The sequence below is a fragment of the Lissotriton helveticus genome, chromosome 2_1 (genome assembly GCF_964261635.1).
Source record: "Lissotriton helveticus chromosome 2_1, aLisHel1.1, whole genome shotgun sequence".
NCBI classification, from domain to species: domain Eukaryota; kingdom Metazoa; phylum Chordata; class Amphibia; order Caudata; family Salamandridae; genus Lissotriton; species Lissotriton helveticus.
The window spans coordinates 1,000,828,320-1,000,972,498 of NC_136059.1; the positions used below are offsets into that span (position 1 = coordinate 1,000,828,320).

The 144,179-nt window shown below is 48.4% G+C and overlaps 1 protein-coding gene across 1 annotated transcript; it reads left to right on the forward strand.

Annotated features, from left to right (window-relative positions):
* Positions 1 to 5,221: 5,221 nt before the first annotated feature.
* Positions 5,222 to 111,478, forward strand: CLEC3B (C-type lectin domain family 3 member B). The gene is made up of 3 exons (XM_078675764.1): positions 5,222 to 5,409; positions 43,043 to 43,141; positions 109,324 to 111,478. The coding sequence occupies exons 1-3, from the start codon at positions 5,304 to 5,306 to the stop codon at positions 109,722 to 109,724; spliced, it is 606 nt and encodes a 201-aa protein (XP_078531890.1). The 5' UTR covers positions 5,222 to 5,303; the 3' UTR covers positions 109,725 to 111,478.
* The last annotated feature ends 32,701 nt before the right edge of the window (positions 111,479 to 144,179 follow it).

The window sequence follows — 144,179 nt, forward strand, 5'->3', positions numbered from 1 at the left end:
TATTTTGATGTGTGCAGTAATCAGGTTTTGGATAACATTTTTAAAAGGGGGTGTTTCCCAAAAAGGATTCATTTGATTATGGGATTCAATTCTGTTGTAATTTGATGGAAACCCACTTGAAAATGTGTGGTGTCATTCGTAAGCGCTTCTCCTTTTATTAACCAGAACCAAATAGTGTTGTGGAATATCTAAACAAAGCACTGAAGGGGGTATTTAATTTGCAAAGGTTAAATTGGAATATGAATTACAAAGACGAATCGCAGCATACCATCTGTTACTTCATTCCTCTACTGGTAAATTCTTATTTGAATTCTTCAAAGGATGGGTGCAGGCACACAAATAGGTCCAGTGTTGTTGACCTGGAACAAAGTAATGTTTGATGACATTCCTGGAAAATGGAGACAGAAGGTAATCCAGGTCAAAGGGAAGGAATGGTTTGAAGGGAGGGATGGAGTAAATGCCACAATAGTACATATAGGGTATTTTGTCAAACTTAGGGCTGCAGTGAATTGTTGTCACTGGTCTACATTCATAAGGGTGTTGAAGGATGTAAATCTGTTTAAGAATGCCATCAAGACACATGATGTTACAATTTGGAACAAAAGTAGAGTAGTGATTACAGGATCACCATGGATATGTGTGTAAGTGAGCCAATGTATGTGAGAAATATGGAAGGGAAGAGTTGAGATGGGAAGTGATGCAGGAAGGTAAAAGCTACAAATGGACCAAAGGAGATAGTGAATAGAAGTGCAAATGTAACCAGTATGCCATGTGCTCTTCAGGATGTCGTAACACGCTAAATTTGGTAAACTACATTCAATACTAACATGTTCATCCTCTAACAACCAGGATTTTTTTTGTTCACAGCATTTTCACTAACTCTTTTGTTGATTAAGGGTACACTGTAAATTCTGCCTCGCCGGCGGAGTTTGCAGTGTTTTGCCCACTCTTCTTGGAGCACCAAGTTTGGCAAAGACTTCCCTAACAGCCGCGTGCTGGAGTTTTCTTACACGTGGCTTGTCACTGTAAGGTTGGCAGCCACGAGCAAGAAAAAACAAGCGCTAGAGCGCCTCCTGGCAAAATTTCTCAATGCGGGCAATCAAGGCTGGTCACTAACACTCACGTTGAGAAGGTTGTCACTCATGTTGCGAAAGCTACCACTCGAGTAGAAAATCTACTCAAGAGGCGGAAAGAAGCAGCATCCTCTGGTGACCCGTGTGGTGCCATTCATGCGGAATTTACAGCGTGGGACAAGCTCCCGGCACTAAAAATCAGCATGAGCAGTGCCAAGGACTGAAATTCCACTGCTGACAGAACTCTGCAAAATTTCTTTAGGTAACTCCACAGAATTCCACTGAGCAAAACTCAGCAATTTCCGTTCACCCCCATTTTCGATAAAGTTCAATAGATTTAATAGATATGGGGGTAAGAAGAGTTGTATAACTTACGTTGGGCTCTACTGGCTCCAAAGAACTGCTATGGGTATTCCACTCTTAGAATGTGTGTGCATGTTAATGTTTAACAAGCTGGTTAGCTGGAGGAAGTGGTGTGTTGCTTCAGGTCAGTGTCGGCTCCTCGAGGGAGTGCTGCGGGCGGTGGGGCAGAGCGGGGAAGGGCAGGTGGGTGGTAGTAAACTCCGGCATACAGCCGAATGGAGTTAAGTAAATAAATAATTAAAACTAATTACATTGAGCGCTCTGCATTGCCATTTAGCGATGCAGCGCACGCAATGTAATTCGTTTGATTTATTTATTTATTTACTTAACTCAGTTCGGCCATATGCCAGAGTTTACTACCCCCCACCCTGCCCCTCCCCGGCCCCACATCACCACCCCACAGCACTCCCTCAGGAGCTGCCACTGCTTCAGGTGCTCAATAAACAGAGCTTTACTCAAACGTGTGTACTGTGCATAATTTCTGGAAGGAAATCACCTTGTCACGTGTACATTTAGCTTTTTTTAGTCTCCAGGAGGAAAATATGTTTTCACCCGCGTAGCTAGTGGGGGGGGGCGGACCGCCCCAGGCGGCACTGTTTTGGAGGCGGCAAGCAAGCGTACAGTGCGTGCGGAGGAATGTGAAAGGCCGAGCAGTCGCAGATGACCCCGATGCACAACTCCGTGAGGGTCCTTGGCACGTTTAGGAATGCGCCTGTAGGACCCCACATTTCACCTGAAATGGCTCTGATTAAACTCCGGGAAAGCAGGCCGCGCAAACCTCCCAGCAGGCTAAAGAAAATGAATAGTCAGGTGTATTCAGACAGGTAAGACTCACGTGAAACATCCGCAAATATACAATTCGCAAGCCTTATTGCAAAGTATGCTTAATTCTTGTGTAATCACACATCTTTCATAAAATACATTTCTCAGCAAGTGTATAGTTTACACACAAAACTTACGCCTGCAACCGGCAGGATACAGGTTCGAGAAGAAAATGTCTTTTTGCCGAAATGCTGTCTCTCAGCAGACATTTTCTGCTCAAGCCAGCCAACTGCAGGCAAAAATCTACTAAATCATGTTTTGACAACGTTCCTATGAACTGGGCATTGTGGGTAGCGTTTGCACAGGCCTGCTTCTGAGTCGATGCGAAAGACGAGGTTGTCTCTGGTTATTTATTATCAGATATTTTGGTAGTGGGGCTGAGAGAGAAACACTATAGGATGGGGTGCCTTTGGTTAATAAACTCATGTCTGCACACTGTGCGAGGCTCACTCCCAGCGCCGCAATAAGCAAAAAATCAGTTCATTACATTTTGTGGAATAGCAAGAAGGACCCCAAACATGTCTCACGTGGAAACCGGAAGCACTCCCACAGCCACAGAGGAAAACAGACTGCTGGGTAAATAGAACAGGGAAAGAAAGAAGGAATGTTGGAAGAAAAGGGTGAAAAAAAGGAAGTAGGGATGATGGAGTAGGAGGATGAAAGGATATGTGGATGAATGAGTGGATGAAAGAAGAAGTGAATGATGATGGATGGACACATGAAAGTATAGTAAAGATATGGGTGGATGGGTGAGTGCGTGAATGGATAGGTGGATGGACAAGTGAAAGGATGGCAGAGCAAATGGATGAATAGTTGAGTGAATGAATAGGTGGAGGGACAGCTGAAAGAAGGATAAAGTAAAGGGCTGGATGAGTGGGCGAAAGATCTGTGAATGGAAGTCGTAGTGGATGGATGATGAATGGATGGCAGAGTGAATAGATGGGTGGCAAAGTGAATGATTGTATGGATGGATGGCAGATTGGATGGATGGCAAAGTAAATGAATGGATGCATGGCAGCATGAATGGATTAAAGGCAAAGTGTCTGAATGCATGATTGGATAGCAGAGTGGATGGATTGATGAATGAATGGCAGGATGGATGGCAGAGTAGATGGATGGATGAATGAGCAGATGGATGGCAGAATGGATGGATGGTGAAGGGGATTGATGCATGGCAGAGTGGATGAATGGGTGGTTGAATAGCAGAGTGGGTGGATTGAAGGATGAATGAATGGCAGAGTGGATGGGTGGTTAAATTAATAGATAGAAGAGTTGATGAATGGATGGGTGGCAGAGTGGATGGATGGTGAATGGATGGCAGAGTGGATGGCAGAGAGGGTAAATGACAGAGTGGATTGATGGATGGATGGAAGAGAGGATAGGAGGATGGATGGACGGCAGAGTAGGCTGATGGATGGCTGAGTGGATGAATGGAAGAGTTAATGAATTGATGAAAAGATGTCAGTTGATCGATGAATGGCAGAGGTGATGGTAAGATAAAAGAGTGGAGGATGGATGCAAAGAGAATGGATGGGCAGATGGATGGCATAATGGATGGATGGCAAAGTGGATGGATGGATAGATAGATAAATGGATAGAATGGGGAAATATTGAATGATGGATGAAAGAATGAATGGATGACAGAATCTAAAGGTGAAATAGTGGATGTCAGTAGGTGGATGGAAGGGTGAAAGAATGAATAGATAGAATGAATAGATAGATGCATGGATGGAAGAGATAATGAAGCTGTTCTATTGCTATAGCTTTGCTTATGTTTCTAAATACTGTCATTGTTTGGTAGAGTGTGGGTGTAAAGTGTGACCTATGTGGGAGTCGTTTTGGTGTTGTGCTTGATGTCTAGCGGGTGGTTTTACTGCTGTGGTATTGTAGCAGCAGGTCAGTATGGAGAGGTGTAAGAGGAGGAAGGGAAGGAAGGGATTCATTTACTTATGCATTTAGCTACCATTTTAGTGCTGGTGGGCCTTCATCAACTGACACTTGACCTTCGAGGTTTGCTCTAGGCTTATGCCGCAGTTTCACACCCTTTCTTATGCAGTTGAGTAGAGAGTGGTGTTGTAACTTAAACCCTGCCAATCCACCCCTGCTGCTCGCCGAACATTTTCCCCAGATCCACCCTACCCGTCGCTACCTGCCATCGGCGGCAATCTGGGGGATAGCCCCGGGCGCCAGAAGCTCTAGCTACGCCCGTTACCCTCCCTCAATAAATATTAGAGTTTCCTACCCATTTCAAATCAAAGCACACATATTGCTATTCTTGACGGAGTACATTTGCTGGTGAGTCTATGATCAGAATCTACCTGCAATGAAAATGTGTACAGTCACATGCAGACAAGATTATGGGTGTTCAGCCCCTTTTTCTGCGAGGCAAATCAAGAAACCATCACTATGACCAAATCTCAAATACGGAAATTCCATTTAAAAGCAGAAATTGTAAAATTTTAATGTCCTTTTGCATTGGTAAAATGTTTGTAATTTTTGATACTGCGAATCTACATTCAAGACTTCCCGTATTTTGATCACTTATTCAGAGTTGCGATGCACAACATATTTTCAAATCCTGTCGCAGGACCAGAATAATGTTTCCAGTTCGTGCAAAGGGGTAGGCGCAGAAGAAGGAGCCACAATTTGCCAGCTTACTGAGTGAAAAGTAGACTATGCGTTATGAAAGTGATTGTAAGTAGTCCATGCATTCCTCACTCACAACCAACCTTCAACAGTACCACTGAGCAGCCGTGCTGCAAGCTGAAAACATCATTAAAACACGTGATTAACCGAAGCAATCTCTGCAAAGGAACGTGGCATCCATCTTCCTGAAATGTCTAATCTTCACAGTGATGAACTTGGAGAATTATTCTGCTGTCTTTACACCGTGCCTTACTTAATGGGAGCAACGGCACTTGTGTTTCTATCTCATGGGTTAGGAATGTCGAATGAAAATCTGGGAGTGTTTTTGAGCAGCCGTTTTTGATTATAGTAAAGTTTAAAAAGCCGGCCAGATCCACCCCACTCACTACAAACGGCATCATGAGGTTCCTTGCAGCTGGTCTCGTCCTGTGCCTCTTCTGCCTCGCGCACATCACCGTCCAGCAAGAGTCCAAGCGCAAGGACAGGCAAGGGAATGGGAAGAAAGGTATGGCATGGACCAAGCGCTTCTTTTTATCTGAAACCCACCCCCTGGAGGCAGTGGTGCAGGTAGGGCGCCATGGACCCTAGAGCAAGAAAGGAAATAGGCCCCCCGCCCCCGACTGTTGGTTTGATAGCAAAGTAAAATAATAATCAGGATTCAGCGGGCCACTCGTGCCTCTTGGCCCCGGTGCCACTGCACCTGCTGCACCATTGATAGCTACACCCGTCTGCAGGCCGAACAATTGTACATTATTTGTAATTGAGCGTAACCCCCTAGTTGATGGATACTACAGTGAAGTAAATTAAATGAACAGACAGGCACACTGTGAAATGTGGCTAGGTGTACCCAGAACACACAGACGTTTTAAATGCAAACTATTCGTACATTAAAACTGTAAAGTACCTATTGAAGATTTCTGATTTAGGTTGAGTATATGCTGATTAAATATGTGTTCGATGAATAGTGATTACAGTGGGTTCACAACGTCGAACTGTAAAGTTGAGCTTAGAGGTGGGAATTAGCTTTTGCATGAATCTTGCATAAGATGTAGGTTAGTAGTGGACATGTAGTGTAGTCGATGAGATGTCCAGTTGCTGGGGGTAATGGATAGGCACGTGACTCCGGCTTGTTTGAGGGCAGCCAACTCCACTTTTGCTTGCAGGAATGATACTGTTACGATTATAGGGGTGATACTCGTTTATTGGTAAAAATGATGTTCTTTGTGAGAAGCAGTCATTCACATTTACAACACCTTCAATGGTTGTGCATTGTGCATTCAGGCGATTGAGGAGGCAGCGGTCCGTGGTGTGTTTTAGTAAATCTGCTTGTGGTGGCTACATGCTGGTGGTGCGTTGTGGTTTTTCTGATTGTTGTATGCTATTGATGAAGAAATCCACTGTTGTGACACAAAATTATAAACACTGATACACTTAGAAACGAATGCACACCTATACACACCGAACCACAAAGACCTGCACACTCAGATATAACCAGCCATGATATCCACCTAGGGGTGTGCAAAGTGTTTTTGGAAGTTTATGGATTTCTAGATTTTCTCCCACCCCAAAAGGCTGACTCGTTTCCTGTTATCCCTTCATCTTCGCCTAAGAGTGAGATAATGTTCACTAATCAAACCAAGCTGGAAAACCTTTGTAGATTGTTTTCTATACAAGTTTATCTCTTTCAAAGCATATTAATGCACAATAACAAATGCTTTCCGTTTTTTGTCTGCAAGTTTATCTTTTTCAGATCTTTTTTTGAACAAAGCCACTGCATATGTTGCTACTGTTAAATAATGACGCATGCAACATACATTCGCTGCAAAAGTAATGACTTTCGCAATAAAGTGGAAAATAAAAACATGTCAGGCTACATTAATTAGCAAAAATTGCTTTTGATTTATACGAAGGATTAAAAAACTGTTCACACCCACTATCCCTTTATACACCCGTACATATAGTGGGAGCATATGTATTGCTAGTCCTATATATCTGGGCGGAGTTCTAAACATTTTTACACTTTCATCAAAAATGTTTGACAAGGGGAAAACTCCACTCCCTTCGAGGAAAGAATGCATGCATTTTCACTTTTTTGTTAAGAGTTACCTATGGGTACTCACCAGCTAATCGATATACCAGCAGCTCAGTTTTTAATTTATTTACAATAATGCACGTGTTAGAACTGGGGTTCTCTAGTTGGCAGAGGTTGGTACCTTTGACCAAATAGGGACCCTTGCTTCTAGTCAGGGTAAGGGGGTACACTTCTAAAATCACCCCTGCTCACCCCCTTGTTCGCTTGGCACGAGCAGACAGGCAGTTGCGGCCGGTGGAGGGAGTTCCGTGAGGCGGAAAGGTGGGGTGGCGAGGGGCAGGGTGGAGGGTAGTAAACACCAGAATTTGGATGATTGCAGGTAAGTAACCAATTAAATGAATAAAACGAATTTCGTTGCATGCCCTGCATTGCTAAATGTGATGCAGCGCGTGCTACAAAATTCGTTTTATTCATTTAATTGTTTACTTACCTGCAATCATCCATATTCCGGTGTTTACTACTCCCCACCCTGCCCCTGCCCGCCCCGCCTTTCCGCCCCACAGAACTCTCTCCACGGGCCGCAACTGCAGACAGGCTTATCTCAGAGGCAGTGTGTAAACCATTTGGGACCACAAACAGTAATATAGTGCAAACACTACAAATGGACACCACACCAGTTTAGAAAAATAAGTAATCTTTACTAGACTTAACACAAGACCAAAACGCCAAAAATCCACAATAATGTAACCAAAAATATACTTTAAAATGGTAGAATTAGCTCAGTTCAATGTAGATGGTAAATGTAACACTTTACTCTCATAGTACCTTGGATGTGTCATGCAATACAAACAAAAGGGTCGCAGGGAAGGTGATGCGTAGGTTCCTTGCTTCGGGGGAGGTGATGCGTTGGCTCCTTACTGCAGCGCAGGGGAAGTGATGCGTCGGTTCCTTACCGGAGAGGAGGTGATGCGTCAGTTTCATACTGTGATCCAGTGCGATGCGACAAGATGGTGTTTGGATGCAATGCGATGATCCGGTGCGATGTGAGAAAATGGCATCTTGATGCGATGCGACAATGTTGGATGTGATGTGTGCACACCCGACGGTTGTGGGGCGAACTCGGTAACTTCTGAGCCGTGACAGGCCCTGCGACATGCTTCTCCGGTAATGCGACAGTGACCTCTGCGGCGGTGACACACTTCTCCGGTGATGCGACACGCTACGTCGATGATGCGATGGCGAACAGCTGTGGCGGCGGCATGCTTCTTTGGCGAGGCGACGGCAACTGCTGTGGCGGCAACACGCTTTTCATTGCATCGCGCTTCCAGATCCCAGCACCTCACAGTTTTCTCAGAGGGCCGGAACAACAGTAGGCACTGCATGCAGAATTCTACAGCAAGGGAATTCAGGGGAGCTGGTGGTGAGACTTCAGGCAGGAGGCAAGCACAGTTCAAGCCCTTGGAGATTCTTCTTCAAGACTGCAAAAGTACACACAAAGCTCCTTTTCTCCTTTCCTTGGCAATAAAGTAACCACTGCAGGCCAACCCCAAACAGCACAGCACAAGGGCAGTCTCCTTCTTCAGCTTCCTTGGTTCTTCTCCTTGGCAAAGGGTCGTCTTGATTCCCAGAAGTGATCTAAAGTTCTGGGGTCTGGGACCCCTTCTTATACACAAAAATCATTTGTCTCTGAAGGCAGAGAGTGTCTGTAGCTAGTCCAAACCAGTTCTGGGTGCATTCTGCCAGTGCACAACTTCTTCCTTTGACAGTGTGAGCCAGGGTCATCAGACACACCGCAGGAGGTGGAGCCAACATTGTGGAAGGCAGACACAGCCCTATTCAGGCCCAGGTGCTCCTCTTCCCACCGCTTATCATGCAGTTAGGTCTATTCAGCCTTGTGCTGACTCACCCTGTCTCCTGGAGCCCCCCAGCTCTTGTCACTCTCAAACCAGACATGAAATACATAACCTAGCCAAGGCAGGCTTGGATGGTTAGACAAGAAAATACCTACTTTATAAAATTGGTATTTTCGAACACAGAATGTTAAAACCAACTTCACAAAAATATGTATTTTATCATTCTGAGTTCAGGCATACCAAACTTGATTTTCTATCTAGTTCCTTGAGTCAGTTAGGAATGACGTTATAAGTAGTAAAAGATGTTATAATCATACTGCCCATTCTGGCCTATGGGAACAGGTAGCCTTGCAATAGTGAAAAACACAATTGGCTGTAATTCACTATCAGGATATGCTACACACATCAGGGCATGTCCTACGCTTTATATACAATGCACCCTGCCCTTGGGCCCACCTTAGGGGTGACTAATATGTAGAAAAGGGAAGGTTTAGAGACTGGCAAGTGGGTGCACTTGCCAAGTCGACATGGCAGCCCCAGGCTGCACACAGGCTCTGCAATGGCAGGCCTGAGTCACATTTTACAAGCTGCTTCTGTGGGTGGCACAACCAGTGCTGCAAGCCCACCAGCAGCATTTAATTGACAGGCCCAGGGCACCCATGTGTACTGTACTAGGGTCTGGCAAGTAAATCAAATGAACCAATCATGCAGTCCCTAATCCAATACAATAGAGAGCACTTGCACTTTGGCACTGATTAGCAGTGGCAAAGTGCCCAAAGCATCTAGACCAGCAAAACACATAGCAAAAATACAGGAGGCAACAGCAAAAAAATAAATGGAAGGGAGACCCATGCCAATGGTGCCAGGTCTAACAGCACAAAACAAATATTTGTAGATATTCCTCTTCTGCAGAGTGGCTACAGTCAATCCCCTCTTTTTTAGATCTCACAATGAACAGTTTTGGCTATCTGAGAGACCTCATATCATCATTTCTTTAAAAAAAACTATAATAAGAACAGTGAGACAGTGTGTTTTTGTTGCCTCTTTCAGCCATTGGCTTTCATATGTTTTACAGGGGTGCTTGTGTGTTTTTTAGAGTGCCCAGGTCAGCCAGGGCATTCCACTGATACTTACATCCTATTGTTTATATTCCTATTAGCTTTTTGTAAGGAGGTATCATGTTATCCTTTTTAAAGACTTCAGATGCAAAATGGTGTGTAGCTCTTAACTAAGACCCAAAGTATTTACCATTTGATGTATACTTACTGACAAAACAGCATTGTCATTGCTGATTGAAGAGTATGCTGTTTGGAGGATGTAGCCTGCTGCCATAAAGACACAGGGCTACTTACTAATCACCCTAACACATTCATTTGTTGTTTCTTTTTCTGTCATGATAACGTTGCTGGATGTACTGCTTTTTTGTTCATAATTAATGACGAGGGAACATAGGCTTTCTAGAGCAAAATGCTGCGTATTTGTCAAAATCTGTCTACGATGTAATATTTTGCTGTGTATGCATTTCAAGTTATCCACTTATAATACGAACGTCCCTTTGTGTCTCCTTTTCATAATGGCCTTCTTTAAGGGTACAGCTTAACTCAACTAATGAAATCTGATCAGTATAGGATTTCTACTTTCAGCTCCCATACTGTATCCCAAAATGTTGCTTCAATATGTGTTTTTCTTTTTGTATGGCTGACTGCAATTCCAGCTAACAAAGCAAGCCCATAGCAATACGTCTGGCTTAAAACGAATGTCGTATTATTAAGTGACAAATGCAAAAACAACAGTTGATGGACAGAATGCAGAACAATGTCATACATTCACCCCAGTACAGAGATCTGGGCCTAAATCCATCGTTTTTTTTATCACCATGCCATTCCAGTTTGAACCCAGCCATATGCAAATCAGTCTTGACCCTGTGCCCCATGGGAACAGTCCAGCCCGAACTGCCAAGCCAGGTCCTCTCTGGACTGGAAACAAGCATCCTAGAACCGGTTTTGCTGTATTATTAAGTGAATCATGACTAAATAGCATGAGAATAGATATGTTTTTGTGTGGAAGCAGAGAACTGAAAAATAGTATTAGTGTAGGTCAAAAGGTCAAGTGACAGTTCCACTGTTGAGTCAGGCCTAAACACCCATGGAAGATAACGACTACCGTCCAATGTAAAGTGTGTGCACCTGAATGTTCAAGTCTTGGGAAAACAAAATGATCACATCTGTATGGAGGGCAAGCACTTTTTTTTGGAAGCACACAACTTCTGGCCAATCAAAACAGGCACTCCTGGCTACCAACATGTGGGTAGAGCCAAAGACCCTCTCTAGTGATACTCAAAAAATTGTCTGGTGACAGTTGTGCAGTTAAGGAGACCATAAAACCAGACCTACTGGCTTTTCCACTGCTTGTTCTGTTTAGGGATGCTGTAAATTTAAAGATCGAAATATTGTGAGCATAAATACATTCCCCCCCAAAGATTTTGTAGACTAAATATTGACTATCTAAAACTTTGTTAATGTAAATACATAAAGGTAAGTATACATACTACTATTCTAAATGACACATCTATGCACCTTGAAGAAATAAATATTGTAAAGATACATTTATACAGAGTTATTATAGTGAACCTTTTTCCTCTATATTATAACATTTTCCCATTTTTGGCAGCTAATACATTTTGCTACAATATTTGTGTAGCTTAGTTTGTTCCACGACAACCTAGGGCTAAACTCGTCTTATTCTGTTGAATTAACTCCCCGTTGAAAAATATGTGACTTTCAGAACCTTCAAACCCTCCCTTAAATTAGAGGTATTTGCGAACTTTAATGACATGGTGCAGCTATCTTGTCCTAGCTCGTATGTAATTAGCTGTACAATATGGCGAACAATAACCTAGTTATAAATCTATATATATATATATATATATATAGCTGACACGTAAATGTTGTTGCAAAACCTTGATCTCCAGGAAGTCCGCGTTCTATCCGAACCCTTGCAAGAAATATTTTAATTAGCCTTAATTGAGATTCTATTACAATAATACTTCCACAGAAGTAAGAACCTTGCCAAAATGCTATGTTTAAGTAATGCTAGTTTAATATCTTTACCCAGGAACTAACCACAGTGATGATTGTGCAAGGTCAAAACTTCACATTTTACTGACCAATCTACAGGTTACATTTTCAACCAAAAGGGGCTCATTTTAAGTTTATGTCCCAGCAGCCAGTGTGCTGTTAGAGTAGTGGCAGTGCGTTCCATATAATGGCAACAGTAGGGCCTCCAGACGTGAGCATGTCAGCCATTTTAACATTCACTGTTCCCTTGAACCACCTCCTCAGTGCATGACAAGAGGTGCTTAGGAGAAAACAAAGCCTTGTTGCCATGACTGACATAATATATGTCCTTACATACTGTAAGTTTTCCTCCAGTGTAACATGACATGTTATCTGTTTTTCTGTCCATGACTAACATGGTTTCAGAGGCAATCCTGTAAAGACGGGACTTCAGTGGAAATTATATGAGAATGACTGCACTTTAGATGGCGATCACTGCAATTTAATATTCATCAACTGGGGGTCTGCTAAGAGGATGATGCAGTAGCCCAGTCAGTGGTGGTCTGTCATTGGAATCACTTCAAATTATCAGATTCCATTTGGGTACAGTGCTTCATAGAACAAGAGGAGGTACCGGGCTTGGACAATTCATGGGTTTGAAAATTAGCCCTTACGCGTCCTTGTGACACCTAGTTCTGCCCAATATCATTTGGTTTCTTTGCACAGCATGGCAACATTTGGAGTATGCCCCAGTACATTTTTTTTAATTTGTTTTCTCTCGCATCTGTAATGTGTCAGAGAATACGTGCGTAATTTAGTTCACAGCAGGTGGTACATGCGCTGTTAGGATTCAGAGACCTCACCATTATCCACTGCATGGTTGATTCTCTGCTCTTTTGAGCTCGCCACCACTGCAGCACTCCATTTCTGATTAAAGTGTCCTGCTGACGCACTGGAGCACGTTTGTCATACAAGGTCAGTGAAGTCCATGTTTTATTTTGTTGGTACAATTGGCATCCTTTTTTTATTCTTTACAAAAAAGCTCCCTAGGTGGGTGTTTGTTTGTGAAAAACAAGAAAGGTGGCAGCCCTGTGGTGTACCAGTTGCTCCCTTCACAAGCAGTTAGTCACCTGATTATGAGTTGCATGGTACAGGCAGGGTGCACTCTCTACATACGGAATTCACATGAATTTGTGATAATACTGAGCTAGTGTTGTTAAATCATATTGATAGAGGAATAATCACATGGGACTAGATTAACTGGTCGTTAAGCCATAGATAATCTCCAACTTCATAGGGTTTAACTCATGCTTGTATTACCTGCTATGAGGAGGCTGTAAATGTATTCGGCAGCCTTTGTGTGGGGGTGGGGGTGGAGGGAGGAGAGTGAGGGGCATAGGTGAGCAAAGAAGAAGCTAAGTTCTGGCAGGGAAAGCATTGTATACTCCCCTCTGCTCTCCCAGCTGATCCTCTCCCTCACCAAGGATCCCCACACCGCCAAAACCAACCTTCACAAAGGAATGAAGGCCATCGCCGAATGGATGAGTAACAGCCGACTGAAGCTTAACTCGGACAAGACGGAGGTCCTCATTCTCGGATCCACCCCTTCGGCCTGGGACGACTCCTAGTGGCCGACCGCACTGGGAACCGCTCCAACACCCACCAACCATGCACGCAACCTAGGGGTCATCCTCGACTCCACCCTCTCCATGACTAAACAGCTCAACGCCGTCTCCTCCTCCTGCTTCAACACCCTCCGCATACTCCGCAGGATCTACAAGTGGATCCCCACTGAAACAAGAAGAGTGGTAACCCAGGCCCTCATCAGCAGCAGGTTCGACTACGGAAACGCCCTCTACGCACGAGCCTCGGCAAAACTCCTGAGATGGCTCCAACGCATCCAGAACGCCTCTGCACACCTGATCCTCGACATCCCTCGCCGCAGCCACATCGCACCCTACCTGAGACCTGCACTGGCTTCCGGTCAACAAGAGGATAACCTTCAAGCTCCTCACCCACGCACACAAGGCACTCCACAACACCGGACCAACGTACCTCAACAGATGACACAGCTTCTACACTCCCACCCGCCAGCTCCGCTCTGCCGACCTCACCCTCGCCACAGTCCGCGGCTTCCGAAGAGTGACCTCTGGCAGTAGATCATTCTCCCACCTCGACGCCAAGACCTGGAACACCCTCCCCATCCACCTACGGCAGACCCAAGACCTGCTGACCTTCAGTAAAACTCCTCAAGGCCTGGCTTTTCGAGCAGTAGCAGCATTCCCCACCCCAGCACCTTGAGACCCTCACGGGTGAGGAGTGCGCTTTACAAATGATATGATTGATTGCTAGGAATGCAGAATTATCATCTTGGAAAATCAGGCCTGGTTTTCAAATATCTTGAAAGACTTGTGCGGGAGCACAGCTCTCTCATAATCAGCCAGAGTGGATTTCCGTACGGTCAGAGCACTCCACCTAACAAGTCATGGCCTAATTGAAGAGATACTATCACAAGCTTGGCCAAGTTTAAATGACTCTCTAAGTTTCCAATAGAATTTTCAAGAAGGGTGAAACCACCACATTTAACCAGCTATAGTACTATTTAGGATGAATCATCGACAGGGTTCGTCCTGCTCATATTATCTTTTCTGAAGGTACTACTTCACAACTTCGGTTTTTCCAACAATTTTATATCGCACCACAATCTTGTCCCTCAATTAAGTGATATTTTGTCATTTAAGGTAAGTGTGGTTTTAAGTTTTTCTAAAGAAATTTCAATCTTTAGTAGTTTGATTCAGTACATAATTTTTGCTATTGGCTTATATGGCTGTCTTAATTTAAAGTTGGATCTTACGCGTGCTTAAATGCACAAATGTAACATTGTTTCTCTGGGTGTGTGATTACCAATGACCGAGGGAGTCATATATAATTTGGCGGCTAACCTTTCCTGCCAGGTGAGCAAAGATCCTGGTCTTTGCTCCCCTATTAGATGATCCCCCGCCATAACTAGAGATTGATACATGATAGGCGGTCATCTAACTGCCTACTAACTTTGTGAGGATCCACCGAAGGAAGAGGAGTTTGCCAAGCAAGTGCAATATTTCTTGGTATCATTCAGAAAAAAAGAAAGGCAGTGGTTCCAAGAGAAAGCATTTTCTCTGTCATAAACATTGATTGTTTTTCCTCTCGGGGTCCACTGGGTTCAACTGTCACCATGACTCAATAGACCAGTATGAGATGGACCCCCAAGTCAACGTTTGCTACAACAAAAGACCCCATTGGCAGCGGGAGCCCGCAACGTGCTTCATAGCGTGAAAGGGGGTGTGGCTGCCTCTTCCTCCTGGTCTCACATTAGTGCCTCCTTCTGCGAGGTCTCCTGGGACTTCTAGTCCCCAACACGGGCTGGACATAGTTCATCAAAGCAGAGCTCCCCATTTAAATACCTAACAACACTCAAAGAAAATATACTATAAAATGAATGAAATTAACTGCTTAAAATAAATAAAACAAAAATGCAAACCTAACAATCCACAAGTAACATGTAAGTTACCAATTTAAATATAAAAATTAAAATGTACATTAAACATCATAAAATACACTCAAATATTTGAAATAACAATTCAGCAAATTAATCAATTTATATAATGAATCACCAATTTTAAATGTACTTTGCATGAAAAAAAATCAAAAAAATAATAATTTATCATTTCAATATCTTTCCACCCCACCATTTCTCTACCAGATCAACAATTGGCTACTAAATTATAAATTACTAATTGAATGTAAAATAATATTAATTGCACATTAAACATTATAAACTATACCTTTTTAGTTTCAAACAGATACATTAATAATATTAACACCTAAAATTAATGTAACTAATACATAGTACAGTAATAAAAAATATATATTTAACACAAATATATTAAAGTGAACATTATTATATACAATAATTTTTAAAACAATATTACATACATAAAAAACGATATTCTTACCTTTTATTTTCTGTTGCTTGATAATTTTATAGTGTTCAATATTTTTTACACAATCTTCATGTCACATGACATGTTTGATTCAATATTTTCATTATTTAATATTGACTGTGTACTGGCTAAGACAAACAGACAAAAAGTGTTAACATGCAAAATAATCATTAAATTATAAATTAATACTATCACAAAATGCACCTTATTAGTTCACATAATTTGCCTTTTCATGCCACACAAATTAGTTACCCTTGCTACCTCATTTGGTCCTTACTTCCTGCATAATCCCAGTGGCCCTGGCTATTACCAACTGATTCTAACAAAATGTTTGACTTTTTGTTCTAAGTGTCCACATAAAAACACATGTTGCCAAACTCTCTCTTAACTGCCTTGCACTGCTGTTGTTCCAAAACCTGGAGTAGTATAAATTGCACCTTTCCACAAACTTCAATTCTTAAGTACATTTAAAAATGCAGTTTTCCATACTATCAAGTTTCTATCAATTGTATTTTTCATTGACAATTGATGATTGTTTTCTAATGACTTGTCCTATGGAGGCTACTTTCCTCATTTTGCTATTTTACATAGTTTGTATCTTTCTAATGTATATGGCTGTTCTCTTATTTCTTACCTGTTACTTACTTCATATCACCTGTGAAGAGTTATGATACCCTCATGGGTCATGATCGTGATCACCTATAAGAAGCAATGGCAAAGCCTACGGCCTTGCTTTGCCCAATAATCTGAAGTTACCACTTTTACCTTAGCCAATGCTGGTTGTAATAAAAATGTGGTGGTATTGGCAAAGCCAATTGCAATGAATGACCATCGTGCGATATGAGAACACTGTTTTTTAAACTTTCCAGATTACCTTTGTGTTGCATCTTTACACTGTAGTGTACACAATGGCGGCCATCTAGAACATAAAGAAATAAAAAATCTTTATGCTTTCCAAATGACTGACATTGCTACCGGCTTTGTCAATGACATCACATTTAAAAGCGTTAGATATTGCAGAGCCATCAGTAGCATGTAGTGGACATGAGGGAGGGAGATAAAGGGGCAGAGGCAGTTCCTCCTAAAGAGCAGTTGAGAGTTGGCCTGCCTGTTACGAGCGCATCAGTAAACACAGAATAATAAAATGGTAATTACAATTTTATTATTCTTTGTGCCATTGGCCCGCCTGTCGAAGCATCAGTCGTAGGGTGGGGGCAAGTCAGATTCCTTCGGATTGCAGGATAACTGCTACCATTGCTCAGTGTGCATGTCAGATTGGCTGGCCCTCCTATCTGACATGCACACTTAAGACACATCAATCCCAGCACTGTAAAACAGCTGGGGGATTGCAGGCACAGGGCCATAGTCTCAAAATGAACATTGGGGTAGCCTGCTCCATCCAATCCTGGAGCTGCTCTTATGCTGAAAACAGATATAGAGACTGCAAATTATTTTGTGTTCTAAGCATGCCCTCAGGTTTTATAATTGTTACCCTAACAAACTAAGCAGATGGAAACCCTCCAAATTGAACCAGATAGATGGAAATAGGGTAAACACATTAACGTAGACATGTTGTTATAGTCCTTTTAAGAAAAAGCGCACACTTTTTTGTACAGTACGTTCTTTAAATTTTTCTGCCAAAAGTGAAAATTGCTATATTTTAGCTATTTTACCTGGGCTTATAAGAGAAAATTACAATTCATGTGTACCTTTACGATCCCCACAATTAAACAAAAAAGGAAAAACATGTGGCCTAGATTCCAGTGCTCGAAAAACATTTTGAAGGCTTCAATGTGAAATTTCTAAAATATTGAATGAAGGAATCAGTACTCAGGGGCGAGGGAAGGCTAAGCACTTAAGGGGTTATTATCCATTGGGAAGTTGGCTTGCTTTATAGTGGGGTAAAACCAACTCTAAACTAAGGCTTCTTGGAGTTTGGTGGTGCCTCTTTGCAGATACAGTTTTGTTATAAGATGCTGTAAGATATTCTATTGTCAAATCACAAGCGCCTGCCACTAGGCACTACTACAGTAGTTTTTCATCATGGTTAGTACACAGCAAAAGATTGGCCATAGACTGTTGTTGCTTGAACATGAAATACCTTTAAAAAGCAAAAGACAAGATGCGTTTGGAAAAACAGGAACAGTTTGTTTAATTAAACATAGCATCCGGGAGAACAGTTCCAGGCACAGTGTCTGAGGACTGTTTCAATTTGCAATTGTTCTAAGATGTTCTTATATACCGTTCATTGTGTGTCATAAATGGTTCATGTGATCCTTGTATGGTACGGAATGAGAGCTTGCACCTTTGGAGTCATAAATTAATTGTTCAATGGATAATCCAGACGGGTTTTGATCATAAGTGAACACAATGTGGCCAGTGAGTAATCTGTCTAGATATCAGGCATGGGGTGCATGTGATCACTACATGTCCTGTACTCTGATTGGCTATATGGTCCTGATTTATGAGGCACCTGCCATTATGGTGTTTTAGGAGGGCGCGTACAACCCTCCGGTCATGTGTGCTTTTTTGGGGCCAAACTCCCTTGACTATTGCAATGTCAATGCACCTATCTGTGGGATTGATCTAAGGTTTCCTGTCCCTGCATTTGTCTGCCAGCTAGGTGCCATCCCAACAGTGACCTGTCAATCAATAACCTTGGCCTAGGTCTCACTGCTTGCCTGACTACGTAGTTGCAAGTTGAGTTTATATGGGGTTCAAAATGAGCAAATCTTCTAAGAAGGGCACAGTTTAGTTCACATAAATGATCATATTAACATTCCCCCCTCTAGTTGATTTTCCAACGACACTATCTAACCCCAACTTCATTACAGTTACATTATTGGGGGCCTGTTATTATTTATGCTCATTTTTGACAACCACTACTTTCCTACTAACTTGCATTTTTCCAAGTTTCAGGCTTGCATCTTTAGAGCAGGAAATCTCCAATTGTATGGATCCACACAAAAACAACAATGTACACAGACTGGAGATCCACTGGGGGAGCTGGGAGAAGCAATTAAAAAAAACACTCTTGCTTAAGGGCCCTCCCTCCATTGCGGTCATCAAGCATAACAGATATCTGTGCTGCATCACTAGGAGGCCAATGTTCTCAGTTCTTTCTTCGTTGAATTAAGGCCGAGCTCAGTGCTGGTATTCATTTTTAGCATCTCCCACCTGGTTATCTGTAGCCAGTGGGCATTCACTTTTGGCTGTACTGTAAAGAAAAGTAAAGCCCCTTCTGCGGATACTTGTGTGTCTGTGAACAGTCTGACTTCTTCTGGAATGTCCTTGTACTGAGCCGAGCCAAAATATTCTGCAGTTCATTTCTCATGAGTTTGATGCAGCAAATTTGTCTTCTTCCTTAACGGGTGCTGGTACAAGGCCCACCGCTCTTCTCAGGGAATGACCAGGGTCGTGGTGTGTATGGTGACCAGGGAACAGAGTCTGTGCCATCTGGGAGTGAGCTGAGTATAGGCAAACTCCCCGCACTGCCAGTAGTTACCCATCAGCATGGAGGTGCCCCATTGCATATCTGGAATGTGCATAAACATGCCACAGTTCTCATTGTGACCAGTGAAAGCATTCTTTTACCAGTGAAACATAAGGAATACAGTGTTAGTTAACGTACACTTAGGGGCTACCCCATCCGTTCTAGTCAAGTGTGTCAATCCACCTCGGTGTTCCAGATTTCCTGACATGGGTTGGTCATGCTCTCATTCAACCTTCCCCCATGTGAGTTATTCCCCTTTTTATCCTCGAGCTGGATGGCCCTACACGGGAATTCCATGTAGGGTGTCCACTTGTTGTTAAAGAAGACTGCTCCAGATATGCTAAGGGCCACCCTTGGACCACAAATGGAAGCAGGGCCGGACATGCTTGTGCATTAATTTGGGGGTTTTGCCGCCTCCAAGAATCTCTTCTCTGGGAAGTCTTGGGGCCAAACAGTATTCTCCCCTATGGAACCCTTTCTGCACATCCTATCCAAATCATTTTGGATATCACTAAGCTTAGTGAAGAGGTATAAAGCCGTTGGGTTGGCTTCATATGGAGTAAAATACACTACTACCATGTGGGGTTCTACCATGTTGGGTTTGATTTTGATCCTAATTCTGCATAGATATAGGAGGAGAAGGCATTTTGCTTAACCCCAGGCGGAGTTGGCAGAGTGCCACTATGCGGAGTTCCACAGAGTTGGGAAAAAACTCAGTGGAACTTCGCTTCGCTCTGCTCCCCACCTCCCGCTAATAAAAAATATAAACTAAAAAAGAAAAAAAACACTTTTCTCTGCTGTAGTGTCTCCGGGCTGCCTTCCTTCTCTTCCTCACCATGGTCTCTCTTGACGTCTCCTTGTCCACATACGTCTTGCGAGAACTGTGCATGCGTACCCGCATGCACATGCGCAGACTTACCAAGACTTACGTCCGACGTAGGGGTTTGCGTGGGTGGACGAGGAGACGGCGAGAGATACCAGTCCACAGCAAGGCAGATGAGTGCAGCCCACAGGCACCACAGCAGAGGTAAATGCCTTTTTCCTCCTTTTTGTGTGCAGGGGCCCTGGCTAACTCCGCTCTGGAGTCAAAGTTTTGTCTGTTCTCAACGGAGCTCGGAGTAGGCAGAACTCTACAAACTCCGCTAGTGGAGGGGAGTTCTCTGCCCTGGCTTGATTTTGCTTTTTCGGGGGATAATTCTTGGGATAAATGTCGGTGCCCACTGCATGTTTACTCAACGAGCATATGTAACATGACCTGACTGATGTTTGGGAGCCCACTGTGGTCATAAGCTGATACCATATATTGTACAAAAGGGTGCACTGTAGTGCATGTAGGATGCTAGTGTTTGGCTTAGTGTAATTGGAGGTGACATGGGAGAGATCCCTACACAAGCACTGTGATCATTTTTTAGCAGACTCCATTAGATATGGCAGTTCCTCGACAGTGAATAGGTGCGGTAGCACCCATAATAGCAGAGGGTGCATAGATGTGCAATAATACACAACTTGTTATTGGACATTGCAGGTGTTGGTCTGTATTCTGTGGGAGGCGTCTATGGTCCTCGGGTACTGTGGTTTCCATTAACAGGTCATACAAACAAGACTGCAGTGTTATTTCAAAGTCTCGACTTGTACACTTCTTGTCTGTACTAGGGTGTTTGATATGGCAGCTGGGTGGAGGTGCACTTGTAGACTCTGTGGTTGACCTGTTTTGGATAGAAAAAGTTCATTTGTTAATTCAGAAACATTACATGTGCACCGTAATTAATGTTTTTTTGGGGTTCCTGTATCTTCCCTAGGGGTGTGGTTTCTACAGTCCATTGGTCATGATTTTTAGTGGAGCACCGGAAGGTGGTCCATGTTTGGGTATGTTTTGGGAAATTTAAGAGAGATTATTGGCTATGGGACAGGTTAATTTCTTTTATGAGCCATTGAGCACCCCTCTTCCTCCATACCGAACTGGATGCTTGGAGTTTTGCAAAATGTATATGGGGTGGCCTTGTGAGCATAGAGATGGACTGCCTTATGTTTTATCAAGGGCTCCATGAGTGTCACTGGCTTTCCAAGAATGGGTTTCTGCCTGGTGTGTTCATGGTGCAGTGCCATCAGTGTAAGTGGAGTTTTTCAGCTTGTATGTGTGTGGGACTGTGTGATGAGGAGGTGTGACACTATTGAATATTGTTGCTGGTTGCATTGTGCCCCAAGATCACATGTGTGTGAATCTTTTAGTTACCAGCATTTAATGTGCAACGTGAACCTCCCTTGTGGTGCCAGAGTTCTTGAACCCGCCCTTCCTCTAAAGAAATTTTTTAGGGCTAACTTTCGGCTGCTTTTGTTGTTTTTCTGGGCACTTCCCTAGATCTTGTGTGGTCTACTACCTCATTTGTCATGAGACGGAGGGGATCCTAGACTGTTCCGTGGCCCCCATTTACCCCCGCCTACGCCTTCTTCTGATGTCCGAGGTCGGGTCTACTGCTTTTTCCGGATGGTGCATGCAAGACTTGGAGCATCTGTTAATCACAGGGATATGGGGGGAGCACATCCGGTGTCCTAATTTCATCTGGAGCTGACGATGACACTGGGTATCCCCCTTCCCAGGCCCCCTTTTAGACCCAGTGGTTTCTGGCTGGCTGCGACACATTGAAGCCAGGCAAAATCCACAGTTCAAGATAGGAGGAGAACTATACAGTCTTCTAATAATCTGTGCTCACCCTTGGGTAGGTTGGCACAGAGCAGCCAGGTTTATCCCCATGGCCAAAGGGTAAAGTATTGGAACAATGCCACCCTTGCAACACACTGAGTAACCTACAAACGAACTCCACACCTGGAGGACGCCTTCTGAGAGCTTGAGCCCCAGCTTCAAAGGATCAGTAATCGAACACTGAGAATGTTGTTGCTGTTGGTGTTTGATTACTGATCCTTTGAAGCCGGGCTAGAGTTCCCAGAAGGCTTCCTCATAGCAAGGCTTCCACTGCTGCAGGGTCGAGCTCCATGATGTCCTTGCACGCGCGGCTCCTGCGCTGTGTGTGCAATGCGGTAAGTCCCTGAGCAGCTGGATTATAACATCAGCTGGAGGGAGCCAATCCATGATGCAGCTCTGGATCCGGTGGTTGAATACGGTGCTCTTAGGGTGGAGCAGAACTCCTCATAATATCACAGCGTTTTTATGCAACTCAGCGGAATTCAGCGTAGTTCAAATCCGCAAGCTCCGCCCACCCCTAGTTACAAGCTCCTCAGCACAATGTGATTACTGCATATGTCAGGATGGTCCTTGCCCCGACCGATGATGACTTCTATCCGTTAGCACTGCATCCTGCACGGTCCTTACAATCGGGTGGAAATGGGTAGATCCTTTCAGTCCCTGGGATCTCATGGACGGAAGGCCAGCCAAATGGTCCTTGGAGATTTCTTGGAGGCTAGGCCAAGACAGTTGGCAATTAGCTGCAAGCCAGCAAACATTCAGGCTAAATCCACAAAGTGATAGTCCCTTTCCTGGAGCACAACATGCTCCAGGCCACCCCAAGTCTACAGATAATCCAGTTGCAGTCCCTCCTGCCCTAATGGTTGCTCTCGTTGATGTCCCATTGTCAAACCAGCGTAGTATGGATCCAATCCCAAAAGCATCTATAACTCCTCTGGACAGAGCCCCAGTAGTTATATCCACAATGGTCTTTGAAGATGGCATCAGTTCAAAAGGCCACCTTTGAAATGCACAGACCCTCTCTAAAATCTGTCATGTCTGCCATCCTACCATGGGAGGCTTGATCAATATCTTTAGTGGGGCCAGGACCCTGCCCCTTGGAATGAAGGTGCCAATTCCACCCCCTCTTATCCGTCCTAGGAAGACCCCTCAGAGTCAGAAGTCTGCAGTTTCTTTGGATCTCCTAGTTTATGGCCGTCTATCAAGTCTTTACAGATGTAGTTGTCCCCCAACACCCAGATGTGGATTGGAGGCAGGCTGACAGGCACACAGAGCCACAAGCACAGAAATGCCCACTTTCCAAATGTGAAAAATGCGCAGCTTGAATGAACTCAAATATTCGAATTCAAACCAATTAAACGTCTATACATACATAAATCAAATTTCAACCAAAGTGATGTTTGCATCAAGTTAGGGGCTCTGCAGGCCACCTAGTTCACATTGAAAAGAAGAAACCCAGAAATGTATCTGGGAATGCCAAAGTGCACTACAATCAAGTCACTATAAAGTGTACACAATGTTATCAAAAAGTGGTAATAAATAATATCCTGTTACTCTTCAATAAATGACAGTACTCCAACCAATTTCCAATGAATCATAAACTGAGAATCAGATCTTCAGACCATGAGGTTGGTAATAATCTGCTTTATTCTTGATAGTCGCAGATGAAATAAAGTTCAGAAATAACAAAAATATGTAGCTCGTATTCAGCATGTAACTTCAAAAAACTTCACATATCCCAATGCATTTCGAGCTTTTCACGTAAGCCCTTCATCAGGGAATCTGCAATATATCAATGTGCTGATTTTAATAAACAATGTACAACAACATGGAGTTTAACATTAGTCATGAAACACATGGGTTCACAAGAGAGCAGGAAAAACTCCTCACATCATCATCACCTTGTACTATGTGTCAATCACACCAAAAACAGCGTGAATCCAGAAAGAAACTAAGATAGCAAAAGTGAAAAAGTGCCAAAAACACAACAACAATTGTGAAATTAGTTAAAACGTACCCTAAATAAAAAGAATTGAGAACCACACTAGTCGTACCTCAAGACGCTTGAGTGCTCACACTCACAGCAAAACACAAACCAACGGAATATCACTGCAATCTGTAAAGTAACCAAACCAAAACTGAGGTGTGTTATAAAAATAAAGAAGAGATGTAACACCGTAAAGAATCTACGGTGCTTACCTGTAACAATGTAAATAACACCACTCCGCTACAGCGAACCAGAATGTAACAGCATCTAAAAAAGAGCTGTAATGTGGAAAAACATCTATGTGAGTTCAATTAATCGGCGTAATGCCTGTTTCGAACAAGAGGTCGCCGAGAGCATACTTCGGCGCTTACCTGAAGCGTGCAAAGTGCTTGACTAGAAGCCGGAATGGCCAGAGTAGTGATATGCAGCACCTGAAAAAACAGAACTGCGGTAAATGACATGTCCAGAATGATCTAAGAAACGTTGAAAACAGCGCCTTCTTAGTGCACAAACTTACCGATGGCAAAATAAACCTGAACGCAAACTTCTTCCGAGAAGACGCCGGCTCCAGCGAGTGAGCCCGCGCGTCTGCTGCGTATAAATATACCACCATAAGCGTGGAAGGGTATACTCAGAAGTGAGTCCCTTGCTCATTGCACCATCAGGATTCATCCACCATAAGCGTATAAATACATAGCGGAGAAAACCATGAATATAGAGATAGGACAGTGCTAACTGTGAAAACTAAGGTTCACTATGAAAAAATAACCGCACATGACAAGAATTAATCGTGATGAAAAAAATAAAAAAAATAAAATAAAGTGAAAGAAATAACAAAAATTATGCAATTAAAAATTGAAAAATAATAATCAAGAGATAGAAAAGTAATAATGAAAAGTGAGGACGTGAGTAAATCAGTGACTCTGATAGACTGAAATTGCATTATTATCCAATATGTAACCCCCAAGGTATTACACTTACTGTTAGATGCTGAATACGAGCTACATATTTTCGTAATTTTTCAACTTTAATTCATCTGCAACTATCAAGAATAAAACAGATTATTACTAACCTCATGGTCTGAAGATCTGATTCTCAGCTTATGATTCATTGGAAATTGGTTGGAGTACTGTCATTTATTGAAGAGTAACAGGATAATATTTATCACCACTTTTTGATAACATTGTGTACAATTTATAGTGACTTGATTGTAGTGCACTTTAGCATTCGCAGATACATTTCTGAGTTTCATCTTTTCACTTGCCAAAAGTGGTATTTTCCACATTAGTAATGTAAAATCCACCCCACTACTGGAGAGGATTTGCTATTACTGACTCATCGATATCAAACACTATACTGCCACTCTTCTGCCACTCTTCTGCATGTAGGAAATACAGCTCAATAGCCTTTCCACAGATCCCTCAAGTTAATCAATGCGCAAAGCAGACCCCGCTGAACCGAACACACCACCTGGTGCCATTCACTATTAGTGCATTTAGCGCACATGCTCACTTGCCCTACCTCTTTTCAACTTCGCACCCTGTCCCCAGCGAGTACTACAATGTAGCGAGAGACACGCAGAACCTTGGAAAGTAGCTTTTTAACTTCCAAGATGAGTAACAGTAACCTGCATACACAGGCCCCGCCATGGCAAACTGAAGTAATCCGGTAAGAATGGATACGAAGATGCGTTGTTGTGTAGAAATATATGGTTTATTTCACAAGTCAAGAGGGAAGGAACAAGAGCCCACGCCAACCGCTGCACAGGCATGCATGGAATCCCGACACGATGGGTTCCAAGTTCCAGTGCATGCGGCGAGCGCGAGGAGACATCACGAGGATACAACACATCCTCCTTTCTTGAAAAGAAAAAGAAAGTACAATAACATGAAAAATGCAAGCAAAATTATACAATGAATAAAAGTAACTTAACAGTCAGATATGATGAACTTAATTCCCAACATTGTAGTCTTTGTGCCAAGTGGGGGGTTTCCTTAACCGGGGACTACACACTTTGCGGGAAGGAATGGAAACAGGCAGGTGCGAATGAGAGGTTGCGGGAAAGTGACAGGAATTTGGAGAAAGAGGGGTTCCTGTTAGGTTAGAAGAGGTAGGACCACTTGAAGGTGTCATACTCATACATATAGAAGGAACCTTAACAACCTTGGAGAGACTCCAAACATTTCCGTCTGACAATTGCACAACTTGTCTACCCACTCTAACAACAAGCAAGGGGTCGGAGAAATGTGACACACCAGATCTAATAAAGCCAGACTTTCTCACACGTACCCAATCTCCAACCTTGCACGGATTGTTGGTAGTAGCACAAACCACAGGGGAACTACGTTTCCCGAATTTACCAACAAGCAGATCCCTCATCCAGGGCTGGCTCATATTACACACACCCTTTCTCCCCCTCATTTTTTCAAAAGGAGACAAATCTCCATCAGACTTCGGGGTGTTCCTATAACTCCACAAGAGTTTTCTAACAGCATCGTAGCAATTCTCCCCGTTGCACACAGCAAGTTGCAAACCCTCCTTGAGCACCCTGATCCACCTTTCTACCATGCCGTTACCCTGAGGATAATATACTGAAGAACGTTTGTGTAAAATACCATGGTTACAACAAAAGGATTTCATTTCCGCAGAGGTGAACTGAGTGCCATTATCAGATAGGATGGAAGTAGGGAAGCCTTCTTTCTCAAAAACTGAATTTAAAAAATCGATAACTACCCTAGTAGATATATGGGGCACAAATTTCACTTCAGGCCAACTGGAGAACTGGTCTATCAATACTATGGCATAAACCGGGTTATGACCTAAAGACATCGGACCAGCAATGTCTACCGAAACGCACTCCCAGGGTTTAGAAGGTCTCGAGACAGAATCATGTTGGTATTTTATGGGTTTCTGTGATTTATCACTCACACAACATTCAACACAAGATCTTACCTTTTCCTCAATCAACCTGTCGACCCCCGGCCACCAAAATTCACTTCTTATCCTCTTCATACTGGACATGCCCGGGTGACCATCATGTGCCATGTCTAGAATGGTGTTCCTCAAACCGTGTGGTACGACCAAAAGCAAACCCCTCAACAAAGTTTCACCCTGGATGGATAGCTCTTGAGCTACATGGAAGTACGGCAAAATACTAGAAGATAGACTGTTCTTAGAAGGCCAACCATCTTTAACGAAAGACAAGACATCCAAGTAATCACGATCCTCACCACAAGCCAGCACCCAATCATCTTCACGGATGCAACCATTGGACACCTCACAGATTGACACAACTTTATCAGGATCATCGTCAGGAGCAACTTGATTATCATCTTCTACAGGTAGCCTAGAAAGGAAATCAGCTAGCACGTTTTTAGCTCCTGGAATGTATTCAACTGTAAAATGAAAGTCTTGCAATTTATATTGCCATCTGGCAATCCTAGAAGTGGCTTTACCACAACCTTTAGTTGTGAAAAGCTCCACAAGAGGACGATGATCAGAGCGAACAACAACAAAATCTGTACCATATACATATCTGCGAAAATATTAAATTCCCCACCAGCAAGCCAAAGTCTCTTTCTCCAAAGTGGAATACTTTGTTTCTGCGCCACGTAACGGTCTCGATGCAAAAGCAATGGTAACAAAACCACTATTTTGCTTCTGCATCAGCAACGCTCCAACACCAACATTGCTTGCATCAGTGACAATAAATGATTTACAATTGGTGTCAAACAGGGATAAGGCAGGAGCAGAAATAATGCATTTCTTTACAAATTTAAATTGACTCTTACAATTGTCATCCCAAATGAATTGTTGTTGCTTTTTCATCAAATTCCGTAAGTGAGAAGTTTTATCAGTAAAGGAAGGAATGAACTTTGCATAATATTCGGCTAAACCGAGAAAGGATCTGAGCTGATCCTTGTTGACTGGTTCGGGAGCATTCTCAATAGCCTTAATCAAACTCAATTTGGGAGAAATACCCTCTTTGCTGATGGAATGACCTAGGTAATCTACAGAGTCTTTCCCGAATTTACATTTTTCCTTGGTAAGGGTAAGACCGTTGTCTTGTAAGATGGATAGAACCTTAAATAAAATTTCTGAATGTTCACATTCATCTTTACCGAAAACTAGTATGTCGTCTTGGAAATACAATACATTAGAAACATTTTTGAACATGTTATGCATGACTCGCTGAAACACTGAGGACGCGGACACTAAGCCAAAAGGCATTCTCTTATACCTGTATGCGCCCTCAGTGGTTATAAAAGATGTAAGATGTTTACTGTCCTCGTGAAGAGCTATCTGATGATATGCGTTAGATAAATCCAATGTGGTGAAGACAGATGCATCCTTAAGTTTAGAGAACATTTCTCCAATATTGGGTAGAGGATGCCTGTCGACCCACACATTGGAATTTAAATCGCGCATATCAACACAAAGACGAATTTTCCCATTAGGCTTATGTGCCACGACTACAGGAGAAAGCCACTCAGAGGATTCAATTTCCTCAATCACATCCAGGTCACATAATCTCTGAAGTTCTTTCTTAACAGATTCTCTTAAAGCCAAGGGAATATTGCGTACCTTATGTACCTTGGGAACAGCATTGTGTTTAAGAATTATTTTATGTTTAAAGTTTTTTAACAAACCCAAATTGGAGGAAAAATCCTGTGGAAAAAGTGTTTCCCATTTGTTATCAAAAGACACATCAACAGAATTGATAAAATCAGAATACCCCAGAACTTGATCAGGATGATTGGGATCAAGTTTCATCATTAACTCTCTTTGTTGTGGCCAACCCAGTAAACACGACCCATCTTTGGCAACATATACTTTAGCAGGAATCGACTTGCCCTTAAACGATAAAGTGGAATGAAAGTACCCAAATACTTCAATAGGTTTTTTACCATAACCACGTAGCCTTATGTCAGAAGGAAATAAGGATATAACATCAGGAAATTCTTTCAACAAAACATCGTCACCAATCAAGGTGTACTTTGCACCAGAGTCTGCCATGACTTTTATAGATTTTGATCCGATCTGAAGCATACAGAAAGGTGAGTCTTTTTTTTCTTCTCCTACTTCGTATACGGTGCATACATCATCATATACATCATCATCCATGTCTACAGCTTGAACTTGGGAAAATCTGGGGCGTCTAGAATCCGAAGAAAAGTTCTTTGACTTGTTGCGATTCCTGCACATCCTCGCAAAATGACCTCTAGATTTACAATAGTTGCAGAATTGTCCTATAGCCGGACACCTTTTATCCGTTGCGACGTGTCCGGGAAAACCGCATTTGAAGCAAGCTACTTCCTTCCTGAAACCTTGATATGATGAAGAAGGAAGTACGGGTCTGTTAGGAGTAGCTTCAATTGGACTTTTCTTGACAGTTTGATCCACAGAAACGTTGGGTTTATCCAGAACTAAATCTTTTGGGTTTTTTTCGGACAATTCTTTGATGCCCAACTTCATATCTTCAAATCGGTGTGCAATATCAAGGGCTTTTGAAAGAGATAAATCTTTCGCATCGAGTAATTTTTCTTGGAGTTTTACATCAGAAACGTTATGTACAAGCTGGTCTCTCACCATTTGATCATGAAATTGTTGGTAGTTACATTTGGCAGCCAGAATCCTCAAATCTTTGACAAACGAATCAATGGGTTCAATGGGAAGTTGTTGTCTGCTTAGAAACTTGTGACGAGCTACAACTTCGTTGACTTTCTTGATGAATTGTTTATCAAGCTGCATGATGGCATTTTCATAAACATCAGTTTCTTCCTCAGAAGAATTGACAAAAGTTATAGGAGGAAGATGAGAAAGGACTTGTCTTCCTTCAGCACCCAGAGAATGTTTGAGAATTGCGAGTTTCCGTTTGTCCGTGTAATTTTCTCCACCTATGGCTTCAAGGTAAGCTTCGAACCCTTCACGCCACTGTTTCCACTCTAATGGAGGTTCACCTGGACATGCCAGAAAAGGTGGTGAAACATTAAAACTCTCCATTGTAAGTGACACAGAAATATTTTCAGGGACAATGTGAAGTCATATATAACCTTGAAAAATAGCTTGAATTGTAAACAATTCCCTTGTTATTATAACTTTTGTGAGGTAATTGTAGTCCTTTGTTGATCAGAGTAAGAGATCTACTGGAAAGGAAGCTTTGTGATGTCACAGAAGCGAGAGGCCTGAGAAACTAAAGTTTACTTGTGCTGACGCTGCCTTTATGATGTAACTCGAACGTGGAACACGGAGTCTGCTTGTGCTGACGCTGCCTTTGTGACGTGACGCTGTAGTTGAAGAGCGAGCTTGTGCGCGTGCGCTGGTTTGCTCGAGGCTTGGAGTTTCTGGCGCGTGGAGGTGCGCATGCGTTTATTCAATTTGGCAAAAAAATGGAAGAAAACGAAATAAAAACATTAAATTCTCACCGCTTTAGTAGAAAGAGCGGGATTTTCGCGATGATTAGGGTCCCTTGATAACGAAGCTTCGGCGAGGTGCGTGGTGAAGATTGCGCACACAGCTTCAGCAACGGTAATCTTGTCCGGAGGTCCCGGGGCTGTGGGCTCCGAAAATTGCGTGAGTTCGCTTCTCCGACGTCGCCAGGGAAGTAATCCGGTAAGAATGGATACGAAGATGCGTTGTTGTGTAGAAATATATGGTTTATTTCACAAGTCAAGAGGGAAGGAACAAGAGCCCACGCCAACCGCTGCACAGGCATGCATGGAATCCCGACACGATGGGTTCCAAGTTCCAGTGCAAGCGGCGAGCGCGAGGAGACATCACGAGGATACAACACAAACCTGTGGCACAACCAGTGCTGCAGGCCCACTGAGGAGCATTGTTACATGCCCTAGGTCTATGTCTTATCCCTAGACCAGTGACTTACAACTAACTCAAATCAGTCAATCATGACACCAATCACCAGTATGTATATGCCAAGCACTTTGGCACTGACTGGCAGTGCCATAGTGCTCAACGTCCTATGCCAGCAAAACAATGTCCAAACAGGAGGTCCTAAGCCAAAAAGTCTGGGGAGACCATGCAAAAGGATGCCAGGTCTATCACCCCCCACCCCCCCCCACACCCTATCGGGCCACATCTGGCTTTCTTTCAGTGCATTCAGACTTGAGCTTGTATGTGGTTTATTTTGGAGGGGAATACATGGTGGTCAAACTTCAGAAATCAAAAAATTGGTTGAACAGGGCTGGGAACACAAACACATGAAAAATGTGGGCTTTGACCAAAACTTTTTCCGAAGTCTGCCGGGTGATGAGTAAGAAATGGGAAACCCTCACCAATTCTGGGTTGCCTGTTCACTTTGGTGAACTCCCCAAATGACTAGACGCCATGCGAGAGCCTTGCAGCTTATTGGCTCTCTTTGCGTGCATTTTGTAGTTTGTGCGGTTTTTTACAATCCTGCCTCCGGCTACTGAGTGCAGCTTTGTTTTGGAACTGGAAGGGGCCCTCCATTGGGCAGAGGCTTTTAGCTTTTTGAGGAGCGATTGGGTTTACACGCCATGAAAGAAACTTTGGCCCCAGGCCAGATGCCTGAGAATGGGGAATTTGTGACCTGGTAATCGGAACCTTTTCCCATCTACTTTTTGGACACGGGACCTGGGAGTCTGCATTTTAAATACTTTATATGGGTATTGCCCCGCCGCCTCATCAGGTTGCCCTCCCCTTAGAGGTGAGGCCAGCCAACCTCACCCTGGGGGATCAGCAGCAGAGTGAGGCCTTGGTTCCTGCAGGCACCATTGATGGGAAAACTTTAGTGAGGATACTCGGTCGAAAGAACACATACAGCAGCCTGAACCTCTGAACATAAGTAAAAGTTTGAATTCCCAATGTTGTCTGATTGGTCTTCCTTTTGGTGTAGTTTTTTAGGGAGGGTGAATGGGTGCTAATTATTCTTTTTTATGCTGGGGGATTATCTTACTGCGTATTTTTACTCTGTAATTTTGTGAAGGCATTACCGCCCCAGACAGTTACCCCACCTTGCTGGGTTGTGACCCCGGTCCTTGTTGTGCTCAGTTATCTTTCTGCAGTTGCTGCTGCCAGGTGTTTGTCCAATTTATTTATATACTTTTTCTGAGTTTTATATAGCGCAAACTTGACCCGAAGGTATCAGAGCGCTTTACACAAGCACCAGTTGAGTTACACAAGGACACATTCATTTTTGTCAGGCATGGGGATATTAAGTGATTCACCCAGAATCACAGAATGTTGATTCGACGCCGAGACTCAAACCTTATTCGCCAGATTTGAGGTCAACCACCTTAGCCATTAGGCCACATCCTCTCCCCATTTACCAATTACCGGATCCCTGCTATGTTGGTGCTGTGGCTGGCATATTTCCCTGCGGCTGAGAGTGCATTCTGGTTCCTTTGTGCTTGGTTTCGGGGGTGAACATTCATCGGGTTTTGTGGTGGCTGGCCCTGGCCCATCAATCTATTCTCATGGTATGCCTTTAACTGGCATCTGTCTACCAGGTAGCCTATCCTGTCTCAATAGTAGCACTCCATAGAGCCTGGTTTCTGCCAGCCTTCCTGGCCTCTACTGCCGCAGTTGGATTGGTACCCTCTGGGGTTCTGCAGTAGAGTTCCCTTTGAGACTGGTGCAATTTGCACACTAGCGACCAACGTGGCCCCTTCAACGGCTGTCTTTTTCAGTTTGCGTTGGAAAAATTTAGCGGTGTCTCTCTAGGCTTAATCTTGTCTTTCTCTGTCCTCTTCTTTTTTCTTCTTGTGGTAATGTAATATATGGGCTTGTATCTCCCACCAGGGTTTAGTGCCTAACCCAACCACATTGTCCAGTCCACTCTGTATCTCAGTGGGTAACCCCTTTTTGAGAATATTGTAAATAAATGTGAATTGTGGGCCCGTATTGGTCCACGGCTGTCCTGTCTCTTGTCTCCATCGTTCTCTTATTCTAGTCAAGAAATTGGTTATACTCTTCCCTGGCTTTCATTGTCTCTGGCATTAACCCTCCTACATCAGTGCGGTCAGAGAACATATCTCTCAGGGCCATCCATATTCTGTGCCTGTATGAGTTAAATGTAGGCCTGGGCAAAATATTTCGCTCTGCTCGCAGAGTTTGCAGAGTTTTTCCTACACTGCACTCTGCATAGCACGAGGAGCTCAGAAAAACACTACTTCATGTAGCGGAGCACAGTGTTTCCTTGCTCACGCTAGCCAACGTTAAGTTGGCGAGCGCATGCAAGAAAAATCTTACTCCAGACTACCTCATGGCAAGCTTTCTCAACGCGGATGGCCTCTACCACTTGCGTTGAGAAACCCTGCGTCCACGTTGAGAAAGCTGCTGCTCGAGTAGAACATCTACTCAAGTAGTAGAAAGAAGCAGGGCCTTCTTGCGCTGCGCAAGGTGCAGTTTGCGCTGATTTTTCAGCGTGAGGCAAGCACTCTGCCCTAAAAATCAGGGAGAATGGTGCAACTTCAAGTTCACACTCCCCGACGCTTGCAGAACTCCGCGTAGCTTGGCGGACTTTTTTGGTCACTTCATGGAGTTCCGCATAGCGTAACTCCGCGAACTGCACCGAGGCCTAGATAAATGCGGTCCATCATGCTCGGTGTCCATTAGTGTAATTGCTGGGATGTGGGCTTCGGTAAACACTGTGTCAGTCTGTTCTATGATAATGCTACTTAGCAAACTTTTGATATCACCTATTGCTAGGTTGAATCCTTCAGTGTTCTTTTCGAAGCATGAAATCCATTTCCCTGCTCCATCCAGCAATGATGGTAACTTTGTCCTTAACCGCTCCTTATCCATCTGAGCCCATGGCACATATATGATCCCTGTGTGCCCCTCTGCAGTAGCGGGTACATTCTTATTTCTGGTGACTCTACTGGTTATGCACCAACATAGAGTTCCCATCTTTTTAGGCATTCCTGCATAGATGGGAAGTTCCACTTCTAATCTCTTCCATGTCTGATGCAGTCCTCCGCAATAGCCATGTCCTCTGGCTCAAACAATCCTTCCTTAGGCCAAGGTTTATCAATACTGGTCTCTTTCCTCAGTCCAGTAGGCTAATAGTTGGCAGAACAGGCACGCAAAGATCTCACCCCACCTCTCTTGTTATTATTTTTCCTCTTAGTTAACATGTCCTTGTTTTGTAATTGAGTGGAGCAGCATACATCCTCATCGCTGAACCCCTCGTGCGAAAGTAAAGGCGCCATTTTATGTTTCCTGTGTCTTAGTTGGGTCAGTGCCAGGTTATCTTGGTCCCTTTTTTCCTGGTTAGCCCCTCTCCTATATTGACTTATCGGTGAGACTCTGATCCCTGCCAGAAGCTTTTCATTTAATTCTTCATCTGATTCTAACCCAATCTGTGCCCTGTATCTACCCCTGTTTCCTTTATATGGGGGTCACGCTGCTCTGCATTCTCACTGTACTTCCTGGGCGTGTGCTCTTTTTTTCTCTAGTCTTAGCTCATGCCTTTCTTCTACACCCCATCTAGGTTGCCTCCTTCATTCTAAAGTATGTGTGATTCTTTTTGACTGGGCTTCACCCTCAAATTTTCTCTCTTTCATTTCCCCAGCTACCTAGGCAAATCCTGTAGCCTCACACTCGTCATCGATTCCCCATGAACTGGGCTCTCATCCTCACCCCCACTTGCTGTCACTGTCTAGAACCACCACAAATCTCCCTGTCACCTGTGTATGCTCGCCTGAACCAATGGGTGTCCATGTGTGGTTTGAGGTCCTATGTTTTGGGCATAGTAGACGAGGGGGTCGAGCTTCTGGGGACGTTTTCATGGGACTTGGGCTGCACTGGAATTGTCTGGGCATGCTGACCTGTTAGTTTCCTCATGCTTTGGCCTAACCATTTGTCTTTTGGTGGGGTGCCCGCGTGCTCCCAGTATTGGCAGATTAGAACACACTAACGCCGGCGAGCTGGCAGTGGAGAGCACCTCCATACCTGAATATTGAGGGGGACGTGCCGATGCCTTGCTCACTATCGGTAGGGTAGGGCTATCCTCTGGGCCTTTCAAAGATGGCCTATAACTCTACTAATACCTCTCTCATGTCTCTCTTTTGACCTTTGTATCTAGTTTGTATGTGTATTCTAGTATGTTCAATTGCATTAGTGTCAATAGTTCCCTCATTAGGCCAGTGAAATGTGTGTGCCTTCGTGTGTACATGAGATTCTTAGTAAAACTGGTTAGGTTTCTTAGCCTGTGTGGGGAACCTGGTTTGCATATGATTTAATGGGGAATACATGATAAGTTTGCTAGTTTTAGTGGATAAAGTACAACTTAGCTCTTTTTAGTGAGTCTTTGTTTTGGTCTAATTGTGGAAATGTATGTGGTACACTTTTACTATTTTACATTCTCCGAGCTCTGCACTATCTACAGATCCATCATACAATTCAATGTGAACATTTTAACAAACACAGATGACAATGCATATGGAGGGTTGCAACATAGGTAAAAAGTGCAATTGTTAAAAACAGTATCTAACAGCCTGATTCATGTACATGCCGTTTTGCGTGTCCCTAATAGCGATTCATAGCGACTCGCTATTGAGGAAACGCAAAACGGCATTCATGTACTTTTCGGGGAAAAAATAGCGACTCGCACGCGGGCGCTAAGGCCGTTAGCGACCTACAAAAAACGCAGAAAAATCGCTATTCCCGGCTACCAGCGATCGGGATTGCGACTCGCAATCCCGATCGCACGGGATTGCGACTCGCAATCCCGTGCGATCGGGAATGCGAGTCGCATTCTCGCGCGATCGGGAAAACGGGTAGACGCATTCCGAGCACCGTGATGACATCACAACCAGGAAGCAGCCAGTTCCCACCCCCAAACACCACAGTGACGCTATCCTTCGAGTGTGCACGTCGGAAAGCAGACGCCAAACCACCGTTAGCGACTCCAGAAACGCCAGAAATAGCGACCGCCATGTCTGAGGAACCTGTCCCTGGCCCCAGCAACAGCGCCGGACGAAAGCGTAAGCTAAAGTTCTCCGAGCAGGAGCTCGAGAACCTGATTGAAGGGGTGGTGGCCAACCATGACAGGCTGTTTGGCCCCAACTCCAGGAAGGTCCCAGAGCAGGACAAGCGGAGGATCTGGCTGGGGATAGCCTCCAGCGTAAACTCGGTGGGCGTGGCGGACAGGTCGTTGGAGGAGCTGAAGAAGCGCTGGTACGACCTCCGAGGTCGTGCCAAGGAGAGGGTGGCGGAGCGCCTTGGTGAGGCATCGGGCACTGGAGGTGGCGGACCGACTGTCCCACCCAACACACCCCTGGAGGACCAGGTTGAGAACACCTTGGAGAGGGAGGCGTGTGTTGGCGTGACCCCTCTGGACTCCTCCCGCCCCACCCAAGACACCCAAGGTAAGTGGCATGCGACTGCGACCCTGTCCCCTATGACCGTCCCTGACCAAATAGGCTCACTCATTGGCCCTTAGTCATGCCTATGCTGTGCATCAGGAAATGCCCTGAAGCATTGTGGGAGATGTAGTATGTCCACAATGTAGTAGTACCACAATGCGGCCAGAAAGGTTCCAAAGTACGCTAATCCACAGCCATCCAGGGAATGACACCCAGCATGCATGTAACATCTGCACGTCTGACAGTCACATGCAACTAATGAGTATCCACTTACCCTCACAGGTGGCGATGATAGCAGTGACAGCGAGAGGCTGCAGATTGATGAGGAGGCCCAGGAGGAGGAATCACTACCCGAAACCCAGGCACCAGCCCCTGCCGCTGCACCAACACCAGCAGCCAGGCCCCCCACCGTACCTGCTCCTGCATCTGCCGCTGCACCAACACCAGCAGCCAGGCCCCCCACCGTACCTGCTCCTGCATCTGCCGCTGCACCAACACCAGCAGCCAGGCCCCCCACCGTACCTGCTCCTGCATCTGCCGCTGCACCAACACCAGCAGCCAGGCCCCCCACTGTACGTGCTCCTACATCTGCCGGCCCACCGGCTGCCAAGGCCAGGCCCCCCACCGTACGTGCTCCTACATCTGCCGGCCAACCGGCTGCCAGAGCCAGGCACCCCACCAATGTGCCTCCAGTTCCTGCCGCACCAGCAACACCAGCTGCTACACCACCTGCAGCTCGTGCAACCAGATCTGGGCCTGCCACAGCCGCAACACAGCGGCCGAACAGCAGGAGGGGCAATGGGCATCTCCATGCCTGCATGAGCGTCGAGCGGCGCATGCTCCGAATCCACCAGCGCCAGTCGCAGCAGCAAGGAGCCATCCAGCTCCAGCTGCATAAAATTGGCCGCAATGTGGCGGGAGTTGGAGAGCGGATGGACCGCATGACGGCGGCCATGGACCGCATGACGGCGGCCATGGAGGAGAACACTGCTGCGCTCTTCAAGCACCGCAGTGTTGCAAGCAGGCGCCACCACCAGCTGATGAGCCGGCTGTCGACCTATAGTAGGTCAAATTATGTGGCAGCAAATGCCACCACCCAGCTATCGCGGCGCTCCCTCACCCAGCAGCACCAACTGGTCCAGTGCTGCGAGGACATCACTAGGGTGCTGGAGCACCTGACCACTGCCGTGACGGCACTTCATACACCTGTGCTACCGGCCATTGAGGGGGAGACGATGCCAGTGAGGGTGCCTCCAGCGTGAGCAGCCACTCTGCCACGCAGGTCCCGCCACCTAGGCGCAGCACCAGGGCTACGCCTGGTACAGGTGCCCAGGATGAGGTTGAGCCTCAACGGCGCCTGGGCATTACGCGCCGGAGGCGCCAATGACACTGTGTGAGGGACACTGGCGCAGGCTGACGCTAAGCCTGCCATGAACCTTCACATGCAGTATGCAGGAATACTGTAATTTGTAAATAGTTGAAACCATAACCTTTTTCTTGTGAATGAAACAAATACATTTATTTTGCTGCACACATTAGCCTTGTGTAATCATTACATTTTGCATGCAATTGTGATATGTGGGGTGGGGGAAGGGGGTGGGCTAGAAATTGTTAGCTGTGATGTGGTTGCGACGTCTGTGGCCTTCAGCTGGGTTCTCCCCGCGTGCATGGTGCGCATGTGCTGGTGGCCGGTCGTCCCCCTCAGATTCACTGCCTGAGATGTCAACAGGTATCCGGCGCTTGGTTGCAATGTTATGAAGCATTGCACAGACAGCCACAATGCGGCAGCACGCTGCAGGACTGTAATACATGGCCCCACCTGTCTTGTGCAGTATACGGAACCTGCTCTTGAGCAGGCCAAATGTTCTTTCTATACAGTTCCTTGTCTGGATGTGCGCAACATTGTAGCGCCGTTGCTGAGGTGTGGCAGGGTTGAGGTAAGGGGTCAGGAGGTATTCCCGTAGGGCGTAGCCACTGTCACCTGAATGAGAGGAGCAGATGTTGATTGCCTGTGCAGCGCAGTTACTTCATAGCAATGTGACATTGTCGACAAAGTGTACTTACCAAGTAGGTGTCCTTCCCCAAACTCTCCCCTGATCAGTCGTGTGTGGAGTCCGCTGTGCCTGAAGATAAAGGAGTCATGGGTACTCCCTGGGTACTGGGCCACAATGTCAGTGATGATGGTCTTGGCATTGCAGACCATCTGTATGTTGAGGGAGTGGTAGGACTTCCTGTTGCGGTACATATACTCCGTGGCAGCTGGTGGGCAGATGGCGACGTGGGTACAGTCTATGCAGCCGAGGACATGGGGAAAATGGGCGACATTATAAAATTGTAGTTTTGTCAGGTCCAATTCCTGTTGGCTCGTGGGAAATGTGATGTGCCGGTGGAGCTGGCTGAGCATGGCGTCAACAAAAGTGTGGAGGCAGCGTGACATGGTGGGCTGGGATATCCCCCCAGCAGCAGCTACTATGCCCTGGAAACTGCCGGAGGCCAGGAGGTGCAGGCTGCACAATACCTGCACATGTGTAGGCACCGAATTGTTTCGCCTTGTTGGGTGCTGCATGATGGGGTCGAGTTCTTGTATCAGCCAGGTGATCATTTCCCCATTCAGCCTGTATTTAGCATAGATCTGTTCTCTGGTTTGGCCCAGCAAGGTGACCCGCTGCCGGTAAATCCTTTCCTGCCTCATGCGTCTCCTCCGTGCTGCTCGCTGTAGCCTTCGCCGCCTCACCACCATGTACATCCCAGGCATTGTGGAACGCCTAATGCTGCTGCTGAATGTCCTTATGTGTGATTGGTCAGGCCTGGACCTGTTGGTGATTGGCCAACAGTTTTTCAAATTTTACTTAATCATGGCTTTTATGGTTACCACCTGCTTTGAGTTGTCCTTAAATTGCGCCGCGCAAACGTGCGAATTAGCGCTTTTTCGCTATTGTATTTTTTTCATGAATGCCGATTGAGACAATATTGCGTTTCGCTATTCATTTCGCAGATTCCGTGGTTGGACGCTATTTCCGTATCGCTAATGCTCGAGTACCCGGAGTCTGCGACTATTATAGCGTAATCGCTATTTAAATCGCTATTCTGTGTTTGCGACTTCGCTATTTCGTACTTGAATGCCGATTCCGTGTTTTGCACCCGCAATTGCATTTTCGCAGCCATTGCGGCCGCTATTTAGCTTCATGAATCAGGCTGATAATGATGTCAACTTTTGGGGTCAAATACATTTTGCAAGGAATAACAGTACCCTCATATGAAATATTGAGAAATAGACAAGAGAATGCAATGCTTTAGGACAATCTCTGATCACTTCTTGTCCAAAATATGGTTTGAAACAAATAACAGCACCAGAATATTACATATACATTACCAACTAAACAAAAAACTGACAGAGAAAAATGTACTGCTTTGTCAAAAAATCTCTTAGCCCACTCCTAGCACTTGCTATCCTGTGACCAGGGAAGCTCTGCTCAGTACAGGGTACTAAGTGAGCCTAATAGTCTGCCAATATCATCTCTGGGACAAAGGTAATTCCAATAGCTTGCGAAAAAAAGGGAATAACTTGAGAACCACAGACCACTCTTGGCCACTCACAAGTTACACTTAGTTTAGCAGGTCCTAATCATTTCCTCTAAATGTCCTAATCACAGCCTGCATCACAGCCAGGGGCCAAACATATATTCTGTGTCACAGCCAGCGGTCCAAGCGACCAACACCTGTCACTCCATTCAGATACTAACAGTGTTAAGAAACCAGTAGCACTGAGAAACCCTTTTAGACTACAAAATATAAGATTGAGGTGCCAACTTCACCCAATCAGTATAGCTCTATCATAAAAATAGTATCCTGGGAACCATAATGGGCTCTGTAGTTAATATTCACCCTTCCTAGTGTGCTGACTATCAAAAAAAGGTGGCTTAGGCAGAATCGCCTCCGAGGGCTCCTTACAACTACTCAGCTAAGACATATAAAATAGGCAATATTTCAGATTCTGTCAGTAGCCGGGAGCTCAGGCTATCGCTCTATGCTTCTCCCTAGTTTGCCATAAGCCAGATGCTTTAAAATAGGTTCCGATGTAGTCTTTTACCCTCTGTGACAGCTGCTTCAGGAAGGACCTCCATCCCAATCAATTGCTGTGTCTGCTCACCTTTCTTGCTGCGCAAATATGAATGCTTACAGGTGGGGTCCACTTCCATTGTCAGGTTCGAGGTACCAATAAACTGCAATGGGGGCTTGCCAAATTGTTGCTTGAACAATAAATGCCTTTGAAAAACAAGAGGCATTTGGCAGAACAGGAACAGTTTAATTAAACATAGCGGCCGGAGAACAGTTGCAGGCAGAGTGTCTGAGGACTGTTTCGATTTGCAATCGTTCTGAGAAGTTCATATATACAGTTCATTGTATGCTATTATTAGTTCAGGTGATTCTTGTATGGTAAGGAATGTAAGTCGCTGCCTTTGGAGTAATAAATTAATTGTTCAATGGATAATTCAGGTTGGACACAATGTGGCTAGTGGGTAACATGTCCCGATGCCCGGCATTGCAAGCGTGTTCACTGAGTGTACTATGTTCCTAACTTATGTGGCATCTTACCTTATGGTGTTTCAGGAGCACGTGTACCCGCTTTGGTGATGTCTGCTTTATTGGGCCCAATCTCCCTTGTCAACTGTAGTGTTGCTGTGCCTGTCTGTGGGATTGATCTAAGGTTTCCTGTTCGTGTGTTTGTCTGCTGCCTATGGGCCACCCCACCTGTTGCCTGACTACGTATTTGCGAGTCGGGTTGATGTGGAGTTCACAATGGGCAATCTCACTAATAAGGAGGCATTTTTGTTCACATAAATGAATGTATCATTTCTCATATCAGCATTGACTTTTTTCATATTAACACTGGAATGGAGGTGCATGGACAATTCTAACTAGACTCAAACTTCAGCTAGGTACTTTAATTTTGTAGGCCCCAAGGGAAGAAGGATATGATGGTGAAAAGGTGTAGGTACCCACTATCACATGATATTAAAAAAAAAACGCTGTGTTTTTCCTTTCCAGTTATACCCCTTATGCAACATGGTCTTGAACTTTGCTGTTGAGTAATTGCAGTACACTAAACAAAGCAATTGTGCCAAGAGTGGCTCCATTAGTATTTTTCTACTAAAAGCACTTTTGAAGATCTGTTTGGCTGCTGACGCTGGAAACAAAGTCACCAGCACAAAGAAAAAAGGCTGTATTTCTAGATTTGAGGTTATCTAAAGTTTACCAATTCTCAGTACACGCAGTAAACCTACATTCGAGGGAATTTCTCTTAAAGCAAATGCTAATTCCTTAATATAACAGGGGTGCAGTTGTTCTTCCAGCTAGTAGTCAGGAGTTATTACGTAACAACTAATGTTCGGAAAGAAGTACAAAACCTGTGTGTATATACAGTCAACTGTCAGTGGCTGGGCCTGCACAAAAAAATATTTACGCTTGTGATATTTGTGAATTTAGTGATAAAGAAATGTTCTAATTTTTGCATTTCATGAAATTTTATGAATGTTAAGGCAATGAAATGCTCAAGATATCCCTGCTTGCATCACATGTGACTTAAAAAACAGATTTACCAAGAAAGTACATTTAAATCTCCATATTCTTATCTATTTTAGTGAAATTTGGGGTCATGTATGCCACTTCAGGAATATTTCGATTAAATAAATTATTTTTCAAACAACAGTCAGTTAATTTAGTATCACAATCGATTCTCAGAGGCATGTGGTAGGTTTGTAATATATAAGACCATCTTCCATCCCAGGGCCTTTTTTAGAGTTTGACAGACATGACACTCGATCACAAACATGGCGGATATCTTGTGTATCTTATTATAAGTGAATTATATCCACTTGGACTTGTAATACAGCACATGAATATCCTCTCTGTCAAATTCTAAATAAAGCCTTCTTTCTGTAGTGATACACAGTGATGCTGACAGCGAGCAGATAATTGGGCCAGAAAAAGAAGGAAATGTACTCCTGTAGATTTCCGCCTTTATTATGAGTAATTCTTTGACTTTTTTGCAATTCACAAACTCGGCAGCAATGGCCCCAGGTTGGGTTGCTAAAAAAAATTGTAATAAAGAAACTTTTTTGCCATTTTATTTTTCAGCTCAGGGCTACTCAGTGCTACTCTGCTCAAATGGAAGAGCTGCCCCTGTTCAAGCAGTTACATGCACAAAAATGCACAAGGCTAGTCACAAACTCGCACACACACACGGACAAACACATGTGCACACACACACACACAAAGACACACAGTCAAGCGCATCTACAGTCACATGCTCAAAACGGCACATGCCTACGCAGTCTCACACACACATGTGCACACACACAAAGACACACAGTCAAGCGCATCTACAGTCACATGCTCAAAACGGCACATGCCTACGCAGTCTCACACACACACATGCACGCACACACACCCGTGCACACACACAGACGTTTCAACTTTTTTCCTTTTTTTCTTACCATCATACCCGTTCACTATTCAAGGAAATACATTTTGTTATCTCTGCTGCTTCTCCTAGAGCTAGACAGTGCTTCACTCTCAGGTGAAATGTTGCATAACATAACGCATCTGGATACCATCTGTTTTGTTTAAAAAAGTTGTTGTGAATCTGGACGATCTCATGGTGCTTATCACTGGCCTGTTAACAGATGGTGCTAGCCTGCAAATGATTGAAGATGTGAAGAAACAGATTGAAAACATTTGGCAAGAACTTACCATATTGAAGGAACAGCAGGCGCTGCAGACCAGTGAGTATTAAGCATTCCATTATGATTCTATTCCAGCGGTATACGTGCCAAATACTTCCTTCTGTTGCAGATACAGTACTTATGAAAGAAATCAAGAAATCGTGCTTTCTACATGTTTTGTTGTCCCTGGTAATCCGAAACAGCATTCTGCTTTTAATGAAACACACCAGCCACTGCTGTGCTTGTCATTGCCACAGTTAGTACGAAATGATATTTGAACAGAAATGTGAGAGGTGCTCTCTTCAGTGGTGCAATATGGGGCGGCATTTGTGATAACACTGAGGATGTAATTCAGAACAGTGTGCCTGATATCAGGTGTGATGCAAAGAACAATTCACTGATGAGAAAATTTGAACTAGTTAACCGCCACACTACAGTTTTTTGAGAATCGCCTTCTAATTGTAATATTATTTAAATATAACTACATAACGCAATAAAAAATTAGGTAAAGCATGTCTTTTATTTTTGCTAATAACAATAATAAAAATATCAGCCACAACAATCATAATAATAATAATATTTTTGTATTGCTTTATAATAACACTAATGGTAAGAATAACCTGTTATAATAATAATTATTATTGTTATTATTATTATTAGTAGTAGTAGTAGTAGTTCTAGTAGTAGTAGTATTAGTAGTATTGTCATTAGCAGAATTTGTACACTGTATAGCTATCCACAGATTTATTTTTCGGTTGCTTTCAGAATGTTTCAATCTGTGGCATTGTGTGGTTGTTGTCTGTTTGTTTCAATATGTGCCACTCTTTGTCAGTGTGGACGAGGGGGCTATGATTGGGTAGATGCGTTTGTGCCAGGAGGGTACTAGAAGAACAGACAATTAAAAAATACATGGTCACAGAATGTAGATGTATGAGGTAGTACAAGGAGAGGTGTAAGTGGGTTCCATGCTGTTTGCCTTAAATATATTTTGGAGGCTGAAATGATGTTCCACTGCGTATAATATTGGAACACTTAGGGCCTGATTCACAAAGGTGAACTTAGATGAAAGCCTGACTTTGCAACTTTCGGTATTCACAAAGGGCATTTACTACTCATATTATATAAACATAAACATTTCATTTAAATTTAACAGTAAGTAACATGTTGATCAAACCAAAGCAAAATGGCCTTCACCTTCGACATTCGTCACTCCGAAGTGTGCATGCTGAAAAGAATGGCGACTAAAACCAAAGCAACATGTCCACTCCCTAACACACAAACTTTTAACCACCAAAAGCTGTGACTGTGAATGTTTCTGAGAGTGACGCAGATTATTCCTAATTTTTCAGTTCCCCCTCTCACCGACCTGAAACAGGAATTATTTCAACATTTCGCCTATTGGAATGGCTCAGCAAATACCAAGATAGAATCACAGATGTGTTGAGCAACATTGGTACCCACGCTGAGCTAGATTGCGGGAGATAGAAGCAGAGCATGGCAACCACATGGAAGAGTGAGATATGGGCATTAGTAATGAAACAGCAGACCTCCACTGACTAGGACCTGCTGTAGTGTCACTGAGTTTGATCTTCATCTTTCCTAGCACAACACCTCAGAAATATTACTTGGTCCTCTGATGGATCTTTTAACCTGTGCCGAGAGGGTTGGATATAGGGATCCAATCCAGTTATCTAATGAGGACCAGGAATTGGGTAACTGACTCACAAGCTTGTAATTAGATTCCTGTATATGACTCTGAATACTACACTATACAGATACAGGAAGATTACTGCTAGACCAAGAAATACAGTCGGGCTAGAACCATGCAAACAAGTAATTCTGTTAAAGCTATGCAAAATAGTAAAATTAGGACCTTTTGACTAGAGACATCTTTATTGTAATTCCCATCCCTCATTAATACTATTGAAATGCACAATCAATCCCTGGAAACAAGTCATAGAGAGACAGAAACTGGATTTATGAATGGTTAGATTTTTCCAGTAAATTTAGGAAGTAAATACATCAATAACATGAATTTGAATCTAAGAGTACAGGATAATCAAATATATTGTTCTCGGGCCATCAGTTGCCAAAGTTCTAGAAGCAGAGTTCAGGAAAGGACATGGATCATATTAGCTCAAATATTCTCTCCAAAGAGGGCAAGAAGTCTGGGAATAGTGCACACAGCGTATGTGCCTGCCAAGAAAGTCTGCAATTCCGAAAGCTGTCTGTCAGTCTGAGAGTTAATTCTTCACATATATCATTATATAAAGAAGACTGGTTAATGAAACTTCCATAACACGTGTCATCGCTTTCACATTTCTATTTCACGTTAAAAGAGTAGACGATGAAATTTAGTTAACACAAACCTATGTTATTCAAAGAAGCATTTTCATCTAGTCTACACTCTTTTACGATGCAGTAATTAAGTTTCTTTATGATCTATTTCTCAATATTCTTCAATGTATAATAAGCACCAATTGTGCATGTTTGTAGTTTTCTTTTGAAAGGTGTCAAAATTGGTTTTTTGTGTCAAGCAGGGATTCTGCAGTTTATCTGCTCCATCAGATCCTTGACATACTTGCTGTGATTTGTTGAAGGCACAACACACAAGATGATGGACGGAAAGTTGCACAATGGCAAAACATTCACCCCCAGTCACAGATCTGGGTTTAATCCATCATTATTTTGCTCACCAAGCCACCCCAGTTCAGACATGGCCATATGCAAATCAGTCTTGAACCTGTGCCTCATGGGAACAGGCCAGGCCGAACTGCCAAGCCATGTCTTCCCTGGACCGGAATCAAGCATCCTAGGACCGGTTTCTGGCTATCAGCCGTCTTCAGCCAGGATAGCTTGACTCCAGTGGCTTAGTGAGCACGGGACCCACGTCTGGGCATACCCTTCCCACATTGGGTGAACAGCAAAACACACAAGATGATGCTTGATTCCGCTATACTGAAACTCCCATGCCCACCTCCGGAGTTGGGAGTGAAGAATTAGTGGTGCTGGAACATTGTTGCTCCACCTTGGGGAGCTGGATTCCCATACTTGCCCCCACCATCATTGCTCCTGTGCTTCGGGGGTTGATGTGGTCCAGGGGACATCAAAGGGGGCACCTTTATAGCAGCAACATGCAGGACATTTGTGAGAGCGATTACGAGAAGCCCTGCAGTCCGTAACCAGCATCTGATTCTCCCCGCATCACTCACCTTGCCACAGAGCATCATTCTGGGACCTGCAGTCAATACAGCAGTCTCCCACCAACAGGTGAGCCAGATCTACAAACTGCAAGGCGGAGTCAGGTGCTAGTCTATCGGTGTGCGGCAGGACACTCTGAAAACCATCTCTCGCCCACACCCTGCTCACAACTCTAGGCGCAGAGGAAGGCTACAATGCCGAAATGCATCCGCCGATAATGAGGAAAGCTCAATTAAAGTGGTTCCTGACTTCCCCTACGTGGCCTCTGCTTCTTTTTTTTTGGAGGAGTGTTTCGCAATTTGGAGCGCGAATGCCAGAATCGCGCAACAGGGGCCCCCGCATCACAAGCTGGCCTGGAACTTACTGGTCACTGCTACAGCGTTTCTTTTCAGGGTACTGAAACTCCCAGGCCCACCTCCGAAGTTGGGAGTGAAGAATTAGCGGTGCTGGAACATTGTTGCTCCACCTTGTGCGAGCTGGATTCCCGGACTTGCCCCCGCCATCATTGCTCCTGTGCTTCGGGGGTTGATGCGGTCCAGGGGACTCGAGGGGGCACCTTTATAGAAGCAACATGCAGGACATTTGTGAGAGCGATTACGAGAAGCCCTGCAGTCCGTAACCAGCATCTGATTCTCCCCGCATCACTCACCTTGCCACAGAGCAGCATTCTGGGACCTGCGGTCAATACACCAGTCTCCCACCAACAGGTGAGCCAGATCTGCAAACTACGAGGCGGAGTTAGGTGCTAGCCTATCGGTGTGCGGCAGGACACTATGAAAACCATCTCTCGCCCACACCCTGCTCAAAACTCTAGGCGCTGGGGAAGGCTACCATGCCGAAATGCATCCGCCGATAATGAGTAAACTCAATTAAAGTGGTTCCTGACTTCCCCTCCGTGGACTCTGCTTCTTTTTTTTGGAGGAGTGTTTCACAATTTGGAGCGCGAATACCAGAATCGCGCAACAGGGCCCCCTGCATCACAAGCTGGCCTGGAACTTACTGGTCACTGCTATGGCGTTTTTTTTCAGGGTACTAAAACTCCCAGGCCCACCTCCGGAGTTGGGAGTGAAGAATTAGCGGTGCTGGAACATTGTTGCTCCACCTAGGGCGAGCTGGATTCCCGGACTTGCCCCCGCCATCATTGCTACTGTGCTTCGGGGGTTGATGCGATCCAGGGGACTCGAGGGGGCACCTTTATAGCAGCAACATGCAGGACATTTGTGAGAGCGATTACGAGAAGCCCTGCAGTCCGTAACCAGCATCTGATTCTCCCCGCATCACTCACCTTGCCACAGAGCAGCATTCTGGGACCTGCAGTCAATACAGCAGTCTCCCACCAACAGGTGAGCCAGATCTACAAACTACGAGGCGGAGTCAGGTGCTAGCCTATCGGTGTGGGGCAGGACTCTCTGAAAACCATCTCTCGCGCACACCCTGCTCACAACTCTAGGCGCTGAGGAAGGCTACCATGGCGAAATGCATCCGCCGATAATGAGGAAAGCTCAATTAAAGTGGTTCCTGACTTCCCCTACGTGGACTCTGCTTCTTTTTTTTGGAGGAGTGTTTCGCAATTTGGAGCGCGAATACCAGAATCGCGCAACAGGGCCCCCCGCATTACAAGCTGGCCTGGAACTTACTGGTCACTGCTATGGTGTTTTTTTCAGGGTACTAAAACTCCCAGGCCCACCTCCGGAGTTGGGAGTGAAGAATTAGCGGTGCTGGAACATTGTTGCTCCACCTTGGTCGAGCAGGATTCCCCGACTGGACCCCGCCATCTTGGCTCCTGTGCTTCGGGGGTTGATGCGGTCCAGGGGACTCGAGGGGGCACCTTTATAGCAGCAACATGCAGGACATTTGTGAGAGCGATTACGAGAAGCCCTGCAGTCCGTAACCAGCATCTGATTCTCCCTGCATCACTCACCTTGCCACAGAGCAGCATTCTGGGACCTGCAGTCAATACAGCAGTCTCCCACCAACAGATGAGCCAGATCTACAAACTACGAGGCGGAGTCAGGTGCTAGCCTATCGGTGTGCGGCAGGACACTCTGAAAACCATCTCTCGCCCACACCCTGCTCACAACTCTAGGCGCTGAGGAAGGCTACCATGCCGAAATGCATCCGCTGATAATGAGGAAAGCTCCATTGAAGTGGTTACTGACTTCCCCTACGTGGCTTCTGCTTCTTTTTTTTGGAGGAGTGTTTCGCAATTTGGAGCGCGAATGCCAGAATCGCACAACAGTGGCCCCCGCATTACAAGCTGGCCTGGAACTTACTGGTCACAGCTACGGCGTTTTTTTTCAGGGTACTGAAACTCCCAGGCCCACCTCCGGAGTTGGGAGTGAAGAATTAGCGGTGCTGAAACATTGTTGCTCCACCTTGAGCGAGCTGGATTCCCGAACTTGCCCCCGCCATCATTGCTACTGTGCTTCGGGGGTTGATGCGATCCAGGGGACTCGAGGGGGCACCTTTATAGCAGCAACATGCAGGACATTTGTGAGAGCGATTAATAGAAGCCCTGCAGTCCGTAACCAGCATCTGAGTCTCCCCGCATCACTCACCTTGCCACAGAGCAGCATTCTGGGACCTGCAGTCAATACACCAGTCTCCCACCAACAGGTGAGCCAGATCTGCAAACTACGAGGCGGAGTTAGGTGCTAGCCTATCGGTGTGCGGCAGGACACTCTGAAAACCATCTCTCGCCCACACCCTGCTCAAAACTCTAGGCGCTGGGGAAGGCTACCATGCCGAAATGCATCCGCCGATAATGAGTAAACTCAATTAAAGTGGTTCCTGACTTCCCCTCCGTGGACTCTGCTTCTCTTTTTTTGGAGGAGTGTTTCACAATTTGGAGCGCGAATACCAGAATCGCGCAACAGGGCCCCCTGCATCACAAGCTGGCCTGGAACTTACTGGTCACTGCTATGGCGTTTTTTTTCAGGGTACTAAAACTCCCAGGCCCACCTCCGGAGTTGGGAGTGAAGAATTAGCGGTGCTGGAACATTGTTGCTCCACCTAGGGCGAGCTGGATTCCCGGACTTGGCCCCGCCATCATTGCTACTGTGCTTCGGGGGTTGATGCGCTCCAGGGGACTTGAGGGGGCACCTTTATAGCAGCAACATGCAGGACATTTGTGAGAGCGATTACGAGAAGCCCTGCAGTCCGTAACCAGCATCTGATTCTCCCCGCATCACTCACCTTGCCACAGAGCAGCATTCTGGGACCTGCAGTCAATACAGCAGTCTCCCACCAACAGGTGCGCCAGATCTACAAACTACGAGGCGGAGTCAGGTGCTAGCCTATCGGTGTGGGGCAGGACTCTCTGAAAACCATCTCTCGCGCACACCCTGCTCACAACTCTAGGCACTGAGGAAGGCTACCATGGCGAAATGCATCCGCCGATAATGAGGAAAGCTCAATTAAAGTTGTTCCTGACTTCCCCTACGTGGACTCTGCTTCTTTTTTTTTGGAGGAGTGTTTCGCAATTTGGAGCGCGAATACCAGAATCGCGCAACAGGGCCCCCCGCATTACAAGCTGGCCTGGAACTTACTGGTCACTGCTATGGTGTTTTTTTCAGGGTACTAAAACTCCCAGGCCCACCTCCGGAGTTGGGAGTGAAGAATTAGCGGTGCTGGAACATTGTTGCTCCACCTTGGTCGAGCAGGATTCCCCGACTGGACCCCGCCATCTTGTCTCCTGTGCTTCGGGGGTTGATGCGGTCCAGGGGACTCGAGGGGGCACCTTTATAGCAGCAACATGCAGGACATTTGTGAGAGCGATTACGAGAAGCCCTGCAGTCCGTAACCAGCATCTGATTCTCCCTGCATCACTCACCTTGCCACAGAGCAGCATTCTGGGACCTGCAGTCAATACAGCAGTCTCCCACCAACAGATGAGCCAGATCTACAAACTACAAGGCGGAGTCAGGTGCTAGCCTATCGGTGTGCGGCAGGACACTCTGAAAACCATCTCTCGCCCACACCCTGCTCACAACTCTAGGCGCTGAGGAAGGCTACCATGCCGAAATGCATCCGCTGATAATGAGGAAAGCTCAATTAAAGTGGTTACTGACTTCCCATACGTGGCTTCTGCTTCTTTTTTTTTGGAGGAGTGTTTCGCAATTTGGAGCGCGAATGCCAGAATCGCACAACAGGGGCCCCCGCATTACAAGCTGGCCTGGAACTTACTGGTCACAGCTACGGCGTTTTTTTTCAGGGTACTGAAACTCCCAGGCCCACCTCCGGAGTTGGGAGTGAAGAATTAGCGGTGCTGAAACATTGTTGCTCCACCTTGAGCGAGCTGGATTCCCGAACTTGCCCCCGCCATCATTGCTACTGTGCTTCGGGGGTTGATGCGATCCAGGGGACTCGAGGGGGCACCTTTATAGCAGCAACATGCAGGACATTTGTGAGAGCGATTACGAGAAGCCCTGCAGTCCGTAACCAGCATCTGATTCTCCCCGCATCACTCACCTTGCCACAGAGCAGCATTCTGGGACCTGCGGTCAATACACCAGTCTCCCACCAACAGGTGAGCCAGATCTGCAAACTACGAGGCGGAGTTAGGTGCTAGCCTATCGGTGTGCGGCAGGACACTCTGAAAACCATCTCTCGCCCACACCCTGCTCAAAACTCTAGGCGCTGGGGAAGGCTACCATGCCGAAATGCATCCGCCGATAATGAGTAAACTCAATTAAAGTGGTTCCTGACTTCCCCTCCGTGGACTCTGCTTCTTTTTTTTGGAGGAGTGTTTCACAATTTGGAGCGCGAATACCAGAATCGCGCAACAGGGCCCCCTGCATCACAAGCTGGCCTGGAACTTACTGGTCACTGCTATGGCGTTTTTTTTCAGGGTACTAAAACTCCCAGGCCCACCTCCGGAGTTGGGAGTGAAGAATTAGCGGTGCTGGAACATTGTTGCTCCACCTAGGGCGAGCTGGATTCCCGGACTTGCCCCCGCCATCATTGCTACTGTGCTTCGGGGGTTGATGCGATCCAGGGGACTTGAGGGGGCACCTTTATAGCAGCAACATGCAGGACATTTGTGAGAGCGATTACGAGAAGCCCTGCAGTCCATAACCAGCATCTGATTCTCCCCGCATCACTCACCTTGCCACAGAGCAGCATTCTGGGACCTGCAGTCAATACAGCAGTCTCCCACCAACAGGTGAGCCAGATCTACAAACTACGAGGCGGAGTCAGGTGCTAGCCTATCGGTGTGGGGCAGGACTCTCTGAAAACCATCTCTCGCGCACACCCTGCTCACAACTCTAGGCGCTGAGGAAGGCTACCATGGCGAAATGCATCCGCCGATAATGAGGAAACCTCAATTAAAGTTGTTCCTGACTTCCCCTACGTGGACTCTGCTTCTTTTTTTTGGAGGAGTGTTTCGCAATTTGGAGCGCGAATACCAGAATCGCGCAACAGGGACCCCCGCATTACAAGCTGGCCTGGAACTTACTGGTCACTGCTATGGTGTATTTTTTCAGGGTACTAAAACTCCCAGGCCCACCTCCGGAGTTGGGAGTGAAGAATTAGCGGTGCTGGAACATTGTTGCTCCACCTTGGTCGAGCAGGATTCCCCGACTGGACCCCGCCATCTTGGCTCCTGTGCTTCGGGGGTTGATGCGGTCCAGGGGACTCGAGGGGGCACCTTTATAGCAGCAACATGCAGGACATTTGTGAGAGCGATTACGAGAAGCCCTGCAGTCCGTAACCAGCATCTGATTCTCCCTGCATCACTCACCTTGCCACAGAGCAGCATTCTGGGACCTGCAGTCAATACAGCAGTCTCCCACCAACAGATGAGCCAGATCTACAAACTACGAGGCGGAGTCAGGTGCTAGCCTATCGGTGTGCGGCAGGACACTCTGAAAACCATCTCTCGCCCACACCCTGCTCACAACTCTAGGCGCTGAGGAAGGCTACCATGCCGAAATGCATCCGCTGATAATGAGGAAAGCTCAATTAAAGTGGTTACTGACTTCCCATACGTGGCTTCTGCTTCTTTTTTTTTGGAGGAGTGTTTCGCAATTTGGAGCGCGAATGCCAGAATCGCACAACAGGGGCCCCCGCATTACAAGCTGGCCTGGAACTTACTGGTCACAGCTACGGCGTTTTTTTTCAGGGTACTGAAACTCCCAGGCCCACCTCCGGAGTTGGGAGTGAAGAATTAGCGGTGCTGAAACATTGTTGCTCCACCTTGAGCGAGCTGGATTCCCGAACTTTCCCCCGCCATCATTGCTCCTGTGCTTCAGGGGTTGATGCGGTCCAGGGGACTCGAGGGGGGCACCTTTATAGCAGCAACATGCTGGACATCTGTGAAAGCGATTATGAGAAGCCCGGCAGTCCGTAACCAGCATCTGATTCTTCCTGCATCACTCACCTTGCCACAGAGCAGCATTCTGGGACCTGCAGTCAATACAGCAGTCTCCCACCAACAGGTGAGCCAGATCTGCAAACTACGAGGCGGAGTCAGGTGCTAGCCTATCGGTGTGTGGCAGGACACTCTGAAAACCATCTCTCGCCCACACCCTGCTCACAACTCTAGGCGCTGAGGAAGGCTACCATGCTAAAATGCATCCGCCGATAATGAGGAAAGCTCAATTAAAGTGGTTCCTGACTTCCCCTACGTGGCCTCTGCTTCATTTTTTTTGGAGTAGTGTTTCGCAAATTGGAGCGCGAATGCCAGAATGGTGCAACAGGGGCCCCCGCATCACGAGCTGGCCTGGAACTTACTGGTCACTGCTATGACTTTTTTTTCAGGGTACTGAAACTCCCAGGCCCACCTCCGGAGTTGGGAGTGAAGAATTAGCGGTGCTGGAACATTGTTGCTCCACCTTGGGCGAGCTGGATTCCCGGACTTGCCCCCGCCATCATTGCTACTGTGCTTCGGGGGTTGATGCGATCCAGGGGACTCGAGGGGGCACCTTTATAGCAGCAACATGCAGGACATTTGTGAGAGCGATTACGAGAAGCCCTGCAGTCCGTAACCAGCATCTGATTCTCTCCGCATCACTCACCTTGCCACAGAGCAGCATTCTGGGACCTGCAGTCAATACAGCAGTCTCCCACCAACAGGTGAGCCAGATCTACAAACTACGAGGTGGAGTCAGGTGCTAGCCTATCGGTGTGCGGCAGGACACTCTGAAAACCATCTCTCGCCCACACCCTGCTCACAACTCTAGGCGCTGAGGAAGGCTACCATGCCGAAATGCATCCGCTGATAATGAGGAAAGCTCAATTAAAGTGGTTACTGACTTCCCCTACGTGGCTTCTGCTTCTTTTTTTTTGGAGGAGTGTTTCGCAATTTGGAGCGCGAATGCCAGAATCGCACAACAGGGGCCCCCGCATTACAAGCTGGCCTGGAACTTACTGGTCACAGCTACGGCGTTTTTTTTCAGGGTACTGAAACTCCCAGGCCCACCTCCGGAGTTGGGAGTGAAGAATTAGCGGTGCTGAAACATTGTTGCTCCACCTTGAGCGAGCTGGATTCCCGAACTTGCCCCCGCCATCATTGCTCCTGTGCTTCAGGGGTTGATGCGGTCCAGGGGACTCAAGGGGGGCACCTTTATAGCAGCAACATGCTGGACATCTGTGAAAGCGATTATGAGAAGCCCTGCAGTCCGTAACCAGCATCTGATTCTTCCTGCATCACTCACCTTGCCACAGAGCAGCATTCTGGGACCTGCAGTCAATACAGCAGTCTCCCACCAACAGGTGAGCCAGATATGCAAACTACGAGGCGGAGTCAGGTGCTAGCCTATCGGTGTGCGGCAGGACACTCTGAAAACCATCTCTCGCCCACACCCTGCTCACAACTCTAGGCGCTGAGGAAGGCTACCATGCCGAAATGCATCCGCTGATAATGAGGAAAGCTCAATTAAAGTGGTTACTGACTTCCCCTACGTGGCTTCTGCTTCTTTTTTTTTGGAGGAGTGTTTCGCAATTTGGAGCGCGAATGCCAGAATCGCACAACAGGGGCCCCCGCATTACAAGCTGGCCTGGAACTTACTGGTCACAGCTACGGCGTTTTTTTTCAGGGTACTGAAACTCCCAGGCCCACCTCCGGAGTTGGGAGTGAAGAATTAGCGGTGCTGAAACATTGTTGCTCCACCTTGAGCGAGCTGGATTCCCGAACTTGCCCCCGCCATCATTGCTCCTGTGCTTCAGGGGTTGATGCGGTCCAGGGGACTCAAGGGGGCACCTTTATAGCAGCAACATGCTGGACATCTGTGAAAGCGATTATGAGAAGCCCTGCAGTCCGTAACCAGCATCTGATTCTTCCTGCATCACTCACCTTGCCACAGAGCAGCATTCTGGGACCTGCAGTCAATACAGCAGTCTCCCACCAACAGGTGAGCCAGATATGCAAACTACGAGGCGGAGTCAGGTGCTAGCCTATCGGTGTGTGGCAGGACACTCTGAAAACCATCTCTCGCCCACACCCTGCTCACAACTCTAGGCGCTGAGGAAGGCTACCATGCTAAAATGCATCCGCCGATAATGAGGAAAGCTCAATTAAAGTGGTTCCTGACTTCCCCTACGTGGCCTCTGCTTCATTTTTTTTGGAGTAGTGTTTCGCAAATTGGAGCGCGAATGCCAGAATGGTGCAACAGGGGCCCCCGCATCACGAGCTGGCCTGGAACTTACTGGTCACTGCTATGACTTTTTTTTCAGGGTACTGAAACTCCCAGGCCCACCTCCGGAGTTGGGAGTGAAGAATTAGCGGTGCTGGAACATTGTTGCTCCACCTTGGGCGAGCTGGATTCCCGGACTTGCCCCCGCCATCATTGCTACTGTGCTTCGGGGGTTGATGCGATCCAGGGGACTCGAGGGGGCACCTTTATAGCAGCAACATGCAGGACATTTGTGAGAGCGATTACGAGAAGCCCTGCAGTCCGTAACCAGCATCTGATTCTCTCCGCATCACTCACCTTGCCACAGAGCAGCATTCTGGGACCTGCATTCAATACAGCAGTCTCCCACCAACAGGTGAGCCAGATCTACAAACTACAAGGCGGAGTCAGGTGCTAGCCTATCGGTGTGTGGCAGGACTCTCTGAAAACCATCTCTCGCGCACACCCTGCTCACAACTCTAGGCGCTGAGGAAGGCTACCATGCCGAAATGCATCCGCTGATAATGAGGAAAGCTCAATTAAAGTGGTTACTGACTTCCCCTACGTGGCTTCTGCTTCTTTTTTTTGGAGGAGTGTTTCGCAATTTGGAGCGCGAATGCCAGAATCGCGCAACAGGGGCCCCCGCATTACAAGCTGGCCTGGAACTTACTGGTCACTGCTACGGCGTTTTTTTTCAGGGTACTGAAACTCCCAGGCCCACCTCCGGAGTTGGGAGTGAAGAATTAGCGGTGCTGGAACATTGTTGCTCCACCTTGGGCGAGCTGGATCCCCGGACTTGCCCCCTCCATCATTGCTCCTGTGCTTCGGGGGTTGATGCGGTCCAGGGGACTCGAGGGGGGCACCTTTATAGCAGCAACATGCAGGACATTTGTGAAAGCGATTATGAGAAGCCCTGCAGTCCGTAACCAGCATCTGATTCTTCCTGCATCACTCACCTTGCCACAGAGCAGCATTCTGGGACCTGCAGTCAATACAGCAGTCTCCCACCAACAGGTGAGCCAGATTTACAAACTACGAGGGGGAGTCAGGTGCTATCCTATCGGTGTGCGGCAGGACACTCTGAAAACCATCTCTCGCCCACACCCTGCTCACAACTCTAGGCGCTGAGGAAGGCTACCATGCTAAAATGCATCCGCCGATAATGAGGAAAGCTCAATTAAAGTGGTTCCTGACTTCCCCAAGTGGCCTCTGCTTCAATTTTTTTGGAGTAGTGTTTCGCAAATTGGAGCGCGAATGCCAGAATGGTGCAACAGGGGCCCCCGCATCACAAGCTGGCCTGGAACTTACTGGTCACTGCTATGACGTTTTTTTTCAGGGTACTGAAACTCCCAGGCCCACCTCCGGAGTTGGGAGTGAAGAATTAGCGGTGCTGGAACATTGTTGCTCCACCTTGGGCGAGCTGGATTCCCGGACTTGCCCCCGCCATCATTGCTACTGTGCTTCGGGGGTTGATGCGATCCAGGGGACTCGAGGGGGCACCTTTATAGCAGCAACATGCAGGACATTTGTGAGAGCGATTACGAGAAGCCCTGCAGTCCGTAACCAGCATCTGATTCTCCCCGCATCACTCACCTTGCCACAGAGCAGCATTCTGGGACCTGCAGTCAATACAGCAGTCTCCCACCAACAGGTGAGCCAGATCTACAAACTACGAGGCGGAGTCAGGTGCTAGCCTATCGGTGTGCGGCAGGACACCCTGAAAACCATCTCTCGCGCACACCCTGCTCACAACTCTAGGCGCTGAGGAAGGCTACCATGGCGAAATGCATCCGCCGATAATGAGGAAAGCTCAATTAAAGTGGTTTCTGACTTCCCCTACGTGGACTCTGCTTCTTTTTTTTGGAGGAGTGTTTCGCAATTTGGAGCGCGAATACCAGAATCGCGCAACAGGGCCCCCCGCATCACAAGCTGGCCTGGAACTTACAGGTCACTGCTATGGTGTTTTTTTTCAGGGTACTAAAACTCCCAGGCCCACCTCCGGAGTTGGGAGTGAAGAATTAGCGGTGCTGGAACATTGTTGCTCCACCTTGGGCGAGCTGGATTCCCGGACTTGCCCCCGCCATCATTGCTCCTGTGCTTCGGGGGTTGATGCGGTCCAGGGGACTCGAGGGGGCACCTTTATAGCAGCAACATGCAGGACATTTGTGAGAGCGATTACGAGAAGCCCTGCAGTCCGTAACCAGCATCTGATTCTCCCTGCATCACTCACCTTGACACAGAGCAGCATTCTGGGATCTGCAGTCAATACAGCAGTCTCCCACCAACAGATGAGCCAGATCTAAAAACTACGAGGCGGAGTCAGGTGCTAGCCTATCGGTGTGCGGCAGGACACTCTGAAAACCATCTCTCGCCCACACCCTGCTCACAACTCTAGGCGCTGAGGAAGGCTACCATGCCGAAATGCATCCGCTGATAATGAGGAAAGCTCAATTAAAGTGGTTACTGACTTCCCCTACGTGGCTTCTGCTTCTTTTTTTTGGAGGAGTGTTTCGCAATTTGGAGCGCGAATGCCAGAATCGCGCAACAGGGGCCCCCGCATTACAAGCTGGCCTGGAACTTACTGGTCTCTGCTACGGCGTTTTTTTTCAGGGTACTGAAACTCCCAGGCCCACCTCCGGAGTTGGGAGTGAAGAATTAGCGGTGCTGGAACATTGTTGCTCCACCTTGGGCGAGCTGGATTCCCGGACTTGCTCCGCCATCATTGCTCCTGTGCTTCGGGGGTGTATGCGGTCGAGGGGACTCGAGGGGGGCACCTTTATAGCAGCAACATGCAGGACATTTGTAAAAGCGATTATGAGAAGCCCTGCAGTCCGTAACCAGCATCTGATTCTTCCTGCATCACTCATATTGCCACAGAGCAGCATTCTGGGACCTGCAGTCAATACAGCAGTCTCCCACCAACAGGTGAGCCAGATCTACAAACTACGAGGCGGAGTCAGGTGCTAGCCTATCGGTGTGCGGCAGGACACTCTGAAAACCATCTCTCGCCCACACCCTGCTCACAACTCTAGGCGCTGAGGAAGGCTACCATGGCGAAATGCATCCGCCGATAATGAGGAAAGCTCAATTAAAGTGGTTTCTGACTTCCCCTACGTGGACTCTGCTTCTTTTTTTTGGAGGAGTGTTTCGCAATTTGGAGCGCGAATACCAGAATCGCGCAACAGGGCCCCCCGCATCACAAGCTGGCCTGAAACTTACAGGTCACTGCTATGGTGTTTTTTTTCAGGGTACTAAAACTCCCAGGCCCACCTCCGGAGTTGGGAGTGAAGAATTAGCGGTGCTGGAACATTGTTGCTCCACCTTGGGTGAGCTGGATTCCCGGACTTGCCCCCGCCATCATTGCTCCTGTGCTTCGGGGGTTGATGCGGTCCAGGGGACTCGAGGGGGCACCTTTATAGCAGCAACATGCAGGACATTTGTGAGAGCGATTACGAGAAGCCCTGCAGTCCGTAACCAGCATCTGATTCTCTCTGCATCACTCACCTTGCCACAGAGCAGCATTCTGGGACCTCTAGTCAATACAGCAGTCTCCCACCAACAGATGAGCCAGATCTAAAAACTACGAGGCGGAGTCAGGTGCTAGCCTATCGGTGTGCGGCAGGACACTCTGAAAACCATCTCTCGCCCACACCCTGCTCACAACTCTAGGCGCTGAGGAAGGCTACCATGCCGAAATGCATCCGCTGATAATGAGGAAAGCTCAATTAAAGTGGTTACTGACTTCCCCTACGTGGCTTCTGCTTCTTTTTTTTGGAGGAGTGTTTCGCAATTTGGAGCGCGAATGCCAGAATCGCGCAACAGGGGCCCCCGCATTACAAGCTGGCCTGGAACTTACTGGTCTCTGCTACGGCGTTTTTTTTCAGGGTACTGACACTCCCAGGCCCACCTCCGGAGTTGGGAGTGAAGAATTAGCGGTGCTGGAACATTGTTGCTCCACCTTGGGCGAGCTGGATTCCCGGACTTGCTCCGCCATCATTGCTCCTGTGCTTCGGGGGTGTATGCGGTCGAGGGGACTCGAGGGGGGCACCTTTATAGCAGCAACATGCAGGACATTTGTAAAAGCGATTATGAGAAGCCCTGCAGTCCGTAACCAGCATCTGATTCTTCCTGCATCACTCATCTTGCCACAGAGCAGCATTCTGGGACCTGCAGTCAATACAGCAGTCTCCCACCAACAGGTGAGCCAGATCTACAAACTACGAGGCGGAGTCAGGTGCTAGCCTATCGGTGTGCGGCAGGACACTCTGAAAACCATCTCTCGCCCACACCCTGCTCACAACTCTAGGCGCTGAGGAAGGCTACCATGGCGAAATGCATCCGCCGATAATGAGGAAAGCTCAATTAAAGTGGTTTCTGACTTCCCCTACGTGGACTCTGCTTCTTTTTTTTGGAGGAGTGTTTCGCAATTTGGAGCGCGAATACCAGAATCGCGCAACAGGGCCCCCCGCATCACAAGCTGGCCTGGAACTTACAGGTCACTGCTATGGTGTTTTTTTTCAGGGTACTAAAACTCCCAGGCCCACCTCCGGAGTTGGGAGTGAAGAATTAGCGGTGCTGGAACATTGTTGCTCCACCTTGGGCGAGCTGGATTCCCGGACTTGCCCCCGCCATCATTGCTCCTGTGCTTCGGGGGTTGATGCGGTCCAGGGGACTCGAGGGGGCACCTTTATAGCAGCAACATGCAGGACATTTGTGAGAGCGATTACGAGAAGCCCTGCAGTCCGTAACCAGCATCTGATTCTCCCTGCATCACTCACCTTGACACAGAGCAGCATTCTGGGATCTGCAGTCAATACAGCAGTCTCCCACCAACAGATGAGCCAGATCTAAAAACTACGAGGCGGAGTCAGGTGCTAGCCTATCGGTGTGCGGCAGGACACTCTGAAAACCATCTCTCGCCCACACCCTGCTCACAACTCTAGGCGCTGAGGAAGGCTACCATGCCGAAATGCATCCGCTGATAATGAGGAAAGCTCAATTAAAGTGGTTACTGACTTCCCCTACGTGGCTTCTGCTTCTTTTTTTTGGAGGAGTGTTTCGCAATTTGGAGCGCGAATGCCAGAATCGCGCAACAGGGGCCCCCGCATTACAAGCTGGCCTGGAACTTACTGGTCTCTGCTACGGCGTTTTTTTTCAGGGTACTGAAACTCCCAGGCCCACCTCCGGAGTTGGGAGTGAAGAATTAGCGGTGCTGGAACATTGTTGCTCCACCTTGGGCGAGCTGGATTCCCGGACTTGCTCTGCCATCATTGCTCCTGTGCTTCGGGGGTGTATGCGGTCGAGGGGACTCGAGGGGGGCACCTTTATAGCAGCAACATGCAGGACATTTGTAAAAGCGATTATGAGAAGCCCTGCAGTCCGTAACCAGCATCTGATTCTTCCTGCATCACTCATTTTGCCACAGAGCAGCATTCTGGGACCTGCAGTCAATACAGCAGTCTCCCACCAACAGGTGAGCCAGATCTACAAACTACGAGGCGGAGTCCGGTGCTAGCCTATCGGTGTGCGGCAGGACACTCTGAAAACCATCTCTCGCCCACACCCTGCTCACAACTCTAGGCGCTGAGGAAGGCTACCATACCAAAATGCATCTGCCGATAACGAGGAAAGCTCAATTAAAGTGGTTCCTGTCTTCCCTACGTGGCCTCTGCTTCTTTTTATTGGAGGAGTGTTTCGCAATTTGGAGTGCGAATGCCAGAATCGCGCAACAGGGCCCCCCGCTTCACAAGCTGGCCTGGAACTTACTGGTCACTGCTATGGCGGTTTTTTTCAGGGTACTGAAACTCCCAGGCCCTCCTCCGGAGTTGGGAGTGCAGAATTAGCGGTGCTGGAACATTGTTGCTCCACCTTGGGCGAGCTGGATTCCCGGACTTGCCCCCGCCATCATTGCTCCTGTGCTTCGGGGGTTGATGCGGCCCAGGGTACTCGAGGGGGCACCTTTATAGCAGCAACATGCAGGACATTTTCGAGAGCGATTACGAGAAGCCCTGCAGTCCGTAACCAGCATCTGATTCTCCCTGCATCACTCACCTTGCCACAGAGCAGCATACTGGGACCTGCAGTCAATACAGCAGTCTCCCACTAACAGGTGAGCCAGATCTACAAACTACGAGGCGGAGTCAGGTGCTAGCCTATCGGTGTGCGGCAGGACACTCTGAAAACCATCTCTCGCCCACACCCTGCTCACAACTCTAGGCGCTGAGGAAGGCTACCATGCCGAAATGCATCCGCTGATAATGAGGAAAACTCAATTAAAGTGGTTACTGACTTCCCCTACGTGGCTTCTGCTTCTTTTTTTTGGAGGAGTGTTTCGCAATTTGGAGCGCGAATGCCAGAATCACGCAACAGGGGCCCCCGCATTACAAGCTGGCCTGGAACTTACTGGTCACTGCTACAGCGTTTTTTTTTAAGGGTACTGAAACTCCCAGGCCCACCTCCGGAGTTGGGAGTGAAGAATTAGCGGTGCTGGAACATTGTTGCTCCACCTTGGGCAAGCTGGATTCCAGGACTTGCCCCCGCCATCATTGCTCCTGTGCTTCGGGGGTTGATGCGGTCCAGGGGACTCGAGGGGGTACCTTTATAGCAGCAACATGCAGGACATTTGTGAGAGCGATTACGAGAAACCCTGCAGTCCATAACCAGCATCTGATTCTTCCCGCATCACTCACCTTGCCACAGAGCAGCATTCTGGCACCTGCAGTCAATACAGCAGTCTCCCACCAACAGTTGAGCCAGTTCTACAAACTACGAGGCGGAGTCAGGTGCTAGCCTATCGGTGTGGGGCAGGACTCTCTGAAAACCATCTCGCGCGCACACCCTGCTCACAACTCTAGGCGCTGAGGAAGGCTGCCATGGCGAAATGCATCCGCCGATAATGAGGAAAGCTCAATTAAAGTGGTTCCTGACTTCCCCTACGTGGACTCTGCTTCTTTTTTTTGGAGGAGTGTTTCGCAATTTGGAGCGCGAATACCAGAATCGCGCAACAGGGCCCCCCGCATCACAAGCTGGCCTGGAACTTACTGGTCACTGCTATGGTGTTTTTTTTCAGGGTACTAAAACTCCCAGGCCCACCTCCGGAGTTGGGAGTGAAGAATTAGCGGTGCTGGAACATTGTTGCTCCACCTTGGTCGAGCCGGATTCCCCGACTGGCCCCCGCCATCTTTGCTCCTGTGCTTCGGGGGTTGATGCGGTCCAGGGGATTCGAGGTGGCACCTTTATAGCAGCAACATGCAGGACATTTGTGAGAGCGATTACGAGAAGCCCTGCAGTCCGTAACCAGCATCTGATTCTCCCTGCATCACTCACCTTGCCACAGAGCAGCATTCTGGGACCTGCAGTCAATACAGCAGTCTCCCACCAACAGATGAGCCAGATCTACAAACTACGAGGCGGAGTCAGGTGCTAGCCTATCGGTGTGCGGCAGGACACTCTGAAAACCATCTCTCGCCCACACCCTGCTCACAACTCTAGGCGCTGAGGAAGGCTACCATGCCGAAATGCATCCCCTGATAATGAGGAAAGCTCAATTAAAGTGGTTACTGACTTCCCCTACGTGGCTTCTGCTTCTTTTTTTTGGAGGAGTGTTTCGCAATTTGGAGCGCGAAAGCCAGAATCGCACAACAGGGGCCCCCGCATTACAAGCTGGCCTGGAACTTACTGGTCACAGCTACGGCGTTTTTTTTCAGGGTACTGAAACTCCCAGGCCCACCTCCGGAGTTGGGCGTGAAGAATTAGCGGTGCTGGAACATTGTTGCTCCACCTTGAGCGAGCTGGATTCCCGAACTTGCCCCCGCCATCATTGCTCCTGTGCTTCAGGGGTTGATGCGGTCCAGGGGAATCGAGGGGGGCACCTTTATAGCAGCAACATGCTGGACATTTGTGAAAGCGATTATGAGAAGCCCTGCAGTCCGTAACCAGCATCTGATTCTTCCTGCATCACTCACCTTGCCACAGAGCAGCATTCTGGGACCTGCAGTCAATACAGCAGTCTCCCACCAACAGGTGAGCCAGATCTACAAACTACGAGGCGGAGTCAGGTGCTAGCCTATCGGTGTGTGGCAGGACACTCTGAAAACCATCTCTCGCCCACACCCTGCTCACAACTCTAGGCGCTGAGGAAGGCTACCATGCTAAAATGCATCCGCCGATAATGAGGAAAGCTCAATTAAAGTGGTTCCTGACTTCCCCTACGTGGCCTCTGCTTCATTTGTTTTTGGAGTAGTGTTTCGCAAATTGGAGCGCGAATGCCAGAATGGTGCAACAGGGGCCCCCGCATCACAAGCTGGCCTGGAACTTACTGGTCACTGCTATGACGTTTTTTTTCAGGGTACTGAAACTCCCAGGCCCACCTCCGGAGTTGGGAGTGAAGAATTAGCGGTGCTGGAACATTGTTGCTCCACCTTGGGCGAGCTGGATTCCCGGACTTGCCCCCGCCATCATTGCTACTGAGCTTCGGGGGTTGATGCGATCCAGGGGACTCGAGGGGGCACCTTTATAGCAGCAACATGCAGGACATTTGTGAGAGCGATTACGAGAAGCCCTGCAGTCCGTAACCAGCATCTGATTCTCTCCGCATCACTCACCTTGCCACAGAGCAGCATTCTGGGACCTGCATTCACGACAGCAGTCTCCCCCCAACAGGTGAGCCAGATCTACAAACTACGAGGCGGAGTCAGGTGCTAGCCTATCGGTGTGCGGCAGGACTCTCTGAAAACCATCTCTCGCGCACACCCTGCTCACAACTCTAGGCGCTGAGGAAGGCTACCATGCCGAAATGCATCCGCTGATAATGAGGAAAGCTCAATTAAAGTGGTTACTGACTTCCCCTACGTGGCTTCTGCTTCTTTTTTTTGGAGGAGTGTTTCGCAATTTGGAGCGCGAATGCCAGAATCGCGCAACAGGGGCCCCCGCATTACAAGCTGACCTGGAACTTACTGGTCACTGCTACGGCGTTTTTTTCAGGGTACTGAAACTCCCAGGCCCACCTCCGGAGTTGGGAGTGAAGAATTAGCGGTGCTGGAACATTGTTGCTCCACCTTGGGCGAACTGGATTCCCGGACTTGCTCCCGCCATCATTGCTCCTGTGCTTCGGGGGTTGATGCGGTCCAGGGGACTCGAGGGGGGCACCTTTATAGCAGCAACATGTAGGACATTTGTGAAAGCGATTATGAGAAGCCCTGCAGTCCGTAACCAGCATCTGATTCTTCCTGCATCACTCACCTTGCCACAGAGCAGCATTCTGGGACCTACAGTCAATACAGCAGTCTCCCACCAACAGGTGAGCCAGATTTACAAACTACGAGGGGGAGTCAGGTGCTATCCTATCGGTGTGCGGCAGGACACTCTGAAAACCATCTCTCGCCCACACCCTGCTCACAACTCTAGGAGCTGAGGAAGGCTACCATGCTAAAATGCATCCGCCGATAATGAGGAAAGCTCAATTAAAGTGGTTCCTGACTTCCCCTACGTGGCCTCTGCTTCATTTTTTTTGGAGTAGTGTTTCGCAAATTGGAGCGCGAATGCCAGAATGGTGCAACAAGGGCCCCCGCATCACAAGCTGGCCTGGAACTTACTGGTCACTGCTATGACGTTTTTTTTCAGGGTACTGAAACTCCCAGGCCCACCTCCGGAGTTGGGAGTGAAGAATTAGCGGTGCTGGAACATTGTTGCTCCACCTTGGGTGAGCTGGATTCCCAGACTTGCCCCCGCCATCATTGCTACTGTGCTTCGGGGGTTGATGCGATCCAGGGGACTCGAGGGGGCACCTTTATAGCAGCAACATGCAGGACATTTGTGAGAGCGATTACGAGAAGCCCTGCAGTCCGTAACCAGCATCTGATTCTCCCCGCATCACTCACCTTGCCACAGAGCAGCATTCTGGGACCTGCAGTCAATACAACAGTCTCCCACCAACAGGTGAGCCAGATCTACAAACTACGAGGCGGAGTCAGGTGCTAGCCTATCGGTGTGCGGCAGGACACCCTGAAAACCATCTCTCGCGCACACCCTGCTCACAACTCTAGGCGCTGAGGAAGGCTACCATGCCGAAATGCATCCACTGATAATGAGGAAAGCTCAATTAAAGTGGTTACTGACTTCCCCTACGTGGCTTCTGCTTCTTTTTTTTGGAGGAGTGTTTCGCAATTTGGAGCGCGAATGCCAGAATCGCGCAACAGGGGCCCCCGCATTACAAGCTGGCCTGGAACTTACTGGTCTCTGCTACGGCGTTTTTTTTCAGGGTACTGAAACTCCCAGGCCCACCTCCGGAGTTGGGAGTGAAGAATTAGCGGTGCTGGAACATTGTTGCTCCACCTTGGGCGAGCTGGATTCCCGGACTTGCTCCGCCATCATTGCTCCTGTGCTTCGGGGGTGTATGCGGTCGAGGGGACTCGAGGGGGGCACCTTTATAGCAGCAACATGCAGGACATTTGTAAAAGCGATTATGAGAAGCCCTGCAGTCCGTAACCAGCATCTGATTCTTCCTGCATCACTCATCTTGCCACAGAGCAGCATTCTGGGACCTGCAGTCAATACAGCAGTCTCCCACCAACAGGTGAGCCAGATCTACAAACTACGAGGCGGAGTCAGGTGCTAGCCTATCGGTGTGCGGCAGGACACTCTGAAAACCATCTCTCGCCCACACCCTGCTCACAACTCTAGGCGCTGAGGAAGGCTACCATGGCGAAATGCATCCGCCGATAATGAGGAAAGCTCAATTAAAGTGGTTTCTGACTTCCCCTACGTGGACTCTGCTTCTTTTTTTTGGAGGAGTGTTTCGCAATTTGGAGCGCGAATACCAGAATCGCGCAACAGGGCCCCCCGCATCACAAGCTGGCCTGGAACTTAATGGTCACTGCTATGGTGTTTTTTTTCAGGGTACTAAAACTCCCAGGCCCACCTCCGGAGTTGGGAGTGAAGAATTAGCGGTGCTGGAACATTGTTGCTCCACCTTGGGCGAGCTGGATTCCCGGACTTGCCCCCGCCATCATTGCTCCTGTGCTTCGGGGGTTGATGCGGTCCAGGGGACTCGAGGGGGCACCTTTATAGCAGCAACATGCAGGACATTTGTGAGAGCGATTACGAGAAGCCCTGCAGTCCGTAACCAGCATCTGATTCTCCCTGCATCACTCACCTTGACACAGAGCAGCATTCTGGGATCTGCAGTCAATACAGCAGTCTCCCACCAACAGATGAGCCAGATCTAAAAACTACGAGGCGGAGTCAGGTGCTAGCCTATCGGTGTGCGGCAGGACACTCTGAAAACCATCTCTCGCCCACACCCTGCTCACAACTCTAGGCGCTGAGGAAGGCTACCATGCCGAAATGCATCCGCTGATAATGAGGAAAGCTCAATTAAAGTGGTTACTGACTTCCCCTACGTGGCTTCTGCTTCTTTTTTTTGGAGGAGTGTTTCGCAATTTGGAGCGCGAATGCCAGAATCGCGCAACAGGGGCCCCCGCATTACAAGCTGGCCTGGAACTTACTGGTCTCTGCTACGGCGTTTTTTTTCAGGGTACTGAAACTCCCAGGCCCACCTCCGGAGTTGGGAGTGAAGAATTAGCGGTGCTGGAACATTGTTGCTCCACCTTGGGCGAGCTGGATTCCCGGACTTGCTCCACCATCATTGCTCCTGTGCTTCGGGGGTGTATGCGGTCGAGGGGACTCGAGGGGGGCACCTTTATAGCAGCAACATGCAGGACATTTGTAAAAGCGATTATGAGAAGCCCTGCAGTCCGTAACCAGCATCTGATTCTTCCTGCATCACTCATCTTGCCACAGAGCAGCATTCTGGGACCTGCAGTCAATACAGCAGTCTCCCACCAACAGGTGAGCCAGATCTACAAACTACGAGGCGGAGTCAGGTGCTAGCCTATCGGTGTGCGGCAGGACACTCTGAAAACCATCTCTCGCCCACACCCTGCTCACAACTCTAGGCGCTGAGGAAGGCTACCATACCAAAATGCATCTGCCGATAACGAGGAAAGCTCAATTAAAGTGGTTCCTGTCTTCCCCTACGTGGCCTCTGCTTCTTTTTATTGGAGGAGTGTTTCGCAATTTGGAGTGCGAATGCCAGAATCGCGCAACAGGGCCCCCCGCATCACAAGCTGGCCTGGAACTTACTGGTCACTGCTATGGCGGGTTTTTTCAGGGTACTGAAACTCCCAGGCCCTCCTCCGGAGTTGGGAGTGCAGAATTAGCGGTGCTGGAACATTGTTGCTCCACCTTGGGCGAGCTGGATTCCCGGACTTGCCCCCGCCATCATTGCTCCTGTGCTTCGGGGGTTGATGCGGCCCAGGGTACTCGAGGGGGCACCTTTATAGCAGCAACATGCAGGACATTTTCGAGAGCGATTACGAGAAGCCCTGCAGTCCGTAACCAGCATCTGATTCTCCCCGCATCACTCACCTTGCCACAGAGCAGCATTCTGGGACCTGCGGTCAATACACCAGTCTCCCACCAACAGGTGAGCCAGATCTGCAAACTACGAGGCGGAGTTAGGTGCTAGCCTATCGGTGTGCGGCAGGACACTCTGAAAACCATCTCTCGCCCACACCCTGCTCAAAACTCTAGGCGCTGGGGAAGGCTACCATGCCGAAATGCATCCGCCGATAATGAGTAAACTCAATTAAAGTGGTTCCTGACTTCCCCTCCGTGGACTCTGCTTCTCTTTTTTTGGAGGAGTGTTTCACAATTTGGAGCGCGAATACCAGAATCGCGCAACAGGGCCCCCTGCATCACAAGCTGGCCTGGAACTTACTGGTCACTGCTATGGCTTTTTTTTTCAGGGTACTAAAACTCCCAGGCCCACCTCCGGAGTTGGGAGTGAAGAATTAGCGGTGCTGGAACATTGTTGCTCCACCTAGGGCGAGCTGGATTCCCGGGATTGGCCCCCGCCATCATTGCTACTGTGCTTCGGGAGTTGATGCGATCCAGGGGACTTGAGGGGGCACCTTTATAGCAGCAACATGCAGGACATTTGTGAGAGCGATTACGAGAAGCCCTGCAGTCCGTAACCAGCATCTGATTCTCCCCGCATCACTCACCTTGCCACAGAGCAGCATTCTGGGGCCTGCAGTCAATACAGCAGTCTCCCACCAACAGGTGCGCCAGATCTACAAACTACGAGGCGGAGTCAGGTGCTAGCCTATCGGTGTGGGGCAGGACTCTCTGAAAACCATCTCTCGCGCACACCCTGCTCACAACTCTAGGCACTGAGGAAGGCTACCATGGCGAAATGCATCCGCCGATAATGAGGAAAGCTCAATTAAAGTTGTTCCTGACTTCCCCTACGTGGACTCTGCTTCTTTTTTTTGGAGGAGTGTTTCGCAATTTGGAGCGCGAATACCAGAATCGCGCAACAGGGCCCCCCGCATTACAAGCTGGCCTGGAACTTACTGGTCACTGCTATGGTGTTTTTTTCAGGGTACTAAAACTCCCAGGCCCACCTCCGGAGTTGGGAGTGAAGAATTAGCGGTGCTGGAACATTGTTGCTCCACCTTGGTCGAGCAGGATTCCCCGACTGGACCCCGCCATCTTGTCTCCTGTGCTTCGGGGGTTGATGCGGTCCAGGGGACTCGAGGGGGCACCTTTATAGCAGCAACATGCAGGACATTTGTGAGAGCGATTACGAGAAGCCCTGCAGTCCGTAACCAGCATCTGATTCTCCCTGCATCACTCACCTTGCCACAGAGCAGCATTCTGGGACCTGCAGTCAATACAGCAGTCTCCCACCAACAGATGAGCCAGATCTACAAACTACGAGGCGGAGTCAGGTGCTAGCCTATCGGTGTGCGGCAGGACACTCTGAAAACCATCTCTCGCCCACACCCTGCTCACAACTCTAGGCGCTGAGGAAGGCTACCATGCCGAAATGCATCCGCTGATAATGAGGAAAGCTCAATTAAAGTGGTTACTGACTTCCCATACGTGGCTTCTGCTTCTTTTTTTTTGGAGGAGTGTTTCGCAATTTGGAGCGCGAATGCCAGAATCGCACAACAGGGGCCCCCGCATTACAAGCTGGCCTGGAACTTACTGGTCACAGCTACGGCGTTTTTTTTCAGGGTACTGAAACTCCCAGGCCCACCTCCGGAGTTGGGAGTGAAGAATTAGCGGTGCTGAAACATTGTTGCTCCACCTTGAGCGAGCTGGATTCCCGAACTTGCCCCCGCCATCATTGCTACTGTGCTTCGGGGGTTGATGCGATCCAGGGGACTCGAGGGGGCACCTTTATAGCAGCAACATGCAGGACATTTGTGAGAGCGATTACGAGAAGCCCTGCAGTCCGTAACCAGCATCTGATTCTCCCCGCATCACTCACCTTGCCACAGAGCAGCATTCTGGGACCTGCGGTCAATACACCAGTCTCCCACCAACAGGTGAGCCAGATCTGCAAACTACGAGGCGGAGTTAGGTGCTAGCCTATCGGTGTGCGGCAGGACACTCTGAAAACCATCTCTCGCCCACACCCTGCTCAAAACTCTAGGCGCTGGGGAAGGCTACCATGCCGAAATGCATCCGCCGATAATGAGTAAACTCAATTAAAGTGGTTCCTGACTTCCCCTCCGTGGACTCTGCTTCTTTTTTTTGGAGGAGTGTTTCACAATTTGGAGCGCGAATACCAGAATCGCGCAACAGGGCCCCCTGCATCACAAGCTGGCCTGGAACTTACTGGTCACTGCTATGGCGTTTTTTTTCAGGGTACTAAAACTCCCAGGCCCACCTCCGGAGTTGGGAGTGAAGAATTAGCGGTGCTGGAACATTGTTGCTCCACCTAGGGCGAGCTGGATTCCCGGACTTGCCCCCGCCATCATTGCTACTGTGCTTCGGGGGTTGATGCGATCCAGGGGACTTGAGGGGGCACCTTTATAGCAGCAACATGCAGGACATTTGTGAGAGCGATTACGAGAAGCCCTGCAGTCCATAACCAGCATCTGATTCTCCCCGCATCACTCACCTTGCCACAGAGCAGCATTCTGGGACCTGCAGTCAATACAGCAGTCTCCCACCAACAGGTGAGCCAGATCTACAAACTACGAGGCGGAGTCAGGTGCTAGCCTATCGGTGTGGGGCAGGACTCTCTGAAAACCATCTCTCGCGCACACCCTGCTCACAACTCTAGGCGCTGAGGAAGGCTACCATGGCGAAATGCATCCCCCGATAATGAGGAAACCTCAATTAAAGTTGTTCCTGACTTCCCCTACGTGGACTCTGCTTCTTTTTTTTGGAGGAGTGTTTCGCAATTTGGAGCGCGAATACCAGAATCGCGCAACAGGGCCCCCCGCATTACAAGCTGGCCTGGAACTTACTGGTCACTGCTATGGTGTTTTTTTCAGGGTACTAAAACTCCCAGGCCCACCTCCGGAGTTGGGAGTGAAGAATTAGCGGTGCTGGAACATTGTTGCTCCACCTTGGTCGAGCAGGATTCCCCGACTGGACCCCGCCATCTTGGCTCCTGTGCTTCGGGGGTTGATGCGGTCCAGGGGACTCGAGGGGGCACCTTTATAGCAGCAACATGCAGGACATTTGTGAGAGCGATTACGAGAAGCCCTGCAGTCCGTAACCAGCATCTGATTCTCCCTGCATCACTCACCTTGCCACAGAGCAGCATTCTGGGACCTGCAGTCAATACAGCAGTCTCCCACCAACAGATGAGCCAGATCTACAAACTACGAGGCGGAGTCAGGTGCTAGCCTATCGGTGTGCGGCAGGACACTCTGAAAACCATCTCTCGCCCACACCCTGCTCACAACTCTAGGCGCTGAGGAAGGCTACCATGCCGAAATGCATCCGCTGATAATGAGGAAAGCTCAATTAAAGTGGTTACTGACTTCCCATACGTGGCTTCTGCTTCTTTTTTTTTGGAGGAGTGTTTCGCAATTTGGAGCGCGAATGCCAGAATCGCACAACAGGGGCCCCCGCATTACAAGCTGGCCTGGAACTTACTGGTCACAGCTACGGCGTTTTTTTTCAGGGTACTGAAACTCCCAGGCCCACCTCCGGAGTTGGGAGTGAAGAATTAGCGGTGCTGAAACATTGTTGCTCCACCTTGAGCGAGCTGGATTCCCGAACTTTCCCCCGCCATCATTGCTCCTGTGCTTTAGGGGTTGATGCGGTCCAGGGGACTCGAGGGGGGCACCTTTATAGCAGCAACATGCTGGACATCTGTGAAAGCGATTATGAGAAGCCCGGCAGTCCGTAACCAGCATCTGATTCTTCCTGCATCACTCACCTTGCCACAGAGCAGCATTCTGGGACCTGCAGTCAATACAGCAGTCTCCCACCAACAGGTGAGCCAGATCTGCAAACTACGAGGCGGAGTCAGGTGCTAGCCTATCGGTGTGTGGCAGGACACTCTGAAAACCATCTCTCGCCCACACCCTGCTCACAACTCTAGGCGCTGAGGAAGGCTACCATGCTAAAATGCATCCGCCGATAATGAGGAAAGCTCAATTAAAGTGGTTCCTGACTTCCCCTACGTGGCCTCTGCTTCATTTTTTTTGGAGTAGTGTTTCGCAAATTGGAGCGCGAATGCCAGAATGGTGCAACAGGGGACCCCGCATCACGAGCTGGCCTGGAACTTACTGGTCACTGCTATGACTTTTTTTTCAGGGTACTGAAACTCCCAGGCCCACCTCCGGAGTTGGGAGTGAAGAATTAGCGGTGCTGGAACATTGTTGCTCCACCTTGGGCGAGCTGGATTCCCGGACTTGCCCCCGCCATCATTGCTACTGTGCTTCGGGGGTTGATGCGATCCAGGGGACTCGAGGGGGCACCTTTATAGCAGCAACATGCAGGACATTTGTGAGAGCGATTACGAGAAGCCCTGCAGTCCGTAACCAGCATCTGATTCTCTCCGCATCACTCACCTTGCCACAGAGCAGCATTCTGGGACCTGCAGTCAATACAGCAGTCTCCCACCAACAGGTGAGCCAGATCTACAAACTACGAGGCGGAGTCAGGTGCTAGCCTATCGGTGTGCGGCAGGACACTCTGAAAACCATCTCTCGCCCACACCCTGCTCACAACTCTAGGCGCTGAGGAAGGCTACCATGCCGAAATGCATCCGCTGATAATGAGGAAAGCTCAATTAAAGTGGTTACTGACTTCCCCTACGTGGCTTCTGCTTCTTTTTTTTTGGAGGAGTGTTTCGCAATTTGGAGCGCGAATGCCAGAATCGCACAACAGGGGCCCCCGCATTACAAGCTGGCCTGGAACTTACTGGTCACAGCTACGGCGTTTTTTTTCAGGGTACTGAAACTCCCAGGCCCACCTCCGGAGTTGGGAGTGAAGAATTAGCGGTGCTGAAACATTGTTGCTCCACCTTGAGCGAGCTGGATTCCCGAACTTGCCCCCGCCATCATTGCTCCTGTGCTTCAGGGGTTGATGCGGTCCAGGGGACTCAAGGGGGGCACCTTTATAGCAGCAACATGCTGGACATCTGTGAAAGCGATTATGAGAAGCCCTGCAGTCCGTAACCAGCATCTGATTCTTCCTGCATCACTCACCTTGCCACAGAGCAGCATTCTGGGACCTGCAGTCAATACAGCAGTCTCCCACCAACAGGTGAGCCAGATATGCAAACTACGAGGCGGAGTCAGGTGCTAGCCTATCGGTGTGCGGCAGGACACTCTGAAAACCATCTCTCGCCCACACCCTGCTCACAACTCTAGGCGCTGAGGAAGGCTACCATGCCGAAATGCATCCGCTGATAATGAGGAAAGCTCAATTAAAGTGGTTACTGACTTCCCCTACGTGGCTTCTGCTTCTTTTTTTTTGGAGGAGTGTTTCGCAATTTGGAGCGCGAATGCCAGAATCGCACAACAGGGGCCCCCGCATTACAAGCTGGCCTGGAACTTACTGGTCACAGCTACGGCGTTTTTTTTCAGGGTACTGAAACTCCCAGGCCCACCTCCGGAGTTGGGAGTGAAGAATTAGCGGTGCTGAAACATTGTTGCTCCACCTTGAGCGAGCTGGATTCCCGAACTTGCCCCCGCCATCATTGCTCCTGTGCTTCAGGGGTTGATGCGGTCCAGGGGACTCAAGGGGGGCACCTTTATAGCAGCAACATGCTGGACATCTGTGAAAGCGATTATGAGAAGCCCTGCAGTCCGTAACCAGCATCTGATTCTTCCTGCATCACTCACCTTGCCACAGAGCAGCATTCTGGGACCTGCAGTCAATACAGCAGTCTCCCACCAACAGGTGAGCCAGATATGCAAACTACGAGGCGGAGTCAGGTGCTAGCCTATCGGTGTGTGGCAGGACACTCTGAAAACCATCTCTCGCCCACACCCTGCTCACAACTCTAGGCGCTGAGGAAGGCTACCATGCTAAAATGCATCCGCCGATAATGAGGAAAGCTCAATTAAAGTGGTTCCTGACTTCCCCTACGTGGCCTCTGCTTCATTTTTTTTGGAGTAGTGTTTCGCAAATTGGAGCGCGAATGCCAGAATGGTGCAACAGGGGCCCCCGCATCACGAGCTGGCCTGGAACTTACTGGTCACTGCTATGACTTTTTTTTCAGGGTACTGAAACTCCCAGGCCCACCTCCGGAGTTGGGAGTGAAGAATTAGCGGTGCTGGAACATTGTTGCTCCACCTTGGGCGAGCTGGATTCCCGGACTTGCCCCCGCCATCATTGCTACTGTGCTTCGGGGGTTGATGCGATCCAGGGGACTCGAGGGGGCACCTTTATAGCAGCAACATGCAGGACATTTGTGAGAGCGATTACGAGAAGCCCTGCAGTCCGTAACCAGCATCTGATTCTCTCCGCATCACTCACCTTGCCACAGAGCAGCATTCTGGGACCTGCATTCAATACAGCAGTCTCCCACCAACAGGTGAGCCAGATCTACAAACTACAAGGCGGAGTCAGCTGCTAGCCTATCGGTGTGTGGCAGGACTCTCTGAAAACCATCTCTCGCGCACACCCTGCTCACAACTCTAGGCGCTGAGGAAGGCTACCATGCCGAAATGCATCCGCTGATAATGAGGAAAGCTCAATTAAAGTGGTTACTGACTTCCCCTACGTGGCTTCTGCTTCTTTTTTTTGGAGGAGTGTTTCGCAATTTGGAGCGCGAATGCCAGAATCGCGCAACAGGGGCCCCCGCATTACAAGCTGGCCTGGAACTTACTGGTCACTGCTACGGCGTTTTTTTTCAGGGTACTGAAACTCCCAGGCCCACCTCCGGAGTTGGGAGTGAAGAATTAGCGGTGCTGGAACATTGTTGCTCCACCTTGGGCGAGCTGGATCCCCGGACTTGCCCCCTCCATCATTGCTCCTGTGCTTCGGGGGTTGATGCGGTCCAGGGGACTCGAGGGGGGCACCTTTATAGCAGCAACATGCAGGACATTTGTGAAAGCGATTATGAGAAGCCCTGCAGTCCGTAACCAGCATCTGATTCTTCCTGCATCACTCACCTTGCCACAGAGCAGCATTCTGGGACCTGCAGTCAATACAGCAGTCTCCCACCAACAGGTGAGTCAGATTTACAAACTACGAGGGGGAGTCAGGTGCTATCCTATCGGTGTGCGGCAGGACACTCTGAAAACCATCTCTCGCCCACACCCTGCTCACAACTCTAGGCGCTGAGGAAGGCTACCATGCTAAAATGCATCCGCCGATAATGAGGAAAGCTCAATTAAAGTGGTTCCTGATTTCCCCAAGTGGCCTCTGCTTCAATTTTTTTGGAGTAGTGTTTCGCAAATTGGAGCGCGAATGCCAGAATGGTGCAACAGGGGCCCCCGCATCACAAGCTGGCCTGGAACTTACTGGTCACTGCTATGACGTTTTTTTTCAGGGTACTGAAACTCCCAGGCCCACCTCCGGAGTTGGGAGTGAAGAATTAGCGGTGCTGGAACATTGTTGCTCCACCTTGGGCGAGCTGGATTCCCGGACTTGCCCCCGCCATTATTGCTACTGTGCTTCGGGGGGTGATGCGATCCAGGGGACTCGAGGGGGCACCTTTATAGCAGCAACATGCAGGACATTTGTGAGAGCGATTACGAGAAGCCCTGCAGTCCGTAACCAGCATCTGATTCTCCCCGCATCACTCACCTTGCCACAGAGCAGCATTCTGGGACCTGCAGTCAATACAGCAGTCTCCCACCAACAGGTGAGCCAGATCTACAAACTACGAGGCGGAGTCAGGTGCTAGCCTATCGGTGTGCGGCAGGACACCCTGAAAACCATCTCTCGCGCACACCCTGCTCACAACTCTAGGCGCTGAGGAAGGCTACCATGGCGAAATGCATCCGCCGATAATGAGGAAAGCTCAATTAAAGTGGTTTCTGACTTCCCCTACGTGGACTCTGCTTCTTTTTTTTGGAGGAGTGTTTCGCAATTTGGAGCGCGAATACCAGAATCGCGCAACAGGGCCCCCCGCATCACAAGCTGGCCTGGAACTTACAGGTCACTGCTATGGTGTTTTTTTTCAGGGTACTAAAACTCCCAGGCCCACCTCCGGAGTTGGGAGTGAAGAATTAGCGGTGCTGGAACATTGTTGCTCCACCTTGGGCGAGCTGGATTCCCGGACTTGCCCCCGCCATCATTGCTCCTGTGCTTCGGGGGTTGATGCGGTCCAGGGGACTCGAGGGGGCACCTTTATAGCAGCAACATGCAGGACATTTGTGAGAGCGATTACGAGAAGCCCTGCAGTCCGTAACCAGCATCTGATTCTCCCTGCATCACTCACCTTGACACAGAGCAGCATTCTGGGATCTGCAGTCAATACAGCAGTCTCCCACCAACAGATGAGCCAGATCTAAAAACTACGAGGCGGAGTCAGGTGCTAGCCTATCGGTGTGCGGCAGGACACTCTGAAAACCATCTCTCGCCCACACCCTGCTCACAACTCTAGGCGCTGAGGAAGGCTACCATGCCGAAATGCATCCGCTGATAATGAGGAAAGCTCAATTAAAGTGGTTACTGACTTCCCCTACGTGGCTTCTGCTTCTTTTTTTTGGAGGAGTGTTTCGCAATTTGGAGCGCGAATGCCAGAATCGCGCAACAGGGGCCCCCGCATTACAAGCTGGCCTGGAACTTACTGGTCTCTGCTACGGCGTTTTTTTTCAGGGTACTGAAACTCCCAGGCCCACCTCCGGAGTTGGGAGTGAAGAATTAGCGGTGCTGGAACATTGTTGCTCCACCTTGGGCGAGCTGGATTCCCGGACTTGCTCCGCCATCATTGCTCCTGTGCTTCGGGGGTGTATGCGGTCGAGGGGACTCGAGGGGGGCACCTTTATAGCAGCAACATGCAGGACATTTGTAAAAGCGATTATGAGAAGCCCTGCAGTCCGTAACCAGCATCTGATTCTTCCTGCATCACTCATCTTGCCACAGAGCAGCATTCTGGGACCTGCAGTCAATACAGCAGTCTCCCACCAACAGGTGAGCCAGATCTACAAACTACGAGGCGGAGTCAGGTGCTAGCCTATCGGTGTGCGGCAGGACACTCTGAAAACCATCTCTCGCCCACACCCTGCTCACAACTCTAGGCGCTGAGGAAGGCTACCATGGCGAAATGCATCCGCCGATAATGAGGAAAGCTCAATTAAAGTGGTTTCTGACTTCCCCTACGTGGACTCTGCTTCTTTTTTTTGGAGGAGTGTTTCGCAATTTGGAGCGCGAATACCAGAATCGCGCAACAGGGCCCCCCGCATCACAAGCTGGCCTGGAACTTACAGGTCACTGCTATGGTGTTTTTTTTCAGGGTACTAAAACTCCCAGGCCCACCTCCGGAGTTGGGAGTGAAGAATTAGCGGTGCTGGAACATTGTTGCTCCACCTTGGGTGAGCTGGATTCCCGGACTTGCCCCCGCCATCATTGCTCCTGTGCTTCGGGGGTTGATGCGGTCCAGGGGACTCGAGGGGGCACCTTTATAGCAGCAACATGCAGGACATTTGTGAGAGCGATTACGAGAAGCCCTGCAGTCCGTAACCAGCATCTGATTCTCTCTGCATCACTCACCTTGCCACAGAGCAGCATTCTGGGACCTCTAGTCAATACAGCAGTCTCCCACCAACAGATGAGCCAGATCTAAAAACTACGAGGCGGAGTCAGGTGCTAGCCTATCGGTGTGCGGCAGGACACTCTGAAAACCATCTCTCGCCCACACCCTGCTCACAACTCTAGGCGCTGAGGAAGGCTACCATGCCGAAATGCATCCGCTGATAATGAGGAAAGCTCAATTAAAGTGGTTACTGACTTCCCCTACGTGGCTTCTGCTTCTTTTTTTTGGAGGAGTGTTTCGCAATTTGGAGCGCGAATGCCAGAATCGCGCAACAGGGGCCCCCGCATTACAAGCTGGCCTGGAACTTACTGGTCTCTGCTACGGCGTTTTTTTTCAGGGTACTGACACTCCCAGGCCCACCTCCGGAGTTGGGAGTGAAGAATTAGCGGTGCTGGAACATTGTTGCTCCACCTTGGGCGAGCTGGATTCCCGGACTTGCTCCGCCATCATTGCTCCTGTGCTTCGGGGGTGTATGCGGTCGAGGGGACTCGAGGGGGGCACCTTTATAGCAGCAACATGCAGGACATTTGTAAAAGCGATTATGAGAAGCCCTGCAGTCCGTAACCAGCATCTGATTCTTCCTGCATCACTCATCTTGCCACAGAGCAGCATTCTGGGACCTGCAGTCAATACAGCAGTCTCCCACCAACAGGTGAGCCAGATCTACAAACTACGAGGCGGAGTCAGGTGCTAGCCTATCGGTGTGCGGCAGGACACTCTGAAAACCATCTCTCGCCCACACCCTGCTCACAACTCTAGGCGCTGAGGAAGGCTACCATGGCGAAATGCATCCGCCGATAATGAGGAAAGCTCAATTAAAGTGGTTTCTGACTTCCCCTACGTGGACTCTGCTTCTTTTTTTTGGAGGAGTGTTTCGCAATTTGGAGCGCGAATACCAGAATCGCGCAACAGGGCCCCCCGCATCACAAGCTGGCCTGGAACTTACAGGTCACTGTTATTGTGTTTTTTTTCAGGGTACTAAAACTCCCAGGCCCACCTCCGGAGTTGGGAGTGAAGAATTAGCGGTGCTGGAACATTGTTGCTCCACCTTGGGCGAGCTGGATTCCCGGACTTGCCCCCGCCATCATTGCTCCTGTGCTTCGGGGGTTGATGCGGTCCAGGGGACTCGAGGGGGCACCTTTATAGCAGCAACATGCAGGACATTTGTGAGAGCGATTACGAGAAGCCCTGCAGTCCGCAACCAGCATCTGATTCTCCCTGCATCACTCACCTTGACACAGAGCAGCATTCTGGGATCTGCAGTCAATACAGCAGTCTCCCACCAACAGATGAGCCAGATCTAAAAACTACGAGGCGGAGTCAGGTGCTAGCCTATCGGTGTGCGGCAGGACACTCTGAAAACCATCTCTCGCCCACACCCTGCTCACAACTCTAGGCGCTGAGGAAGGCTACCATGCCGAAATGCATCCGCTGATAATGAGGAAAGCTCAATTAAAGTGGTTACTGACTTCCCCTACGTGGCTTCTGCTTCTTTTTTTTGGAGGAGTGTTTCGCAATTTGGAGCGCGAATGCCAGAATCGCGCAACAGGGGCCCCCGCATTACAAGCTGGCCTGGAACTTACTGGTCTCTGCTACGGCGTTTTTTTTCAGGGTACTGAAACTCCCAGGCCCACCTCCGGAGTTGGGAGTGAAGAATTAGCGGTGCTGGAACATTGTTGCTCCACCTTGGGCGAGCTGGATTCCCGGACTTGCTCCGCCATCATTGCTCCTGTGCTTCGGGGGTGTATGCGGTCGAGGGGACTCGAGGGGGGCACCTTTATAGCAGCAACATGCAGGACATTTGTAAAAGCGATTATGAGAAGCCCTGCAGTCCGTAACCAGCATCTGATTCTTCCTGCATCACTCATCTTGCCACAGAGCAGCATTCTGGGACCTGCAGTCAATACAGCAGTCTCCCACCAACAGGTGAGCCAGATCTACAAACTACGAGGCGGAGTCAGGTGCTAGCCTATCGGTGTGCGGCAGGACACTCTGAAAACCATCTCTCGCCCACACCCTGCTCACAACTCTAGGCGCTGAGGAAGGCTACCATGGCGAAATGCATCCGCCGATAATGAGGAAAGCTCAATTAAAGTGGTTTCTGACTTCCCCTACGTGGACTCTGCTTCTTTTTTTTGGAGGAGTGTTTCGCAATTTGGAGCGCGAATACCAGAATCGCGCAACAGGGCCCCCCGCATCACAAGCTGGCCTGGAACTTACAGGTCACTGCTATGGTGTTTTTTTTCAGGGTACTGAAACTCCCAGGCCCACCTCCGGAGTTGGGAGTGAAGAATTAGCGGTGCTGGAACATTGTTGCTCCACCTTGGGTGAGCTGGATTCCCGGACTTGCCCCCGCCATCATTGCTCCTGTGCTTCGGGGGTTGATGCGGTCCAGGGGACTCGAGGGGGCACCTTTATAGCAGCAACATGCAGGACATTTGTGAGAGCGATTACGAGAAGCCCTGCAGTCCGTAACCAGCATCTGATTCTCTCTGCATCACTCACCTTGCCACAGAGCAGCATTCTGGGACCTCTAGTCAATACAGCAGTCTCCCACCAACAGATGAGCCAGATCTAAAAACTACGAGGCGGAGTCAGGTGCTAGCCTATCGGTGTGCGGCAGGACACTCTGAAAACCATCTCTCGCCCACACCCTGCTCACAACTCTAGGCGCTGAGGAAGGCTACCATGCCGAAATGCATCCGCTGATAATGAGGAAAGCTCAATTAAAGTGGTTACTGACTTCCCCTACGTGGCTTCTGCTTCTTTTTTTTGGAGGAGTGTTTCGCAATTTGGAGCGCGAATGCCAGAATCGCGCAACAGGGGCCCCCGCATTACAAGCTGGCCTGGAACTTACTGGTCTCTGCTACGGCGTTTTTTTTCAGGGTACTGATACTCCCAGGCCCACCTCCGGAGTTGGGAGTGAAGAATTAGCGGTGCTGGAACATTGTTGCTCCACCTTGGGCGAGCTGGATTCCCGGACTTGCTCCGCCATCATTGCTCCTGTGCTTCGGGGGTGTATGCGGTCGAGGGGACTCGAGGGGGGCACCTTTATAGCAGCAACATGCAGGACATTTGTAAAAGCGATTATGAGAAGCCCTGCAGTCCGTAACCAGCATCTGATTCTTCCTGCATCACTCATCTTGCCACAGAGCAGCATTCTGGGACCTGCAGTCAATACAGCAGTCTCCCACCAACAGGTGAGCCAGATCTACAAACTACGAGGCGGAGTCAGGTGCTAGCCTATCGGTGTGCGGCAGGACACTCTGAAAACCATCTCTCGCCCACACCCTGCTCACAACTCTAGGCGCTGAGGAAGGCTACCATGGCGAAATGCATCCGCCGATAATGAGGAAAGCTCAATTAAAGTGGTTTCTGACTTCCCCTACGTGGACTCTGCTTCTTTTTTTTGGAGGAGTGTTTCGCAATTTGGAGCGCGAATACCAGAATCGCGCAACAGGGCCCCCCGCATCACAAGCTGGCCTGGAACTTACAGGTCACTGCTATTGTGTTTTTTTTCAGGGTACTAAAACTCCCAGGCCCACCTCCGGAGTTGGGAGTGAAGAATTAGCGGTGCTGGAACATTGTTGCTCCACCTTGGGCGAGCTGGATTCCCGGACTTGCCCCCGCCATCATTGCTCCTGTGCTTCGGGGGTTGATGCGGTCCAGGGGACTCGAGGGGGCACCTTTATAGCAGCAACATGCAGGACATTTGTGAGAGCGATTACGAGAAGCCCTGCAGTCCGTAACCAGCATCTGATTCTCCCTGCATCACTCACCTTGACACAGAGCAGCATTCTGGGATCTGCAGTCAATACAGCAGTCTCCCACCAACAGATGAGCCAGATCTAAAAACTACGAGGCGGAGTCAGGTGCTAGCCTATCGGTGTGCGGCAGGACACTCTGAAAACCATCTCTCGCCCACACCCTGCTCACAACTCTAGGCGCTGAGGAAGGCTACCATGCCGAAATGCATCCGCTGATAATGAGGAAAGCTCAATTAAAGTGGTTACTGACTTCCCCTACGTGGCTTCTGCTTCTTTTTTTTGGAGGAGTGTTTCGCAATTTGGAGCGCGAATGCCAGAATCGCGCAACAGGGGCCCCCGCATTACAAGCTGGCCTGGAACTTACTGGTCTCTGCTACGGCGTTTTTTTTCAGGGTACTGAAACTCCCAGGCCCACCTCCGGAGTTGGGAGTGAAGAATTAGCGGTGCTGGAACATTGTTGCTCCACCTTGGGCGAGCTGGATTCCCGGACTTGCTCTGCCATCATTGCTCCTGTGCTTCGGGGGTGTATGCGGTCGAGGGGACTCGAGGGGGGCACCTTTATAGCAGCAACATGCAGGACATTTGTAAAAGCGATTATGAGAAGCCCTGCAGTCCGTAACCAGCATCTGATTCTTCCTACATCACTCATTTTGCCACAGAGCAGCATTCTGGGACCTGCAGTCAATACAGCAGTCTCCCACCAACAGGTGAGCCAGATCTACAAACTACGAGGCGGAGTCCGGTGCTAGCCTATCGGTGTGCGGCAGGACACTCTGAAAACCATCTCTCGCCCACACCCTGCTCACAACTCTAGGCGCTGAGGAAGGCTACCATACCAAAATGCATCTGCCGATAACGAGGAAAGCTCAATTAAAGTGGTTCCTGTCTTCCCCTACGTGGCCTCTGCTTCTTTTTATTGGAGGAGTGTTTCGCAATTTGGAGTGCGAATGCCAGAATCGCGCAACAGGGCCCCCCGCATCACAAGCTGGCCTGGAACTTACTGGTCACTGCTATGGCGGTTTTTTTCAGGGTACTGAAACTCCCAGGCCCTCCTCCGGAGTTGGGAGTGCAGAATTAGCGGTGCTGGAACATTGTTGCTCCACCTTGGGCGAGCTGGATTCCCGGACTTGCCCCCGCCATCATTGCTCCTGTGCTTCGGGGGTTGATGCGGCCCAGGGTACTCGAGGGGGCACCTTTATAGCAGCAACATGCAGGACATTTTCGAGAGCGATTACGAGAAGCCCTGCAGTCCGTAACCAGCATCTGATTCTCCCTGCATCACTCACCTTGCCACAGAGCAGCATACTGGGACCTGCAGTCAATACAGCAGTCTCCCACTAACAGGTGAGCCAGATCTACAAACTACGAGGCGGAGTCAGGTGCTAGCCTATCGGTGTGCGGCAGGACACTCTGAAAACCATCTCTCGCCCACACCCTGCTCACAACTCTAGGCGCTGAGGAAGGCTACCATGCCGAAATGCATCCGCTGATAATGAGGAAAACTCAATTAAAGTGGTTACTGACTTCCCCTACGTGGCTTCTGCTTCTTTTTTTTGGAGGAGTGTTTCGCAATTTGGAGCGCGAATGCCAGAATCACGCAACAGGGGCCCCCGCATTACAAGCTGGCCTGGAACTTACTGGTCACTGCTACAGCGTTTTTTTTTAAGGGTACTGAAACTCCCAGGCCCACCTCCGGAGTTGGGAGTGAAGAATTAGCGGTGCTGGAACATTGTTGCTCCACCTTGGGCAAGCTGGATTCCAGGACTTGCCCCCGCCATCATTGCTCCTGTGCTTCGGGGGTTGATGCGGTCCAGGGGACTCGAGGGGGTACCTTTATAGCAGCAACATGCAGGACATTTGTGAGAGCGATTACGAGAAGCCCTGCAGTCCATAACCAGCATCTGATTCTTCCCGCATCACTCACCTTGCCACAGAGCAGCATTCTGGCACCTGCAGTCAATACAGCAGTCTCCCACCAACAGTTGAGCCAGTTCTACAAACTACGAGGCGGAGTCAGGTGCTAGCCTATCGGTGTGGGGCAGGACTCTCTGAAAACCATCTCGCGCGCACACCCTGCTCACAACTCTAGGCGCTGAGGAAGGCTGCCATGGCGAAATGCATCCGCCGATAATGAGGAAAGCTCAATTAAAGTGGTTCCTGACTTCCCCTACGTGGACTCTGCTTCTTTTTTTTGGAGGAGTGTTTCGCAATTTGGAGCGCGAATACCAGAATCGCGCAACAGGGCCCCCCGCATCACAAGCTGGCCTGGAACTTACTGGTCACTGCTATGGTGTTTTTTTTCAGGGTACTAAAACTCCCAGGCCCACCTCCGGAGTTGGGAGTGAAGAATTAGCGGTGCTGGAACATTGTTGCTCCACCTTGGTCGAGCCGGATTCCCCGACTGGCCCCCGCCATCTTTGCTCCTGTGCTTCGGGGGTTGATGCGGTCCAGGGGATTCGAGGTGGCACCTTTATAGCAGCAACATGCAGGACATTTGTGAGAGCGATTACGAGAAGCCCTGCAGTCCGTAACCAGCATCTGATTCTCCCTGCATCACTCACCTTGCCACAGAGCAGCATTCTGGGACCTGCAGTCAATACAGCAGTCTCCCACCAACAGATGAGCCAGATCTACAAACTACGAGGCGGAGTCAGGTGCTAGCCTATCGGTGTGCGGCAGGACACTCTGAAAACCATCTCTCGCCCACACCCTGCTCACAACTCTAGGCGCTGAGGAAGGCTACCATGCCGAAATGCATCCCCTGATAATGAGGAAAGCTCAATTAAAGTGGTTACTGACTTCCCCTACGTGGCTTCTGCTTCTTTTTTTTGGAGGAGTGTTTCGCAATTTGGAGCGCGAAAGCCAGAATCGCACAACAGGGGCCCCCGCATTACAAGCTGGCCTGGAACTTACTGGTCACAGCTACGGCGTTTTTTTTCAGGGTACTGAAACTCCCAGGCCCACCTCCGGAGTTGGGCGTGAAGAATTAGCGGTGCTGGAACATTGTTGCTCCACCTTGAGCGAGCTGGATTCCCGAACTTGCCCCCGCCATCATTGCTCCTGTGCTTCAGGGGTTGATGCGGTCCAGGGGACTCGAGGGGGGCACCTTTATAGCAGCAACATGCTGGACATTTGTGAAAGCGATTATGAGAAGCCCTGCAGTCCGTAACCAGCATCTGATTCTTCCTGCATCACTCACCTTGCCACAGAGCAGCATTCTGGGACCTGCAGTCAATACAGCAGTCTCCCACCAACAGGTGAGCCAGATCTACAAACTACGAGGCGGAGTCAGGTGCTAGCCTATCGGTGTGTGGCAGGACACTCTGAAAACCATCTCTCGCCCACACCCTGCTCACAACTCTAGGCGCTGAGGAAGGCTACCATGCTAAAATGCATCCGCCGATAATGAGGAAAGCTCAATTAAAGTGGTTCCTGACTTCCCCTACGTGGCCTCTGCTTCATTTGTTTTTGGAGTAGTGTTTCGCAAATTGGAGCGCGAATGCCAGAATGGTGCAACAGGGGCCCCCGCATCACAAGCTGGCCTGGAACTTACTGGTCACTGCTATGACGTTTTTTTTCAGGGTACTGAAACTCCCAGGCCCACCTCCGGAGTTGGGAGTGAAGAATTAGCGGTGCTGGAACATTGTTGCTCCACCTTGGGCGAGCTGGATTCCCGGACTTGCCCCCGCCATCATTGCTACTGAGCTTCGGGGGTTGATGCGATCCAGGGGACTCGAGGGGGCACCTTTATAGCAGCAACATGCAGGACATTTGTGAGAGCGATTACGAGAAGCCCTGCAGTCCGTAACCAGCATCTGATTCTCTCCGCATCACTCACCTTGCCACAGAGCAGCATTCTGGGACCTGCATTCACGACAGCAGTCTCCCCCCAACAGGTGAGCCAGATCTACAAACTACGAGGCGGAGTCAGGTGCTAGCCTATCGGTGTGCGGCAGGACTCTCTGAAAACCATCTCTCGCGCACACCCTGCTCACAACTCTAGGCGCTGAGGAAGGCTACCATGCCGAAATGCATCCGCTGATAATGAGGAAAGCTCAATTAAAGTGGTTACTGACTTCCCCTACGTGGCTTCTGCTTCTTTTTTTTGGAGGAGTGTTTCGCAATTTGGAGCGCGAATGCCAGAATCGCGCAACAGGGGCCCCCGCATTACAAGCTGACCTGGAACTTACTGGTCACTGCTACGGCGTTTTTTTTCAGGGTACTGAAACTCCCAGGCCCACCTCCGGAGTTGGGAGTGAAGAATTAGCGGTGCTGGAACATTGTTGCTCCACCTTGGGCGAACTGGATTCCCGGACTTGCTCCCGCCATCATTGCTCCTGTGCTTCGGGGGTTGATGCGGTCCAGGGGACTCGAGGGGGGCACCTTTATAGCAGCAACATGTAGGACATTTGTGAAAGCGATTATGAGAAGCCCTGCAGTCCGTAACCAGCATCTGATTCTTCCTGCATCACTCACCTTGCCACAGAGCAGCATTCTGGGACCTACAGTCAATACAGCAGTCTCCCACCAACAGGTGAGCCAGATTTACAAACTACGAGGGGGAGTCAGGTGCTATCCTATCGGTGTGCGGCAGGACACTCTGAAAACCATCTCTCGCCCACACCCTGCTCACAACTCTAGGAGCTGAGGAAGGCTACCATGCTAAAATGCATCCGCCGATAATGAGGAAAGCTCAATTAAAGTGGTTCCTGACTTCCCCTACGTGGCCTCTGCTTCATTTTTTTTGGAGTAGTGTTTCGCAAATTGGAGCGCGAATGCCAGAATGGTGCAACAAGGGCCCCCGCATCACAAGCTGGCCTGGAACTTACTGGTCACTGCTATGACGTTTTTTTTCAGGGTACTGAAACTCCCAGGCCCACCTCCGGAGTTGGGAGTGAAGAATTAGCGGTGCTGGAACATTGTTGCTCCACCTTGGGTGAGCTGGATTCCCAGACTTGCCCCCGCCATCATTGCTACTGTGCTTCGGGGGTTGATGCGATCCAGGGGACTCGAGGGGGCACCTTTATAGCAGCAACATGCAGGACATTTGTGAGAGCGATTACGAGAAGCCCTGCAGTCCGTAACCAGCATCTGATTCTCCCCGCATCACTCACCTTGCCACAGAGCAGCATTCTGGGACCTGCAGTCAATACAACAGTCTCCCACCAACAGGTGAGCCAGATCTACAAACTACGAGGCGGAGTCAGGTGCTAGCCTATCGGTGTGCGGCAGGACACCCTGAAAACCATCTCTCGCGCACACCCTGCTCACAACTCTAGGCGCTGAGGAAGGCTACCATGGCGAAATGCATCCGCTGATAATGAGGAAAGCTCAATTAAAGTGGTTTCTGACTTCCCCTACGTGGACTCTGCTTCTTTTTTTTGGAGGAGTGTTTCGCAATTTGGAGCGCGAATACCAGAATCGCACAACAGGGCCCCCCGCATCGCAAGCTGGCCTGGAACTTACTGGTCACTGCTATGGTGTTTTTTTTCAGGGTACTAAAACTCCCAGGCCCACCTCCGGAGTTGGGAGTGAAGAATTAGCGGTGCTGGAACATTGTTGCTCCACCTTGGGCGAGCTGGATTCCCGGACTTGCCCCCGCCATCATTGCTCCTGTGCTTCGGGGGTTGATGCGGTCCAGGGGACTCGAGGGGGCACCTTTATAGCAGCAACATGCAGGACATTTGTGAGAGCGATTACGAGAAGCCCTGCAGTCCGTAACCAGCATCTGATTCTCTCTGCATCACTCACCTTGCCACAGAGCAGCATTCTGGGACCTCTAGTCAATACAGCAGTCTCCCACCAACAGATGAGCCAGATCTAAAAACTACGAGGCGGAGTCAGGTGCTAGCCTATCGGTGTGCGGCAGGACACCCTGAAAACCATCTCTCGCGCACACCCTGCTCACAACTCTAGGCGCTGAGGAAGGCTACCATGGCGAAATGCATCCGCTGATAATGAGGAAAGCTCAATTAAAGTGGTTTCTGACTTCCCCTACGTGGACGCTGCTTCTTTTTTTTGGAGGAGTGTTTCGCAATTTGGAGCGCGAATGCCAGAATCGCGCAACAGGGTCCCCGCATTACAAGCTGGCCTGGAACTTACTGGTCACTGCTACGGCGTTTTTTTTCAGGGTACTGAAATTCCCAGGCCCACCTCCGGAGTTGGGAGTGAAGAATTAGCGGTGCTGGAACATTGTTGCTCCACCTTGGGCAAGCTGGATTCCCGGACTTGCTCCGCCATCATTGCTCCTGTGCTTCGGGGGTGTATGCGGTCCAGGGGACTCGAGAGGGGCACCTTTATAGCAGCAACATGCAGGACATTTGTAAAAGCGATTATGAGAAGCCCTGCAGTCCGTAACCAGCATCTGATTCTTCCTGCATCACTCACCTTGCCACAGAGCAGCATTCTGGGACCTGCAGTCAATACAGCAGCCTCCCACCAACAGGTGAGCCAGATCTACAAACTACGAGGCGGAGTCAGGTGCTAGCCTATCGGTGTGCGGCAGGACACTCTGAAAACCATCTCTCGCCCACACCCTGCTCACAACTCTAGGCACTGAGAAAGGCTACCATGCCAAAATGCATCTGCCGATAACGAGGAAAGCTCAATTAAAGTGGTTCCTGACTTCCCCTACGTGGCCTCCGCTTCTTTTTATTGGAGGAGAGTTTCGCAATTTGGAACGCGAATGCCAGAATCGCGCAACAGGGCCCCCCGCATCACAAGCTGGCCTGGAACTTACTGGTCACTGCTATGGCGGTTTTTTTCAGGGTACTGAAACTCCCAGGCCCTCCTCCGGAGTTGGGAGTGCAGAATTAGCGGTGCTGGAACATTGTTGCTCCACCTTGGGCGAGCTGGATTCCCGGACTTGCCCCCGCCATCATTGCTCCTGTGCTTCGGGGGTTGATGCAGTCCAGGGTACTCGAGGGGGCACCTTTATAGCAGCAACATGCAGGACATTTTTGAGAGCGATTACGAGAAGCCCTGCAGTCCGTAAACAGCATCTGATTCTCCCTGCATCACTCACCTTGCCACAGAGCAGCATTCTGGGACCTGCAGTCAATACAGCAGTCTCCCACTAACAGGTGAGCCAGATCTACAAACTACGAGGCGGAGTCAGGTGCTAGCCTATCGGTGTGTGGCAGGACACTCTGAAAACCCTCTCTCGCCCACACCCTGCTCACAACTCTAGGCGCTGAGGAAGGCTACCATGCTAAAATGCATCCGCCGATAATGAGGAAAGCTCAATTAAAGTGGTTCCTGACTTCCCCTACGTGGCCTCTGCTTCATTTTTTTTGGAGTAGTGTTTCGCAAATTGGAGCGCGAATGCCAGAATGGTGCAACAGGGGCCCCCGCATCACGAGCTGGCCTGGAACTTACTGGTCACTGCTATGACTTTTTTTTCAGGGTACTGAAACTCCCAGGCCCACCTCCGGAGTTGGGAGTGAAGAATTAGCGGTGCTGGAACATTGTTGCTCCACCTTGGGCGAGCTGGATTCCCGGACTTGCCCCCGCCATCATTGCTACTGTGCTTCGGGGGTTGATGCGATCCAGGGGACTCGAGGGGGCACCTTTATAGCAGCAACATGCAGGACATTTGTGAGAGCGATTACGAGAAGCCCTGCAGTCCGTAACCAGCATCTGATTCTCTCCGCATCACTCACCTTGCCACAGAGCAGCATTCTGGGACCTGCATTCAATACAGCAGTCTCCCACCAACAGGTGAGCCAGATCTACAAACTACGAGGCGGAGTCAGGTGCTAGCCTATCGGTGTGCGGCAGGACTCTCTGAAAACCATCTCTCGCGCACACCCTGCTCACAACTCTAGGCGCTGAGGAAGGCTACCATGCCGAAATGCATCCGCTGATAATGAGGAAAGCTCAATTAAAGTGGTTACTGACTTCCCCTACGTGGCTTCTGCTTCTTTTTTTTGGAGGAGTGTTTCGCAATTTGGAGCGCGAATGCCAGAATCGCGCAACAGGGGCCCCCGCATTACAAGCTGGCCTGGAACTTACTGGTCACTGCTACGGCGTTTTTTTTCAGGGTACTGAAACTCCCAGGCCCACCTCCGGAGTTGGGAGTGAAGAATTAGCGGTGCTGGAACATTGTTGCTCCACCTTGGGCGAGCTGGATCCCCGGACTTGCCCCCGCCATCATTGCTCCTGTGCTTCGGGGGTTGATGCGGTCCAGGGGACTCGAGGGGGGCACCTTTATAGCAGCAACATGCAGGACATTTGTGAAAGCGATTATGAGAAGCCCTGCAGTCCGTAACCAGCATCTGATTCTTCCTGCATCACTCACCTTGCCACAGAGCAGCATTCTGGGACCTGCAGTCAATACAGCAGTCTCCCACCAACAGGTGAGCCAGATTTACAAACTACGAGGGGGAGTCAGGTGCTATCCTATCGGTGTGCGGCAGGACACTCTGAAAACCATCTCTCGCCCACACCCTGCTCACAACTCTAGGCGCTGAGGAAGGCTACCATGCTAAAATGCATCCGCCGATAATGAGGAAAGCTCAATTAAAGTGGTTCCTGACTTCCCCAAGTGGCCTCTGCTTCATTTTTTTTGGAGTAGTGTTTCGCAAATTGGAGCGCGAATGCCAGAATGGTGCAACAGGGGCCCCCGCATCACAAGCTGGCCTGGAACTTACTGGTCACTGCTATGACGTTTTTTTTCAGGGTACTGAAACTCCCAGGCCCACCTCCGGAGTTGGGAGTGAAGAATTAGCGGTGCTGGAACATTGTTGCTCCACCTTGGGCGAGCTGGATTCCCGGACTTGCCCCCGCCATCATTGCTACTGTGCTTCGGGGGTTGATGCGATCCAGGGGACTCGAGGGGGCACCTTTATAGCAGCAACATGCAGGACATTTGTGAGAGCGATTACGAGAAGCCCTGCAGTCCGTAACCAGCATCTGATTCTCCCCGCATCACTCACCTTGCCACAGAGCAGCATTCTGGGACCTGCAGTCAATACAGCAGTCTCCCACCAACAGGTGAGCCAGATCTACAAACTACGAGGCGGAGTCAGGTGCTAGCCTATCGGTGTGCGGCAGGACACCCTGAAAACCATCTCTCGCGCACACCCTGCTCACAACTCTAGGCGCTGAGGAAGGCTACCATGGCGAAATGCATCCGCCGATAATGAGGAAAGCTCAATTAAAGTGGTTTCTGACTTCCCCTACGTGGACTCTGCTTCTTTTTTTTGGAGGAGTGTTTCGCAATTTGGAGCGCGAATACCAGAATCTCGCAACAGGGCCCCCCGCATCACAAGCTGGCCTGGAACTTACAGGTCACTGCTATGGTGTTTTTTTTCAGGGTACTAAAACTCCCAGGCCCACCTCCGGAGTTGGGAGTGAAGAATTAGCGGTGCTGGAACATTGTTGCTCCACCTTGGGCGAGCTGGATTCCCGGACTTGCCCCCGCCATCATTGCTCCTGTGCTTCGGGGGTTGATGCGGTCCAGGGGACTCGAGGGGGCACCTTTATAGCAGCAACATGCAGGACATTTGTGAGAGCGATTACGAGAAGCCCTGCAGTCCGTAACCAGCATCTGATTCTCCCTGCATCACTCACCTTGACACAGAGCAGCATTCTGGGATCTGCAGTCAATACAGCAGTCTCCCACCAACAGATAAGCCAGATCTAAAAACTACGAGGCGGAGTCAGGTGCTAGCCTATCGGTGTGCGGCAGGACACTCTGAAAACCATCTCTCGCCCACACCCTGCTCACAACTCTAGGCGCTGAGGAAGGCTACCATGCCGAAATGCATCCACTGATAATGAGGAAAGCTCAATTAAAGTGGTTACTGACTTCCCCTACGTGGCTTCTGCTTCTTTTTTTTGGAGGAGTGTTTCGCAATTTGGAGCGCGAATGCCAGAATCGCGCAACAGGGGCCCCCGCATTACAAGCTGGCCTGGAACTTACTGGTCTCTGCTACGGCGTTTTTTTTCAGGGTACTGAAACTCCCAGGCCCACCTCCGGAGTTGGGAGTGAAGAATTAGCGGTGCTGGAACATTGTTGCTCCACCTTGGGCGAGCTGGATTCCCGGACTTGCTCCGCCATCATTGCTCCTGTGCTTCGGGGGTGTATGCGGTCGAGGGGACTCGAGGGGGGCACCTTTATAGCAGCAACATGCAGGACATTTGTAAAAGCGATTATGAGAAGCCCTGCAGTCCGTAACCAGCATCTGATTCTTCCTGCATCACTCATCTTGCCACAGAGCAGCATTCTGGGACCTGCAGTCAATACAGCAGTCTCCCACCAACAGGTGAGCCAGATCTACAAACTACGAGGCGGAGTCAGGTGCTAGCCTATCGGTGTGCGGCAGGACACTCTGAAAACCATCTCTCGCCCACACCCTGCTCACAACTCTAGGCGCTGAGGAAGGCTACCATGGCGAAATGCATCCGCCGATAATGAGGAAAGCTCAATTAAAGTGGTTTCTGACTTCCCCTACGTGGACTCTGCTTCTTTTTTTTGGAGGAGTGTTTCGCAATTTGGAGCGCGAATACCAGAATCGCGCAACAGGGCCCCCCGCATCACAAGCTGGCCTGGAACTTAATGGTCACTGCTATGGTGTTTTTTTTCAGGGTACTAAAACTCCCAGGCCCACCTCCGGAGTTGGGAGTGAAGAATTAGCGGTGCTGGAACATTGTTGCTCCACCTTGGGCGAGCTGGATTCCCGGACTTGCCCCCGCCATCATTGCTCCTGTGCTTCGGGGGTTGATGCGGTCCAGGGGACTCGAGGGGGCACCTTTATAGCAGCAACATGCAGGACATTTGTGAGAGCGATTACGAGAAGCCCTGCAGTCCGTAACCAGCATCTGATTCTCCCTGCATCACTCACCTTGACACAGAGCAGCATTCTGGGATCTGCAGTCAATACAGCAGTCTCCCACCAACAGATGAGCCAGATCTAAAAACTACGAGGCGGAGTCAGGTGCTAGCCTATCGGTGTGCGGCAGGACACTCTGAAAACCATCTCTCGCCCACACCCTGCTCACAACTCTAGGCGCTGAGGAAGGCTACCATGCCGAAATGCATCCGCTGATAATGAGGAAAGCTCAATTAAAGTGGTTACTGACTTCCCCTACGTGGCTTCTGCTTCTTTTTTTTGGAGGAGTGTTTCGCAATTTGGAGCGCGAATGCCAGAATCGCGCAACAGGGGCCCCCGCATTACAAGCTGGCCTGGAACTTACTGGTCTCTGCTACGGCGTTTTTTTTCAGGGTACTGAAACTCCCAGGCCCACCTCCGGAGTTGGGAGTGAAGAATTAGCGGTGCTGGAACATTGTTGCTCCACCTTGGGCGAGCTGGATTCCCGGACTTGCTCCACCATCATTGCTCCTGTGCTTCGGGGGTGTATGCGGTCGAGGGGACTCGAGGGGGGCACCTTTATAGCAGCAACATGCAGGACATTTGTAAAAGCGATTATGAGAAGCCCTGCAGTCCGTAACCAGCATCTGATTCTTCCTGCATCACTCATCTTGCCACAGAGCAGCATTCTGGGACCTGCAGTCAATACAGCAGTCTCCCACCAACAGGTGAGCCAGATCTACAAACTACGAGGCGGAGTCAGGTGCTAGCCTATCGGTGTGCGGCAGGACACTCTGAAAACCATCTCTCGCCCACACCCTGCTCACAACTCTAGGCGCTGAGGAAGGCTACCATACCAAAATGCATCTGCCGATAACGAGGAAAGCTCAATTAAAGTGGTTCCTGTCTTCCCCTACGTGGCCTCTGCTTCTTTTTATTGGAGGAGTGTTTCGCAATTTGGAGTGCGAATGCCAGAATCGCGCAACAGGGCCCCCCGCATCACAAGCTGGCCTGGAACTTACTGGTCACTGCTATGGCGGGTTTTTTCAGGGTACTGAAACTCCCAGGCCCTCCTCCGGAGTTGGGAGTGCAGAATTAGCGGTGCTGGAACATTGTTGCTCCACCTTGGGCGAGCTGGATTCCCGGACTTGCCCCCGCCATCATTGCTCCTGTGCTTCGGGGGTTGATGCGGCCCAGGGTACTCGAGGGGGCACCTTTATAGCAGCAACATGCAGGACATTTTCGAGAGCGATTACGAGAAGCCCTGCAGTCCGTAACCAGCATCTGATTCTCCCTGCATCACTCACCTTGCCACAGAGCAGCATACTGGGACCTGCAGTCAATACAGCAGTCTCCCACTAACAGGTGAGCCAGATCTACAAACTACGAGGCGGAGTCAGGTGCTAGCCTATCGGTGTGCGGCAGGACACTCTGAAAACCATCTCTCGCCCACACCCTGCTCACAACTCTAGGCGCTGAGGAAGGCTACCATGCCGAAATGCATCCGCTGATAATGAGGAAAACTCAATTAAAGTGGTTACTGACTTCCCCTACGTGGCTTCTGCTTCTTTTTTTTGGAGGAGTGTTTCGCAATTTGGAGCGCGAATGCCAGAATCGCGCAACAGGGGCCCCCGCATTACAAGCTGGCCTGGAACTTACTGGTCACTGCTACAGCGTTTTTTTTTAAGGGTACTGAAACTCCCAGGCCCACCTCCGGAGTTGGGAGTGAAGAATTAGCGGTGCTGGAACATTGTTGCTCCACCTTGGGCAAGCTGGATTCCAGGACTTGCCCCCGCCATCATTGCTCCTGTGCTTCGGGGGTTGATGCGGTCCAGGGGACTCGAGGGGGTACCTTTATAGCAGCAACATGCAGGACATTTGTGAGAGCGATTACGAGAAGCCCTGCAGTCCATAACCAGCATCTGATTCTTCCCGCATCACTCACCTTGCCACAGAGCAGCATTCTGGCACCTGCAGTCAATACAGCAGTCTCCCACCAACAGTTGAGCCAGTTCTACAAACTACGAGGCGGAGTCAGGTGCTAGCCTATCGGTGTGGGGCAGGACTCTCTGAAAACCATCTCGCGCGCACACCCTGCTCACAACTCTAGGCGCTGAGGAAGGCTGCCATGGCGAAATGCATCCGCCGATAATGAGGAAAGCTCAATTAAAGTGGTTCCTGACTTCCCCTACGTGGACTCTGCTTCTTTTTTTTTGGAGGAGTGTTTCGCAATTTGGAGCGCGAATACCAGAATCGCGCAACAGGGCCCCCCGCATCACAAGCTGGCCTGGAACTTACTGGTCACTGCTATGGTGTTTTTTTTCAGGGTACTAAAACTCCCAGGCCCACCTCCGGAGTTGGGAGTGAAGAATTAGCGGTGCTGGAACATTGTTGCTCCACCTTGGTCGAGCAGGATTCCCCGACTGGCCCCCGCCATCTTTGCTCCTGTGCTTCGGGGGTTGATGCGGTCCAGGGGATTCGAGGTGGCACCTTTATAGCAGCAACATGCAGGACATTTGTGAGAGCGATTACGAGAAGCCCTGCAGTCCGTAACCAGCATCTGATTCTCCCTGCATCACTCACCTTGCCACAGAGCAGCATTCTGGGACCTGCAGTCAATACAGCAGTCTCCCACCAACAGATGAGCCAGATCTACAAACTACGAGGCGGAGTCAGGTGCTAGCCTATCGGTGTGCGGCAGGACACTCTGAAAACCATCTCTCGCCCACACCCTGCTCACAACTCTAGGCGCTGAGGAAGGCTACCATGCCGAAATGCATCCCCTGATAATGAGGAAAGCTCAATTAAAGTGGTTACTGACTTCCCCTACGTGGCTTCTGCTTCTTTTTTTTGGAGGAGTGTTTCGCAATTTGGAGCGCGAAAGCCAGAATGGCACAACAGGGGCCCCCGCATTACAAGCTGGCCTGGAACTTACTGGTCACAGCTACGGCGTTTTTTTTCAGGGTACTGAAACTCCCAGGCCCACCTCCGGAGTTGGGCGTGAAGAATTAGCGGTGCTGGAACATTGTTGCTCCACCTTGAGCGAGCTGGATTCCCGAACTTGCCCCCGCCATCATTGCTCCTGTGCTTCAGGGGTTGATGCGGTCCAGGGGACTCGAGGGGGGCACCTTTATAGCAGCAACATGCTGGACATTTGTGAAAGCGATTATGAGAAGCCCTGCAGTCCGTAACCAGCATCTGATTCTTCCTGCATCACTCACCTTGCCACAGAGCAGCATTCTGGGACCTGCAGTCAATACAGCAGTCTCCCACCAACAGGTGAGCCAGATCTACAAACTACGAGGCGGAGTCAGGTGCTAGCCTATCGGTGTGTGGCAGGACACTCTGAAAACCATCTCTCGCCCACACCCTGCTCACAACTCTAGGCGCTGAGGAAGGCTACCATGCTAAAATGCATCCGCCGATAATGAGGAAAGCTCAATTAAAGTGGTTCCTGACTTCCCCTACGTGGCCTCTGCTTCATTTGTTTTTGGAGTAGTGTTTCGCAAATTGGAGCGCGAATGCCAGAATGGTGCAACAGGGGCCCCCGCATCACAAGCTGGCCTGGAACTTACTGGTCACTGCTATGACGTTTTTTTTCAGGGTACTGAAACTCCCAGGCCCACCTCCGGAGTTGGGAGTGAAGAATTAGCGGTGCTGGAACATTGTTGCTCCACCTTGGGCGAGCTGGATTCCCGGACTTGCCCCCGCCATCATTGCTACTGAGCTTCGGGGGTTGATGCGATCCAGGGGACTCGAGGGGGCACCTTTATAGCAGCAACATGCAGGACATTTGTGAGAGCGATTACGAGAAGCCCTGCAGTCCGTAACCAGCATCTGATTCTCTCCGCATCACTCACCTTGCCACAGAGCAGCATTCTGGGACCTGCATTCAAGACAGCAGTCTCCCACCAACAGGTGAGCCAGATCTACAAACTACGAGGCGGAGTCAGGTGCTAGCCTATCGGTGTGCGGCAGGACACTCTGAAAACCATCTCTCGCGCACACCCTGCTCACAACTCTAGGCGCTGAGGAAGGCTACCATGCCGAAATGCATCCGCTGATAATGAGGAAAGCTCAATTAAAGTGGTTACTGACTTCCCCTACGTGGCTTCTGCTTCTTTTTTTTGGAGGAGTGTTTCGCAATTTGGAGCGCGAATGCCAGAATCGCGCAACAGGGGCCCCCGCATTACAAGCTGACCTGGAACTTACTGGTCACTGCTACGGCGTTTTTTTTCAGGGTACTGAAACTCCCAGGCCCACCTCCGGAGTTGGGAGTGAAGAATTAGCGGTGCTGGAACATTGTTGCTCCACCTTGGGCGAACTGGATTCCCGGACTTGCTCCCGCCATCATTGCTCCTGTGCTTCGGGGGTTGATGCGGTCCAGGGGACTCGAGGGGGGCACCTTTATAGCAGCAACATGTAGGACATTTGTGAAAGCGATTATGAGAAGCCCTGCAGTCCGTAACCAGCATCTGATTCTTCCTGCATCACTCACCTTGCCACAGAGCAGCATTCTGGGACCTACAGTCAATACAGCAGTCTCCCACCAACAGGTGAGCCAGATTTACAAACTACGAGGGGGAGTCAGGTGCTATCCTATCGGTGTGCGGCAGGACACTCTGAAAACCATCTCTCGCCCACACCCTGCTCACAACTCTAGGAGCTGAGGAAGGCTACCATGCTAAAATGCATCCGCCGATAATGAGGAAAGCTCAATTAAAGTGGTTCCTGACTTCCCCTACGTGGCCTCTGCTTCATTTTTTTTGGAGTAGTGTTTCGCAAATTGGAGCGCGAATGCCAGAATGGTGCAACAGGGGCCCCCGCATCACAAGCTGGCCTGGAACTTACTGGTCACTGCTATGACGTTTTTTTTCAGGGTACTGAAACTCCCAGGCCCACCTCCAGAGTTGGGAGTGAAGAATTAGCGGTGCTGGAACATTGTTGCTCCACCTTGGGTGAGCTGGATTCCCAGACTTGCCCCCGCCATCATTGCTACTGTGCTTCGGGGGTTGATGCGATCCAGGGGACTCGAGGGGGCACCTTTATAGCAGCAACATGCAGGACATTTGTGAGAGCGATTACGAGAAGCCCTGCAGTCCGTAACCAGCATCTGATTCTCCCCGCATCACTCACCTTGCCACAGAGCAGCATTCTGGGACCTGCAGTCAATACAGCAGTCTCCCACCAACAGGTGAGCCAGATCTACAAACTACGAGGCGGAGTCAGGTGCTAGCCTATCGGTGTGTGGCAGGACACCCTGAAAACCATCTCTCGCGCACACCCTGCTCACAACTCTAGGCGCTGAGGAAGGCTACCATGGCGAAATGCATCCGCTGATAATGAGGAAAGCTCAATTAAAGTGGTTTCTGACTTCCCCTACGTGGACTCTGCTTCTTTTTTTTGGAGGAGTGTTTCGCAATTTGGAGCGCGAATACCAGAATCGCGCAACAGGGCCCCCCGCATCGCAAGCTGGCCTGGAACTTACTGGTCACTGCTATGGTGTTTTTTTTCAGGGTACTAAAACTCCCAGGCCCACCTCCGGAGTTGGGAGTGAAGAATTAGCGGTGCTGGAACATTGTTGCTCCACCTTGGGCGAGCTGGATTCCCGGACTTGCCCCCGCCATCATTGCTCCTGTGCTTCGGGGGTTGATGCGGTCCAGGGGACTCGAGGGGGCACCTTTATAGCAGCAACATGCAGGACATTTGTGAGAGCGATTACGAGAAGCCCTGCAGTCCGTAACCAGCATCTGATTCTCTCTGCATCACTCACCTTGCCACAGAGCAGCATTCTGGGACCTCTAGTCAATACAGCAGTCTCCCACCAACAGATGAGCCAGATCTAAAAACTACGAGGCGGAGTCAGGTGCTAGCCTATCGGTGTGCGGCAGGACACTCTGAAAACCATCTCTCGCCCACACCCTGCTCACAACTCTAGGCGCTGAGGAAGGCTACCATGCCGAAATGCATCCGCTGATAATGAGGAAAGCTCAATTAAAGTGGTTACTGACTTCCCCTACGTGGCTTCTGCTTCTTTTTTTTGGAGGAGTGTTTCGCAATTTGGAGCGCGAATGCCAGAATCGCGCAACAGGGTCCCCGCATTACAAGCTGGCCTGGAACTTACTGGTCACTGCTACGGCGTTTTTTTTCAGGGTACTGAAATTCCCAGGCCCACCTCCGGAGTTGGGAGTGAAGAATTAGCGGTGCTGGAACATTGTTGCTCCACCTTGGGCAAGCTGGATTCCCGGACTTGCTCCGCCATCATTGCTCCTGTGCTTCGGGGGTGTATGCGGTCCAGGGGACTCGAGGGGGGCACCTTTATAGCAGCAACATGCAGGACATTTGTAAAAGCGATTATGAGAAGCCCTGCAGTCCGTAACCAGCATCTGATTCTTCCTGCATCACTCACCTTGCCACAGAGCAGCATTCTGGGACCTGCAGTCAATACAGCAGCCTCCCACCAACAGGTGAGCCAGATCTACAAACTACGAGGCGGAGTCAGGTGCTAGCCTATCGGTGTGCGGCAGGACACTCTGAAAACCATCTCTCGCCCACACCCTGCTCACAACTCTAGGCGCTGAGAAAGGCTACCATGCCAAAATGCATCTGCCGATAACGAGGAAAGCTCAATTAAAGTGGTTCCTGACTTCCCCTACGTGGCCTCTGCTTCTTTTTATTGGAGGAGAGTTTCGCAATTTGGAACGCGAATGCCAGAATCGCGCAACAGGGCCCCCCGCATCACAAGCTGGCCTGGAACTTACTGGTCACTGCTATGGCGGTTTTTTTCAGGGTACTGAAACTCCCAGGCCCTCCTCCGGAGTTGGGAGTGCAGAATTAGCGGTGCTGGAACATTGTTGCTCCACCTTGGGCGAGCTGGATTCCCGGACTTGCCCCCGCCATCATTGCTCCTGTGCTTCGGGGGTTGATGCGGTCCATGGTACTCGAGGGGGCACCTTTATAGCAGCAACATGCAGGACATTTTTGAGAGCGATTACGAGAAGCCCTGCAGTCCGTAAACAGCATCTGATTCTCCCTGCATCACTCACCTTGCCACAGAGCAGCATTCTGGGACCTGCAGTCAATACAGCAGTCTCCCACTAACAGGTGAGCCAGATCTACAAACTACGAGGCGGAGTCAGGTGCTAGCCTATCGGTGTGCGGCAGGACACTCTGAAAACCATCTCTCGCCCACACCCTGCTCACAACTCTAGGCGCTAAGGAAGGCTACCATGCCGAAATGCATCCGCTGATAATGAGGAAAACTCAATTAAAGGGGTTACTGACTTCCCCTACGTGGCTTCTGCTTCTTTTTTTTTGGAGGAGTGTTTCGCAATTTGGAGCGTGAATGCCAGAATCGCGCAACAGGGGCCCCCGCATTACAACCTGGCCTGGAACTTACTGGTCACTGCTACAGCGTTTTTTTTTCAGGGTACTGAAACTCCCAGGCCCACCTCCGGAGTTGGGAGTGAAGAATTAGCGGTGCTGGAACATTGTTGCTCCACCTTGGGCAAGCTGGATTCCAGGACTTGCCCCCGCCATCATTGCTCCTGTGCTTTGGGGGTTGATGCGGTCCAGGGGACTCGAGGGGGTACCTTTATAGCAGCAACATGCAGGACATTTGTGAGAGCGATTACGAGAAGCCCTGCAGTCCATAACCAGCATCTGATTCTTCCCGCATCACTCACCTTGCCACAGAGCAGCATTCTGGTAACTGCAGTCAATACAGCAGTCTCCCACCAACAGGTGAGCCAGTTCTACAAACTACGAGGCGGAGTCAGATGCTAGCCTATCGGTGTGGGGCAGGACACTCTGAAAACTATCTCTCGCCCACACCCTGCTCCCAACTCTAGGCGCTGAGAGGAAGGCTACCATGCCAAAATGCATCCGTGGATAATGAGGAAAGCTTAAGTAAAGTGGTTCCTGTCTTCCCCTACGTGGCCTCTGCTTCTTTTTTTTGGAAGAGTGTTTCGCAATTTGGAGCGCGAATGCCAGAATCGTGCAACAGGGGCCCCCGCATCACAAACTGGCCTGTACCTTACTGGTCACGGCTACAGCGTTTTTTTCAGGGTACTGAAACTCCCAGGCCCACCTCCGGAGTTGGGAGTGAAGAATTAGCGGTGCTGGCACATTGTTGCTCCACCTCGGGCGAGCTGGATTCCGGACTTGCCCCACCATCATTGCTCCTGTGCTTTGGGGGTTGATGCGGTCCAGGGGACTCGAGGGGGCACCTTTATAGCAGCAACTTGCAGGACATTTGTGAGAGCGATTACCAGAAGCCCTGCAGTCCGTAACCAGCATCTGATTCTCCCTGCATCACTCACCTTGCCACAGAGCAGCATTCTGGGACCTGCAGTCAATACAGCAGTCTCCCACCAACAGGTGAGCCAGATCTACAAACTACGAGGCGGAGTCAGGTGCTAGCCTATCGGTGTGCGGCAGGACACTCTGAAAACCATCTCTCGCCCACACCCTGCTCACAACTCTAGGCGCTGAGGAAGGCTACCATGCCGAAATACATCCGCCGATAATGAGGAAAGCTCAATTAAATTGGTTCCTGACTTCCCCTACGTGGCCTCTGCTTCTTCTTTTTTGGAGGAGTGTTTCGCAATTTGGAGCGCGAATGCCAGAATCGCGCAACAGGGGCCCCCGCATCACAAGCTGGCCTGGAACTTGCTGGTCACTGCTACGGCGTTTTTTTTCAGGGTACTGAAACTCCCAGGCCCACCTCCGGAGTTGGGAGTGAAGAATTAGCCGTGCTGGAACATTGTTGCTCCACCTTGGGCGAGCTAGATTCCCGGACTTGCCCCCGCCATCATTGCTCCTGTGCTTCGGGGGTTGATGCGATCCAGGGGACTCGAGGGGGCACCTTTATAGCAGCAACATGCAGGACATTTGTGAGAGCGATTACGAGAAGCCCTGCAGTCCGTAACCAGCATCTGATTCTCCCTGCATCACTCACCTTGCCACAGAGCAGCATTCTGGGACCTGCAGTCAATACAGCAGTCTACCACCAACAGATGAGACAGATCTACAAACTACGAGGCGGAATCAGGTGCTAGACTGTCGGTGTGCGGCAGGACACTCTGAAAACCATCTCTCGCCCACACCCTGCTCCCAACTCTAGGCGCTGAGGAAGGCTAACATGCCGAAATGCATCCGGTGATAATGAGGAAAGCTCAATTAAAGTGGTTCCTGACTACCCCTACGTGGCCTCTGCTTCTTTTTGTTGAAGGAGTGTTTCGCAATTTGAAGCGCGAATGCCAGAATCGCGCAACAGGGGCCCCCGCATCACAAGCTGGCCTGGAACTTACTGGTCACTGCTATGGCGTTTTTTTCAGGGTACTGAAACTCCCAGGCCCACCTCCGGAGTTGGGAGTGAAGAATTAGCGGTGCTGGAACATTGTTGCTCCACCTCGGGCGAGCTGGATTCCTGGACTTGCCCCCGCCATCATTGTTCCTGTGCTTCGGGGGTTATTGCAGTCCAGGGGACTCGAGGGGGCACCTTCATAGCAGCAACATGCAGGACATTTGTGAGAGCGATTACGAGAAGCCCTTATCTTAAGTGTAACTTGAAGAGCGCACTGACACCGTAGGCTTCCTGGCGCTTTGAGACAGAGTGAGTGAGGAAGAAGCGGAGAAGCGTGAGTGGCTGGTTTTTAGCCAAGGGGAGGGAAAAGATGGGTTTTAAGCGATGTTCTGAAATTCAGAAGGGAGGGGGAGGATTTGATAGAGAGAGGGAGGAGATTCCAAAGCCCGGGAGCTAGGAGAGAAAAACGGTGACCGCCGCATTTCTTGGTTTTGATTTTGGGGGTAACTAGCAGATGACGGTGGGCTGATCGGAGGTTTCGCCCTGGGCAGTGAGGACAGATAAGAGATTTCAGAAACGCGGGGTCGGGGCAATGGAGAGCCTTGAATGTGAGACAGGCCACCTTGAAAGCTGCCCTTTGATCTATTGGGAGCCAATGCAGACTGTGAAGGAGAGGTTTGGCCGATTGCCATCTGGGGATTTTGTGAATTAGGCGGGCCGCTTGGTTCTGGACAACTTGCAAGCGGTGTAACAGGGATTGTGGAAGACCGTGGTAGATGGAGTTAGAAAAGTCCAGGCGGGAGAGCACAAGTGAGATAACAACCTGGGTAAGTGTGGCGGGAGGAAGTGAGTGACGAACTTTACGTATCTTCAGGAGCTGGTACATACAGGATGAGATTACCGCATCCACTTGGGCTCTGAGCGAGAGTTCAGCGTCGATAATCACTCCCAGACTCTTTACTGATTTAGCCGGGACTGGGGGAGAGCCTAGCTCCGAAATCCAGAACTGCGGGCCACAGTGAGCTTGACTGAGCCCAGGGAGAAGGAGCTCAGTTTTCCCGGGGTTTAGCTTCAATTGGTTCTGGTTCATCCAAAGTTGGATGTGGATCATGACTGCGTGGAATGTATTAATGGCATCAGGTGAGTTAAGCGGGAGGATGAGCTGTAAGTCGTCAGCGTAATTGTAGACAATAATGTTCCATTTATGAAGGAAGTGGATCAGAGGCCGGAGGTATAGATTTAACAGGAGTGGTGAGAGGGAGGAGCCCTGAGGGACTCCACAAGACGTTCGAGTTTTTGTTGCAGTGTAGGGTCCCATGCGGACTGCCTGTGTTCTTCCAGTCAGGAAGGACTTTACCCACTCGAGAGCGGTGCCCTGGATGCCTGCCTGCTCGACACGGTGGAGAAGGATGTTGTGGTCCACCCTGTCGAACGCGGCCGACAGATCCAGGAGCACGAGGGCTTGGGGGAAACCCGCGTCCGCACCGCTCCTGAGTGTGTCCAGAACTGCCAGAATGACGGCCTCAGTAGAGTGGGCTGGTCTGAAGCCGGCTTGGTTAGGCTCAAGGTGACAGGAGGTTTTGATGAAGTTTGACAGACATCGGGTGACATGAGCCTCCATTAATTTTGAGAGGTACGGGAGGAGGGAAATGGGGCTATAGTTCGAAGGCTCCGCGGGGTCAGCGCCGTTTTTTTAGAGGAGGGGCACTAAGATGGCCTCCTTGAAAGAGCTGGGGACACCGCCCTTACTGAGTGACCCGTTTAGTAGGGGTAGAATGTAGTCAGGTAGTTTGAGGCAGATGCTCCGCAGAACAGATGGCGGGCAGCAGTCATTAGGGGAGCCTGATTTCACGCGAGTGGCGAGTTCCGCTAGGGAGATGGAGTTTAGAGCGGGGAAGGTAGTGAAGGTCGAGGGATTGTTAGAGGAGGTGTCCAACGGGAATGGCTGGGGAGGGGGAGGGATAGAGTTTTCTATTTTTGTAATCTTTTCCACAAAAAAGGAGTTAAGGGTGTCACATGCCTCTTGAGTCGGGGTCTGGGCTGGGAGGGTTCTGTTATCTGTGGTGAGTTCATTCATGACTCTGAACACCTCCTTAGATTTGTCGACCGCCGACGAAATCCTGTTGGAAAAATGTTCCTTTTTGGCTAGGCTAATGGCAGCTTTATATTCTTTACGCGCGGCCAGATAAGACTGTCTGGCTGAGTTGGAATAGTCGCGTCTCCAGGTGTGTTCTAGCTGGCGCGTTTTTAATTTATGGTGTTTGATATCATCAGAGAACCACCTATGGGAGTAATAATGCCTAGTGCGGGGGAATTTGGCCAGGGGAGCAAAGAGGTCGCTGGCCGACCTCAGCCAGGATCCGATGTTGTGTTGTATTCCATCGATGTTATCAGAGGGGTTAAGGACTGGACGGGTGTCGGCCAGGGTTGTGAGAAAACCCTCGGAGTCATATGTACTCCATTTATGTGCGGAGCCACCAGCCATCAGAGGAGCAGGAATCCGGCCGGCGACAGTGATGGTGGTGTCAACTAGGTGGTGGTCAGACCGGACACAGGGGGATATGTCTGGCAGGGACAAGGCCAGATTGCAGGTCCAGATCTGGTCCAGGATGTGGCCCTTGTTGTGGGTGGGTTGGGTGACCTGTTGGGTGAGATTCAGGCTGTTAAGAGTCTCAAAGAGCTCTGTGGCATGAAGGCCAGCGTTAGTGTCATTGAACCAATAGTTTAGGTCGCCGAAGATGGCGAAGCTGGAGTGGAGCGTTAGCAGATTAGACAGCTGTTCGTTCATGAGGGTGGGGAAGGATGGCATGGGATATGGAGGTCGATATAAGAGGAGGAAGGTAAGGGCACCAGTAGCAGTTTCCACGCTGAAAAGTAGATTATCCACCTCCGGGAGGGGGAGGGAATGAGAGGAAATAGCATTCAGGCGTTTAGATATAATGGCTGCTACCCCACCCCCGGGCCTGTCACCAGGGCGATCGGCGTGGAGGATGTAATAATCAGGGGGGAGGGCAGCCAAGATATCTGGGAGGGACTCTGATGTTAACCAAGTTTCCGTAAGTAGGAGTATGTCAGGGTTGTTATTGGACAACAGGATGAAGATGTCCTCCGAGTGTTTCACTAAAGAACGAGTGTTCAGGTATGACACCCTGATGGACGTAACGTTCCTGATCGGGGTGGCTGAGGGAAGGCGTCCGCGCGGACGGTGTTGGGCAGGGCGCGTGAGGCCGGCAGCATGAATACAGCGGGTGGCTGAGGGTGACAGCGGAGGGGCAAGGTGCTGTAGTTCTCTGAGGGATAGAGACGAGTAAGAAATGAAATGGTCAGCGTGGCGTGCCCTAGGGCCCGGCCTGGCGCGGACGGACGCAGACGGACTTGCCTTTGGCGGGCCTTTGGCGCGCTGACGGCGCGCCCGCTGCGCCCGTCCGCTGCGCGTCCGGAAAATACACATAATTTGTAGGTGAGGAAAGGGCGATGTCGGGGGGCGTGGCCTCAGAAAGGGGCGTGGCCTCCGTCCTCGCCGAGATGGCGGCAGGGAGCGATTGTTTGTTGTGGGGGCCGCGGCAGCGCTAAGTCCACTGCGTGGGACCAACAGGAATGACTGAGAGTCAAGTGCACACAAAGTAATGTGACAGTTTATACAATAAGTAAGTTTTAAAAACAAGCTAAGAAACGCTCTCGGCTTCCGCCTCAAGAGCACAGGTCTGTCTAGAAGCCCTGCAGTCCTTAACAAGCATCTGATTCTCCCCCGCATCACTCACCTTGCCACAGAGCAGCATTCTGGGACCTGCAGTCAATACAGCAGTCTCCCACCAACAGGTGGGCCAGATCTACAAACTACGAGGCGGATTCAGGTGCTAGCCTATCGGTGTGCGGCAGGACACTCTGAAAACCATCTCTCGCCCACACCCTGCTCACAACTCTAGGCGCTGAGGAAGGCTACCATGCCGAAATGCATCCGCTGATAATGAGGAAAGCTTAATTAAAGTGGTTCCTGACTTCCCCTACGTGGCCTCTGCTTCTTCTTTTTTGGAGGAGTGTTTTGCATTTTGGAGTGCGAATGCCAGAATCGCGCAACAGGGGCCCCCGCATCACAAGCTGGCCTGGAACTTACTGGTCACTGCTATGGCGTTTTTTTCAGGGTACTGAAACTCCCAGGCCCACCTCCGGAGTTGGGAGTGAAGAATTAGCGGTGCTGGAACATTGTTGCTCCACCTTGGGCGAGCTGGATTCCCGGACTTGCCCCCGCCATCATTGCTCCTGTGCTCCGGGGGTTGATGCGGTCCAGGGTACTCGAGGGGGCACCTTTATAGCAGCAACATGCAGGACATTTTTTAGAGCGATTACGAGAAGCCCTGCAGTCCGTAACCAGCATCTGATTCTCCCTGCATCACTCACCTTGCCACAGAGCAGCATTCTGGGACCTGCAGTCAATACAGCAGTCTCCCACCAACAGGTGAGCCAGATCTACAAACTACGAGGCGGAGTCAAGTGCTAGCCTATCGGTGTGCAGCAGGACACTCTGAAAACCATCTCTCGCCCACACCCTGCTCACAACTCTAGGCGCTGAGGAAGGCTACCATGCCGAAATGCATCCGCTGATAATGAGGAAAGATCAATTAAAGTGGTTCCTGACTTCCCCTACGTGGCTTCTGCTTCTTTTTTTTGGAGGAGTGTTTCGCAATTTGGAGCGCGAATGCCAGAATCGCGCAACAGGGGCCCCCGCATTACAAGCTGGCCTGGAACTTACTGGTCACTGCTACAGCGTTTTTTTTCAGGGTACTGAAACTCCCAGGCCCACCTCCGGAGTTGGGAGTGAAGAATTAGCGGTGCTGGAACATTGTTGCTCCACCTTGGGCAAGCTGGATTCCAGGACTTGCCCCCGCCATCATTGCTCCTGTGCTTCGGGGGTTGATGCGGTCCAGGGGACTCGAGGGGGCACCTTTATAGCAGCAACATGCAGGACATTTGTGAGAGCGATTACGAGAAGCCCTGCAGTCCATAACCAGCATCTCATTCTCCCCGCATCACTCACCTTGCCACAGAGCAGCATTCTGGGACCTGCAGTCAATACAGCAGTCTCCCACCAACAGGTGAGCCAGATCTACAAACTACGAGGCGGAGTCAGATGCTAGCCTATCGGTGTGGGGCAGGACACTCTGAAAACTATCTCTCGCCCACACCCTGCTCCCAACTCTAGGCGCTGAGAGGAAGGCTACCATGCCGAAATGCATCCGGCGATAATGAGGAAAGCTTAATTAAAGTGGTTCCTGACTTCCCCTACGTGGCCTCTGCTTCTTTTTTTTGGAAGAGTGTTTCGCAATTTGGAGCGCGAATGCCAGAATCGTGCAACAGGGGCCCCCGCATCACAAGCTGGCCTGGAACTTACTGGTCACCGCTACAGCGTTTTTTTTCAGGGTACTGAAACTCCCAGGCCCACCTCCGGAGTTGGGAGTGAAGAATTAGCGGTGCTGGCACATTGTTTCTCCACCTCGGGCGAGCTGGATTCCGGACTTGCCCCCGCCATCATTGCTCCTGTGTTTCGGGGGTTGATGCGGTCCAGGGGACTCGAGGGGGCACCTTTATAGCAGCAACATGCAGGACATTTGTGAGAGCGATTACGAGAAGCCCTGCAGTCCGTAACCAGCATCTGATTCTCCCCGCATCGCTCACCTTGCCACAGAGCAGCATTCTGGGACCTGCAGTCAATACAGCAGTCTCCCACCAACAGGTGAGCCAGATCTACAAACTATAGGCAGAGTCAGGTGCTAGCCTATCGGTGTGTGGCAGGACACTCTGGAAACCATCTCTCGCCCACACCCTGCTCACAACTCTAGGCACTGAGGAAGGCTACCATGCCGAAATGCATCCGCCGATAATGAGGAAAGCTCAATTAAAGTGGTTCCTGACTTCCACTACGTGGCCTCTGCTTCTTCTTTTTTGGAGGAGTGTTTCGCATTTTGGAGCGCGAATGCCAGAATCGCGGAAGAGGGGCCCCCGCATCACAAGCTGGCCTGGAACTTTCTGGTCACTGCTACAGCGTTTTTTTTCAGGGTACTGAAACTCCCAGGCCCACCTCCGAAGTTGGGAGTGAAGAATTAGTCGTGCTGGAACATTGTTGCTCCACCTTGGGGCGAGCTGGATTCCCGGACTTGCCCCCGCCATCATTGCTCCTGTGCTTCGGGGGTTGATGCGGTCCAGGGGACTCGAGGGGGGCACCTTTATAGCAGCAACATGCAGGACATTTGTGAAAGCGATTATGAGAAGCCCTGCAGTCCGTAACTAGCATCTGATTCTCCCCGCATCACTCACCTTGCCACAGAGCATCATTCTGGGACCTGCAGTCAATACAGCAGTCTCCCACCAACAGGTGAGCCAGATCTACAAACTGCAAGGCGGAGTCAGGTGCTAGTCTATCGGTGTGCGGCAGGACACTCTGAAAACCATCTCTCGCCCACACCCTGCTCACAACTCTAGGCGCAGAGGAAGGCTACCATGCCGAAATGCATCCGCCGATAATGAGGAAAGCTCAATTAAAGTGGTTCCTGACTTCCCCTACGTGGCCTCTGCTTCTTTTTTTTTGGAGGAGTGTTTCGCAATTTGGAGCGCGAATGCCAGAATCGCGCAACAGGGGCCCCCGCATCACAAGCTGGCCTGGAACTTACTGGTCACTGCTACGGCGTTTTTTTTCAGGGTACTGAAACTCCCAGGCCCACCTCCGGAGTTGGGAGTGAAGAATTAGCCGTGCTGGAACATTGTTGCTCCACCTTGGGCGAGCTAGATTCCCGGACTTGCCCCCGCCATCATTGCTCCTGTGCTTCGGGGGTTGATGCGATCCAGGGGACTCGAGGGGGCACCTTTATAGCAGCAACATGCAGGACATTTGTGAGAGCGATTACGAGAAGCCCTGCAGTCCGTAACCAGCATCTGATTCTCCCTGCATCACTCACCTTGCCACAGAGCAGCATTCTGGGACCTGCAGTCAATACAGCAGTCTACCACCAACAGATGAGACAGATCTACAAACTACGAGGCGGAATCAGGTGCTAGACTGTCGGTGTGCGGCAGGACACTCTGAAAACCATCTCTCGCCCACACCCTGCTCCCAACTCTAGGCGCTGAGGAAGGCTAACATGCCGAAATGCATCCGGTGATAATGAGGAAAGCTCAATTAAAGTGGTTCCTGACTACCCCTACGTGGCCTCTGCTTCTTTTTGTTGGAGGAGTGTTTCGCAATATATATATATTTATATATATAGAATTCCACAATCCTGAAGTGTGTGCAACCAGCCGGCAACTCAGACACAGACACAGGTACAGACCACAGCAAGGGATCGTAGGGTTTTAAAGTGCTTTTATTCCATCGATGGGATCGGCGGTAAACAACCTTTACAACGCAACTTTTACCACGCAGTGCCTTTACAATGCAACTTTTACAACGCAAACCATTACAACGCATTGCGCTGGGGGGCGCTCTAGGATAGGGAATAGGTTTAATGTACTATCCAACACCTTCCCTACTATCCACGGGGACTGGAGTTGGAATAGTAAATTAAACAATTCACTATCCAGCGCCTAAAAGTACTATGCGTTGTAATGGTATGCGTTGTAAAAACTACGTTGTAAAAGCATGCGATGTAAAAGCATGCGTTGTAAGGTCATACATCCGGGATCGGCAGCATGGCGCGTTTCTTCCGGGAAACCCGGACTTGATATATCTGTGAACACCTATAAGTTTTCGTTTGAAACCGACAGCTCATGACGGGGGACAGATGTGGCATGGGACAATTGCACATTATTGTATGGGGAGATTCCATACCAAAACTACTGTGACAGATGAAAGAATCAATTATTTGATTGTATGCTTCTGCAGTTTTGTTTTCCTTCACTTTTGGCCTGAAGAGACCAATGGGTCCTACCTCTGTACCTGTACTTTCTAATTAATAAACCTAATATAGAAAAGTTAAAAATAAGTAAGTAAAGACACTCTTTACATGTGTTATGTAAGGAGTAGGCGACTACTTGTATTTGTGCTCACTAGAGGCAATTTTGTGGTAATATCAGAAAAATGAATAGTAAAAACCGACCCACGCGGCCTTAAAACAGGCTCACAAACCGGCCCACACATTGTCTCTGTCAGACCATTCCGTGTGGCACTGCCACATTGTCCTGCAGGCCAATTCGACCCGGCAGACACCCTATGAAGAGTGTTTTTCGAAAACATACAATTTAAATCTGCCTCTTTTTGGTGGATTGTTCGCATCTGCCGAACTATAAATGAACTGAATGAAATGAATTTTGTCATCCTCTTTTCTCTTTTAACAATGAAGTAGGAAGAATCAAGATTTTGTAGCGCACAGGCATGTACCAATGAAATAATTGTATTTTAATGTTGTTTAATACCTAACTGAATTGCCTTCTGTCTGTAAATATGACAAAGGAATGTATATTCTTACTGGAAAAAAAATATTTTATTAACCGTGTTTATCTATTTTTTCGTTCATGTAGTTTGTTTGAAGGGCATCAAAATCCAAAACAAGTGTTTCCTACTGGGCCGCGAAGCAAAATCCTACCATAAAGCAAGTGATGACTGCATCGCCCAAGGAGGCACCTTGGGCACCCCCGAAAACGGCGATGATAATGATTCCTTGTATGATTACATGAGGAAAAACATCGGAGCAGAAGCGGAAATCTGGATAGGGATCAATGATATGGCATCCGAGGGGACGTGGGTGGACATGACGGGGACAAGTGTGGCCTACAAAAACTGGGAGACCGAAATCACCACCCAGCCGGATGGGGGGAAGCAAGAAAACTGTGTGTCCTTGGCAGGGATTGCTACTGGCAAGTGGTTTGACAAACCGTGCAAGAACGAGCTGCCTTTCATGTGTCAGTTCATGATTGTTTAGCAGATGATCAGGGTTGTGCGAGCCCTGCCGCTGTGAGGAATGTACATTCCTTCTACACCTCTGAAGCTGCTTCTGAAATCTGTCTCTTTTTTAGGCATGCTCTAGCTATGTGCATGAATGCATTTATGTTATCGAGAAAAATGTATCTCTATGTGATAATCAAATAATGCCTGACAACGTAGTAGTCTTGACGCTTCAACCCTGAAGTTATTATCAACATAGCAAGGGAGTTTCTTCTGTGGAAATGTCTGCAGAAATGTCGTTTTACACTAGATGGCAGCATTTCTGGCTTTTGCTACAGTACCAGCTTTTTTTTTTTTTACAATATGGCTCTAGCGATATAATTCCAGTTTGTGTGCCGAATGGATTATTTCGAGGGAAACTATTGACGTAAAAAAGAAATATGTTTTTAAAACCTGTTCAGTGATCACCCTAATGCGGTTGCTGTTAAGCTGTGGGGGCAGTTAACGAAATGAACAAATAAGTTGTTAGGTCTAACATGGAAATGTATCTCTTTTAGGACAACCCTCTAACCCCCCACCCCCGATAAAATCACTCCAGTTTTCTATTAATTATGAAAAGGCTCCCATTTTCACGTGGTATTTATGTACGTTTTAATTGATATAGTGATATAGTTTTCAACACACTGCTTACCCAATGACAAAAAAAGCAAACTTAAAGAGGATGCCTTGGTCCTATTCCTTTAGAGGTAATTGAAACATTCGAATCAGAATATATAATATATGCATAGGGCGATTCACGCCACTGTTAAGATGCTTATCGTTTAAGACTATGGCTAAATGTGAATTATTTCAAAATATATTTGCACACTACAAAAACAATGTAAATCATGACAACAAATGCTATCTACAAAACAAATACTGTATATACAAGCGACCTCTCACATATTTATTACCAACATTGTTAAATAAATTTTTCCAAAGCACAGGGAAACCTTCATTTCCTCTTAGTATTATTTATTTTATTCCTAGACCAATCATTTCATTGCATCAGGCATCAATTCTTAAACAAACATTGAATATTCACTTTACTGTATTACTTCACAGGCAGATTTTTCCAAATGAGGAGATAAATAAAATGCCCAGTTTGTACTCTAGTGTAAGTATATCTAATTTAAATAGATTTCAGCATGAGTCAACTGTGAGGTCTTCGAAAAAATTCTGAAATTATAGAAAAAAGTATCATGTGTGTGGTTATGGAAATTATATTGCTATATACTACTGTCTTTTAGTTTATTAGGCTGGTGTATCACTCAACAAGTAGTGTGTGCTAGTTTATGGTAACCAAGCACCTTAAGTGAAACATAGTGTGATATTTCATGTCATCACTTGGATTGTAGTTTACATGAAAATATACTAATGTTCTGAAAAGACTTTCTTTGATTTTCATGTAAATAACAAATTTTCCACCCTTGGATTTCTTCCAGGTTGCTGGAATATCACCGTACTCTAATTAAACACTTAAAACTAGACTACAATTGTACGGTTATCTGAGTAATCCCAATTTGCATATTTTCTACATTTCATTTAGAATAAAAAAAGTAGGTTTCCATCACTTTATGAAAACTTTCTATTCTTGTCTGGTTTCGCTGTAAAAAAAGTAAATTTAAATATGTATGACAATACATACGTTTGTTTGGAAACATAAATGCAAAAATGCCTCTTCTAAATGATGCTTTATAGCTGTATCCTAAATACCATATTTGGAAATAAAAGTATCAATGCGTGATAAAATTAGGTTGTTTTATCATTTTATTTAAATTTTTTAGGTCAAGCCTATACACCGCTTGCGCTGTCAGGTGATCTGTTGTATGTACTTTGTGGGGTCTGACTACTCTCACCTCTTTGGATTGGCTTTTGTCTGTGTCATTCAATAATTGTAGCCTGCAAACGGCTAATGGTTGGTGCATGTCCTACCTTTTCTCACAAGTTAACTCCCATGCAGAATTGCCTCAGGAACGGGCAGCGACGCACATGTTGCTTGTTCTCTTTTGTTTAATGGACATTACATTTCTCCCAATTAATCTCCCTGTGTCATCTCTCCCCACCTCTTTACCCCTCCCACAACACTGCTTGACCGCCCCAACCACCTGTCTGAATTTGCTACTTTTTTTGTCTGATTTAATTTAGTAGTAGAAATATTTTTTTGTTTAATTTAAATTAGTAGAATACAGCACGGGCATGGGGGACATGAATTAATTTGTCCAGATTCACAGGATGTGGAGCCAATGCAGAGGCTCACAGATCCCCAGCTCTGAAGTCGACAGCTCTGGCTGCTGTGCCATATCCTCTTCCTACCCTCTACTCACTAGCAAAAAATAAAGTTTGCCATTAAGTCAGTAAACAAGCTGTAACTCAGTCACACAATGCGTATATGTCACAGTCAGAAGCTGCTCACTGGAAAAGACACTGAAGGCAGAGAGTACTGACTATGGGGGTCTTTTAGGATTTGGCCAAGGGGAACTCGCCTATTAGTCACCTCAACCTACGCTTGTCCACCATTTCATTTCCCCTGGTGAACTCCGGCCGATCAGCTGCAATCTGGTTCCCCTGGCTCATAGTAACACATTCTTGGTCACTGGACTATATATGTTACAAAACAAGGTAGTCTCCTCTATTAAAAAATGAAGATCTATTTCTTAAGATGCAAGTGGAATTTTCTTTGTGGCTGTTCTACCATCCCACTTGCATTTGAGGCACATTCTGTTATCTATTATTTTAATTGTGTTTTTGGCATCATGTATTGCTGCCATTTGATGTCATCCACCATGGTGCAGTAGGAATAAGTGTCGTTAATGTGGCTGTTTGAAGAAAAAAACCACATAGCATGCTCTAGCCTGTTTTAACGTGCAAGTCTACCTAAAGAAAATAGGAGGTGTGTGTGAAATAGATGAGAGGTAGTCCACATGATGATTGCAGGAGAGTATTTATTGAAGTTACAGGATACATAGACCCCATCCACAGATGGAGCACCCACGCAAGCAATAGCTCCCAACAAAGTCTTCCATTGTTCTGCTCACCTCAAACTTGGTTGCTATCAGACACATCACTCTTAGGTTACAGAAACAGCCGTCTCGGTGGTTCTATAACCTAGGATACCACACAACCTCCGCACATATAATTAACAAAACAAATAACAAAATAAGTCAAGCATTTTATAACATAACCTCAGAGTAAATGATAAAGAAACAGAAAATGCACCACAAAGCAAAGATCATGGAAAATACATTTACACAAAGTCATGAAAACGAACTGGTTTTCTTTTTGCACATTGGGGTCGGACTTTAATTTCCTCAGGCACCCTTCTCTCTATAGAGGTAGGATTCAAAGCCCAACTCCGAACTACATTTGGATATTCTATTGAGATTCCAAATCCTATTACCATCAGTTTTCACAGCATTTTTGAACAATTTATTTACCCTATAAGCATACTGAATTTGGAACCCTCCCACCTTTTCTTGGAGATTTTATTTTTACCTAATCACCCACTTGTACTCCTGTTTCTTTAACAGCTTTCCTCTTGTTGTACACCACCTTGGACTTCAATTTCTTTTCCTCTAGTTTTGCTTCCCAACCTCATAATACACCAAACTGATCATCCACCTTATCTCTTTTCTCAATGAATCCACCAAGGGTGATCTCACAACTGGGTATCCTTCCTTTGAACAAACGAAAAGGTGACACACCTGTCATGGAATGAGGAGTCAGCCTGTATTCTCTCACTTTCTTCGTCAAACCTTCAACCCAGCTGGACTCGCACGTGAGTGATAACTGTAGATTTTCTTTCTACACCCTAAGAAAACATTCTACCATGCCATTGGATTCTGAATGATAAAGCGCAGCTTTTTTATGTTTCACACCCCTTTCTCTAAGAAACTCTTCCACCACAGCTGCAGTAAACTGAACCCCATTGTCAGTGAGAACACTGGAAGGACATTCCTCTTCTCAAAAGTTCCTCCAAGAAATACATCACAACTCTATAGTCAATGGAACTGACCACTTTAATCTCTGGCCCCGTGAAAACATGTCTAAGCATACCATTACATACCTATCCTGAGAACAAACTTTCTCCGGACTGAGTATATCCAATGCACTGTCCACTCATGGACCAGTAGCTCTTTCTCTAACAGCTATCGGCTGCGTCCTGCATTTTAATTCATTGTCACTCCTTACACACTCCAAACATTCGTTAACTTCACTTTCTATCATCAAGTTCATTGAGGGCCCCCAAAAATATTCCCCGATCCTTTCCTTGGTTTTCAATATACCCATATGACTGGCATGAGCATTTGTTACTAAAACAGTTCTTAAGTCTACAGGAGGAAGAAGTTTGCTTCCTCACATACATATACCATCAACAACAGAAAACTCATTCTGAACTTCTAAGAATACGTGCACGTCTTTCCCACACTTATTTTTGACCATCCATCCTTCCAACACCGTTTTTGCCACACTTTACAAGCAAACATTGTTTTCCAACAACCTCTTCCATTTGCTTTCCTGTATACCTTCATTCACAACACAAACATTTATATCAAAGCTCTCCTCTAATGGCAATTTGTTATCCTCTGACTCAACATACTGTCTTGAAAGACAGTCTGCCTGCAGGTTATTTGCACCTGGCACATAGGTTATTTCAAAATCATATTCTTACAGAGCAATCACCCATCTGCAAATGCGATTGAAAATCTGATCAGCACCCTTTTTTGTAAAGATCTCCTTTAGTGGCTTATGATCTGTCTCTATTTCAAACATTCGCCCCCAGAGAAACTATCTTAGTTTCCTCATAGCCTAAAAGACTGCAAGGGCCTCTTTCTCAATAACTGAGCAATTCATCTCAGCACCCCTCAGCCCAGTGAGATAAAAGCAATCATTCTATACTCATTATCAGATCTTTGCAACAAAACTGCCCCCAAACCTTTTGAGCTTGCGTGTGTCATGACATCATCTTCTATGTCAAAACTCCCAAGGTTTGAAGCATTCTGCAAGTCAGATTTGATATCATTGAATTCTGCTTCACAAATGTTAGACCAGACAAAGTCTATATTCTTCTTCAATAAGGATCCTAAGGCCACCGTTCTTTCTGCAAATTTTGGGAAAAACATACTATAGAACTCAGCCATGATTAGATGTCCTAAGTATTCTATTTCGTGGACACCAAACTTGCATTTTCCTCATTTGAGAGTCAGATCACATTTTCATAATTTCTTTAAAACGTCATTCAATCTCTTGTTATGTTCTAGATCAGTTGATTCTGCCACCAATATGTCATCCTGATAGATCTTCACTCCTACCACACCCTTCAGTATTTTTTCCATAGCCTGTTCTAAAGACTGAGGCAGCTGATATGAGCCCAAATGGCAATCTTAGAAATTTAAAAGTACCAAATGGTGTGGTGAATGTAGTCAGTTCTTGAGATTTCTCTGTAAGTTGATAAGCTGAACTGAGATCTAGGGATGAGAAATATTTTGCTCCATTCAACATGCTAAGCATTTCGCTAATGTTGGGTAAGGGGTAGTTATCCACCACTAAAGCCTTGTTCACCTTCCTCAAACCCACACATAAAGAAGCCTTACTATTGGCCTTACGTCCATCACAACTGGGGAAACCCATAGCGAGGCTTCCACTTCTTCCATAATGCCATCAACAACTAGTTTATCTCACTCCAGTTTCAGGCTGCCCCTAATTGCCATGGCAACATTTCTAACTTTAGCTGCATTCGGGCAAGCATTCTCCTTTAACCTGAACTCGTGGACATAATTCTGTAAACACCCCAGTTCATTAAAAAAATCCCTGAGAACTCTTCCAGAAGATTATACCAATCAACTTGAACACAGCTGACAGTAGGTTTATCTCTCAAGCAAACCATGGGGTTAGCATTAGGATCAATGAAAACAAATAGATCACACTGGTGTACTCAACTTATCAGTGAGTCTCCCTTTACAGAAACATACATTTTGCCTGAAATGATCCGATCCTTAAACTCTGTTGAACTTCTCTTAGTGTAGCCACACTGTTGTATCCTAGGTTAGAAAACCACTGGGACGCTGGTTCTGTAACCTAATAGTGATGTGTCAGATAGAAACCAAGTTTGAGGTGAGCAGAAAAAAAGGAAGACTTGGTTGAGAGCAATTGCTTGCGTGGGTGCTCCATCTGTGGATGGGGTCTTTGTATCCTGTACCTTCAATAAATACTTTCCTAAAATCATCATCTGGACTACCTCTCTTCAATTTCACACTGGCGACGACCTACCTATGCATAATCTACTTCGCTACCTCCGCAATTACTTGAAGGGAGCTGTGAGCATTTTGGATTTGAATTTAAAAAAGGAAAAGGAGACGATGATTGAACAGAGACCCTAACACAACAAGTACCTTTTACCATTTCAAACAATTAAGGGTTTAACATAAGTTACCGTGCTGTCACGGTGGTTGGTCACGTGCAGCTGCGCTCGTGGAGTGGCATCCGCTGAGTGTGTTTCAAGCACAATCATCGAGTGTTTCACGTGCAGGCGTAATTATTTGTCTGCCCTCACTGAGCATGTCACAGGAACACAGCGTCATTCACGCTACGTAGAAGATGCTCGGCGGCCATCTTGGATCAGGGTTTTCACCCTGCAATCCGGTGCCCTGCACACCATTTATTTTTTGCTTGTCACTTTGAAGTGCCGATACTTCTCCTCTTCATTTTTTCGTGATGCAACGCATAGCATACTATGGTGACATGCAGACCTCTACCACATACTTGAAGTGGAGGCACAGCATGTTACAGTGACACACACATCTCTACTGCATACAGGATCAATCCCCATTTGTACAAGCAGCATGTCATGGTGACACGCACACCTTCTTCTGAATTGTTTTTACTCACATAGCATACTATGGTGACATGCAGACCTCTACCACATACTTGAAGTGGAGGCACAGCATGTTACAGTGACACACACATCTCTACTGCATACAGGATCAATCCCCATTTGTACAAGCAGCGTGTCATGGTGACACGCACACCTTCTTCTGAATTGTTTTTACTCGCATAGCATACTATGGTGACACGCACACCTTGATAAATAGCAAGTTCGTTCTTTTCTTCATTCATGATATTTCAAGCAGCATTTAAAAAAAGGAGGTGTAATAATTAATTTACCTCTATCTATTTCAGTAGTTTAGCAACTTTTGAACCTACAAGTAGTTGCGTGCTGGCTAATTACTAATTTGACTTTTACTATTTACTATGTACTATCAAGCTATTGCCTTATCCTTCAAGCCTTGTAACCGTGTAATTTTTCACACAACTAAACACCATGCAGAATGTCCCTATGGCTTCATTTTTTCTGAACTGTCCAGGAGAACCACCTACAAAGTGGCAAAAATGGAAAAAGGTTTTTTTTCATTATGCAAAGGTGAGTGGTGCCTCTTTAAGTGTGGAGAGGAAAACTTTGTTGTTACATTGGCCTGGGTCTGTGGGGCAAGAAATCTTTGAACATCTCCCGGAATTGTCTGGAGATTATGTAGCAGTCTAAATTGAGTATGAGATCTCTATAAAGAATCTTGATCTACATTATCTTCCAAAATTGATCACTGTTCTCGAGTTGTATCATTTTGGGAAGAGAATGCAACACCAAAATGAAACTGTCGAACAGTACATTACTGTGCTACGTAAACTGGCTTCAACATGTACCTGTGATGCCTCTATTGATGAACTTCTTAGGGATCAGTTCTTGTTAGGATGCAATTTAGAAAAAGCTAATGAGACTATGTTGGAGAACAACAACCCTTCCCCACATGAGGTATTGATGATAGCAAAGACTTTAGAACAGTCAAAGGCATGTATGGAACCCATTCAGAAAGATGCTCTGTTGGCAAACAAGAAAAATGGTATGTGTGTTAAAGCAGTTATGGAGAAAGATAAGGACAGCAAACCAAGTCAAAGCAACACCAAGTATGATGTAAAAAACAGATCATCAAACTAAGTGTTTGTCGGAAAATGGTATCAATGTGTTGATGCTGGTCATTTTACCAACATCAAGTTATGTCCTGGCTGGAAAGCCATGTGTAAAAATTGTGGGAAAAGGGGCCATGTGTCAAAATGTTGTAGGTCTACTACGAAAAAAGTCAGAGAAATAGACTGTGATGATGATTTAGTTGAAAAAATAGTCATTTTTGAGAACTGTGTGGAGAAACTAGATGGACCTCTAGAAACTGTGCTAGTTAATGGTCAGAGTGACGTAATATTGTTTGGCTCTAGGGGAAAAAATACTTTGATACCCCTTGCATGTTATGAAGAACAAAACAAGTGTAAAGTAAAACTCTTAAAACCGGACATAAAACCAAAGGGTTACGATGGTGAGCCAATAAAATTGGCCTTGAACCGGTGCTGCCTTTAAGTGAGGCATGTTATGATGTTGTACTAGGGGCATGGACTAGGCCTGCCACTGGTGCCCCTGTGGACAGGGTTATTGCCCACATGTACCAGCCTTCCCCAATGACACTGAGTGTCTCCATTGTCAGCCGACGCACCATAGTTTTGAAGTCCAGACCGCTAAGGCATCATCTTCTTTGCATTATCTTCCTCATACTCCGGCTAATACAAATTCTAGAAAACTGGTCTCCTGTGGGAAGCAAATTTTTTCTCTTACACTAGTGCTGCCTTACATTCTATAAACACATCCTCTGATCTTTGACATTTTTCCCATGTCCTATGATATTGCTTAGCATGGCTCTTGCCCTTGCTCCTGGAGGTTCATCAAGATGAACTAACTCAGTTTATTTCACACGGGCAGCAGGAGCCCAAATTACTCATTCGATGTGGCTTGGACTCCACCGAATCAGTTGGTCGTGCCATGGTGTCTGCAGCGGCATTGGGCAGACATGTTTGGCTTCGCTCCTTTAACTTTTCGGAGGCAGTCCAGTCAGCGCGAATTGACTTGCCCTTCAACAATTCTCATTTGTTTGGTGCAACACAAATTCTGCACTGCATAGATTTAGGGGCAGTAGGGGAGGTTCAGACCCTCGATTCTTCCCCTTTTCTAGCCTAATATTCATGAGGGAGAACTTGTTCATAGTCCGTATGTCCTTCATATTTTCGCTTTGATTCACAACTGTTTTCGTTGCGTTTGGTACTGCTCTTTGTCACCCGGATGGGTGGTCCTGTGGTTGAAGGTCTTCATTTTTCTTCTTTTCACCCTTGTAGGTTATCTATCTGTTGGGCAGATCTTCTATTTCATTGTGAAATGCTTTTTTGCCTTCTTTTCCCTGCTATGTCATTCTTGGGGAGTTTGTGCGGTGCTCTTCTTGGACACCAACTTGCATACCTATGTTCTCCAGCTTGGGTTCAGGTTACCTGTTCTTCAGTGTTTTTTCTTGAGGGTCTTCCTCTTTGTAATGCCACCCTGTGGTCCTGCCTTACAGTGAGCTGGCCTTCTGATTGCTTGAGGCTTCGGCTCCATCTGTCCATCTTTTATTTTTACCATTACCTGCTATTGCTTCTTACCATGTGCTGGATTAAAGTTGTTTTCCTCCCCTTGTGTTCTAGGAATATTCTTTCCCTGGATGGTGTTCTTCCCCAAAGGGTTCTTTGTGATGTATTTTCTTCTTCTTGGTTTCCTCTTATGCAGCGTTTATATGTCCCCCCTTTTTTCTCAGGCGACTGGTTTCCCGTGTGGAATTGATTCTGTGTCTGTCTGTGCGTCTGCCTTTCCCACTGCACATTTTCTATTCATTTCATACAATTCTTGTCAATAATTCTCTTCTTTCACATATTGCCTTTCGGTGCACGTTGCGTTCTTATCCCTATTGCTATGTGTAACATTATTAGGGGTGGCCAACTTCTTTCTTTTGATTGGTGGTTTACTTTCCTTCTTGAGCTGGCCTCCTTCCTCGAGACGAACGGATCCCCCACCCCTCGCAGTCCGGTTTCAGAGCCAACCACAGCACCGAAACCGCCCTCATCGCAGCCACTGACGACATCCGAGCCCTGCTCGACAACAGGGAAACAGCGGCACTCATCCTCCTGGACCTCTCTGCAGCGTTCGACACTGTCTGCCACCGCACCCTAGTTCAACGCCTCAGCAACATCGGCATCCAGTAGAAGGCACTGGAGTGGATCGTCTCATTCCTCGCTGGAAGAACACAGAGAGTTCGCCTCCCCCCGTTTCGATCCGAGGCCACTGAAGTCATCTGCGGTGTACCACAAGGATCATCACTCAGTCCCACCCTCTTCAACGTCTACATGAGACCTCTTGCAGCCATCGCACGCCAACACAACCTCAACATCATCTCCTATGCCGACGACACCCAGCTGATCCTCTCCCTCACCAGGGACCCCGACACCGCCAGAACCAGCCTACACGAAGGGATGAAAGACGTCGCCGAATGGATGAAGACCAGCCGCCTGAAACTGAACTCAGACAAGACGGAAGTCCTCATCCTTGGACCATCACCCTCCGCCTGGGACGACTCCTGGTGGACCCCGCCCTGGGCACCGCTCCCAAACCAACAGACCACGCATGCAACCTGGGCTTCATCCTGGACTCCTCCCTCTCGATGACCAGACAAGTCAACGCCGTCTCATCATCTTGCTTCCACACCCTACGCATGCTCCGCAAGATCTTCCGATGGATCCCGACCGAAACCAGGAAGACGGTCACCCAGGCACTCGTCACCAGCCGACTGGACTACGGAAACACCCTCTACGCCGGAACCACAGCCAAGCTACAGAGAAGACTCCAACGCATCCAGAACGTATCCGCCCGACTCATCCTGGACATCCCCCGACGCTGCCACATCTCCAGCCACCTGAGGGACCTGCACTGGCTCCCCGTCAACAAGGGGATCACGTTCAGGCTCCTCACCCACGCACACAAGTCTCTCCACGACCTGGGCCCCAAGTACCTCAACGACCGCCTGACCTTCTACACACCCACCCGCCAGCTACGATCGACCAGCCACGCCCTCGCCGCCGTTCCACGCATCCGAAGAGCCACCGCCGGAGGAAGATCCTTCTCCTACCTGGCGGCCAAAACATGGAACTCCCTCCCCATCCACCTTCGACTGACCCAGGACCATCTCGCCTTCGGAAGACAATTCAAGACCTGGCTGTTCGAACAGTAGCGGACCCCTTCTCCCAAGCGCCTTGAGACCCTCCCGGGTGAGTAGCGCGCTATACAAGTGTTATGATTGATTGATTGATTGAGCATTTTACCATTGGTTTTTTGGGTACGTTCTACATATTTGCCCACCTTTGAGGCCTGGGTTTGTACTTGGTCTCCATTGTTAAATCTTCTCCTCAGGGTTTATCTCTTTGACCTCTTTTGCTTCTTGTTTTTGTTTCAGTTCTGACTTTTGTAACTTGAAGGATGAGTTTTTTTGTTCGCTTCCTTCTGCATCTTTTTTTTTCTGCCCTTTGGTGGGATACCCCTTTCCTCCCTTTAAATTGACAGTGTATCCTATTCTCTGCAAACGACTCCTGATTTCTTATATTGGGTGAGTACCTCCTCTTCAAGGACAAAGGCTTCATGGTTTTCTTTTACCACTCTCCTCTTGTGGATTGTGGTTTCTCCTTGCCCTTTGCATATCTGGGGTACGTACTCCTTTTTCTGTATTTGTCATTATATATAACCTACTGGCGGTCGCCAGTAGGTAGTTATAGTTAGGACCTCGTTACTATCCAAAAAAATTTTTTCTTTTTCCAAAAGATTTGGCGCCAGTTGACAAATCTTCGCGAAATTTTCAAAACTAGCGGCCCGCTCCGGTCAGCTCCCGTCTTAAAAGTTTCGGGGTGTTTCCACAAGTGGGGCCTGAGAAAAAAGGGGAGTCCCAAAACACGTTATCCCCATGTTAATTTCAATAGGAAACTTTAGACAAAGCTACAGCCCGAACTGCTTAACGGAATTACACCAAATTTGGCAAAAAGGTAGGCCTTGTTTCAGAAAGTCTCCTTTTTATTTAAATGGTGTAAATCCGTTCAGTAGTTCCTGAGAAATTAGTAAAAGAATGGGTTCGATATCTGTCATCCATAGGAAACTTTAGAAAAAGCTACAGCCGAACTGCTGAACGGAATCACACCAAATTTGGCAACAAGGAAGCCCTTGCTTCAGAAAGAGCCCTTTTTGTCAAATGGTGTAAATCCGTTCAGTAGTTGCTGAGAAATTAGAAAAATAAAGTTTCGATATCTGAGCACAGAGGAGTTTTCATGCACACTCCCAGGTGCGAGTTACACTCTGATTTGCTGATTGGCTGCCAACAATCCAAACAAGGAAGTGTTGGCAGCCATTTTGTGACTCGGTTAGATAACTGTAGAAGAAAGGGTGAAAAGAGGAATAGGGGGCAGGGTAGGAACACCGTGACCCCTTAGGCCTGCTCAGGGGTCCCACAAGGACCCCCAAGCCCTCCCCAATTTTTTTTTAATATATAAAAAAATCTGAAAAGCAATGCCAGCTCCCGTAGGAGGGGGAGCCCACGGTCCCCAACGAATGGCCATGCCCTGGGGGATGGTATCCCTGGGGTAAAAAATGGCCCGGGAGGGGTACCATTCGGCCCTCTCCTGTAAAAAAAATAAATAAACATTTGGGGATGCCCTGGGGGATGGGGTCCCCAGGGCGAATATAAATGAATGCAAGTAGCCACAGTTTTTTTCACCAAAGTTTGGAGTCATGACCCGGGCACGGCGCGGCTCCTAGTGTGCACTGGTCAAGGCCGTTTTGCTAATTGCCATTTCTGAACTGGGGTGGTGTGGAGTGCAAAAAAACGATGGATTTAGGCCCAGATCTCTGTACTGGGGTGAATGTATGACATTGTTCTGCATTCTGTCCATCAACTGTTGTTTTGCATTTGTCACCCCGAGTGGGATGGGTATGCTCAGGCGTGAGTCCCATGCTCTTCACACCACTGGAGTCAAGCTATCCTGGCTGAAGACGGCTGATAGCCAGAAACCGGTCCTAGGATGCTTGATTCCGGTCCAGGAAAGACATGGCTTGGCAGTTCGGGCTGGACTGTTCCCATGAGGCACAGGGTCAAGGCTGATTTGCATATGGTCATGTCTGAACTGGGGTGGTGTGGAGTGCAAAAAAACGATGGATTTAGGCCCAGATCTCTGTACTGGGGTGAATGTATGACAATGTTCTGCATTCTGTCCATCAACTGTTGTTTTTGCATTTGTAACCCTGAGTGGGATGGGTATGCTCAGACATGAGTCCCATGCTCTCCACTCCACTGGAGTCAATCTATCCTGGCTGAAGATGGCTGATAGCCAGAAACCGGTCCTAGGATGCTTGATTCCGGTCCAGGAAAGACATGGCTTGGCAGTACGGGCTGGACTGTTCCCATGAGGCACAGGGTCAAGGCTGATTTGCATATGTCCATGTCTGAACTGGGGTGGTGTGGAGTGCAAAAAACGATGGATTTAGGCCCAGATCTCTGTACTGGGGTGAATGTATGACATTGTTCTGCATTCTGTCCATCAACTGTTGTTTTGCACATGCTACATTGCAACATTGTCGATTGTGTGCCAGGTGGCGCAGACACTAAAACACAGACACATGCATTAGTTACTTCCTTGTCGAGTCCAGAACTGAACCACGACCAGAGCCTTGGGCAAATTCTGCACACCCCTACACTGTACGGGTGTCCGCCGGCTCTGCCCACTCCGCTTACCCTTACAGGGGGGGAAGACAGAGCTACATAACTGAGGTCTTCCCCACTGCCAGAGGTAACATGGTTGCGTCCGCTGTCCACAGCACAATGTGATGTGGTAGGGCCCAGGGCCATCATGCATACATAATGAACACACAGACACAGTTAGATAGATGGTGGAACTGGCTTCGCGCACCTGCCCCACCCCCTTTTTATTACCAGGATCACATGTCCAGTGACACCTGTGCTGGATGCATGTGGGGTGAGTGTAAGCCAGCCCTCAGGGAATGATTGGTGCTGGAAACAACTATAACAGTGGTCATCTGATCACACACAGAGATTTAATCATAAAAGGTCCATGACTTGTGGTGCACTAAGGTAGGGGCACCAGATCTTCAATCACACACAAAAGATCGTATCGTAAAGGGTCCTTGACTTGTGGTGCACTGAGGTAGTGGCACCAGAGATGAGCGTGCTAATGTGAAGAAATTGTTAATGTCCCTTCTGGATATTCCTGCTGCCTGAGGTGACATTGTTGGGACCAGTGTCTACAGCACGAAAGACAATCATAGAGGGTCCTTGAGTTGTGATGCACAGAGTTAGTGGCACTTGAAGACCTCAGCGTGTGCGCAGCCAGCGATGATGGTGTGTCCTTGCAGGTCAGGATTGGATTGAATATGTGTGAGACCTGCTGACCGCAGTGCAGGCCGGAGGCAGTGGTCAGCAAGGGCACACGTTGCATTGACTTGAGCTGCACAGAGTTAGTGGCACCTGAAGCACTCAGTCTGTGTGCCAGTGATAATGCGTCATCCGGGTGGGCCCCAGTGGATGCAATGTCTGTTGCCTACTGGACTCTGCAATTAATAAATGAAGACTCAATTGTTTTTGTGAGCCCTGCTGACCGCAGTGTAGGTCAGAGGCAGCGGTCAGCACACAACCATGTGGCGTTGACTTGAGCTGCACAGAGTTAGTGGCACCTGAAGCACTCAGCATGATCACAGCCAGCGATGATGCGTGGTCCGGGCAGGCCGCACTGGGAGCAATGTCTTTTGTCTAATGAATTCTACCTCAATAAGGCCATGTGGCGGTGACTTGTGGTGCACTGAGTTAGTAGCACCTGAAGCACTCAACATGTGCGCAGTCAGCGATGATGCGTTTTCCGGGCGGGCTGCACTGGTTGCAATGTCTGTTGCCTACTGGTCTGCGTCATCTGCAATTTCAACTCGATCTGAATTGTGAGTACTGCTGTCCACAGTGTAGGCCAGAGGTAGCACTCAGCAAGAGCCCACAGCCACGTGTCATTGTCTTGAGCTGCACAGTTAGTGGCACCTGAAGCACTCAGCATGTGCGCAGCCAGCGATGATGCGACGTCCATGCGAGCTGCCCGGGATGCAATGTCCGTTGCCTACTGTACTCTGCAATTAATGAATCAAAACTGAATTTGAATTGTGAGCCCTGCTGTCCGCAGTGTACGCCAGAGGCAGCGGTCAGCAAGGGCCCAAAGCCACGTGGCGTTGACTTGAGCTGCATAGTTAGTAGCACTGGAAGCACTCAGCGTGTGCGCAGCCAGCGATGATGCGTGGTCCGGGCGGGCCGCACTGGGAGCAATGTCTTTTGCCTACTAGACTGCGTCATCTGCGATCGCAACTCAATCTGAATTGTGAGCCCTGCTGACTGCAGTGTAGGCCAGAGGCAGCTGTCAGCAAGGGCCCACAGCCATGTGGCGTTGACGTGAGCTGCACAGAGTTAATGGCACCTGAAGCACTCAGCGTGTGCACAGCCAACGTTGATGCACCATCCGGGCGGGCCGCAGTGGATGCAATGTCTGTTTCCTACTAGACTCTGCAATTAATAAATCAAGACTCTATTTTAATTGTGAGACCTCATGACCGCAGTGTAGGCTGGAGGCAGCGGTCAGCAAGGACCCACAACCACGTGGTGTTGACTTGAGCTGCACAGAGTTAGTGGCACCTGAAGCACTCAGCTTGTGCACAGCCAGCGATGATGCGTGATCCGGGTGGGCCGCACAGAGCAATGTCTTTTGCCTAATGAATTCCGTCTCAATAAGGCAACCTGGCGGTGACTTGTGGTGCACTAAGTTAGTGGCACCTAAAGCACTCAGCATGTGCGCAGCCAGCGATAATGCGGGGTCCGGCGGGCCACACTGGTAACAATGTCTATTGCCTACTGGACTGGGTCATCTGCAATCGCGACTCAATCTGTATTGTGAGCCCTGCTGTCTGCAGTGTAGGTCAGAGGCAGCGGTCAACAAGGGCCCACAGCCATGTGGCGTTGACTTGAGCTGCACAGTTAGTGGCACCTGAAGCACTCTGTATGTGCGCAGCCAGCGATGATGCGTCGTCTTTGCGAGCCGCACTGGATGCAATGTCTGTTGCCTACTGGACTCTGCAATTAATGAATGAATCAATCAATCAATCAAGGACATTTATAGAGCGCACTACCTACCCGGAGGGTCTCAAGGCGCTTGGGGGGGGGGGCTGCTACTGCTCGAACAGCCAGGTCTTGAGCTTTTTCCTGAAGGAGAGGTGGTCTTGGGTCAGGCGCAGGTCGGTCGGGAGGGAGTTCCAGGTCTTGGCGGCCAGGTGGGAGAAGGACCTTCCTCCTGTTGTCGTTCTTCGTATGCGGGGGACGGCGGCGAGGGCGTGACTGGCTGATCGGAGGTGGCGTTTGGGAGCGTAGAAGTTGATGCGGTTGTTGAGGTAGCTCGGGCCTTGATCGTGTAGGGCTTTGTATGCGTGGGTGAGGAGACGGAAGGATATTCTCTTGTTGACGGGGAGCCAGTGCAGGTCTCTCAGATGTCCGGAGATGTGGCTGCGTCGGGGGATGTCGAGGATGAGTCTGGCTGAGGCGTTCTGGATCCGCTGGAGTCTCTTCTGGAGCTTGGCGGTGGTTCCGGCGTAGAGGGCGTTGCCGTAGTCCAGTCGGCTGGTGACGAGGGCCTGGGTGACCGTCTTCCTGGTCTCGATGGGGATCCACCGGAAGATCTTCCGTAGCATGCGCAGGATGTTGAAGCATGACGAGGAGACAGCGTTGACTTGTCTGGTCATGGAGAGGGAGGAGTCCAGGATGAAGCCCAGGTTGCGTGCGTGGTCTGTCGGTGTGGGTGCGGTGCCCAGGGCGGGGGGCCACCAGGAGTCGTCCCAGGCGGAGGGCGAGGAGCCCAGGACGAGGACTTCCGTCTTGTCTGAGTTCAGTTTCAGGCGGCTGGTCGTCATCCACTCGGCTACATCTTTCATCCCTTCGTGAAGGTTGGCTCTGACAGCGGCGGGGTCGGTGGTCAGAGAGAGGATCAGCTGGGCGTCATCGGCGTAGGAGATGATGTTCAGGTTGTGTTGGCGTGCGATGGGCGCGAGGGGGCTCATGTAGACGTTGAAGAGGGTGGGGCTCAGCGAGGATCCTTGAGGGACGCCGCAGATGACTTCGGTGGCCTCTGACTTGTACGGTGGTAGACGGACTCTCTGTGTTCTTCCGTCGAGGAAGGAGACGATCCATTCCAGTGCCTTCTCCTGAATTCCGACGTTGCTGAGGCACTGTACTAGGGTGCGGTGGCAGACAGTGTCGAATGCCGCGGAGAGGTCTAGGAGGATGAGGGCCGCTGTTTCTCCGTTGTCCATCAGGGCTCGGATGTCATCGGTGGCAGCGATGAGGGCGGTCTCGGTGCTGTGGTTGGCTCGGAAGCCAGACTGTGAGGGGTCGAGGGATCCATTCGTCTCGAGGAAGGCGGCCAGCTGTTGTTGACGGTCTTCTCGATGACTTTGGCTGGAAACGGGAGGAGCGAGATGGGGCGGTAATTCTTCTTCAAGACTGAATTTAAATTGTGAGACCTGCTGACCACAGTGTATGCCGGAGGCCGTGGTCAGGAAGGGCCTACAGTTACGTGGCATTGACTTGAGCTGCACAGTTAGTGGCACCTGAAGCACTCAGCGTGTGAGCAGCCAGCGATGATGCGTGGTCTGGGCGGGCCGCACTAGTAGCAATGTCTGTTCCCTATTGGTCTGCGTCATCTGCAATCGCGACTCGATCTGAATTGTGAGCCCTGCTGACCGCAGTGTAGGCCGGAGGTAGCATTCAGCAAGGGCCCACAGCCATGTGACGCTGACTTGAGCTGCACAGAGTTAGTGGCACCTGAAGCACTCAGCGTGTATTAATGTATATTCTAATGGATTTTATTGTGATTCTCTATTTGTGCATTTTTTAAAGTGTTATGTCTGTTGTGCTCTTATGGATATGACGATAAAGCTTTTTGAACTTTGATAAAAATCAAATGAGATACCATACAACTTTTTTGAAGATGTCTTCTTTGGCACACTGTTTCGATGGCCAGTTTCTGTAGTAGCTTCGCTTTCTTTTGCGGAAGTGTTCACTGAAGAAACTGACATCAGTGCATCTGAGGTGGCTTATATGGACTCCGTTGTCCGGAGACTACGTCAGTACAGAATCGCAAGGCACCCTCCAACAGCACACAGAGGTACTGCTGAGAAGGATTTCCAGATTCAGCCTGGCACCTCGAGAGAATTTACAAGGTAAGGAATCAGTGGCTAGGCTAGGTCATATACAGCGTTACCGAAGGTACGTAACTTATCCTTCAGTACTGGAAGGCATGCTTGCACCTCTTCCTTCCTCCTCTGAAATAATACCTATATCAACACTGCTTGACTATTCCTCTACTAACTGAGGTTATGTAGACACTGTATTAAAATGTACTGCTTGACCCTAGTTACAAAAGATTCTATAACATAGAAGCAAATCTTTCTCACATACATCACACAGCCCGCTTCTCCTATTCTCAATGGCAGTTCGGGATTCCAGCTACTACCATTGAGCACAGCGATACTTAACAGCACAGTATTGCACATCACCTTGGTCAGCTCCAAAGTACGTAAAACTGACTTTTACCTTTGCGGCATCTAAGGCTTTTTCACTATCACACACTGACCAACCATAAAACAAACATGCGTAAAACACTTCTTGCTGTCATTATAACGCTTGTATTCTTCCTATTTTTTTCTTATTTTATTCCTCACGTCAACCACTAGCGCGTTCAGATTTTAACAACCATTCAGGATTACACATATGCAGGGACTCTTTCACAGGGTGTATATCCTGTAGCCTCATTAACAGTCGATTTATACATTCAAAAGTTTGTCGCCCTAACAGCTCTCTGGGTGGCACCCTTCATTACGCGATTCAATCTTTCTATTGTGATATTAACAATAAGGTGAAGCGAAGTAGTGCTATGTGTGGTATTCCATTACATGTCATGTTAGAACTCATGATGTCAGTGGAATCTCTGTGTAGATTCGGGAATTCGTTCTGGGCTGCGGTAGGAAGAAGACGTGTCTCTTCGTGTCTCTTCCTGTGGGTGTTAAGCTGTTCCGCTATGAAATAAATCTACATCCTCGAACCCAACCATCTCCTTGTGTTGATTTATAACACAAATACTGGCGACGATCGGGATCAGCAATTCCGAAGTTAATGGAAACGGAATTACAGCGGAACAGCGTTCACATGAACAACTGCCACCTTCATAAGAAATTAACGGCTTTTCACCAGATTGGGTAAAGTACTGCCACTCGACTGTGTTTTTTTTTCCTCTTTCCTGAACTGCTTAGCGGGGTTTTTCTAACATTTAACCCATACTTTCCACCCGCTCACCTGTTTACCGTTAAACATTTTAAATCAGCCGAGCATTCCAGTGCACTCGAGGAAGACTCCTCGCTCGTCATTGCTTGACGTTCGCCTCCCTCAGCTACGGAAGCAAGACGCTAAGCATTGTGGGTTCTAACCTTCAACCCCAGTGACGCGCTGACGTCACAGGCGTGCCGCCATTTTGAAATTTATCGAAAATCATCGGCAATACAGGAAATTCTTCGGACATCACAGGTTTTTACCTCTTTATGTGTTTTATTCACAGTTCGAGTGGGCAGTTACTCAATAACGAATTGTAGGTACTAAATACTTACCATTTTTACATACTTTAAAAATCCATATTATTTATTTCAAATTTGAAAAAAAAAGAAATGTCGAACATTGCTGCCCCCCCACATTTTCTACAAACAGCTGGAGATCCTAACATCGAATGGGACTTGTGGTTTCCTATGTTTATGGCATATGTAGACGTCCTAGAAAAGGAGGGGTGTTCTGCTAAACGCAAACTAGCCCTTTTGCGACATTGTTTGGGAGGGGCAGGAATTAAAGAATTTGACAATCTACCTCCGATAGAAGATGCAGGTGACATTGATGTTTTTGAAAAAGCAACTAGGCAAATGAAAATCCGCTTTGGCAGGAAAATAAATACTGTCATGGAGAGGTTCAAGTTTTACTCTCGCATTCAAAAACAAGATGAGTCCATAGAAGACTATGTTTCGGCACTACGCTCTTTAGCCTGTTATTGCTCATTCGAAACAATTTCCTATGAACAGGTTCTTAGAGACCAGATCATGATGCGAACAAAGAGCAAGAAAATTCAAGAAAGACTATGGCTTGGAACAGAAACCACTCTTAATGCTGTTATTAACATAGCCAAGGGTATAGAACAATCAGAGTTGTTTGTATCAGAAATTAGAGGCTCAAATGTCAAATCCTCGGTTCCTGAGCCTGAAGTTTCCTTGGTTAAAAACCAATCTAACCCTAATTTTTCTTCCAGGAATGTTTTGAGGAAAGATAGCGAGAAAAAATCCAGTGAAGTCAAAACTTACCCAGATAACAGATTTGGCCAAAGGAAAATTATTTCATGTTACCGTTGCGGTAGTCCCAACCATGTTGGCAATTATAAAGATTGCCCTGCATGGGACAGAGTATGTGTGAAATGTAAACGTAAAGGTCATTTTGGCAATGTTTGTCGTTCGACACAAAGAGTGAATTATATTTCACCAGAGGAAGAGGAAGTTCTCAATAGCTTCAATTGCATTCTTTCTGTGGATGAGGTTGAACTGGATGAATTTCCCTCTTATCCCATTCTGGTTGATGGCATGTCCATTGAGCTAATGATGGATTTGTGTTCACGATATTCCATCATTGGATTAGATTTGTTTAAAAGCTTCTGGGACAATAGGGAACTTTACGTTCCAGACATTCATCCTGGAGGTTACTCAGGCAAGAAAATAGATTTGGAAGGGTACTTCTGGGCCAAACTTCAAGTTAAAAATCGTGTCACCAATGGGAAAGTGTATGTAGCCACTAAAGGAGTAGCTATTTTAGGATGGCAACACCAACGTGAATTAGGCATCAAACTAGATCCTAATGCCAACCCTCCTGTGTGTTTCATAGAGCCAGAAGTAAACTTACTTTCCAATATGAATGATTCTTGTTTCATAGGCAATATTAAAAACAAGTTTCCCAATGTTTTTAAAGATACTCTTGGCAAGTACACAGACTTCAAACATAGGATTATACTCAATGAAAATGCTGTGCCAGTTAGACACAAAGTAAGGAATGTTCCTTTAGCCTACAGGGATAAGCTCAAAGGGATTTTAGATGATCTAGTTTTAAAGCATATCATCGAACCTATTGAGTCTTCTCCCTGGGTTTCCCCCATTGTTTTATCCCTCAAGAGTTCTGGGGATCTCCGTCTCTGTGTGGACCTTCGTAGCCTGAACCAGGAAATATGGGTTGATAAACACCCCTTACCGAATATTCATGAATTGATTTCCTCTTTGTCTGGTGCCACTGTATTCTCTATGTCTCACGGTACACAGTCTAAATATCGATTCCTAATTGTCGACCTACAGAAATATCGAGTTGGAAATATCGAAGGTACAGAATATCGATGTCAAGAATATCGTTGGACAGAATATCGACCCTAAGGTAAGTAATATCGAAGTTAGTAATATCGATGTAACTAATTTCGATGTTACTAATATCGATATTTGTATTATTTTTATGTATTTTATTATGTATGTGTAATATGTTTTTGTTAATTATTTTAATTGTTTTAAATTATATCTATACTATTTTATATATTAATAATGTTATTTTTAAGTAAATTTTATGTTTTAGTACTTGAGCGGGTTGTGGGTTTATAGGGGAATAGGGTGGGAAGTAATTTAAATATACTCAATTAATGATTAATTTTTAGGAATTATAAATCAATTTTAATTAATTTTTCTTTTTATTTCTGTAGTGGGTTGTGGGTTTATAGGGGAATTGGGTGGGAAGTAATTTAATTGTAATTAATTAATGATTTATATATTATTTTTGGAATGGATAATTATTTTATTCATAATTAGTTATTCATTGGCAATTAATTATTTTAATAGATTTTTTTTGATTTGGTAATTGTTGTTTTTAATTTGTAACTAATTTTTTTAATTGTTAATTCATGTTTTTAATTGGGAAATCATTTTTTTCATTGGTAATTAATTTTTTAATTGGTAAATAATTTTATTTGGCAATTAATATTTTTAATTGGTAATTATTTCTTATTAATTGGAAAATATTTGTAATTAATTGGTAATCAATGTTTCATAAAAAGTATTATTTGGTCTGAAATATAATTTTATTGTTTAATAATTTTGAAATGTGAATTAATTTAAAATAATGAATATTTTTTTGTAATGAAAAATATTTTTTTGGTTTAATATTTATTATTTGGTGAGTATTATTTATTTATTATTTAATATATATTGGTATTTGTTGTTAATTTATTGTTAATCAATTATTCGATTGTAATTGCTTTTAATAATTAGTAATTGTTTGTAAATTATGTAGATTTATTTAAAAATGTAATTATACAATATTTTAAATATAAAAAATATTTATAAGTATGTTATATTTAAATTCAATGCTATCCACCGCTTTCCCTACTGTTGCACCCTCTGGAGTTGGAATAGTAATTTTTACCCCTAGGCTATCCAACGCTTTCCCTACTGTTGCACCCTCTGGAGTTGGAATAGTATTTTTTTACCCCTACGCTATCCAACGCTTTCCCTACTGTTGCACCCTCTGGAGTTGGAATAGTAATTTTTACCCCTACGCTATCCAACGCTTTCCCTACTGTTGCACCCACTGGAGTTGGAAAAGTAATTTTTACCCCTACGCTATCCAACGCATTCCCTACTGTTGCACTCACTGGAGTGGGAATAGTAATTTTTACCCACCCGCTATCCAACGCTTTCCCTACTGTTGCACCCTCTGGAGTTGGAATAGTAATTTTACCCCTACGCTATCCAACGCTTTCCCTGCTGTTGCACCCTCTGGAGTTGGAATAGTAATTTTTACCCCTACGCTATCCAACGCTTTCCCTACTGTTGCACCCTCTGGAGTTGGAATAGTAATTTTTACCCCTACGCTATCCAACTTTTTCCCTACTGTTGCACTCACTGGAGTGGGAATAGTAATTTTTAACCACCCACTATCCAACGCTTTCCCTACTGTTGCACCCTCTGGCGTTGGAATAGTAATTTTTACCTCTACGCTATCCAACGCTTTCCCTACCGTTGCACTCACTGGAGTGGGAATAGTCATTATTACCCACCCGCTATCCAACGCTTTCCCTACTGTTTCACCCTCTGGAGTTGGAATAGTAATTTTTACCTCTACGCTATCCAATGCTTTCCCTACTGTTGCACTCACTGGAGTGGGAAAAGTAATTTGTACCCACCCGCCATCCAACGCTTTCCCTACTGTTGCACTCACTAGAGTGGGAATAGTAATTTTTACCCACCCGCTATCCAACGCTTTCCCTACTGTTGCACTCTCTGGAGTGCAAATAGTAATTTTTACCCCTACGCTACCCAACGATTTCCCTACTGTTGCACTCTCTGGTGTGGGAATAGTAATTTTTACCCCTACGCTATCCAACCTTTTCTCTACTGTTTCACTTTCTGGATTTGGAATAGTAATTTTTACTCCTACGCTATCCAACGCTTTTTCCTACTGTTGCACCCTCCGGAGTCGGAATAGTAATTTTTACCCCTACGCTATCTAACGCTTTCCCTACTGTTGCACTCACTGGAGTGGGAATAGTAATTATTTCCCCTACGCTATCCAACGCTTTCCCTACTGTTGCACTCTCTGAAGTGGGAATAGTAATTTTTACCCTTACGCTATCCAACGAATTTCCGTACTGTTGCACTCTCTCAAGTGGGAATAGTAATTTTTACCCCTACGCTATCCAATGTTTTCATTACTGTAGTTTTTTGGGACTTTATATAGTAATTATTTATGTATTTAATATTTTTTGTATTATGTTAGACAATGTTGTATTTCATGAATTTTAAAAATATTGAAAGTATATTTAATTTTTAAAATGTATTAAATATAATTATGTATTTTTATATATTTATGTGTGTAGATGTATTTGTAATTTATAGTATTTTTTAATAATGTATAAGTGATTAAACTAATTATTAAAAATTAATATTAAGTAAGTATATATTATATATTTTATGTTTATTTTTAATTAAAGTTGTATTATTAAATATGTACTATTTATTAATGTTAAACATTATTAAATATGTTTATTTTATTTATAAGTATTATTTACTTTATTTTACTTTTTTTTTAAAGAAAAAAACGATATTTTTAATTACGATATTTTTAACATCGATATTTTGGTATCGATATTTTTGTGCTTACATGTAGTAGATAGGGTGTCAATATACTTGCCTTCAATATTCCAGCGTCGATGTTTTGTAGGTCGATATTCTGTCCGTCGATATTCTGTCAGAGATTCATGTCTCACACCCACTCTTTCAAAGTAAGCCTTTGCTTTGTGAGAAGAAAATTGCACCCCATTGTCACTTGATAACACTACAGGCAACCCCTCACTCATAAACACTTCATCTTTGAAATTAAGGACTCAATCAGTATCAGCTTTTTCCACAATCATGATGGCAGGTCAGTGGTAAAGTCCAGCCACTGGCTTGCACTCTGTATTTAGAGTTTTTTGCAAAAACTGTCCTTTAAAAAATAAATATGCATATTTCTAGCTACGTCACATGGGCAAAAAAAACTTCTTATTTCTTAGGCCATCTCCTATATTTTTACATATTCAATGCACAAGAAAAGATTACATTGCCATACATCAAGGTATGTGTTGTTTGTAACATCATCATCAAACAATTTAGAAGATATGTTACACATGTCAATGGGTTCTTTCATTCTTTCTATATGTTGTGAAAGTTTGATGATTGATGATGTAAGGCTGTTTTTTATATTTGCATCGATGACATACACAATTGGGTTATTGCTACTAATGCTTTAATGTAACAATGCTAAGTATAAGGCTACATTGTGCCCTATAACTTGCATTATTCACTTTTCTTGCTACCTTACACGTGCATTTCTAACTCTGCATTCCCATGCATAGTTTGGGCTTCAAGAATAGAATGCTTATACTCTTTTTTTCTCAGTAAATCATTGTGTAAAATCCCTTTGTATTCGCTGCAAACTAGTCATGACTATTCAATGCTGCAATCCTACCTAAAGGACAGACAAGTGATAAGCCAATGGACTTGGATACCTGGCAACACGAGGATTGCTCCATGTCAAGAAAACAAGGTGAAAGGTATGCAGGGATTTTGTTACAGTTTTACAAATTGGCAGAAAATACAATGCAGGAATCTATTATAAAAGGTTCAGCATCTTTCAGTCTCTACATTCAGTCTTATAATATTTATGGACTCTCCTGTGCTAATTTCTAGAGCTTTATTTGTTTTCACATTTTTATACTCTGGAAGATTAGCGAATAATAAATACTTTCAGAGCTGATTCATTTATATGTGTAATTTACTCTTACCCTTTTTAATAACTAAACTACTTTTGGCTATAAATATGAATGTAAAGTTACATAAAAATGTAGAGTGCACAGTGTTGTTATTAATGATGTACTTTCAGATGTTATTAAGGATGTTACCAATGCAGTCAGTGAACATGTCATGAGTGGGGTAATATGTCAGGGATAAAAAACAAAGACATTATCTATCCAGTAGCCCCACATTTTGAAAAGGTGCATGACACTGATTGATCACAACTCAAATTGTGTGAAAGTGATGTGGTGAACAAGACTGAAAGAGGCTGAAATAGGGAAACACGTTGAGGAAATACCAAATATGGAATCTTTGACCACCAAAAATCTAACCCAAGAAGATCAATGTTTGTGCACCCTACTATAAGACAGTGTATGAGATCTGGAGAATTGCAGCTTTATATGACATTATGGAGGAGTACAGGACAACAAATTATGTCAAATTGGGATCACTGACATAATATCGAATTCACAAATATAGAATTACCAAAATATCGAAGAAAAAATATAGAATGCAAAAATATCGAATTCCTATCTACAAACAGGTAAGTACAAAAATATCGAATCAAAAATATAGTTTTAAAAAATATAGTTAGTCAAAATATCGATTTTTTTCAAATGTCTTAAAAGTAATTTAAAATTAATAAAATAATAAATATAACATTTACTATTACAGGGGGCGTGGCCAGCAGCCGGAGGGAATGGTCGCTTGCTAGCGCGACTCCCGGCCCTCGCCCGCAAATCCGCCTCACAAATCCGCTGTTGTACCGGGGACTCCTCTGAAACTTGGGAGTACCCCGTCAGGAACCGCCTGTGTACGCCCGGGAGGGGTACTGACCCGATCGGCTCTACGAGACAGGAGATGGGACCCGCTGCAGTGGGGTCCCCTGAGACCCGCAAGATGGCGACCATGTCGAAACTCCGACCGATTTGCGGACCGGCTCCTGCTGCCGGTAGACGAGCCCAGGCCAAGTTGGGGCGCATCTGGCCCTGTCGCCGCACATCGGACCTATCAAGTTTCTCTCCGAAATATTGTTAGTCCCGCTGTGTGACTGTGGAGCCTTTCTGATCCCAACTGAGGAAGCTCAGCGGACACCACCTACATGCCGGGGCGCCATCTAAGCGACGCCCAGGCTTTGAGGCCTGCTGCCTCCGAGACGTCGCTGCGGTCTCCTACCACCTCGCAGTGACTGGCGGCCCTTCTGCCTGGAGTCCGACTGCAGATTGCAGGCTGTCGCAGAAGAGACACTGCCCCTGGTAGGGCTTGGCTGCTTATTGTGGGGCCCTCCTGCACCGGCCCCCTTATTGCAGACTCTGTCCGGCGTCTAGAGGGTCATTGGAGATTTGGGATGCTCCTCAGCCTGCTGGGGGCTGACTGACCGCGTATTTACAGAGAGTCTCGCAGCGACCCCGTCCTTTGGGCCCACATCGTCCTTCCAGGTGTGCTCCTGGGCCCATGCCCCTCAGTGCCTCTGCTATTGTCTCCTCTTCCCGGAGATTGAGTGGCGGCCCTCCAGTCCTGTCCTTGCCGGAGACTTTCTGCGACATGACCGCCCCGCTGGACTCCACTGCTCTCTAACCTCCTCGGGGCTCGACCCCTTTAACGCCGCCCTTTGGACTCCAGCGACCTCCCTGGGGTACCCCACGCTCCGCAACCGAGGCTTGGACCTCGAGCCAACCTACATCACACGACGCCTATGAGGTGAGCCGCCTCCTCTACGTGATCCTGCCTGCCTTGCAGTGGGGGGCACTGTTGGTGGTGTAGTGTGGGGGCCTGGCCTTGGATACCCAGCACTGCTGTGAGTGAGACTTGCCCTCATCCTGTCTCTGGCCCCGCTTTGTCCCGTCCGCTCCAGGGGCCCATCATACAGTTGCGATGGCGTCTGGCAAGGGGTCAAAGCCCTCAAGCCAGAGGCAAATCACCAAGAACTCGTGGGGTGCTAGGGGAGGTAATAAGGACGCAGCCCCCCCCGGAGACCCGAAGATTGCGTCCCCATCGCAGGGATCGAAGGCGCTCACCCGTGAGGATGTAATGGAGGCTATTGCTGGAGTCCGATCCTCTCTGGAGACCCGAATTGACTCCGTGAATATTGAGGTGACTCTCTTGCGAGCGGATTTTTGCAAAATAGACTCTAAAGTTAAAGATGTGGAGGTCAAGACTGCGGCCCTAATCGATGACACGTCTACGCTTCAACAGCAGGTCACCCAGCTCCAAAAGCAGCACAAGCAGATGAGTGAACAGCTGGACGACTATGAAGGGCGGGCGAGAAGGAACAACATCCGTATCTTGGGAGTTCCGGAGCGAATGGAGGAGCCATCAACGGATCTGTTTGTGGAGGACCTGGTTACTAAACATCTTAAGCCGAAACAGCTCTCGAGCTATTTCTCCATTGAAAGAGCGCACAGGGTCCCGGGAGGTAGACCGAGGCCCGCCCCCCCCGCCCCATCATCGCAAGCGTCTTCAACTTTCGAGATCGGGATGCTACCCTTCAAGCAGCCCGATCTGGGCCGCCTCTTCTCCTTGACAACACGCGCATATCCATGTTCCCGGACTTTACGGTAAAAGTACAAGCGAGGCGCCGTAGCTTTCTGGAGGTCAAAAGAGCTCTGCGTGATAAAGGCATCAAATACTCCATGCTCTTCCCTGCAAAGCTACGCATCTAAATGGATGGCAAAGCCTGGTTCTTTCTCTCGCCGTAGGAGGTGTGGGACTGGTTGGTGGGCTGGCGCCGAGTTGGAGGATCCCCACGATACAGACCTGCACCTGAGGAGCATCAACGGGGGGACCCCATGCCAGGAAGCCAAGAACTGTTTACCGGACTCATTGACGGAGAGGAATGACACCTCCATGTTGCGGTAGAGAATACTTTGAGGTGGCTGTGATCTTTGTTTGGAGGGTCCTTAGCGGTCTGTTGTGACTGTTGGGGGTTGCCGGCTCCCGTATTGCATTGATCTCTGCTCCTGAGTTCCTGTTTCCTCTGGCACCGATCGGGCCGCACCGGCTGATTAACAAGTAACTTTTCTACTATGTGAATGGTGCACAGAGCTTAAGTAGTGGTTTTATGTATGTATGTTATTTACATTGATTCTATGGGTCAGGCGAGTGGCACTGACGGCTCACCAAGTACCCCGTTCATGAGTGAGAGGGCGACAGGCACTCTGCCTAGTTGGGGGGTGGATAGTTTTGAATCCGCGGGCAGGTAAGCAGGGAGGGGGGGTGGGGGGTGGGGTGGAGGGGGTTGGCAATGGAGGGAGTGGGAGTGGGAGGGGGGTTTTGGGAATGTTTTGTTGTTGCATTGATGCTTTTTTATATTTTCAGCTGAGTCCTATTTAGTCCTGATGTTCTGCTCATTCACGGTCCCTTGCAGACGGATTGGCCACCTAGACAGGCCATTGGTACCCTGGGGTCGGAGCTCCTCCTGGTCATGCGCTTCGATGTATCCCGAGATCTCGCCGTCACAGGCGGTCCCACTTCAGTCATCCTTCCTATCATCTCCACCATTTCCACCGACATGACGCAGCCTCTTTCTATAACCCTCACTATCCTATCTTGGAATGTCAATGGTCTGGGTCACAAAATAAAGAGAAGCGTGGTCCTCCAATTTCTCCGACGTCATTCCCCCGACATTGTCTTGCTACAAGAAACGCACCTGGTGGGCAATACCTGTCAGGCGCTCCAAAGAGGAGGGTACAAATTACTAGTCCACGCAGGGTTCTCTTCTGGCTCCCACGGCACCGGGATTCTGGTCAGAAAGTCTCTTGCACTTACTCACACTCGGACTTGGGCTGACCCCCTGGGCGGGTTTGCGCTGGTTGAGGCTGCGTGGGAAGGGCGCCCTTAAAACATCATCTCAGCATATCTTCCGCCGACTTTAGTTCGAGACTCCCTTAAGGAGCTGGGCGCTCAATTGTTAGGCCTTTCCCCGGGGACGCTCCTGATAGGAGGTGATTTTAATATGACAATGTGTGATGACATAGACCGTAGGCCCAAGCGAGGTTCCCAACGCCATGGCTCGAACTTGGCAGACTTTGCGCACGCCATGGGGCTGGAAAATATATGGTATCCGGAAACGCCGTACTTCACACATTATTCTAATGCACACAACAGTATGTCTCGAATCGATTATTTATTTTGCGCCACCGAGGACGTCGGATGTTTCGTTCGCCCGAGGGGCCTTCCCCGTGGCATCTCCGATCACTCACCGCTTAGTGTGGACCTCACCTATAATCGGCAATTTACGCGGGGCCCAATTATCATCAATCCCTGGCTAATGCAGATCCCAGATATCAGAGAGGCGTTGCATGAACGCACTGAACTCTATTTCACTAAGAACGTTGGGTCTGTGGACTCGACGGTCACACTCTGGGAGGCTTCCTTGGCGGTGATAAAAGGAGAGGCGCTGGCCCTTAAGATGGGCTATCTGCGGAAACATGACGAGCAAATCCTTCAGGCTGAATCTGACCTCATCCACCTTGAGGCGTCCCATAACGCGAATCCATCTGATGCCACTGCTACTAGGCTCTGTACCCAGCAGCTGGCCTATAAGGCCTTGTCACAGGAGAAGGCACAATCGCAACTGCTTCATATGCGCCATTGGGTCTATGAGTTCGGGGACAGCGCGGGGAGGATGCTTGCCTGGCTGGAGCGTCGTGACCAGGGGTCCAGGTGGGTGTCGACCATCATCAAGCCAGTCGGCTCCACAACAGTGGACCCACAAGACATTGCGGAGGCCTTTGCCGACCACTTGGAACGTGTCTATACAGCGGGTGATGGCTACACGGCTGACAAATCCAGACAACTCCTGGACGAGATGCGTCTCCCAACGGTATTGGATACGGATAGGGTAGCCCTAGACGCTGACATCACGGCAGAGGAGCTAACCGCGGTACTGTTTGCCGTTAACTCCGGTAAGGCTATGGGCCCAGACGGGGTCCCTGTTGAATTTCTGAAGGGCATGGTCCCTGACATTATCCCTCATCTTCTAAATATGTTCACAAAGAGTCAAGAGATCGGGGTCCTTCTACTAGCTCAAAGGCTGGCCTCCATAGTGGTTATACTTAAGCCCACTAAACCACCTTCTGATTGCAGCTCTTACCGTCCTATCTCCTTAATTAGTGCGGAGGCTAAGGTCCTGGCTAAACGTTTAGCGCACCGCCTTCTCCTAGTGCTCCCCTCCCTGACACATGATGACCAGTCCGGTTTCCTTCCGGGTCGTAATACAGCATTGAATCTTCGGAGGGTACATAATGTGATAAGTCGCCACTCCATCCTACAACAGGATGCAGCCGTGTTGTCCCTCGATGCCATGATGGCGTTCGACTCGATCGAATGGCCTTACCTATTCAAGGTTCTCCGCCGCTTTGGCTTTGGACCTCAGTTCATTAGCTGGGTGCGACTCCTTTATACGGACCTGTGGGGTCAAGTCCGAGTCAACAATCACACATCTCGGAGGTTTCAACTCCATCGGGGTACCAGGCAGGGATGCCCCCTGTCCCCACTGTTGTTCGCCCTTACCTTGGAACCCCTGGCTCATTGGGTCTGCACTGATGTCTCTATTCGAGGCCTGCACTGGAACGAGGCTGTTACGGATAAAATCTCCCTCTACGCGGATGACATCCTAATATATGTGTCATCTCCCCGATCCTCTATTAATAGTCTATTTCATGTTCTTTCCAATTTCGAGAAGTACTCAGGATACTCTATAAACTGGACTAAGTCGGTACTGTATGTGTTACATGGCCCCCCGTCCCGTCTGCCCAGAGGGTTTTCCATCGCGATAGCTACGGAGGGTTTTACATATCGTGGTATTTTTATTACACCCGATTCCAACGTGTTTTACGATCGCAACTTGTTGGGCCCACTGCGTAGGCTCTGCAGGGATGTTGCCCACTGGCGCTCGCTCCCGCTGTCACTCCCGGGCAGGGCGGCATTGTTTAAGATGCTGGCGCTACCGCGCTTCTTATATGTCCTGCAGAATTGCCCTTTCTTGATTCCAGATTACTATTTTCGGGCGGTGGAGAGCAAACTCCGGCTTTTGTTGTGGAATGGGGGTGCCGCTCGGATTGCCCTATGTAAGCTTTTTCAGGGATGGTATGACGGGGGCATTGCCCTGCCAAACCTCCGCCTCTATTATTGGGCTTCGCAGTTGGTGGCTGTAAATCAGTGGATACACGGCTCCCCCTTGAACCCGGCCTTCCTCCTGGATAGATGTCAGACTGGTCGAGAAGGTTATATGGGGGCTCTCTATAATAAACCTACTAAAGCTAGATACGTGGGGCCAACGGCACAGACAGTGGCCATTTGGCACAAGGCAAATAGATGTCTGGGGTGGTCGAATAGGCTCACTTTGGCGACGCCGCTGTGGTCAGCGCAAAGCTTGGGCTCCCTCTGCTTCCTTCGAGGCTTTGACAGATGAGACATGATTGGAATTTCGGAGATGGGGGACCCTGTCAAGAAGGGTAAACTGCTGACCTTTAGTGACCTCCAGACGAAATATGATCTAGCGCCCACTGAATTCTTCCGTTATGTGCAAATTACCCATGCTATTCAGGCGGCTGTCCCAGATCTTGCCCTCTTGCCTGAGACCTCTCCACTGGAGGACAGGCTGCTATCAGAGCCTCTCCCCGATAAAGCCATCTCCCTTACCTATCGCAAGTTATGCAATAATCTTCCTGATCCCTTCCAGTCACTATGGTCCAAGTGGGAGGCAGACCTGGGCCCTTTAGAGGAGGAGGAATGGCGCTCGGCCTTAATGTCCCCGAGGGAATCGGCTATCTGCCATAGGATTAGGTTGATTCAATTGAAGGTGTTGCATGGAGCGTATATGTCTGCCCTTACCCTGGCCAGGATTGGGAGGCGCCCTGATACGCTATGTTTGCGAGGTTGTGGTCTCCCTGGCTCCTTCTACCACATCCTATCGGACTGCCCGGTGGTGCAACAGTTTTGGAGCGGAGCACTTCGGAAAATGAGTAGCGCCCTGGGTAAGCCACTCGCACCACTGCCCAAGGAATGTGTCCTTAATATCTGGGGTCCAATGACCTGAATGATCATGAGAGGCAATGGTTAGCATTAGGATTTTTGCTGGTTAAGCGTTCTATAGCGATGAAGTGGGGATCGCCAGACCGGCTATTAGTGGTGAGATGGGTGGCTGAAATGGATAGATGTATGATCGCTGAAAAGACAGTCTACGAAGTTCGAGGATGGCCCAAAACATGGGACGAGAAGTGGGGGCATTGGAATGCTTATCGGGGGGAAATATGTGACTCTCCTACAGCTGAACTGGCTATGTCCCGTGTCGGACCTGTGGGAAGACCTGTGTGTTAAAAGGGATTTATTTGATCGTGTATGACTATATGTATACTGCAGTGCTCATGACTGATTTCTGACTCCGCTTTCTTTGTTCCACTCCATTTTTCATTTAAATAAAAAGAAAACAGGCCGCTGGCATATGCTTGTTAGAACTGGTTGTTCAGTGTATGTCTCAATCTGCTGCGCCGCCGGACCCCAGGTTTGTCAGCTGAAGGGCTGTGTTGAGTGAATGCTGACCTGATTATTGCTGCCGGCCCCTGGCTTGTAGGCATGCAGCTGTGTGTTGCAGAATTGTATAATAAAGGTCTTTAAAAAACAAACAAAAAAAAACATTTACTATTACCACTCCAGTGAGTGCAACTGTAGGGAAAGAGTTGGATAGCGTAGGGGTAAAAATTACTATTCCCACTCAAGAAAATGCAACAGTAAGGAAAGCGTTGGATTGTGTAGGGGTTAAAATTACTATTCCCACTACAGAGAGTGCAACAGTAGGGAAAGCGTTGGGTAGCGTAGGGGTAAAAATTACTATTCAATATTAAATTACTTACCTTCAATTCGATATTTTTCACCACTATATTCTGTCCATTCGATATTTTGTCCATTCTATATTTTGACTTCGATATTTTGGGAATTCTATATTTTGAATTCTATATTGTTACCATCAAATTGCAGAGGAGAAAAAGGAGTTCATACCCACGAATGACTTGTCAAAGACAAAACACAAATGGAAGTTTTACTCAACAACCCCAGATTAACCATAATTAATTGAATGTAATTGAATTGAAATTGCATTTATATAGTGCTTTACGGTGAGTAGCATGCTACCTAGGAGCCCAAAGTTAGTGATCAGTTCATTGGCTATTGGAGCTATCATGCATGCTAAAGGAAATCATTCCGTGCATTAGTTTCTTTGTGGTACATTAGTGACTTATGTGTGATCATTAGAGGAGGTTATGTGAGAAGCAAATCGTAATAAATTCGGTTGTTGGTTTATTGGGATGTGAGCCCTGATCAAACAGTAACCACAATTCTTGTCAGGGTAAGGCACAAGAAAACCCCAAATTAACCTGTGTTCAACCCCCTGGTATCTTGGCACAGAGCAGTCAGGATTAACTTAGAGGCAGTGTGTAGAGCATTTGTGCAACACTTCAAACAGTAACACAGAGAAAATATAACACAAAAGAACAGATTTAAAAAAACAGAGTATTTTTAATAAATAAAACAAGACCAAAACATCTTAAATCTGATTAGTAGAGTTGGAGATATGCAATTGTTATGTTTTCAGTGAAAATGCTCCAAAAACACAAAGTGCCATCTGTGGACATCTGGTCACACGGACCAGGACAAAGTCACAATTTAACGCTGACTACGATAGAGGGCAGACCAGCTACAGGGACGCAGATAGGCCCTCTGCTCAAAGTACCCTAAATCCTGGTTGCGGATTGTTGCAAGGATCCGCTTTGAAGATGTGCCTCACAGCTGAAGTGTCGCATAGGTTCCGAGATGCGGCAAGGCTGCAGTGCAAGCTCCTGTTAAGTCAACAGCAAGGATCTCATTGACGGGGCTTGCGCTGCAAAGTCTGCCATTGGGGATGTGGCTTGCACTTGGGCGATGTGTCGGTTCCGAGGATCTGTGAGGCTTTGATGCAGAATCCATCATCATCATCGAGGCTGCCGCCGACAAGAGATGCAAGGTCCTTCACATAGGCTGCACTATGTAGTGGTT

What these genes read in the sequence shown, in the direction of transcription:
- CLEC3B (XM_078675764.1), top strand. Translation starts at nt 5,304, where the DNA reads ATGAGGTTCCTTGCAGCTGGTCTCGTCCTGTGCCTCTTCTGCCTCGCG. An exon ending in GCAAGGGAATGGGAAGAAAG is followed by an intron (nt 5,410 to 43,042) that starts GTATGGCATGGA and finishes GCCTGTTAACAG; the next exon opens with ATGGTGCTAGCCTGCAAATG. An exon ending in ACAGCAGGCGCTGCAGACCA is followed by an intron (nt 43,142 to 109,323) that starts GTGAGTATTAAG and finishes TCGTTCATGTAG; the next exon opens with TTTGTTTGAAGGGCATCAAA.